Raw genomic sequence first — 116,076 nt, 5'->3', positions numbered from 1 at the left:
GCAATGATCTATGACTGGTACCGGGCGGCAGTGTTATATAATTTCAAAAAGATTTAATCTCTTTTCACCTCCCAAGGAGGCTCTTATCATTAGCACAGGGCGGCCAATATGTGAATGTTTATGAATTTGAAAGAAGCCAAATTAAGAAGAAAATAACCATACTGTGTTTCAAATATAGACCTAGGTTACCTGTATATTTAACCTCGCAACGTGATGCTTCGAATGTGAAATTTAGCCCAGCTCTCCATGTAAAACACAGTATGTGACATTGCGACGTAAAATGTATGACGTAGAGAAAAAGCTATGACTTGAAATAACGCTCTTAATCGAGGTATATCCTGTCTTTCCATCTACTTTGAATTTGGTAGTAAATGCAGTCTGTATTATGAAACAAATAACTGTATATTTCAACAAAATCAAAATGCGTTCGGGCATGGATTGACAAAGAAGCACTGTCTTTTCAATTTCCACCGCTTCCACGGTGATGTGTCCGTCAAATAATAGGTGGTGGTAATGTTTTGAAACCTCATATTGGCCAATCAGAATCGAGTATTTTCTACAGTCATGATAGAATTGTGTTCAATATGTTGTGTTTGTGTTACACTGCCCGGGGATTCCTTGTCGGGTGTATATGTCAGATCATTTAGCAAGTTACACTATTATTTAGTGCCTTTTAATTGTGGTGTGCTGTTATTTGTTATTTGCTTTTAACTCTCAAATAGTCTGTGTTTTCCTCAACAAATAAAGCTTCATAAAAAAAACATGCTTGTTCACTCACTTGTTTTTGCTGAGGTAAGGAGGGGTGGGGTGGGGGTTGGGGGGAGTAGTAGGAGGAGGCTGGGATTTTGTATAAAGTCTCATTATTTTCTTCTTCCACCGTAGTAGTGGATAACAATGTACTTTGGGTTTTTTCGGTTTGAGGGAACATTTCCTTCAAAGCCATCGCAAGGCTTCATTTTCAAAAAGTTTTATGTTAGATTGACATTTTCAAATTTGACGCATCAGTTGAAAAAATAATGTCCGATGCAATTCCCTATTTTTACTTGAACCATATGTTCCCGTGTCTTTTCAGGTGAACAATTGACTTGTCTTTGCAAGTGTTTGTGACGGGTGCCATCGGCGTGGCAGTATATGCTCACCTTTTCGCGAACACCTGGATTCATAACCACATGCTCATGATATAGTCGGAATCGTACAAACAAACAAACAAACAAACAAACTTCCGCTCCTTCCGCTCCTTCCGCTCTCCGGGCAGACGCTCTACCATTAGACCACGGAGGCGGTCCCAAACTTCTAAGAAAATGGTACACAATTTGTATAATCTTCAGTTATGATTACAATCATTCCACTTAAGTAATACAGTATCGACTTTGCCGCTATAAAGGAGCTGTTAACTCTCTATCATTACAGTCTGTGCATGGATTCGCCACTCAGACTGAAGTTACACGAATTGAAAACTTGGGCTGTTACACAGGAGGGTGCCATGGAAATATGACAAAGCTGTGACTGCTCACTATTTGAATTAATAAATCTCCGAAGTAGAATGGTTCCTCATCCAGCTAAGTTTGTACAAATATGTGCAGTTATTTTATTGACAAAATAAACTATGGCATTCATTTCATTGGTCACTGTTGTTTATATATGTTACGGGATATGCACATGTAAATAGGCATGCTCGATCAAACAGTCACAGTATTTACATATTGGTTATGATTGACCCGAATCAAGACGTTTTTACCAAAATGTCCAGGGTGATGTTTCATATTCTGCACTTTCTGCCTGGACACATCTTCCGTTCGAGCTCGTCACAGAACAGTTGGTTGGTTGTTGTTTAACGCCGCACTCAGCAATGTTCTAGCTATAGGACGGCGTCTGTAAATAATCGAGTCTCGACCAGACAATCCATTGATTGATATCATGAGCATCAATCCACGAAATTGGGATACGATGACAAGCGTCAACCAACTGAAGTCAGCGAGCCTGACCACCCGATCACGTTAGTCGCCTCTTACGACAAGTGTAGTCGCCTTTTACGGCAAGCATTGGTTGTTGAAGACCTGTTCTACCCCGGATCTTCACGGGTCTCCTTAATTTCAAGCTCAATTGGGGTACATCAGTGGAATTGGCTATTTTATGGCTTCTGGACGATATCAGATCATCGATATTCCTGAAGCACAAGTTAAACGGCCACATTACCTTGTGTTGACATTGCCAATCCGAGCAGAAATTCTTATTCAGCAGAAAGAGGACCGAAAATGGTGCCCATGGGGATGCCTACTTCTTGCCAAAATGTCTTACCCCAAAATTTTACATAGATGTCATCAATGAGGGGGGCCGGTGTCGGAGGCTCAAATGACTCCCCAGGCTCAGATGACTCTAGAGTCAAAATTAGGGGGAGTCGTTTGAGCCTACTACACCGGCATTACACATGTTTAAGAAATCTGTATTTAGGATATAGATTTTAGCCAAAATGGTCAGTTTTTTCTCTATTTTCTGTGATATATGACGGATATTTTATGTTGTCCTTGAAATCATACTTTTAGTATTGTTCTTTATATGCACTTGCTGGAAAATGTATCAACTGGTTCTCGCCATGAAAAGCTGCAACATTGCTGATGCGGCATAAAACAATGTTTATTCATCGTTCATTCTGAAGGTTAGGACTGTTTTCAGAATTTCCCCTCCCTGCATACGTCATACAATTAATGTTTCGATATTCATAAATGCTTGAAACATAAAATTGAGTGAGTATGATTTACGCCGCTTTTAGCAATATTACAGCAATATCACGGCGGGGGACACCAGAAATGGGCTTCAAACATTGTAACCATGTCGGGAATCAAACCCGGGTCTTCGGCGTGACGAGCGAATGCTTAAACCACTAGGCTACCCGACCGCCCCTGAAACATAAAAAAATGTTTATTACGTAATAACAATCGTGATACAACCATGTATTAGGTGTTATCGTGAATCACTACCTATGAGGAACACATAGTATTCACGCCTTCTCAGACAACAATAACGAGTATGATACCCCTTGTGCTTCGACCCGTGAAGATCCGGGGTAGAATAGGTCTTCAGCAACCCATGCTTGTCGTAAGAGGCGACTAACGGGATCGGGTGGTCAGGCTCGCTGACCAGGTTGATGCATGTCATCGTGTCTCAATTGGGTGGATCGATGCTCATGATATCAATCACTGGATTGTCTGGTCCAGACTCGATTATTTACAGACCGCCGTCATATAGCTGGAATATTGCTGAGTGCTGCGTTAAACAACAAACAACAACAAACAGCATTGGCCGAACGATAGCTTCCAAAAGTGGGAGAGATATAACAGTCGGTATTAGGAGAAAAAAACAGATGACGTGAGGATTGTGAGAATATGCGGTAAATATCAAACTTAACCCACCTGTTCGTTAAATTGAGTTGTCCAACATTCCGAGGTCGGATTCTATTCAGGGAGTCATCATTTTTTAGACACAGATAATTTTAGAGCTTTTACATTTTAGTAACATACTTAAAGAGGCTATACATAGTATTGATATCTCATATAAGAAATAATCGACTCGTGGTCGTTGTTTATCGTACAATAAAACACTGCAGGGGGAATAAACAATGAGGTTGTTTACTCGATCAATGTTGTTTGCCTCTGTTGACTGGGAGTAGCAGAGTGATATTCAAAAGCAGCTTTGAGCATCTGTGACATTTTGGTTTAAGAATGTGAGTGAGTGAGTGAGTTGGGTTTAACGCCGCTTTTAACATTATTCCAGTTATATCACGGCGTGTCAGCTTAATGCGGGAGGAAAGCCCGAAGTGATGCAGGTCTCAGACGTTTACCACTTCGGTGAAACCCACGAGCACGGGTATGGTGCTGACAAACCTAGAAACATAATAGGGGCGAACCGGGATTCGAACCCACAATCATAGGTTTCTGGCGTGCCCAGGGACGCAACTCTGCACAGCGAATCGCGGCGCCTTAGACGACTGGGCCACCCGTGCCCCCTTTAAGAATGTGAAAGCTGAACCTCGAACTTATATTATTTCAGGGAAAGGTTTTTACCGTCTTCAAGAATGATGTGGATTTGCAGATCACTTTCATTCTACTGGTTGTTTACAGCTTCTCTGGACTTTGACTCATCGATTAGGGAAGATGTGTCCACTAACCATGTCAAATACCCTGGATACCCTGCATATGGCATCCAGCAGTAACGGCTATGGTGTCCTGCGTTAGTGACCTATGATTTGATGGTGGTAGTGGTGGTGAAATGGGGTTTAACGTCGCGTCCAAGATTATTGCACGTATGTAGCGACGTGTTTGTGTGTGTGTGTGTGTGTGTGTGCGTGTGCATGTGCGTGTGCGTGTGCGCTCGTGCGTTTGTGTCCGGACTGATGCCGATTTATAGTGCCAGCCCACTGTCATACCATGCTGCAGCTTAACATGAATACCCCACTCAGACACAGTATTCTGACCAGTCCTTGTTTTAGCCCCTTAATGCCGAGCGCCAGACAGGGTAACAACAAATACCATCTTTTAACGTCTTTTGGTACGACGCGGCCGGGGATCGAACCCCGAACCTTCCGCTCTCCGGGCGGGCGCTCTACCACCAGACAACGGATTTAATTTGATGTTCTAGTGCATAAGGCGGTATTTTCCTGTGGGCATTTAAATTGGCTCTGGGTTTTTCAGTATGATAAGTGTTCGACAGATATACTGGGTGTTTTCAAAAAACAAATGTTAGTAGGAATAATTGTTCGGCACTTTTTCTCAGAGAAAAACTTTGTATATCTTTGATTAAAAGATCCACCCACCACCCCAGAATATCAAATGTTTGATTCTGTTATACCATTCGACATTAATGAAGCATTCTTTGTTTTACGCCGGGTGTCGTGCTCATATACCAGAAGGAGTATAATATGGGCTCCACACAATGTACACATGTGGGGAATAAAACCTGGGACTTCGACGATACAGCACTTCAACCACTACCAGGACTACCAGGAATGACACATAGTTATGCAAAACCTTTGATATATAAAAGCGACAAACCCTTTTCATAGTCATACGTAATCTCGATTGTTCGATAGTGCGATTCCGACTATATCATGAACATGTGTTAATAAAGTAGCCAAAAGGTCACAAGCACATATGGGGGCACGGGTGGCCCAGTTGTCTAAGGCACAGCGATTCGCAATGCAGAGTTGCGTCCCTTGTGCACGCCAGAAACCTATGATTGTGGGTTCGAATCCCGGTTCGCCCCGATTATGTTTCTAGGTTTGTCAGCACCATACCCGTGCTCGTGGGTTTCACTGAAGTGGTAAACGTCTGAGACCTGCATCACTTCGAGCTTTCCTCCCATTAAGCTGACATGCCGTCATATAACTGGAATACTGTTAAAAGCGGCGTTAAACTCAACTCACTCACTCACAAGCACATAACAAGCCTGTTGTTCACAGGAACAAACACAGGAGCATGTCTACCACGTCGTTAAAGCTTTACTTGATCCTTAAATGTTGTAACCTTGATCAAACTACTTTTGAGCAACTGTTGTATGACGTTCTGTGAAATCTTAGAAAGAGTATGTTCGATTGTATCTCAAAAGTTGTGAAATGTGGACAGCAAAGGCCGAAATTGCTGGAATATTGTTCGACAAAAAGTTGACTACTGGAAAGAATAAGTTAAACAAAACCCAAAGCAGATGTACCACGTATGTTGATTTATTCACAAGTCATCATAAACAGCGACGCAAATCCCTTTGTCTCGAAAATTAGAAATGGGCTCTTTGTCCCACTTAACCATACACCAGAAATGAAGGAAAGATATGTGGGTATAGCTCTGTCTTCTAGGATGAGGAGAGGAAGATGTTCTGGTACACAACATGCAATACTGAACACGTCCGCTAGAGCTCAATTTGAACAGCTTATTTGTATGTATGGTAATATACTGTAGCGGTAGGGAGCTAGTGGAAGATGGATGTTACAATTCTTTGTCATGACACGGTGAATATTTTGTCTTGGTGTCATTACTGATAATTGGTGAAAATGTACATTGGTTTCAAAATTTTCAAGGTACAACCAAGTAGAGAATTCTTTATTGAAGCATTTCGCTTAAAGAAGAATGCTAGTGTTGTGTCTTTAAATGTGACCTTTCATTCGTATTGTTACATTTTACAATGCATGTTTTTATTTTCTAATTCAATATTGTTGACATTAAGAAAGGATTTGTCATCCAGCTGTTTTGTCCTTGGCCATTGCCAGAGTTGAATCTACCCATTCCGGATCCCATTCCCATTCCCATTCCCATTCCGGATCCCATTCCGGATCCCATTCCCATTCCCATTCCCATTCCGGATCCCATTCCCATTCCCATTCCCATTCCGGATCCCATTCCCATTCCCATTCCCATACGTCGGTTTGGATTTAAGCCGTTCATCATCCACATCGTTTCTGGGTTGACATCGATCATATTTGGGGGAAGGCCGAACATGTTCATCATTTGGAAATCCATGTATGTATCAAGATTTCCATTAAAGAGGAACATGTTTGCCAAATTGTTCATTGGCTGCTGCTGGGCCCATTGGTTCTGCTGACCCCACTGGTTTCCTTGTTGACCCCACTGGTTTTGTGGCTGCGCCCATTGGTTCTGCTGACCCCACTGGTTTTGTTGCTGACCCCATTGGTTTTGTGGTGGACCCCATTGGTTTTGTGGCTGACCCCATCGGTTTTGTGGTGGACCCCATTGGTTTTGCCGTGGTTGTTGAGGCCATGGGTTGTTGGACATTTGGAACTGTTGGTTTGGAAACGGCTGCTGCGGTCCGAAATTATTCACTTGATTAGGATAGGCCATATTTGGTGCCTGTTGAGATTGTTGTTGTTGTTGTTGCTGCTGTTGTTGTTGCTGCTGCTGCTGTTGCTGCTGCTGCTGCTGTGGTGGGGCAGCGTAAGGCTGTTGGGCGTTTGTTTGTACAGCAGTGGGCGCTGCTGATACGGTATTGGTGCCCTGTTGGGTGGCTGGGTTGGCATTGGCATTGATAGGGTAATTCTGTCCAAATCCTGTCAATGAAAGAATCCAACATGTTAGGCTGATTGGGGGTCAATGCCGCGTTGAACGGCGTTTCGAGGTATTGTGAGTGACGCTTGAAACTTTTCATCATAATGTTGGGAATATCCATCTCGTGGAATGCACATGTTCTTCATACTGACATGTCGTATGCTAAAACAGGTATAAAACTTTCACGATCGATGATTTTATATCATTATAATTTCTTTTTCTGTCGACAAAATGAGTCTTAGCCAGCGACGCTAAACACGAAGATATAGGCGACTTGAGATTAACCTGATGAGTATGCTGATCGTAATGATAAAAGTAGAACTGTTTGGAAGTAACGCCGAAATCGCTTTATGGCCCAGATGGTAGAACATTATCGATTCACGAACATTAGTTGACGTTATATCGTAGTGTCCTCAACATGAAAGCAGTGTGATGTCATATCACCAAACCAATCAGCATTGAGAATCGCTAAAGTGCACATATACTTTGGTACGTTATTTTACTCTTGTTTTCTGTCGTAATGTTTGTTTGTTTGTTTGTTGTTAAAGGCCGCACTCAGCAGTATTCCAGCTATATCACGGCGGTCTGTAAATAATCGACTCTGGACCAGACAATCCAGTGATTGATATCATGAGCATCGATTTACGCAATTGGGATCGATGACATGCATCAACCAAGTCATGGAGCCTGACCACCCGATCCCATGAGTCGCTTCTCACTACACACACAGTCGCCTGTTACGGCAGGCATGGGTTACTGAATACATATTCTACCTCGGATCTTCACGGGTCTATCATTATGACCAACACATGAAAGTCCTTACCTGGTGCGAGGTTGGCTGTAAAGCACAACAGAACGCATAGTGTTGACAGCATGGTCTTCATTGTAACTGTAGGCCCTTTCTGTCAACTAAAAATGAAAAGTGAAAAAGGATGTCAAGAAAACACTTTTAAACAATAAACGGTATTTTCTAAAAGGGGCATGCAAAATTACACATCATAAAAAGAATCATGTGGTCTTAAATACAAAACTATAGCTGTGCCCTAGCACAGGGTTGATATCAAACTTTCAGTCGGAACTATGTATCCACATTGTGGCAAAGTCAAGGTTACTCAAAATTCAACATTCATGTGTAACTGAATACACCCATTTACTTTGAATACTTTGATGTATACAAGAACAAAAAATATACATATACTTAATGTCACGGTTTCGAAAGTTTCATTTTTTAAGGTTAAATTGGTTAATAAATGTACTGCAAATTTACTAAGGATATATGGATGAACAACTTCTTTATTACAATTAGGAGTGCATTTCGGTGTAGGTTCTAACCCCGTTATCAAGCAAGTTATCAACTTTATCAATGGTTACACAATCCCGGACGGGACTCAACCCCAAAAAAGTACGAGAATCTGTACTTTACTAAGAAAGTGTTATCCTAAATACAACATTTGTTACATTTGACCACTTTCTAAATGGCATTGTGTGTTCATAGCTTTCGGCCATGGGAGCCGTGCCAATTTACACTTGTCAGAGGGGTACTCAAAGTATGTGATCTAGACTACCAGTTGTCGGACTTTCTTTTGTGGAAGCCTCGGTGACTGAGTGGGTTAGATCGCTGACTTTGTGTGCTGGCGATTAGGTGCCTCACTCTGGCTAGTGTGGGTTCGAATCCCGGACGGGACTCAACCCAAAAAAGTACGAGAATCTGTACTTTACTAAGAAAGTGTTATTCCAAATATAACATTTGTTACATTTATCAATGGTGTTAGAACCCACACCGAAACGTCGCTCCCAGAAGTTGTTCATCCTTATATCTTATCCTAACTTAGTACTCCAACTTCTAAATGCCTCTCAAAAAAGTTACTGCAAATTTAGAAAGTTGTTTTTAAAACATTCAGATTTATTATACTGCCTTTTGTAAAGACAATTATCTTTTAGTTTTTGTTTGAAATTTGATACTAGCTACTGCTTTGTAATAATTTATCTTTTAGCATTTGTTTAAAATTTGATACTAGCCAATGCTTTGCTAGAATTCGTCTTTTAGGATTTGTTTGAAATTTATTACAAAGGATAAATAGCACCATTCTGCTAGATGACCGGTACCTAAAAGATCACTTCAGTGGAATTTTGCTTGATTCCCGGTACCCAATAAATCACGTCAGTGGAAACCATGCTAGATTCCCGGGACCCAATATACCATTACCATCGAGACATGCTAGATCCCCGGTACTCTCTAGATCACATCCGTGGAAAAATGCTAGATTCCCGGTACCCCAAAGATCACTTCCGTGGACACATGCCAGATTCCCGGTATTCACTAGATCACTCTAGTGAAATATGTTGGATTCCAGGTTCCTAATAGATCACTTCAGTGAAAATATGTTGGATTCCCTATACCTAATAGATCACTTCAGTGAAAATATGTTGGATTCCCCATACCTAATAGATCACTTCAGTGAAAACATACTGGATTCCCGGTACCCAATAGAACGATTCAGTGGCAAAATGTTATCGCATACCCTATCGTTTCTATCCCATAGCGTTATCAGGGACCGGTAATTCAATATTCTAGAGGAGAATTTACATGCATTTGCATGTGTTTGTGACGGGTGCCTCCGGTGGGGCAGGATACGCTCACCTTTTCGAGAAAAAATTGGTATCATCACTATTTTTATAGTGATTCATAAACACATGCTCGTGATATAGTCGGAATCGTACAATCGACTTCGATTTCATTTTAATATGAAAAGGGTTTTGTTGCTTATATTTAGAGAAAGACATATATTTTTGAACCCACAACTAATGTTTCCATGACCTATTCTTTGACGAATGCGTTTTTTGTAAGGCTTGAGGCAACATTCCATTGCGTCCCTTGTGTGCGTACGGGTCGTATGATCCAATTCGCCCTGATTATGATGGCTTGTCATTCCCTTACCTTCTGGCCACATCGAAATGTTACATATCTACGACCTGTATCATTACTGTTTTAAACGTAAAACACAAGTCCATCAGTCACCACTCGAGTGGTAACAATACTTATATTGTATCATATCATGGAGACGTCGTCAAGAAACACTGGCTCGTGAAGAACCGGGTTAGAATTGGACTTCAGCAACCCACGCTTGTCGTAACGGGATAGCGTGGCCAGGCTCGCTGACTTGGTTGATGGATGTCATCGTATACCAATTGCGGAGATCGATGCGCGTGATGATAATCACGGGATTGTCTGGTTCTGATTCAATTATTTACAGACCGCCGTTATACACCTGGAATATTGCTGAGTGCGGCGTTAAACAACAAACAAACAAACAAACAAACAAACAAGAAACAATTGTCCGGATTGAAAGCCTCGATAGATCCATTTCTTCATGGACTGGAATAATACATTTTTCAAACAGTTTTGCAAAATGGCTTGAAAATGCAATTTACCTACGGTTATGCGGAATGGGTTGCACATAATGCATTGTGCAATTGGTTCCGAAAACATAACCAGGATATAGTGAGTGAGTGAGTTTGGTTTTACGCCGTTTTTAGCAATATTCCAGCAATATCAGAAAAGGGGTTCACACATTGTTCCCATGTCGGGATTCGAACCCGGGTCTTCGGCGTGACGAGCGAACGCTTTAACCACTAGGCTACCCGACTGCCCCAACCAGGATATAGACTGAAGAATATACCGCTTGTTACAGTTGATGGATCACAAATAAAGAGGATCTCATCCCTCCACACATTGTATGCTAACCATATTCGCGAACGCCAGGGGTCATCACTGATTTTCAGCGATCTATTCATAACGGTCTACGGTCACGGGATGGCGCCATATATACGTCATGTTGTTTTCGAAGGACCAACCCCTTATTAGAGGGGTCGCCTCGTGGCTAAAGCCTACCCTCTTCACGTCGCAGACCATGGTTTCATTTACAACATAGGTATAATGAGCGACGCCCATTCTTGATGTCACCATGTGATAGTATTGAACTGTTGATAAAATCAAAGTAAATCCCGATTAGCTCGCTCTCTCTCTCTCTCTCTCTCTCTCTCTCTCTCTCTCTCTCTCTCTCTCTCTCTCTCTCTCTCTCTCAGAACAGAACAGAGCTCCATTACGCTCAGGCCGAAACCTTCGGCATATGAGGTACCAATGACACATATATATAGTTAGTGATTGAGGATCCCGGTTCGCCCCGATTATGTTTCTTGTTTTGTCAGCACCATATCCGTGCTCGTGGGTTTCACTAAGACCTGCATCACTTCGGGCTTTCCTCCCACATTAAGCTGACACGCCGTGATATAACTGCAATACTGTTAAAAGCGGCGTTAAACCCAACGGGCTTTCCTCCCACATTAAGCTGACACGCCGTGATATAACTGCAATACTGTTAAAAGCGGCGTTAAACCCAACACACTAACACTAACTAGTGATTGAGGATATGAGTTCAGAAGGAAGATTGTATAAGTTTCATTATTAGGCTACATTATTTACATAAATTCTTCAATACAGATAATTATGTCATGACAAAAGTGCTGGAAATTGTAAAATACTCTGTGTTAATAAATATGTATTCGTTAAAGACAATTTTCTTTCTTTTGTAAAATATGTACATCTAAAAATATAATGAAATTCTTCCGCAATATCATCGGTACAATACAATTTACATTTTCTATCATATCAGAATCCATCAACTCAGCAGTTAAGAACGACTGAACCGTTTCCATTTTCATAACAATCTCTGATAAAAGGAGAGCCCGTCCTGAAAGAGCTGCACAGGCTACCTGTGAGACTCAGGATCATGTTCAAGCTGATCATGTTTGTCTACAAATCGATCCATGGGCTATCCCCAGTATACCTCAGGGAACTCACTGCCCTTTACTAACCTGGCCGAACACTGAGATCTGCAAACCAACTACAGCTTGCTGTTCCACCAACCAGCAGAACAACATATGGCGACAGAACCTTCCGAAAACCAACTCTATGGAATGCACTGCCCATTGATGTCAGGGAATCTAAAGATGTCAACGCCTTTAGATCAAAACTCAAGACCATCCTCTTCAAAAGAGCATACGACTGAGCGCTCTTGAGCAGGCAATATGTCTGGATAAGTAGCGCTATATAAATGCGTAATTTAATTTAAATTAATTGTACTTTTCGGGCGACATCAAGGGCATATGATTTCTATAGTAGGTGCGAATTTGATTGGTGCTTTTCTGACACAAAGGTGGTGATGTATGTATCATATCTTGTCCGTGGTTACACTATGATAAACTTGATAAGTTACACTTACTTATTTCACACGAGCTGTTGTATATCGCATAACAGATGACGCAGATGGATTCAAACACTCAAAAACACTAGCCATCTGATCCATTCATCTCGACGTCGCTAATCACGAAAATTGTCTTTAAGTATATCTTTGAAAAATACTACTCAAAAAGAAGTTAAAGAACACCTGATTTTTTATATTAGTATAGTTAATCCGTCCGTTAAGTCATGCGTCAAATAAATAAGTGCATCCTTCAACTTTTTACAGTCTAGAACATCTGACACACGGGTTCAATGACGAGCGTGCAAGCAAAGCGTCTTCTTATTTGGATTTGCGTGGAAGAAATCATTCACAATACATCTAGTACACTGCATTATGCTTATCTGTCGGGCGTAAAACAATAAGGCACTTACAAAAGGGCTATCTAACTATCTAAAGGGCGAATTAATTATGGCTTATAAGGTCAGGATTAAGTCCTGATGGGTCAATTAAGTCCTGATTGATAGAAAAGGATCCGGCTAGGGTCCATGCAGGTAGCAAAAGTAATGTAAGTTCCCATGGACCCTAGCATGGTGATCTACCTTCAGTTGTTGTCGCTCTATAGCCTGTTTTTATATTGTGTTACAAAATAATATCTTTTTACATGCTCTCTAACTAGTTTTATGTAAATCTGTGATATTCTAGTTATTATACTGCCCTTCGTCGGCAGAATTTTATACAGTTTAAAATATATTGTTAATGTCAAATTTTGTTTCGTCACGATATGGCTGAAATATTGCCGATGTGACGTTAAATTTTAACTCACTCACTCACTCACTCACTGATAGAAAAAGGGGAAATATGTGACATTTGCTGGCGCACGAGATCGGATGTTTAGCGTTTCCATGTCATACACTTTGCGGTCGTATAAGTTTTTATCAAAATATACAAAAAAAATTGTTTAGAAAATAAAAAAAATAAGCTTGACTTTTGTCAATTCCATGCTCGTTGTAAAAGTACCATATCTCTATCTCTTGTGTTTTACAATTGTATCATGTATTTCGTTTAAGATAATACTGATAATAAAATTGCCCACGAAAATCCAAAACTGGCTTACCTGAAGCTGGACGTTGCCCTAGTACACCAGGTAGATCCTGCACTCTGCAATAGCGTGTTATGATGCAAACAGCCTTATTTATACCGCCATCATTCTAAGTGTGACGCGCAGTAAAACAACGAAATGGTGTCAGGAACAGCCTCTAGAATGTCCTTTCAACGGTGGGTCACGTCCATCAACATCGTTGATGCTTGTGACAGATCAGTGACATGAGTCGAGGAAACAACTAAACGTGGTGGTTTTATGGACGAAAGAAAGAATGATTTGTTACATACTGTTGGATATTCTCAGCGGAAATTGTCCAAAGTGGTTTAGTCACGATTATATGTGTAGCTTGATGTGTTGCAACAAACAGTCAGATAGAGATTTTTATTTCAGTGTTGGAAGCCCCGTTGCCCTGAGTACAATCTTACACACATTATCAATGGTGTATGGTACATAAATTTAAAATGTACATTAATCATGAACGTTTCAAATAAATCGCCTTTAATAACTCTCTTAATGACACTGATGGACATCGCTAGGAATTAATTCCTTTTTTTTAAGAAATAGAGTTAATAGATAAATCTTGATAATATGTATTGTAAAAAGTATGTGATTTTAATTTGGTAAAATGATTATATAACTGTGATTGTTAGTGGCTTTACCTTAAAACGGGGTGGAAGTAATATAGAATAACTGTTCCCCTGAGAAGGTACGTAAGTCCCACTTCATTCAAAGTATATTTCATTTTCCTGGATTGTAATCGTAGAATACTTGGGTTTTTTTAATGCTTTGGCTAAAACTTTCTACCAAACACAAGTAGCCAGAGGGATGGTGTAAATCCTGCTGGGGTACCATGCCCATTTTTATAATGTATTGTTTAGAATAGTCGCTTTGTTTTGGTAACATGCTAGTTTTAAATCTATATCTGTGATAGTCGGGTGATTTTACTGTCCCTTGTCGCCAGATTTTACAGTCTATATTTACATATTATTCCTGTACAACATGATTTAGTCACGGTATACTGAAATACTGCCGATGTGACCATGAATCTTAACTAACTCACCCACTCACGCTGGGAATATATCATACATGGACATCAAGCTACAAATCCACATAATTCTTCCTGAGGAAAATTAACACTACTGTATCTGTGAATGCACATCGATTGTGGAATTTCCATTTATATCGTTAAATTTCTTCAAATGAAAATGGCTAAACCTTTCAAGGCTTTTCCCTTTCTTGTTGACATCAAATGTATTGGCTTCTGTCTTGATGAATAACGATGATGGTATGTCGATAACAACATGACACATTAGCAAGAAATGGTATTCATCTTCGATGTCCAAGTTACATTTATCACACATTAGGCATCTTGAATCATACACTGTTTTACTACAGCGTTGCACTTGAATTTTCAAACCATGTGATGAACACCGAAATTTAGCAAGTGTTCTCATAAGATCTTAATCAAAATGTGATGTTATATATAATTCACGCTTGTGTAATGTTTTATAAGATGTATACTGTCTTAGAAATACAGAAGTATTTATCTTTTGATACCAAGTGTGAATTTGAATCGTAATGCATCTGCTGTGGAACATACTTATAAATAAGATTCATCCCCAAATTCCTGGGATATCCAGGGTATGAGAATAACACTTTAACATGTGACGCCCAGTTTCCTCCTCTATTATCCACACATACCTTTTGCATGTCATAGAAAGCCCGAGGATAACGTGTTGGGGTCAAACGCACCAACCTACACAATACGTTATGCAGCGACAAAAATACTTAACCCGTAACGAATATCGCCCCTCTTCCCCTAGCACAGCCTTGGTTGATGTGCGTTTTCTAAAGAAAATGAATGTTTTAAGAAAATCACTTTGAACATTTTCAACAGATCTCACAACCATAACAGCTCTCTTCGTATAAAAATATTAACAATTACATTTCATGAAAGATTTTATTTCCTGATAAGATTATATTTTGGAAAACATGCTTTTTTAGCCTGTATAGCTAACGTCTCATAACCTTTATTTTGACCATACTAAACGTGAACAAAATACTAGACCAAGATATTTATCACACGATATTATATTCATTTTTTTCATTGCCATAAAACCAGTTTTCTACACTTTTGACATACCAGCCATTTCTTAATACAATTATTTCCGTTTTTTTCTAAATTTACCTCAATATTCCACTTTGGGCAAAAACATTCTAATGATGCTAGCTTCTTTTGTAGGTCAACAACTGAATCAGACATCAAACAAATATCACCTGCACACAACTTGATGATCTCAATGATATAATTTACAAAGATACCATTCGTTTCACTTTCAATCACCTCAGTAGCCAACTGGTGGATGAAAAGTATGAAAAGTACAGGACTTAGCTTATAGCCTTGTCTAACACCGCATGAATGATATCTGTTTTCTCAAATTCCCTTACAAACATTTCTATACACTGTCACTAAAACATTATACATGAATTATACAACCTTCTGTAATGACATATAAAACAACCTATTCCTATCAGCATTATCAAAGGCTTTACAGAAAGCAATATAGGCTGCATAAAAACAGTACTTAGGCTTACGTAAATATTTCTGAGCAAGTGATTGCAAAACAAAGATATTATCTTCAGTAGAATTTTCTTTTCTAAACCCAGCTTCAGATTCGGCAATCAGTTCATTTAATTCTAACCAATATCACAGTCTCAACTCAACTGGTGATGTAAATACTTTTCCCATGATATACTTTCATAACATTATGGTTAGAAGAATATCCATGGTCAACACAACCGCCGCAATCAAGTGTCTCAGACGCTTTTGTTACTTTAAAGCTGGGTGTACATTCCACAGAGTTCCAGAGCATCTCTACAGAACATGGGGCGATTGGAAAGCACCGATGATAATATTTCGAAGGGGAAGTAACCCTTTCTATTAAAAATCACTATTTATTTATTTTTTTAATCTTCAGAAAATGTGTGATGGTACATCGGATAGCGCTGTTTGCCTATTTGCAATAGCTCCAATTTAAACAGGGTCAGCCCTGTTGGCAGTGGGTCGCAATTCGCTGTGCAGAGTTACGCCCCTTAGGCATGCCAGAAGACATTGACCGGAAGTTCGAAACCCGGTTCGCCCCGGTTATGTTTCTCGGTTTGTGAGCACCAGACACCTGCTCATGGATTTACGGAAAACGTCTGAGACATGCATGACTTTGGACTTACCTTCTACGCCTTGTTTCATTTAAAATAGTGTTAAACCGACGTTATACCAAACTCACTTACTCCGAGTTTACCACGATCCTTCGCAACGTAAATATGTGCATCAAAACACACAGAATGATATGTATTTGCAATTGCTCATATTCAAGGGTGTATTAGTGAATGAGTTTGGTTTAACGCCGCTTTTAACAGTATTCCAGTTATATCACGGCGTGTCAGCTTAATATGGGAGGAAAGCCCGAAGTGATGCAGATCTAAGACGTTTACCAGTTCGGTGAAACCCACGAGCACGGGTATGCTGCTGACAAACCTAGAAACATAATCGGGGCGAACCGGGATTCGAACCCACAATCATAGGTTTCTGGCGTGCCCAAGGGACGCAACTCTGCACAGCAAAAGATGTTACTTGTTGTTACCCTGTCTGGCGCTTGGATCAGTATCCTGTGTCTGCGTGGGGTATTCATGTTACGCTGCGGCATGGCATCTCAGTTAGCTTGCACTAAAGTGAGTGAGTGTGGTTTTACGCCACTTTTAGCAATATTCCAGCAATATCACGGCGGGGGACACCAGAAATGGGTTCACACATTGTACCCATGTCGGGAATCGAACCCGGGTCTTCGACGTGACGAGCGAACGCTTTAACCACTGGGCTACCCGCCCCTTGCTAGTACTCGGCATCACACACACACACACACACACACACACACACACACACACACGTGCATGCACGTCACCCAATTTCACCTCACCTCACCCAATGTGAACTAGCCAAAGTTATCACAGGTCACGGACCTAGATCGGGATGACCCCTCTGTCTTTGCCGCAGCTAAAACAGCCCGAGGCAAACACCTACTTTGATACTACAATTGCCATTGACAGGTTATATGGTTTAGTAAAGCATACCAGGTAACCGTGACTGACAGATTATTCTTCATAACAAGAGTTATGTCCACAGCATGGACAATCCTTCAATCATCATTAATTAACCTTTTATAATCCGTAGTATTAGTCACAGGCGTGAAGCGTCGAGTATTGTCGTTCACATTTAACTGTTATACGCGCCTTGCTTGTTTGCATGTAAACGGCCGGAAAAAATGAAAGTATACACTTCCATATTTAATGGTGGCTAAAATGAAACAAACACGAAATGGTTATTTGATAGTTATCTATTTGATACGGGTATCAAAGATGTGTTGAAAAGTACAGTTTGCAGTGTTTCGGCGACTGTGTCCAGCCTAGTAACGATTTGATAACGTCTGCAATGTTTTGGTCACATAATTTCGTTTGCTTGACTGTTGATATTGTCCAGCAATGTGTATTGAAGCTGTTGTTTAAAAAGGGATGGTCCATGGTCCAAAGGTCCAAACGGCTTGAGTGAAGGGTACATGCACATATTTGTATTCAAATCAGTTCCCTCGTTCCGACAATTCATCTGTAAAACTTTACCATTTGTCGTTTTACGCCATTAACGCTTGGATGTTCTTATACCTTAATTTCAAAACGCACCTCTCATGCTTCCTAAAACCTACCTTCCATGGTCTGCTGCCCATTTAGGTACCCTGTATCTTTGTATAATGAGGGTATTCGTTGCCTGCTAGAATGATTGATGTATATCATAATTTCTTTATAAGAGCGTCATTTGTTTGATCATATGTTTGATATTTTGTCCCTTAAAGCTGAGCAATATTCCAGCTGTTACAGCCTTTGGTGTCTACATTTCACAAATTTTTGAGATACAATCGAGCAATGCTCGTTCCACAAAGATTTCAAAGAGTATCACACTACTCTTGTTCAAAAGATGTTTAATGGGAGACTTGCTGTTGTTATATGGCAGTATAATGTATTATTAAACAATGTTTTAATTGAATTACATTGTTTCTGATGAGATTCAAGTTCATGGCATTGTGTTTTGATAATGGTTACTCGTGAAGATTGTAGTACTATTTTATGTAAGCAGTCGTGTGGAAGTGTTGACTATATTTTTATGCTTTTAAAGTCAAATGTTATCTGGAATCTTCTTGAAGACCTATAGACGAATCCGGAATGGTAGGGAAGTTTCTGGAAGGAATATAGGCGAAATAGAAGAGGGCAAACACATGCCTGTCTTATATCACATTACATCTCACATTACATTAAGACCAGCGGTTGTGTGAAGATCATTGTTTTCACGCTGGATATCCAGTCTATTCCTGTTTTGGAAGCTTGGCCACCGTTGCTGCTAGGTAAATATTATCATCCTTGCTTTGATGCTATACCCATGCTATTGTAGTTTATACTGCAATTGAATTGTGAACTGCAATTCTGTTGTGTACTGCCATTGTAATTGGTGTGCAGTTATTTTATTAAACCTAGTTTATTGTAATATACATTTGTTAATTGTATACCATTTCTTTGTTTTTTGTTGGTTTCACACTGAATTCTTTTACGTATATATTTCTGGGTAACCTTATTATTTCAATTTGGATGTCGACAAAATTATTTGTTAAACATTATTGTATTAACTTTTTTCTCATTTTGTTTGAAGCCAGCAATCACTATGGTACAGAGAAGTATTTTAGTCATCCTATGGAATAAGTCTCTATGCTCAATAAATCTGAACTGGTCGAATAAGGCAGACATTACAAACTTGGCGTCAAATCGGGTATTCTTAGGGCCGATGTCAAGAACATTTTGATGGCCGACCAGGTTGAGGATGAAATTTTGGCTAATGATGCTTTGGCCTTGATGGAAGAAAAACCTTATGTTTTTGCTTTAAAGAATATTGGCTATGGAAAAGGAGAAGTTAGAATTGGAGTCTGAAAAAGAAATTCTGAATATTCGGATCAGGCAACTAGAAGCTGGTTAGGAATTCAAACAAATTGAATTTTGAAAAGGTGGCTTATACTTTAAAATGGCCAGAGGTTAATTCCACCATGTTGTTGCAATGTATATTTAGGGGTGAAGCTTAGGAAGTTCATTCTGCCCTACCTATTGATAGGAGTTCTGTTTATCAGGCTGTTAAGGCTGAAGCTTTGAAGGCTTATGAATTGGTTCCTAAAGATTCTAGGCAAAGGTTAAGGTCTGCTGAAAAAAGGGATGGTTGTACCTTTGTTGAGTTTGCTAAGAAGATGGTGTACTTCTCAGGAGGCCCATGGTGATTTTGATAGATTGAGGTTGTTCGTTTTGCTTGAGGATTGTAAGTATTGTGTGTCAGAGGACATTCAGTCATATTTTGATTAGCAGAAAGTGGATCAGTTACGCCATGCTGCTACCAGTCCTGGGTTGAGAGCAGTTGGTTAAGTTACAGGGCGAAGACCAATAACTCAAACGTCTTGCAATAGGGCACTCTCTTTTAAAGACGCTGACAAGGTTTCAGTTTGCTATTATTTCAAGGATAGAATTCTGATGATATAATGAAGGCCGGCAGCTGTTCCTGCTGAAAATGAAAGAACATACTTCATCACATTGTTCCTCAAAATTTATAACGAAAACATGTTTGCCTTTGGCTCATGAAACTCCTTTGGCAGGTCATTTGGGTGTGAACAAAACCTGTGACAAAATTCGACCCCATTTCTCTTCGCCTAAGTTGCAACATGATTTGGTTGAATTATGTCAATTGGTTAGCAAACCTAATCACAGAATCCCGTTCCAGCATTTGAAGAACTTTTCAGCAGCACCATCATTGATTGTGTTGGTCCTTTACCTAAAAATCGGTCAGGCAATCAGTACATGCTTACTATCATGTGTGCTTCCACGAGGCTTCCAGAGGCTATTCCTTCATGGAACACTACAGCTCCGGATATTATCAAGGTTTTGGTAAAGGTCTTCACTATGTTTTGTTTGCCCAAGACTATTCAGTCAGATCCTGTTAAGTGTATTCCAACAGGCTACGCTTCAGTTGGTCATAACTCAGGGTAAGTCAAGTGCATATTATCCTCAATCTCAGGAACCTTCAGAGAGGTTTCACCAGACTATTAAGATGATGCTTTTATTCAGGTAATGAATACACGTGCCGAGTATGATGGCATACAAATATGACAGAGCGCTGAATTATAAGATTTACAATGCAGTATTCAAACTGTTAATATTGGAGTTAATTATATGACACAGGTATTCCCTTGAAAATGAAATTACGTTTCTTACCAGCAAGAAATACATATTTTGCTAAATTGTTGCAAATACTTTGATTAGTCGAGCTGAATAATAAGGACATTTTCTCACGACTTGGAAACATGTCATAATAATAAGGTATGAGATTAGACCGCAGATCAAGATAGAACGGACACACCATACAATGACCAGACTATTTAGCAAATGAAGAGGACCTACTGTTTTGAGACTGCGAAGGATTGTGATGAAGGCATTGTTGTTTACTGTGAGGGAGTCAGTTCAGGAGTCCTTAGGTTTGAGTCCTTTTGACCTCGTATTTGGCCACACTTTGTGGACCTTTAAAGCATTTGAAGGAGCATTGGCTTAATGATAGGTCTGACATGAGTTTGTTGGAGGATGTCTCATCATTTCGGGCTAGTCTTTCTAAAGCTTGTGAAGTTGCTAGGGATATTTTGAATGAATGTCGGAACAAAACATAGGTTCATTATGACATAAAGTCTCAAAGGAGAAATGTCAGTCCTGGAGACAAAGTGTTTTCAGTGTTTTTGCAAATCCGTGGTCAGTCATTATGTGCTAGATACCACGGTCCATATGTTATTGACAGAAAAGTCAGTGATACTGACTATGTTGTACAAACACCTGGCCACTGTAAAAAGACACAGCTTTGTCATGTCAATAATATTAAAAGTATCATGAAGAAATGACAATGTACCTACTCAGTGTGCTGCCACATTTTCTCCTGTAGATGCTGTATCAGAGTGTGATGCTTATGATAATTGTAACTTTGCAAAGTATGGTGGTATTGCTGACTATGCTAGCCTTAAACTAAACAATTCTGAAGTTTCAGCAAACTTTGATATTAAGTTAGGTCTTTTCCCATCTGAGTAAACGGCTCAAGTGTCAGAGTTAATTTTAGAGTTTGTTCACTTGTTTACGGATGTACCTTGCCATACAGATGTAGATTGTAGATGAAGGTGACACTGTGCCTGTGAAACAACATCCCCATCTATCAAGTTTGAAGCTCTGAAGAAAGAAGTTCAATACATGCTAGACAATGACATTAATGAACCAAGTTAAAGTGACTGGAGTTCACCTTGCTATTTTGTGCCGAAGCCTGGTGGTACAGATGCTGTACACCATAAAAAGAGGTGAACCGTTTCTAGTACTAATTCTTACCCAATACCAAGAATCGAGGACTGCATCAACAGATTCGGTATAGTACGTCGGCAAGTTTGACATATTAAAAGGGTATTTGCAGACACCAGGTGGACTTTATTAAAACAAAGCTATGTTATTTGGCCTTAAGAACGCTCCAGTAACCATCCAGCATCTCATCAATGACATTACAGCCAATCAAGGGTGCCGAAGCTTACATCGATGATGTTATCTCTCATGCCACGGAATGGCTCCTGAAGAGGATACGTGCCTTCTAACCACTGCTGTTGTATTTTATTGTACTGTACTTGTACTGCAAGTCCATTGATATGTAAACCTAGTTCATTTTATAATACAATGGTTAACTGTATACCATTTCTTTATTGTTTGTTGGTTTAACACCGAATTTCTTTTAAGTATAGTTTTCCGGGTTAGCTTTTTGTTTCAATTTGGCGTTTAGCTTTTAATATATGATATAAAGCCGATAAACAAAGGGGTGATATAGTAAGGCCCTGTCCACCAAATACTTACTGTATTCCATTTGGGTTTTTGTGTGATCATATATTTGAAGTTTAGTTTTGACCATTCTGACTTGGTCTCTCTTGGTGTGACTAAGTAATCGTCGTCTTCAGAGATCGTTTCATGTCTTTGGTTGGCCGCAATCAAAAGGAGTCAAAACCCACTGCCCAAACTTTTAGTTAGTTGTGTGATCATTGGGATGATAATGTTAACAAAATAATAACAATATAAAAAAGCGACAAAACCTTTCAATATCCATAAGATATCTCCCTTGTTCGATTCCGACTATATCATGAGCATGTGTTTATTAATCACTATGAAATAGTGATGACACCAGGTGTTTGCGAAACTTTAGGTGAACGTATCCTGCCTCACTGATTGTACCCGTCACAAACACGTGCAAAGGCAAGGCAATTTCATCTGGAAAAGCACGGGAACATATGGTACAAGACAAAATATGGAATCATTTTAGTCACCTAGGCATCAAATGTTGAAATATCCTCCACATGTCTACTAAAACACGGTCATAACGTGGCAATTATGAGCATGTATTGCACGTGGGATGAACCGAGGCAGAGTGTTCTACTCGTAAAACCCAATCACCACACTGTTGTCAAGTGTTACGACTTTATCATTGTGTATTCCCAACCAAGAAAGATCTATTTTCGGGACCGAACTGTCTTGTTCCAATCAGCTCATCTCAGTGTTTCCTCAAAATGCGAACAGAGCCAATTGTGACGTGACGTGAGACGTCATTGACGTGACGGCCAGATAATTTCACTGGCATTCTTCCAAGACGTTGACTTCAATCAGTCAACCATCATTTTGGCACCGGTTTGTCACCATTATTTTACAGTACATTACACACAGATTTCTCGTCTATTCCGATACATGCATGTTTTACACACATTATATCATTCTTGTAGGACTTTCAGTCATAATTAGTGAGGCTTATTATTATTTTTCGATAATAACCAACTTTCCCTGCCTGATTGCGTGAATATATCGGTTGCCAAAATGATGACTGCCTGAATTGTTTGATAGACATTACTTAGAAGTTGACGGATGACAGAGTTGGAGATAATTTATGGATAACTATTTCTTTATTTAAAGGCGACGTTTCGGTATAGAACCGACACGTCACCTTTACATTAAATCAAGAAGTTGTTGTCCATAAATTATCTCTACTTTGATGGTTGACTGGCTATAGCCAGATAGCGAGACGGCACTTCACATTCTTCGGTAACTCACATCTTTAAACAAATGAGTGAGTTACGATTGAAATTCACTTAATAAGTATCAACGATGTTTGGATACAAGCTGTTGTCAGTTAAGTGATTTAAAGTTAAAAGACACAGGATTAAATAACCCAAAAGAGGTGTCCACTGCGTTACCAAGGTGAGCTACCCATGTTGTATCGTCTTTTTATTATTCAGAAGATTAATGTTAGTATTCCATCAATATAATGCCGGGGGATACGGTTAATGGACTTCACACGTGGTACCAGGTGGAGAATCGGAGAGGCCATTTTAGCTTTTAGAGAAACTACATTTTTGTAGCCAGAAGAAGTTGTCCATCAACACCAAATGGTATGCTTTATGGGTGAGTGAGTGAGTTGGATTTTACGCAGCTTTTAACAGTATTCCAGTTATATCACGGCGTGTCAGCTTAATGTGGGAGAAAAGCCCAAAGTGATGCAGGTCTCAGACGTTTACCAGTTCGGTGAAACCCACGAGCACGGGTATGGTGCTGACAAACCTAGAAACAAAATCGGGACGAACCGGGATTCGAACCCACAATCATAGGTTTCTTGCGTGTCCAAGGGACGCAACTCTGCACAGCGAATCGCGGCGCCTTAGACGACTGGGCCACCCGTGCTCCCCGGTATGCTTTATGGGAATGTGATAGATATCCGTTGTACATCAACGCAAATTAAACCTGGCAATGTGCATGAACGCCAAAATATAGACCCGTGAAGATACGGGATAGAATCCGGGAAAGATCCGGGTTCTTCAGCAACCCATGCTTGCCGTAAAAGGCGAAAAATGCTTGCCGTAAGAGGCGACTAACGGAAATCGGGTGGTCCGGCTCGCTGACTTGGTTGATGCATGTCATCGTATCCCAATTGCGTGGATCGATGCTCATGGTGTCAGTCATAGGATTGTCTGCTCCAGACTCGATTATTTACAGACTGCCGTCATATAGGTGAAATACTGCCGGGTGCGTAAACAACAGTGAGTGAGTGAGTTTGATTTTACGCCGCTTTTAGCAATGTTCCAGCAATATCAAGGTGGGGGACATCAGAAATGGGCTTCACACATTGTACCCATGTCGGGAATCGAACCCGGGTCTTCGGCGTGACGACCGAACGCTTTAACCACTAGGCTACCCGACCGCCCGCGTAAACAAAAAACATAGATACATAAACCTTTTTATGGATAGCAACATTTCAGAGCTACTTCTAGCTCCTTCTTCAGGTGAATATAATGATGTTTGCACAACACAAGGTGGCATGAATGTACACAGATAACAACATAATGACAAAGCCAATGATATGATATATCAATATAGCCAATACATATAATATTTTTGTACATTTAGATTAAATAGGTGAAGTGAGGTGAGGTGAAATGGGGTTTAACGTCGCGTTCAAGATTATTGCACTTATATAGCGACGTGCATGTACGTGTGTGTGTTCGTGTGGCTGCTAGTACTAGTCCGGACTGATGCCGATTTATAGTGCTAGCCCACTGAGATACCATGCCGCAGTTTAACATGAATACCCCACTCAGACACAGTATACTGACTCCGAGCCGACCAATCCTTGTTTTATCCCCTTAATGCCGAGCGCCAGACAGGGTAACAACAAGTACCATCTTTTAACGTCTTTTGGTATGACGCGGCCGGGGATCGAACCCCGGACCTTCCGCTCTCCGGGCGGACGCTCTACCACTAGACCACGGAGGCGGTAGATTAAATACGTAAAGTAGCATGGGTATCGCATATCAAAAACCTTTCGTTTTCTTACTACTAGTGCTGTAGTGGTCAGATTTTAACAGCGATCGGCAGAAGCGAGTAATTTAGAGTTTTACACATGATCCTGGCTTCAACGTTCCATGGTTTACAAAAGCTGTTGGATCAAGGTTACAGGGTCTAGGCCTTGTTAACGCTCATCGAAAGTTGGAGGACATTTCCAAATTTGACACATCAGTTAGCACAATAATGTCCTCATTTTGACATTTTAGGTGAACAATTGACTTGCCTTTGCCTTTGTTTGTGACGGTAGGGCATCGAAATGGAAATGATTTTGTCACGTGTATTTTTCATATATTCGTGTGTTTCTTTTATTACATGCCCTTTTCATTATTAAGCACAGATCGTTTCTCATTTTGCTTTCAACCTTCGAAGTTTCTGTCATCCCTGTCAAATTATCCAGTTGACTTCTCGAAAACAGATACACCTATCTCGTCTTCATATACGTGTTGAACCTCACAAGACATAACACCTGTGAGTCCATATCTCCCCAAACATCCATTTGAACGTGCAAATATATGTCAGACATTACAAAGACAAGTGTATCAACGCATGCATTAATGAAGTGACGATCAAGAATTCAGAAGACTACCAGAAATCAGGTAACAGAGATTATCCACTTCATGCTAGGAAAACAATTTTAGTTTGTATTTCAGACGGTTGCATTGGGTACATATAAACCTGTTTTGTTTCCTGCGTCAAGTAAAAGAGTAAATCAAATTAATAATGAGTTTCTTCTACATGACCACCGCCCTTTCCTGTCACACTGGCGCCATGTCACGACGTAGTAGGTCGTTGATGTTACAGTCGATCATGGACTGATCCACTAAAGGGGCCCATGAAAGAGAGGTAACATGATCTTAAAAGGACATAAATAGTGTACCTGCTTGAATAGATGTTCGCGTTGAATAATGTATATGGGAGTGAATGTTGTTTGATATTGGAAGTTGTGGGCGAGGGTATGGTGTTGTGTGGTAAGTGTACGTGTGCGTGCGTGCGTGCGTGCGTGCTTGCGTGCGTGCGTGCGTGCGTGCGTATGTGGTTTGGGGTAGGGGGTGATATGGACGTCATGTGAGGAGTTTCTGGGTGATGGAAGGTACGGAATGTGTTATTCAGTGTGAACTCATATATTTAATCCGGGGGCTGTTGTGTCATCTGAGGCGGCAGCGGTAACAGTTAATTTATAGCAGTTGTCCTAAATGTTTATACAAGTCTAAACATATCAACCTTTCTATTTGTATTGAAATCCCACATTTAGCTATATATGACATGTGCTTACGTCATGTATATGACAGTGCTTACAATGTTTGTTCTCATTCACCACACAGACTAAGTTTAGAATGAATTGAATTCATATGCACATCCATCACCTCACATAGCCATATACCGTTTCAACATATATGCCTGTCGTGTTGGCTAACTGTAAGAAAAGAGGATGTACAAATGTTCACCACGACATTTAGGCGTAGTGGTAGTTTTGTTAATTGAATATCATTACCGCTTAGTTGGCATCAGATGAATAGCTTAACACTAACCCTAACCCTAACCTAAATGCTGCAAAGGTACATGGCATATCACATCACATGTCATCTATAAATAACACACACACACACACACACACACACACACACACACACACACACACACACACACACACACACACACACACACACACACACACACACACATATATATATATATATATATATTCGTATATATATATATATACACGCACGCACGCACGCACGCACGCACGCACGTGCACACACATACACATACATCACAATGAATGTTTAGATTATCTCACCCTCCTGTCTTTCGATTTGAAGTATTTAAGGTTTGATTGGATCAAGGTAAGGTTGGATTAAGATAAGCAAATGTTCCATTCCACTGGGGATGGGATGGGGTGAGTCGCATTGATTTTGAGACGCATTTTTGGCTAGGGGTCAGCAGTAGTATTAATTTGGAGACGCATTAATTTCGAGATTTACAGCATATCAAAACAACATATTAAAAGCTAATCGACGAGTGCTGTTATGTTTGATATCAAAAGACACGAGTGTGAGATTGTATTTATCATCCAAAACCAGCCAACCAGCTTCGGCGGCAGAGGGATTAGTGATGTCAAAAATTGATGATAACAGATGACGTCACAATGACATGCAAAGTATTGTGGGGTAATTTCACTGTAGCGAAATAAGCCAATCGATATCTCACGTGACAGCTAGGTTTGGATAATATATGTATAAATAAAGACGTGAGAAATTCACAAAAATAATCACGAGACACAAACTGTTCTTCTACATGTTTCTTCCCCTTACACGTCTCCCTGAAACAATTCTTGTCATGTGATTAATTTCTTTATATATATGCCACTGTACACAAGAACACAATCACAACTGCATAAACATGGAAATCAAAACAACAAATTATGTATAATCATCAGTAAAAGCAGTCATGCTCAAAATTCGTAACAATTATACCGCCAAATTCTTTTTTGAAAAACAGAATTTCCTATTGATATGCATATGTCTTAAACTTCAATGCCAAATTATGCAAGCCTAATCTTTTTCCATTTTGCTTTTCTTACATTTAAAAACTATGAGAAAACAAATATTCCACTGCCGTTACATAATTTTAAACCACATTGTAGACAAAACTAAAAAATCTTATCTTCTCCCCATCACATCAATGTTTACATACCCTTTTTATACATAAATGACCTCCTATCGATATTTATAGAAATTTCTGCCAAAACAAGGTTTACAATTCCTATTATATTCAAAAATCATATTTCTGCAAACATAAATATTGTTGTGTGATCTGTTAACTTACATTATAAAAGATTTGGATATAGTATCTTGAAGTGGTATTTTTTTAAATTAATACAGTATCTCAAAAGGTTGAGAAAAGATTTAAAAGGGTATCAACTATGAGGAACCTTTAAAATGATTTTCTGTAAGAATTCCAAAGAAGCAAAGACATCAGCATCTACACTTGCCATGACAAGATATATACTTACAAACATGTCCAAGCCGTTACAATATATAGTCGACAGCCTCCGTGGTCTAGTGGTAGAAGGTCCGCCCGGAGAGCAGAAGGTCCGGGGTTCGATTCCCGGCCGCGTTATACCAGAAGACGTTAAAAGATGGTACTTGTTGTTACCCTGTCTGGCGCTCGGCATTGAGAAGAAAAAACAAAGACTGGTCGGCTCAGAATCAGTAAACTGTGTCTGAGTGGGGTATTCATGTTAAACTGCGGCATGGTATTTCAGTGGGCTAGCACTATAAGTCGGCATCAGTCCGGACTAGTACAAGTAGCCACACACACAATAGCGGAACACACACACAAAGCAACAATCTTGGACTCGACGTAAAACCCCACTTCACCTCACCTACAATATATAGTCATTGCCGTTACATCTCACTGCCAGTGCCTTATAACAAAATGCAGTTTACATGCTGCCAAGTTTGAGAAATTATTTCACCCATTAAAGACCATATCCTCATCAAGAATCAATGTACATTTCCTGTTCTTACTAATGATGTAAAGTGACATTAGGCTGAAGGAAGGTCCACATTCGCCATACCGTTACAATACCCAGGGTCACGGTAATGACGTTAACGGCAATCACAAATAAAATTAATTTTTGGAACAATTTAGACACTTTCCCAATTGCAGCAAATAAGGAGATAAAAATATTAATTTCCTTGAATTTTAACATAAAACCTGTAACGACAAGGACTACAAACAGAACAGATGTAATCTTGCTCAGCTTTTGTGTATAGAATTGTAAACTTATGCATATTTGGGCATGTGGTGCTTGAGGCATGATCTTCTAAACAGGAGGTCCAATAAGTAAACAGAATGGGAGCAACCATTATATCTAAAGCGATTATTTCCTTGTAACGATAATAGCTTGTAATCTTGTGACAAGAATATAATGTATATTTATACAAACATCATTTTCTGAAATTTGATTTAAATTAAATGTTTCGGATACTAATGTGTTAGGTACAAATACCATTTTATGTCCTCTTTAAATATAATTTTGGGAGTTTTGGGGTTGTGACTCTGAAAAAATAACCCAAAGTAGTAGTTGTCTTGAATCGGAGTCATTTGCTGCAGTAAAAGTTACATGCACGATGTGAAACTATGTTAATCTTCCAGCGAAAACATAACAGTAAAGTTTAATTTCTATATTTGCACAAATTTAATTGTTACCAACTTTGAGGCAAATTATTTTCTTGTTTTGCACAATTGTGGAATTCAGAAGAGCATATTATATGTGAACATCAATGAGATCCTTGGTATACTTAACTGGAAATCAGAACATCAAACTATAGTGTTTGTGTCTGGGGGGTGGGGGTAGGGGGTGCATGTATATGTGTAGGTCGCGGAAAGACAAACAGTGTTAGTTACACACGTTCTAATGTTTTGATAAATACTCCTTGCCCATGTTACATGGCTGAAAGAGTTAAATGCATTAATGATGCTACAGAGTCTTCATTGAATGTTACCACTGTTTTATGCACCTATCTCGTATTGACTGTTGTATGAAAATGTCGCATACCCCCGTGTCGAAGTCCTGCTTGTTCCTCAGACATGTCTTGTACAATATCAGATCAAAGTACCAACGTCTTTTTTAATATAGATGCTTATTTTCCCCAAACTATAAAACAAAGTTAAACCACCATGATTGTTTTATTTGTTTTATTCAAAGAAAGGTAGTTGGTAAGAAAATCTTTCAAAGGCTAAAAGTTAGTCTGACACCGTCACCATATAATGGTTGACAGGTCACACTGGTGTAAAGACCTACGAAGTCCTACCATGTTTGAGTGTTGACAGTTGTGTGATCCAAGGTATCAACCATGTTTGAGTGTTGACAGTTGTGTGATCCTAGGTATCAGCCTGTGGGTGTTTGTGGATAAGTCGTGACACGAGATGAAGGCAGCACGTGTTGCCTGTTCACTAACGTGTCAGCGGAATGTCACTATAAATGATAACAAACTTCCATTGACAGAAAAAGTCTGGTACTAGGGACCATCCATTTGATAATCTGGGACTAGGATTTTGAAAATTCTGAAAAATACACAGAAAAATATAAAACAGAAAGAGAAAAATATAACTTCCATCCATTACTTCCAAGTGCAATGTATGTCAAGTGGCATAGTGTTGTGGTGAATTATATGTCAAGTGGCATAGTGTTGTAGTGAATTATATGTAAAGTGGCATAGTGTTGTAGTGAATTGTATGTAAAGTGACATAGTGTTGTAGTGAATTGTATGTAAAGTGACATAGTTTAATAGTGAACTGTATGTCAAGTGACATAGTGTTGTAATGAATTGTATGTAAAGTGGCATAGTTTTAATGAATTGTATGTCAAGTGGCATAATGTTGTAGTGAATTGTGTGTAAAGTGGCATTGTGTTGTAGTGAATTGTATGTCAAGCGGCATAGTGTTGTAGTGAATTGTATGTAAAGTGGCATAGTGTTGTAGTGAATTGTATGTCAAGTGGCATAATGTTGTACTGAATTGTATGTAAAGTGGCATAGTGTTGTACTGAATTATATGTCAAGTGGCATAGTGTTGTACTGAATTATATGTAAAGTGGCATAGTGTTGTACTGAATTGTATGTCAAGTGGCATAGTGTTGTAGTGAATTGTATGTCAAGTGGCATAGTGTTGTAGTGAATTGTATGTCAAGTGGCATAGTGTTGTAGTGAATTGTATGTAAAGTGGCTTAGTGTTGTAGTGAATTGTATGTAAAGTGGCATAGTGTTGTAGTGAATTGTATGTAAAGTGGCATAGTGTTGTAGTGATTTGTATGTAAAGTGGCATAGTGTTGTAGTGAATTGTATGTAAAGTGGCATAGTGTTGTAGTGAATTGTATGTAAAGTGGCATAGTGTTGTAGTGAATTGTATGTCAACTGGCATAATGTTGTACTGAATTGTATGTCAAGTGGCATAGTGTTGTACTGAATTATATGTCAAGTGGCATAGTGTTGTACTGAATTATATGTAAAGTGGCATAGTGTTGTAATGAATTGTATGTAAAGTGGCATAGTTTTAATGAATTGTATGTCAAGTGGCATAATGTTGTAGTGAATTGTGTGTAAAGTGGCATTGTGTTGTAGTGAATTGTATGTCAAGCGGCATAGTGTTGTAGTGAATTGTATGTAAAGTGGCATAGTGTTGTAGTGAATTGTATGTCAAGTGGCATAATGTTGTACTGAATTGTATGGAAAGTGGCATAGTGTTGTAGTGAATTATATGTCAAGTGGCATAGTGTTGTAGTGAATTGTATGTCAAGTGGCATAGTGTTGTAGTGAATTGTATGTCAAGTGGCATAGTGTTGTAGTGAATTGTATGTAAAGTGGCTTAGTGTTGTAGTGAATTGTATGTAAAGTGGCATAGTGTTGTAGTGAATTGTATGTAAAGTGGCATAGTGTTGTAGTGATTTGTATGTAAAGTGGCATAGTGTTGTAGTGAATTGTATGTAAAGTGGCATAGTGTTGTAGTGAATTGTATGTAAAGTGGCATAGTGTTGTAGTGAATTGTATGTCAACTGGCATAATGTTGTACTGAATTGTATGTAAAGTGGCATAGTGTTGTACTGAATTATATGTCAAGTGGCATAGTGTTGTACTGAATTATATGTAAAGTGGCATAGTGTTGTAATGAATTGTATGTAAAGTGGCATAGTTTTAATGAATTGTATGTCAAGTGGCATAATGTTGTAGTGAATTGTGTGTAAAGTGGCATTGTGTTGTAGTGAATTGTATGTCAAGCGGCATAGTGTTGTAGTGAATTGTATGTAAAGTGGCATAGTGTTGTAGTGAATTGTATGTCAAGTGGCATAATGTTGTACTGAATTGTATGTAAAGTGGCATAGTGTTGTACTGAATTATATGTCAAGTGGCATAGTGTTGTACTGAATTATATGTAAAGTGGCATAGTGTTGTACTGAATTGTATGTCAAGTGGCATAGTGTTGTAGTGAATTGTATGTCAAGTGGCATAGTGTTGTAGTGAATTGTATGTCAAGTGGCATAGTGTTGTAGTGAATTGTATGTAAAGTGGCTTAGTGTTGTAGTGAATTGTATGTAAAGTGGCATAGTGTTGTAGTGAATTGTATGTAAAGTGGCATAGTGTTGTAGTGAATTGTATGTAAAGTGGCATAGTGTTGTAGTGAATTGTATGTCAACTGGCATAATGTTGTACTGAATTGTATGTAAAGTGGCATAGTGTTGTACTGAATTATATGTCAAGTGGCATAGTGTTGTACTGAATTATATGTAAAGTGGCATAGTGTTGTAATGAATTGTATGTAAAGTGGCATAGTTTTAATGAATTGTATGTCAAGTGGCATAATGTTGTAGTGAATTGTGTGTAAAGTGGCATTGTGTTGTAGTGAATTGTATGTCAAGCGGCATAGTGTTGTAGTGAATTGTATGTAAAGTGGCATAGTGTTGTAGTGAATTGTATGTCAAGTGGCATAATGTTGTACTGAATTGTATGTAAAGTGGCATAGTGTTGTACTGAATTATATGTCAAGTGGCATAGTGTTGTACTGAATTATATGTAAAGTGGCATAGTGTTGTACTGAATTGTATGTCAAGTGGCATAGTGTTGTAGTGAATTGTATGTCAAGTGGCATAGTGTTGTAGTGAATTGTATGTCAAGTGGCATAGTGTTGTAGTGAATTGTATGTAAAGTGGCTTAGTGTTGTAGTGAATTGTATGTAAAGTGGCATAGTGTTGTAGTGAATTGTATGTAAAGTGGCATAGTGTTGTAGTGATTTGTATGTAAAGTGGCATAGTGTTGTAGTGAATTGTATGTAAAGTGGCATAGTGTTGAAGTGAATTGTATGTAAAGTGGCATAGTGTTGTAGTGAATTGTATGTAAAGTGGCATAATGTTGTACTGAATTGTATGTCAAGTGGCATAGTGTTGTACTGAATTATATGTCAAGTGGCATAGTGTTGTACTGAATTATATGTAAAGTGGCATAGTGTTGTAGTGAATTGTATGTAAAGTGGCATAGTGTTGTAGTGAATTGTATGTAAAGTGGCATAGTGTTGTAGTGAATTGTATGTCAAGTGGCATAGTGTTGTAGTGAATTGTATGTAAAGTGGCATAGTGATGTAGTGAATTGTATGTAAAGTGGCATAGTGTTGAACTGAATTGTAAGTTAAGCGATATAGTGTTGTAGTGAATTGTGTGTTAAGTGGCATAGTCTTGTAGTGAATTGTATGTAAAGTGGCATAGTGTTGTAGTGAATTGTATGTAAAGTGGCATAGTGTTGTAGTGAATTGTATGTAAAGTGGCATAGTCTTGTAGTGAATTGTGTGTAAAGTGGCATTGTGTTGTAGTGAATTGTATGTCAAGCGGCATAGTGTTGTAGTGAATTGTATGTAAAGTGGCATAGTGTTGTAGTGAATTGTATGTCAAGTGGCATAATGTTGTACTGAATTGTATGTAAAGTGGCATAGTGTTGTACTGAATTATATGTCAAGTGGCATAGTGTTGTACTGAATTATATGTAAAGTGGCATAGTGTTGTACTGAATTGTATGTAAAGTGGCATAGTGTTGTACTGAATTGTATGTCAAGTGGCATAATGTTGTACTGAATTGTATGTCAAGTGGCATAGTGTTGTACTGAATTATATGTCAAGTGGCATAGTGTTGTACTGAATTATATGTAAAGTGGCATAGTGTTGTAGTGAATTGTATGTAAAGTGGCATAGTGTTGTAGTGAATTGTATGTAAAGTGGCATTGTGTTGTAGTGAATTGTATGTAAAGTGGCATAGTGATGTAGTGAATTGTATGTAAAGTGGCATAGTGTTGAACTGAATTGTAAGTTAAGCGATATAGTGTTGTAGTGAATTGTGTGTTAAGTGGCATAGTCTTGTAGTGAATTGTATGTAAAGTGGCATAGTGATGTAGTGAATTGTATGTAAAGTGGCATAGTGTTGTAGTGAATTGTATGTCAAGTGGCATAGTGTTGTACTGAATTATATGTCAAGTGGCATAGTGTTGTACTGAATTATATGTAAAGTGGCATAATGTTGTACTGAATTGTATGTGAAGTGGCATAGTGTTGTAGTGATGTGTATGTCAAGTGGCATAGTGTTGTAGTGAATTGTATGTAAAGTGGCATAGTGTTGTAGTGAATTGTATGTTAAGTGGCATAGTGTTGTAGTGAATTGTATGTAAAGTGACATGGCGTTGTAGTGAATTGTATGTAAAGTGGCATAGTTTTACAGTGAATTGTATGTTAAGTGATATAGTTTTACAGTGAATTGTATGTAAAGTGACATAGCGTTGTAGTGAATTGTATGTAAAGTGACATAGCGTTGTAGTGAATTGTATGTAAAGTGGCATAGTTTTACAGTGAATTGCATGTAAAGTGACATAGCGTTGTAGTGAATTGTATGTAAAGTGACATAGTTTTACAGTGAATTGTATGTTAAGTGATATAGTTTTACAGTGAATTGTATGTAAAGTGACATAGCGTTGTAGTGAATTGTATGTAAAGTGACATAGCGTTGTAGTGAATTGTATGTAAAGTGGCATAGTTTTACAGTGAATTGCATGTCAAGTGACATAGCGTTGTAGTGAATTGTATGTAAAGTGACATAGTTTTACAGTGAATTGTATGTTAAGTGACATAGTTTTACAGTGAATTGCATGTAAAGTGGCATAGTGTTGTAGTGAATTGTATGTAAAGTGACATAGTTTTACAGTGAATTGTATGTTAAGTGACATAGTGTTGTAGTGAATTGTGTGTAAAGTGACATAGTGTTGTAGTGAATAGTATATAAAGTAGCTTGGTGTTATAGTTGGTGAGTTTGGTTGAAAGCCTCTTTCAAACAGTATTTCATTGATATCGCAGGGTGTCAACTTGATGTGGGAGGAACCCCCGAAATGATGAAGGTCTTAGACTTTGACCACTTAGGTGAAACCCACAATCACGTTTATAGTACAGACACCCCTCAAAGCATAATCAGGGCACATATAGGATCCGAAACCCCGTTCCTGTCGCGCCTAAGGGACGCAACTCTGAAATTCGCAAAACCTACAGGTTCTAGTCACATCACGTCAGTTCTCAAAGTGCATTCTAGAACATGTTTTCAAATTGGTGATTAAAATCCATGACCCATGATATCTAAATAACGATGATAGTCCAAATATGTCTCAGGGGAACACGATATATCTAAGATGAAAGGAGTGAGTGAATGAGTTTGATTTTTGCAACATTCCAGCAATATCACGGCGGGGGACACCAGAAATGGGCTTCACACATTGTACACATGTCGTGAATCGAACACGACGTGACGAGCTAAAGCTTTAACTACTAGGCTACCCCACCGCCCCTAAGATGTAAGGACAGGCTATGGTTGGCGATGGTGAGCATGTAAGCATATTGTCCAGTTGAGCAAAAGACTTTCCATTGTCATCCAATGTCGGTATTTCAGTATGTCCATCTATCTCTCTTGTTCTTCCCTGTTACGGAAACAGGTGACAAGACCATGACGAGAGGCAAGAATCATGCCTGACATATTCCTAATTCAGCCTGTCTCAAATAGGCTTCATAAAAACTTAAAGTAGGTTGGAAAACACAATTAACATAACTGCATGTGTTCCACATATGTCGGGGTCATTTGTAGAGTTGCTTACGAAAGAAAATGGCAAGGAATGCGGGAAGGACGTTTGTTTGTTATCCAGGCCAGACAAACCGATGATTGCTATAACGATGACACACAGTGCACTAAGTCATCGAGTCTGACTACTAGATCCATGTAGTCGCTTCGCACAAGCCTAAGCTGATGGGTAGCTGTTCCACCCTGGAAAACCACCGATAGCAAATTTGTGAAGAGAAACATGAAGACCGTTGGAATGAAATATTCCTGTAATATTTTTGGACTAAATTAGAACGCCGTGACACAATTTGAAATATGTGTGTGCTATTGTCAAGCTGTTAAAAAAGAGTGTCGAGCAAAAAGGCGTTTCTCATCCTGAATGTCATCCATCATGGCTCTGCGGCCTGTCAGTCAGGCAGCTCCTACAGGTAACCGCAATCCTACAGAAAACCACCCAGAACCAGGTCGTCCCTTCACCGTGCGTCATACGGGCATTACAGTTGACCAAACACAGTCACTTTCATACGATACTGATCTCATGATTTATAAATTATACAAATGGCATTGTCTCAAAAGTTTCTTCAAGGGTGTAAACCCTCGCCCAGGGGCGTCCTTGTTTACGATCATGCGAGGACCTCGGTATTACCAGGCACCTCATTTTTTAGGGTTTCCGATATCGTGACTGAGGCGGGGATACGTGGGCTATCAATCATTCTGATTCTCATTACCCACCCACGTTGGTACTTGAGTGTTTTTTACAAAAAATCGTTGTTACATAAACACAAAACACGTGATCAAATGACATTTTTATCTAAAGTTGAAAGTATATTGTTTGTAGACTGAGCAAGATATCTAAGATATTTCTCTCATAAACATTCGTTTATACTTAAACAAATACGGCTTTATATAATCATTTTTAATGACATACTATAACTCTTGAAATCAATGCGTCTCCAAATTATTGCGACTGCTGACCCAATGGTCAAAAATGTGACTCAATATTAATGCGACTCCCCAAACCCTGCCCAGCGGAATGATACATATCCTAATTTAATCCAACCTTACCTTAACCCATTCAAACAGCAAGTAGCACCGCTAGATGTTTTCTAAATCGCATTGGAAATTTTATATCTTGTAGGGGTCAGGGGTGACCTAGTCGTCCAAGGCGCCCCGATTCGCTGTGCAGAGTTGCGTCCCTTGGGTCCGCCAGAAACCTATGATTGTGGGTTCGAATCCCGGTTCGCCCCGATTATGTTTCGAGCTTTCCTCCCACATTAACCTGACACGCCGCGATATAACTGGAATACTGTTAAAAGCGGCGTTAAACCCAACTCACTCACTTACTCATATCGTGTAGCTGGTGAGCCACACGGGTGATATGTTGATATATCGGACACGCTATAACAAGGTAGTTAACCTTTTTCCACGTGGCATGGGTTCTTTCATCTGATGATGACCGATCATCTAAACAGGAGGAATGCCAAAGGAAACTATAAATGTCCCAATCTCAAATGGCAATTAGGACGAAGAATGTAATGTGTTACTAAGAGTTTTACCGTTGATCGCTGGTACACAACTTTGACATTATTTGGGAATATTAATTGCAGAACTATAATTATCCATACTATTTTAATTTACATTAAACCATGTGTCCTTTGTCTTTGACTGAACGTTAACAAGCTTTTGTTATCTAACGCTGCACTCAGCAATTTTCCGGCTATATGACGTCGGTCTGTAAACAATTGAGTCTGGACCATCAAGCATCGATCCCCGGAATTGGGATACGATGACATGCTTCAATCTCGTCAGAGAGCCTGACCACCCGATTCCGTCAGTCGCCTCTTACGACAAGCATAATCGCTTTTTAAGGCAAGCATGGGTTGCTGAAGACCTGAACTAACCCGGATCTTCACGGGTCCATTAAGTAACTGAATTGTCATAAAACACCACTTGGCCATCACGGAACTTCATTTTTTCCTATCATTTACCTTGATGATAGAACAAGTGTGTCATGAAGAACGCGTGTCGCCAGCGAAGGATTCGAACCCGCAAACTCCACACTGAAGGTTAACAAATGCAGTCCTCTGCCAGGTCGACATGGAATGAATTTATGAAATTAACAACTAGATATTTATCCATTTATGAACTGCGAAATATGTGTTTTATGTTATTCTAAGCATTGTACGTACGTGTGATTTGCTAGCTTTTCGTTCAACGAAAAGAACAGATAGAAATTAAATTACAATTGTCCTGATCATGGCTATGTTTCTTAATATAGGCCAATCAACATTGGCAAGTGATATTTAGTGATTGATACATGTGTTCGAGTTGGCCCAAAATGAATGGTATTCTTGCCAAGGAACAACCATTTCATCACCCGAGTCGGCAAAGGGCGAGGTGCACGTGCCGAGGGGTTTAACCGACCATTTCAACGATTAAACATCGGATCCTCGTGGTCTTACCTATTCAAAGTCGGTGATAGTAACTTCTGTACCATACAACATAAACATATGAACACATGTACAGATTCCGAAGCACATATGGTAGGTAGAGGCTGAAACCATTGCGATATACATCATAATAATTGATGATGATGATGATGATGTTAATGATGAAGATGAGGAGGAGGAGGAGGAGGAGGAGGATGACGATGATAATGATGATGATGATGGTGGTGGTGGTGGTGACGACGATGACGACGATGATGATGATGATGATGATGATTATTATTATGGTTATGATGATGGTGGAGCAGGTGGTGATTATTATGGTGATGACGATTCCTGGATTCCTACATTCAAGGAGAGTTAAAAGAGAAATGCTTCTAGAAGACTGCTGATGGATTAACAGTTCGTACTCTACATTTTTCATCCTGCTTTTACAACACTGCTCTATTTATAAATGCAGAGCAAAGGGAAAGAATCTCATGACTGTACAACACTGTATATAGGACATCGACCAGATGACGCCCTACACAAAGGATGCACTCAATATCATGTAACAAATCCATCTGCGGGGCCGAGCAGTTAAAATGGGGCTATTTTCTCACAGACGCATTTCCATGAAAGGTGGAACTATTTCAAAATGTCAACGCCAGAGAATACTCTTCAATATCTACCCAAACAGATAGCATTGGGTGCAGAGGCAACATAGTGATGGGAATTATATGAATGGTTGGTTGGTTGGTTGGTTTGTTGTTTAATGCCGCACTCAGCAATATTCCAGCTATATGACGGCGGTCTGTAAATAATCGAGTCTGGACCAGACAATCCAGTGATTAATATCATGAGCATCGATCCACGCAATTGGGATACGACGACATGCATCAACCAAGTCAGCGAGCCTGACCACACGATCCCGTGAGTCGCCTTTTACGACAAGCATAGTCGCCTTTTACGGCAAGCATGGGTTGCTGAAGACCTATCCTACCCCGGATCTTCACGGGTCTTATATGAATGGAACAATGAAAGTCACTGATGACGCCAGGTGCTCGCGAAAGGGTAAGCATGTCCTGCTCTAGCGGAAGCACCCAAACACAAACAGTTTTCAAAGAGGGCGGTCGGGTAGCCCAGTGGTAAAAGCGTTCGCTCGTCACGCCGAAGACCCGGGTTCGATTCCCGACATGGGTACAATGTGTGAATCCCATTTCTGGTGTCCCCCGCCGTGATATTGCTGAAATATTGCATAAAGAGGCGTTAAACCATACTCACTCTCTCACAGTTTTCAATGAGAAAGTCATTGCCAATGCTTAGGGAGTTGTGAAAACTCCATGTAAAGGTCCCAGCATGCACAGCATCGTGCATTATGTTGGCAAGCGAAGTATTATATTTAATTAACTGTTCTCAATGTCTGCCATAAGACTTCTTAAATGATTTACCCGGGCCTCAGATGGCGACATTGTCCAAACCAACAACATGGCATCCAGTTAACTATTACATTGTATTGTACAACCTGAGGCTAAATTGGGGTTTTTTCAAGTTTGTTTCACAACAAAGAGTTTTTGCTGACATATTTTCGGCCATAAGTGTACAGCGGTTTAACTTGTCATCTCTTGATTTATGATCTTGTCAAGATAGTTAGACATATAAAAAACATCTGAGGTTTTTATTCAGTAGGACCTTTGCCATAATATATAATATTTCTGTCTGCACATCTCCGTGATACAGCTGTAATATAATATTGCGGACGACAAGCCGGTGTGATAGAGATCTAATATAATATTGGTGGTTACACGTGGCCCTGATATAGATGTAATGTAATATTGGTGGTTACACGTGGCCGTGATATAGATATGATATAATATTGGTGGTTACACGTGGCCTTGATATAGATGTAATAAATTATTGCTGATTACTGGTGGCAGTGATATAGATGTAATATAATAATGCTGATTACAGGTGCCAGTGATATAGATGTAATATAATAATGCTGATTACAGATGGCAGTGATATAGATGTAATATAATATTGCTGATTACAGATGGCAGTGATATAGATGTAATATAATATTGCTGATTACACGTTGCCGTGATATAGATGTAATATAATATTGCAGATTACAGGTGGCAGTGATATAGATGTAATATAATACAGCTTATTACAGATGGCAGTGATATAGATGTAATATAATATTGCTGATTACAGATGGCCGTGATATAGATGTAATATCATATAGCTGTTTACAGATGGCCGTGATATAGATGTTATATCATATAGCTGTTTACAGGTGCCAGTGATATCGATGTAATTTAATATTGCTGATTACAGATGGCAGTGATATAGATGTAATATAATATTGCTGATTACAGATGGCAGTGATATAGATGTAATTCAATATTGCTGATTACACGTTGCCGTGATATACATGTAATATAATATTGCTTATTACAGATGGCAGTAATATAGATGTAATATAATATTGCTGATTTTAGTTGGCCGTGATATAGATGTAATATAATATTGCAGATTACAGGTGGCCGTGATATAGATGTAACATAATATTGCTGATTACAGGTGGCAGTGATATAGATGTAATATCATGTAGCTGATTACAGGTGTCCGTGATATAGATGTAAGTTAATATTGCAGATTACAGGTGGTAGTGATATAGATGTAATATAATATTGCTGATTACACGTGGCCTTGATATATATATGCAGATGGCCGTGATATAGATGTTATATCATATGGCTGATTACAGGTGCCAGTGATATCGATGTAATATAATATGGCTGATTACAGATGGCAGTGATATATATGTAATTTAATCTTGCAGATTACAGGTGGCCGTGATATAGATGTAATATAATATTGCTGATTGCAGGTGGCAGTGTCCCCATCACATAGCCACCGAAGTGGGCGCTGGCCACCAACAGACTCCCTGTGACATGGAAATAGTGCAGTCAGGTGTATTTTAACATCCAAATGTGTTATCAAGCAAAACTAAACATCCTTCAAACTTTATTATTTTTAAGACTAATCAAGAGGTGTAGTGTAAACTTTATCTGACTTGTCATCAGAGTTTTGAGTGAGTGAGTGAGTGAGTTTGATTTTACGCCGCTTTTAGCAATTTTCCAGTAATATCACGGCGGGGGGACACCAGTAATTGACTTCACACATTGTACTCGTGTCTAGAATCGAACCCGGGTCTTCCGCGTAACAAGCGAACTCTTTAACCACTAGGCCCCGCATTAACAGTAGATGCTCATAGCGGAGTCCAATGCATCCTTAGAGCGATTTATGAAATTGTGCAACATCCCTTTTCAGATGCATTGTCGTCAAACTTTATGGCTAATATAAAAGGTCAAAGCCGGAGAATAACCATGCTCAAGCATCCGACGAAACAGATTCCACTTGGCATAACAGGCAAAATAGCGGTGAAAGTACATGAATGGATCACTGAAAATCTGTGATGACACCAGGTGTTCGCGAAACGTGTAAGCGTGCCCTGCCCTAAGTCACCATCATACTCTCATAGATGCATATCCTCTAACATTTATAGATGCATGCCCATATTTCACATGTCGACATTTCATAAAAGTGCACATCATTCAGCACAGGTCTTCAGCAACCAATGCTTGCCGTAAAAGGTGACTATACTTGTCGTAAGAGGCGACTAACGGGATCGGGTGGTCAGGCTCGCTGGCTTGGTTGATGCATGACATCGATCCCAATTGCGTGGATCGATGCTCATAATATTAATCACTGTATTGTCTGGTCCAGACGCGATTATTTACAGACCGCCGTCATATAGCTGGAATATTGCTGAGTGCGGCGTAAAACAACAAACCAACCAACCATTCATTTGTTGATGGAACATCAATTGTACATGTAATTAAAGTACACGGAAAGCAAGTTATGCAAGACAGTACTATTGTCCTTTTATGTCTATCCCTAATTTGAAAAATGAAAAAAATATAAAACAGTTAAATGAAAATGTATTCAGACCAGAAGACGCCAATATTGTCGGTTCTACGTGTATTCAAATTCCAATCTGCTTTACAACATAACCCACGTTGAAGGGCAATGCTACCTTTTAATCTTTAATCTGTGAGAATCGTCAACGCGAAGACTGGCTAAATATTATGAGAAGGCGTATATCACGACTGAGCACCGACAAAGAACTGATGTTGTTCATTTCTGAAATGTACCAGTGTTCTCGGTCACTCTATGACAGATCTGTCATCGTATATATGTCAATCATAAGGACATATGTTTTTGTAATGGCTACTTATGACAGATTTATAGTTCATCTAACAAATAGACATCCAACGTAAGGTTACCACGTGACAGTTTTCCTTTTTTATACACAATTACTGGGACAGCCTTTTTTCTATTTCCTTATATGGAAATATTTCGTCTATGGATTTTTTTTTGTAAATGTGTGTGTACACATTGTATTTCCCAAAGGTCAACAAATTGATACACACGGTGATACATTTTCTAAATTCGCTGCGTTTCACCGTCCTCATATATAGCGGGGTTAAGGCCAGAGCCTAGTGCTCCTTTAAGACGTACCCTTCCAAGGACAGACAGCGGGGTAAAGGCCGGAGCCTTGTGCTCCTTTAAGACGTACCAATGCAGGGACAGACAGCGGGGTAAAGGCCAGAGCCTAGTGCTCCTTTAAGACGTACCCATGCAGGGACAGACAGCGGGGGTAAAGGCCGGAGCCTAGTGCTCCTTTAAGACGTACCCATGCAGGGACAGACAGCGGGGTTAAAGGCCAGAGCCTAGTGCTCCTTTAAGACGTACCAATTGAGGGACATACCGCGGGGTAAAGGCCGGAGCCTAGTGCTCCTTTAAGACGTACCAATGCAGGGACAGACAGCGGGGTAAAGGGCGGAGCCTAGTGCTCCTTTAAGACGTACCCATGCAGGGACAGACAGCGGGGGTAAAGGCCAGAGCCTAGTGCTCCTTTAAGACGTACCCATGGAGGGTCAAACCGCGGGGGTAAAGGCAAGAGCCTAGTGCTCCTTTAAGACGTACCCATGGAGGGACAAACCGCGGGGTAAAGGCCGAGCCTAGTGCTCCTTTAAGACGTACCCATGCAGGGACAGACAGCGGGGTGAAGGCCGGAGCCTAGTGCTTCTTTACGACATACCCATGGAGGAACAAACCGCGGGGTAAAGGCCAGAGCCTAGTGCTCCTTTAAGACGTACCCATGGAGGAACAAACCGCGGGGTAAAGGCCGGAGCCTAGTGCTCCTTTTAGACGTACCAATGCAGGGACAGACAGCGGGGGTAAAGGCCAGAGCCTAGTGCTCCTTTAAGACGTACCCATGCAGGGACAGACAGCGGGGGTAAAGGCCAGAGCCTAGTGCTACTTTAAGACATGCCCATGGAGGGACAGACAGCGGGGTAAAGGCCAGAGCCTAGTGCTCCTTTAAGACGTACCCATGGAGGAGAGACAGCGAGGTAAAGGCCACAGCCTAGAGCTCCCTTAAGCCATACCCATGAAGGAACAGACAGCAGGGTAAAGGCCAGAGCGCGAGACAGGGTAATAACAACAGTACCCATGCATGAACACCCAACTTTTTGTGCTAACTACTGGGTAGTATAAAGCAACCCAACACCATCCATGCCATTCTGAGCTCCATAGACGGGATTCGATCGCCAGGCCGCGTCATAACAAAATATGTTACATTATGATTACAAGGTGGTACTTGTTTTTACCCTGACTAGCGTTGGGCATTAAGTCATAAAACTTGGACTGGTCGGCTCAGAGTCAGTACTTTGTGTCGAGTAGGGTATCCATGTATAACTGCAACAAAGTAGCTCAATGGGCAAGCCCAATAAAGTCGACATTGGTCCATACTAGTACAAGCAACCACAAACACATATAAATACTCTTGTTTGCGACCTCAAACCCGTTTCACCTCAAGCTGGATTTAACGCCGCTTTTAACAGTATTCCGGTTATATCACGACGTGTCAGCTTAATGTGGGAGGAAAGCCCCAAGTGATGCAGGTCTCAGACGTTTACCACTTCAGTGAAACCCACTAGATTGGATATGGTGCTGACAAACCTAGAAACATAATCCGGCGAACCGGGATTCAAACCCAAAATCAAAGGTTTCTGGCTTGGGCAAGGGATGCAACTCACTGCGAATTGCAGCGCCTTTAAACGGCTGGTACACCAATACTGAAAAGTATCATAAGTGGAGCATGCAATCTATTGGTTTAAAGCTTTAATCACATTTAAATTTGACATACATTGGTATACTACTCTCTGAAGGTACTCCATCTTTCTGCCAATCCTCTGTTTGTGACAAACAATTGTGTTTATTCAATGTTCATTATAACAAACAGCAAAATATTTTCTTAATCACAACATCTGGAATGAACATCGCTCTCCAGTCAGAATATCACAAAAAATGTGATTATTCAGATGAAAACAATGAAGATAAATCAATTGTAAGAAGCATAAATGAACACACTGTATATTCTGAAAAGAAACTGTGGAGATACGTATTCTGAATCAGTTTCTAGTTGACTGACAGATATTCTCACAATAACATAGCTGTAAGTAGTTGTGTCTTGGGCAGAGAAACCAGTGATTGAGAGGCTGACCAACATCCCATCACAGTATGATACATGCAACCACCACAAAGACCCATGTTATAATTTGTCTTCAGGACACGGTTGATGCATTTCATCCACTTGTGCACATCAATGCTCATGACATCAATCACTGGTTTGTCTGGTCCAGACTTACAGAGGGCCATCATATAGCTGGAATATAGGTGAGTGGCGTCAAACAACAAACAATGACACGTGCAATCAACCAAGTCGCCTGCCCACATTTAGTCACACTTGCGAAATAGAATGTGGGGATCTATCTGACAGGGTTCTCACTGAGTTCTGACTGGATAAGGATATGGCAATATCTGCACTATAAATAACAGCTAATGACAGGCTGACTAGAAATATCCATCAGTAATGTGTACTCAAATCACACTGTACACAAGACTCCCTATTTTAATGGGAATCAATCACCAATGAAGACCATGTGAACTAGAATGGAAAGATTGAGTGAGTATGGTTTTACACCAATTTTAGCAATATTCCAGCAATATCACTACAGGGGACACCAGAAATGGGCTTGACACATTGTACCCATTTTGGGAATTGAACCCAGGTCTTCAGCCTGACGAGTGAACGTTTTAACCACTTGGCTACCCAACCGCCCCGAAAGATTTAAGAAAAAATGTTGGCCGACCTCCATGGCTTTGTCTGCGATCTGCTACCCTTGGTGTAATAAGTGCTTGGTTTCAAACAAAAACATTTTGTGTAATTAGAGTCACCATTAATCATTATCTGTCATCCATCATAACATTGGACAAGACAATCCAGTGATTGGTATCATGAATATTGATCCATGCAGTTGGAATACATTGACATGCATCAACCGATTCAGCGAATCTGACAGCCCAATAGTTAGGTGCCACTTACGACAAGTATAGGTTACTGTTGACCTATTTTCTTACACTGAATTCCCATGGGGAGACAAGTATAGGTTACTGTGGACCTATATTCTTACACTGAATTCCCATGGGGAGACAAGTATAGGTTACTGTGGACCTATATTCTTACCCGGAATCCCCATGGGCATACAAGTATAGGTTACTGTGGACCTATATTCTTACACAGAATCCCCATGGGCATACAAGTATAGGTTACTGGGGACCTATATTGTTACTTGGAATCCCACATGTTGCAAATGATGATAAAACAACATAGCTCATCAGAACAGGCAGCTCTAATATATTTGTTAAGTCGTGACAACTAAGTTGACTAAAAATGTTATGATTTTTTTATAAATAACAAATTGCTATCTTTGATTGAAAGTATACTTTTCGCAAGTCCTATGTGTAAATAGTTTTCTTGTAGGAGGGACTTTCATTTTCAAATCTACATTCAGAATTTTTTTTAATAATTTCAATTTCTAAACAATATTTGTAATCTTCATCAACGGCCACAGGTTACATATGACATCATGTCTTGCTCATGTTTCACATCAGGATATTTGTCCTTGAAACCCACTAATGTCAACATATACACAAAAATCTGATGATTCTGATTCAAATTAATCACTGTCCAGCTCTAATATCAATACAACGACCTTCACCTTCGACCATCACCTTACAGAATTCACATTCTTCCATCACCATACAGAATATAAAACACTGGGAAGAAAATCACTGTCACTCTGTATCTCCATCATCTAACCCTTGTATTCTCATTCACAGAAGTTTGTTTGTCCTCTTCGTGGTTGCGGACAGACGATCATTGGCCCTGTCCACAGACCCCTTCAGAACGTCCAGCTTCTCGCTCTGAATGTCCTCCTCATGCTGGACGGCAAGAGCCATTGATTTCAGATTGCTCAAGGTCGCGGTCAACTGGTCAACTTCTTGGTCAGTGATCACCTCTTTGTACATGGAGGCCTGTGACTGGTCGTCATCCTGGACATCCACATCGTCCACCAGTCCAGACAAATCATATTTCTTGCTGGTAGTGTTTGATTTAGTGTCAGTGGAGCTCTTGTCGGACGTCTTGTCTGAGACTGCGGCCGACGATGTTGGGGCACTCCTTGATGCTGGAACATACATAGACCTCATCATACATGCTGTCATAACTGTGGGCACAGGTTCAGGGGGTCAGTAAAACGCGAAATATTGGTATTGATATTGTGACAATGTGTTGCCAAGTGAGACCTACATTATAACCGGTGAGGTGAGTTGAAATGGGGTTTAACGTTGCATTCAAGGTCTGTCTGTCTGTGTGTGTCTGTGTCTGTGTATGTCTGTGTGTGTCTGTGTCTGTGTGTCTGTGTCTGTGTGTCTGTGTCTGTGTCTGTGTGACAAAACTGGACTGGACACATAAAGTTGAGCCAGAGGTAATATTTGTTTGCAACAACAAATTTTTCACCGAAGACATGCAGTAGTTTAGACAGAATATTAGTTATAATCCAAAATACATTGACAATGGACATCTTTTATCTCTGCCAGTGTAATCATTTTATTCCAATATGGAACAAAATGTTTTTCCAAATAAGAGATTTATTTTGGGATGAAAACAAAAACTCATAAATTGTCGGCCCTACTAGAAACAATATATAAAGTGCTGTCATGGCTGGATTGGAACCGCAGTCAACAGCAGGGTGTAGAGCTCTCAGAAATGGTAGTGTACTAGAACTAGAGTTATCTTCCCTTGTGCACGAGAACATGGCAGGCTTGATCATTTGAGAAGTTTCTGGATGGGAAAGTTTCTAGAAAAATGGCCTTATCTATATAAGAGTGACAGGAGGGAAATCCAAAGCCTTTTCCAAACTGATTTGTTTCTTATCTCTTTGTCAAACACGGTTTGGATACCTATTTGTAAACACTGAATTCTTGCCAGCTTCCAACAATATTCTGGATTCAAGAAAGGAGACTGGCCCCTTTCAACATGTTCAAGACATTCAACAGTGACAATATTCTCAACATTCTGGAGTGCACAAACATTAATTCTAGGGTCTGTTACTTGTTGCTACGGCCACTTAATGACCCATTGTAATGCCTTACTTTATGTAAACCAAAACCATAATTTACCATAATTCATCATGTTCATTGATCTTGTGTGGTCATTTTCTGTGCATACCAATTTCTGGGTTACCCTCAGTCTCTGTTTGAAAATCATCTGATAACAATTTGAAAATTATGATAATATTGATTGATCATACCTGGGGATGGGTCATGTTGTTGAAGACGATGCTGAACCGTCACGTCATAATCAAGTTTCCGCCTGCCAGGGGCAAATAACTCTATTTTCCTCAAAATGTGGATCAGGTTGGAACAGACAATGGAATAGCTCAAATCTGGAGAACCAATGAAATTCTGCGTAACAAGCAGCTCCCAAGGGCTGACAACTCTTATAGTTGATATGATCGACCAAGAGAAATGCTGAAGGACCTTCTGTGCAAGATTCAGGATTGTGACACCGTCACTGGATATCCTTATCACTCCGTCTTTTTGAGGATGAAATTTTTTACTGTCAATCATTGAATACAACATTTCATAGTCGAAGACCTGAGGAACATCATTGCCTTTTAAAACAATCGGATCAACATGGATATACTTCTTGGGCATCTGCCATCGTCCGACCCAAGCCTCGAGGCCAGAGACGAAATTGGCCGCAATGTCAAGGTCATTATGAAGGTCATTCATGGTTGCTATGGAATTGTCAATCTGTTCCCCTTGTTGAGAGAGGCGAGTTGTTGCATGCTCCAGAGTCTGTTCGGAGTCTGTTACAATCCTCAGAAGATCAGTTCCAAGTTTCGTCCTTTGACCTTCAGGGATACCCTTGACCTTGGAAGACTCAGAAGCCATGGCAGCACTTAGAAAAAAATGATTTATGGCCAAGAAGACGGATGACCGGTCTTGAAATGAAGAAAACCAGTGTGTGTGTCCCTTATTGTCCACGATAGTTATCGCACCAAAGATAAAGGAAGATGAAGCCTTCTTCATCAAAGCAATCTTGCCAAACTTGATGACTAGATCCCCTGTAAGTGCTGGCTTCTTCGACCCATCATGAAACGCCACGCCATCCGCAAACACAGACAACTGCCCATACACCCACTTCCGCAACGGGCTCACATAGTACGATGCGTACCATTGGCGTATCGCAACATTCATCTTGCTTCAGATTTCCAGCAAACTCCTCATGCACCTAAAATGTAAAAACAACTGTCATCATCAGAGTTGTACAACAAATCCAGTGTTGTTTGTCCTGCTTGGCTTAAATCAATGGGATCCAATGACCTACAACTTAACCAGGGCCCCGTTCCACAAAGCGATCTTAGCGCTAAGTCGGTCGTAACTCCCATTCTTTAACACTGACTTACGACAGTCGTAGCCCTAAGATCGCTTTGTGGAACGGGGCCCAGGGTACTAGAGGTACAGAAGCTCACCTTCAGTTATAAAACACTTCAGGGATGAGGATGTGCCAAATTTGTTTTTCTGAGCAATACTGAGTGATACTGATATTCCGGACAACCCGACCCACTGAGTCACTGACGACAAGCACAGGTTCCTGGGGACACATCCAAACCCATCCATAGTATTTAAATCTTTCAAAGAAGACTCCAAGGGCAACATAATTATTTCAAAACTGTTTTCTAATTTCACCCTTCTGATCATACACACAAAAAAGGAGATTTTTCAAATTCTTTTTATATTTTTGTGCCTGGCCCAGTGGTTTTCAAAAACAGAGTATCATAGCAACAGAGGCATTGGGTGAATATACATTTGTGGGATTCATCTAGATGTGTTCAGAGGCTGATATTCAGCCCAAAGTCTCCTGCAAATGTTTGTTAAAATTCCCAAATTGGAACCAGAGACCATATAAAATGGTCCCTGTTGGAACTAAACCTTTCCCAACCCATGCTGTAGTTATAGCTAATGTCAAGGCTTTGAAGAAGTGACTTGTATTTCACTGATAAGCTTTGATGCTTAGTTTAATGTTATTGCAGTGAGTGTAATCTTAAAATTAACATACCTCTGAATTAACGAAAATAATAACCATCTCTTGACAAATTATTTATATTTCCCAGTTTGCCAATTAAAATGTTTGATAGGCATTACTTAGATGTTGACGGATGACAAAGTATACACAATTTATGGATAACCACTTCTTTAATTACTGTAAAGGCTGCGCCTCGGTATAGATCCTTATACTGTTGACAGGCAAGACTATTGAACTTTCTTTATACATTCAACTTCACCATGTGGGTGGGTGGGTTGGGATCGGGTGGGGTGGGGGGTGGGGGGAAGCATATCAAACAATGGGGAGTCTCAGTCTCTGTATCATAAAATAAACACAAATGAAGAGATAAACAGAGGTTCTGCAACACTTGTCATGATGATGTCCTTTCTCAATTCTGGTGACCTTGGCCCTCCTGCTGTTGACCGTGTGGGCCTAGTTTGGTGTATATCCTATCATAAAATCTCAATGTGAGTTAAAGAGATGCGTGTATCCTTGGTTCGTAACAAGTGACCTTCAGAGTCAAGAAATGGCTTTTGCCAGAAAGACCTCATAAACATATGTATCCTATAATGGGTGTGTTTCTCACCAGGATGAAGCCAATGGATGAAACAATGGGTCATTTAGGGATACATATGTAAATATAAAAGGTCAAGTAGGTATTACTTTCAGTGTTTACAACCAAACATGGCGTCGACCTTGTCAATCAGAGATTGAGTCAGAATTGACAACCAGTGTATGCAACATTGGATATATAAATTGCAAAGCAAGGATGCTGGGGGGATCAGTTTCCACGTCTGGACTTGTTGACCTCCGCAGCTTGGGGTCTTTTCAGAATTTAAATTATAACAGTTGTCTTGCTAAATACAATCTTCAGTCCTCATACAGGATATTTATCATTTCGAAACACTTCCACTTGATCACCTCTACAGGACATCTTACAATTATGAAAACTTTTAAATTAAAGTGAGCATGGCAGACAAATCCTTGACATTCAACTGATTTCACACCAACGTGACATGCCATAGCTTACTTCATGTTATTGGAGGTTCTTTTAAACATTCTCTAAACATTTGAAAGCATAATGGTTTGAGCAAAGGCTGTAATGTATACTAAAATATGCTACAATTGAAGTCCACATGTGTACATGGTTTTGCTTCTGACTGCAAAACATAAGAGGGACATGGCTCTTAAGATTATTTTCAGTAGATTTTAGTGTTATCATAAGAAGAGCTTACTAGACCGAACAGACATTTAGTTTTACGAGGCTGGGTTGGTTGGTTGGTTTGTTGTTTAACGCCACACTCAGCAATATTCCAGCTATATGACGGCGGTCTGTTAATAATCGAGTCTGGACCAGACAATCCAGTGATTAATATCATGAGCATTGATCCACTCAATTGGGATAGATGACATGCATCAACCAAGTCAGCGAGCCTGACCACCCGATCCCTTTAGTCGCCTTTTACGACAAGCATGGGTTGCTGAAGACCTATTCTACACTTTATGAGGCTGGGATTCATGACAAATTTGCAGTCTGTTACACAGTGAAGGGATGACAAGGGGCTGACTGAAGACTTGGAATCAAAATCATTACAAAATGTATGGTTTGTTTGTTGTTTAACACTGCACTCAGCAATATGCCTGCAGTCTGTAAATAATGGAATCTTGACCAGACAATCCAGTGATTGATATCATGAGCATCGATCTACATGATTGGAATACAATGACATGCATCAACCAAGTCAGCGAGCCTGACAACCCGATCCCGTTTGTCGCCTCTTACAAGCAGTCGCCATTTACAACAAGCAATGGTTGCTGAACACGTATTCTACCATGGATCTTCATGGGTCATAAATATGAATGAAAATTAGACTCTTTTTTTCAACACTTGCATGTTTTTGACAAATAGCAACACTAAATGTAGAGGTAGATTTAATACTTTTTCACAAATGCACATTGTTTTTAATCAAACTTGACCTGGTGATACCGATTGTGTATCAGCTGGGGCTTGTAAACTTCCTGTCTGTAATGTCATGTGACTGACCATGTTGAGCATCTATTTTTAATTTGACTGTAATGGAGAGTTGTGACTGTAACATTACTAACAAGATAGTGCCTGATCGACTCGTCTCGCTCAGCGAGGCATTATCGCTATAAAATTAACAAGACATGGTCATTTGACCATCCAAGTGTTAATAGAAATACGTTTTCTTTAAGGTAAAACTTAATTTTAGTGTACAGGGATTGTTATTCGACACGTAATGATAAATACGTCTTAGGGGCTCGAAAACCCATAACACGAGCTGGCTTGGTTACTGAACAATTACAGGCATATATGTAAATCTCGAGGAATCATCAAAACTTTAGTCCACGCCCATAACTCAAGAAAGAAATTGCCAACTAATCACCATCAATCGCAGTACCTTATTGATGAAAATTATTAAGTGTCTACAGTCCAATATGGACAGCAGACTTCGGGGTTCCGTTTCACTTCTGGCTGGTGTTTACGTTCAGACTTCCGGGAAAAGGGACGTAATTTTATACAGTATGAGTTGTTCCCCTTTGACCACAAGCGTACAAGCTCCTTCCCAGCAGCGAGCTCCGAGAACGGGATATCGTTGTTAGGACCCTGTCTAGCACATCGGCTTCTAGACTGATTCATGGAAGCTCCACTTGGTGTCGATGCTCTTGCTCTGCCTCCCAGTCTGTCGCGGGAACGAATTGGAACCAGTCTAATCGGTTCTAACGAAATGGCACGAGTTGGTCACAAGTGCTTATAACAGCATGAGATACGTGACGATAACATGAGTGGTTTGGATATTATGCAGTGACTGTTTAACTACAAAAACGTTGCTTGTAGTAAATTGATTCGTCAATAAATGTTCTTTATCATATATTCCCATTGATAGTGTTTTTGATCCGATGCAAGTCTAGTTCTGAAAATGAAGAGAGTCTCTTGGCTCCTTTTTTATTATTTTTTTATAAAGATAATTTAACAACTATATTTTGTCTCTACGATATGTTCATTTCAGAGACTAGATGTTATAGTCTAGGCAGAACGCTGAACAAAAGTTAATTTAGGTTCACCATTTGTCACTTACCCAATTTGTCAATTAGTAGGAATGGCTTATAAAGACATATAAGGGTTACCTTTTGTAGTGGATCAGTCCTAACAGACTTTATCCTCTGAGTTCAAAGATCAAATAAATAATTACCTTTTTCTACTTAGATACACATTAACTTCCATATGGAGAAGTGAATACCTTTAGAAATAATTATTTGATGATGTAAATATCATATCACTAAGATAAGACTTAACACGTCTCCGAGAGGTACTGGTACTGCTCCTCCTCCTCCTCATAAAAGCATCTATCGCGAGGTTAACAACCGTCTTACAGGACTGCGAGATCCGTGAAGACTCCGGGGTAGAATAGGTCTTCAGCAACCCATACTTGCCGTAAAAGGCGAAAATGCTTGTCGTAAGAGGCGACTAACGGGATCGGGTGGTAAGGCTCGCTGACTTGGTTAATGCATGTCATCGTATCCCAATTGCGTCGATCGATGCTCATGATGTCAATCACTGGATCGTGTCGTCCAGACTCGATTATTTGCAGATCGCCGTCATATAGCTGGAATATTTCTAGAGCTTGGTTTCTTGGTCTAATGTGTTGGTTAATTAAGTTTTGGATGAGAGGGTTTGTTTGGGACGCGGCCCAGAAATTAAGGCTTAGATGTTCCCTGCGTAGATTTAGTGGCATTTCCCCTGTAAGGTGCCATGTTGAGTGCGTGTAATTAGTTTAAGGGCTTGGTATTGTATTGAGTCAAGTTTTTTAGATAGAGAGTTGTTTAGGGTATTGTATATTGCGCAGCCGTAGTCTAGTTTTGATCTAATTAGCGCTGTATAGAGTGAGAGGAGGGTATCTTTGGAGGCTCCCCAGTTAGAGCCGGTGAGACATTTTAGTGTGTTAAGGTCTTTGCTGCATCTAGTTTTTAGGTTTTGGACGTGAGCCTCCCAGGTGAGGTGTTGATCGAAAATGAGTCCTAAGAATTTGGTTTGTTTTTGGAATTTGATTGTTTGGTTGTTTAGCTGGAGGATTGGGTAGGCAGGTTTCATGTTTTTATGTTTGAATACTACTCCTGTTGTTTTATCTGAGTTAAGGGAGAAGCCCCATTTGTCTGCCCATTGTTGAATTTTATTTAGAGATTTTTGGATTAAGTTTTCTGCCGTTTTAATGTTTTTAGTGCGGATCCATAGGGCTCCGTCATCCGCGAATTTAGATGTGTTTATTTTAGGGGATAGGCCCTCGAATAGATCATTTATCATTATATTGAAGAGGGTTGGGCTGAGAATGCTGCCCTGGGGAGTGCCATTTTCTAGGGGACACTGGTCCGATAGCGTATGGTCTATACCCACGGTTATTTTACGATCGTTTAGAAAGTCCTGGATGTAGTTTAATATTTGACCTTTTAGTCCTATTTTTTTTAGTTTTTGTATTAGCCCGTTGTGCCATACCATGTCGAATGCTTTGGAGAAGTCTAAGAAAATGCCTGTTGTATATTGTTTGTTGAGTTGTCCTGTCTTAATGTCCTGCTCTAATCGGGCGAGGTTATCTAAGGTTTAGCAGCCAGGAGTGAAGCCGCTTTGGTCTTGGATTATAATGTTATTTTGAGTTAGGTAGTGTTGTAGTCTGTTTTTGGCCATAGATTCCATTACTTTACATAGGTTTAAAGTTAAGGAAATTGGTCTATAGGAGTTAGCCTGATTAGCTTTTTTATCGGGTTTAGGGATTGGGATGACTAGGGCCTGTTTCCAGGGAGTAGGTACCTGTCCGTTTTGATAGATGAGATTGTATAGTTTGAGTAGTGCCTGGAGTAGTTTATCGGGGAGTTTTTTTTATTATTTGGTAGGAAGTTAGGTCTAATCCCGGGGCTGTTCCCTTTTTCCTATTTTGGAGGACGTATAGTAGCTCTTCCATTGTGTAAGGTTGGTTTATTTCTAGGTTATTATTATTTGGTTCTTTGGTGGGTTTGTTTTCCGTTTTTAGTTTATGTTGGAATTTTTGGCTGAAGTTGCTGTTGCTTCTTCTGGCCGAGAAGTGGTTTGCGAGGTTATTTGCCTTTTCGGCAGGGTTGGTTGAATTATTAATGTTGGTTTTTTTGTGTGACGTTTGAAGCCTTTAATGGCGTGGATTTTGCGCCAGACCGTTCTGGCATGTCACAATGACTTGGTATGTAAGTAACTTATCGCATGTTAATTTTTTACACGTACAGAATATCAGCGTTGACGTGAATTACATTTGCCCAAAATATAAAATGCCTTGTTGACAATTTTCAGTCTAGTACAATACCTTTTAATTAGTGTCACATGTGTCAAACATCGCCTATGTGTAATTAGGGTAGTCATAGCTTATTATACAAGTGACCAAGAGCTGTTTGAGCGACTCGATTCAAACTGTCAAGGAAGGCTAATTAGCTCAAGCTTCAATACCCCAGTAGGCCTTAAGCAAAGTCCCGCGCCAGTATTGTATTTGATTACAGAGCTAAGCTGCATATTAGCGTAAAATATACAACACAATTGCTAAAATACGCACCCGTGAAGGTCCGGGTTAAAATAGGTCTTCAACAACCCATGCTTGCCTTAAAAAGGCGTCTATACTTGTTAGAGACGACTAGTTTAACGGTCAGGCTCGCTAACTTGGTTGATGCACGTCATCGCATCCCAATTACCTAGATCGATGTTCATGATGGTAATCACTGGATTGTCTGGTCCAGACTCGATTATTTACAGACCTCCGTCATAACGCTGGAATATTGTTTGAGTGCGGCGTTAAACAAAAAGCAAACTAAAATACGCACCTGGAAAAACATCCCATATTATTCACTATTCAACCAATGGCCATGAGTGTCATGGGTCATTGACGTTTACGTTGATTGTGTTAGACTTCTAGCAAAGGGAAGAATATATAATTATCTTAAAAATAGATATATTTCCAAGAAGATATCTGAATCTTCGTCTTTAGTATTTCTAACCGTATAAGGTAAAACCTATGTCTGGGACGAGTCCAAATTTACTACCCGCGTACCCATCCCCCTATTATCCGACCCTATCCGGGTACCCGCTGAAGGTCTCAAGAAATAGGAAATTCTAGATAATTCTGCCATTAAACAATATATGACGTGACTAACCACGGGTCCGGGTAGTCCTGTGGGTGCCCGGGTCCTACGCAGGAACCACCCGTCCCTAGTACCCGAGTTACCCGTCCCAGCCCTAGTAAAAACACTGCAGACATGAAACTTGATAAAAAGATTCAGCAAAGGCAATAAGTCTGAGCATGTTGCTATAGTTGTGTAATTAAATGTGCTCATTGGTCTAAACGCAAGGTTCGGGGGCACGGGTGGCCAAGTCGTCTAGGGCGCCACGATTCGCTGTGCAGAATTGCGTCCCTTGGGCACGCCAGAAACCTGTGATTGTGGGTTCGAATCCCGGTTGGCCCCGATTATGTTTCTAGTTTTGTCAGCACCATACCCATGCTCGTGGGTTTCACCGAAGTGGTAAACGTCTGAGACCTGCATCACTTGGGGCTTCCCTCCCACATTAAGCTGACACGCCGTGATATAACTGGAATACTGTTAAAAGCGGCGTTAAACCCAACTCACTCACAATCCATACACGATCTATCCATACAGCCAGGTCTAAATGTCTCTTGGTCGACACATACGGGAATGCATCTAGCGACTTGCGATTCTCAAGTGTGAGTTTGATGGAAACATAATAACATTTCGCTATTTTAATCAGAACTTTATATTTCTACGGCGAAATGAGACCAGTTCACGATGGTTGCCGGGATATCTAGACGTACTTACGTATTTCGCTTTCGCGCGATCTGATACCACAGTAAGTTTGAGATGAAATTAATCAAGTAATTTAATTACCCCACAGACATGTTACGGTAGCGTCTCACATGGCATTGATCTCAGTGTCTAAGAGGGACTGGTAATGGCACCCACACCATCGAACTTGATGTCCCATCGTTCTTGTGGGTGATACTGCCGATGTGACGTTAAATCTTAACTCACTCACTCACTCTTGTGGGTGAGGTGTTTTTTACGCCGCTTTATACAGTAGTTTAACTTATATAACTGTGTGGCAGCTGATGTGGAATGAAAACCCGAAGTGATACATACGTTTTCCGCTTTGGTGAAAGCCACGAGCACGGGCATGTTCTGATAAAATGGTATATACACCATAGCCTTGCTCCAAGGCTGTACTGAATGAAGTCCATGGGTGTATTATAATTCTATCCTTAAAATAAGCAAGTCTAGATATGTGGACAGTATAAGGACGCCAGTCTATTATAGAGACCGCTTGTTCTTATTATTTATAGAATCTAGAAATTATGATTAAAACTAATAATGTTTGCCTTAGAGACTTGTGCAAGTCTAAGGACGCCAGTCTCTTATATGGCCCATTTCTTATTATTCATATAATCGACAAAAATATGATTTAAACTAATTCGTTTTGGCTTAGGGACTTGTGCAAGTCTTTGTACACCACAATAGAACACTTTTGCGTATGTGGTGTAGGAACAACAGATTAGGTTTCCGCACAGTACGATGTAATAATCTTAAACACACACCCTGGCATATAACACGAAGCAATAGTCTTAGGCATGTTATGTATACCAGTCATAGTGTTATTGTGCGTTTACTAATAGTATTCCGTGAACCGCTCTCCGAGCTGGTTTAGTTTCTTACGCAGTCTTTACGCTTGCATCTTTCCCACAGTAGCCCTAAACAAAAATAGAGATATTCAGAACAGTGCTTACAGATTTTGAATAATTTTTTCGTGGAGGTCGTACTTAGAAATGCAGTCAACCTTGTCTATTTCAGTTTTCAAGGGTTTAAAAGATGGGAGAAATCCTTCGTTTAATGGTCAATTTGCTTTATGTGTTAATAGTGAGTATGGTTTTACGCCGCTTTTAGCAATATTCCAGCAATATCACGGCGGGGAACACCCGAAATGGGCTTCACACATTGTACCCATGTCGGGAATTGAACTCGGGTCTTCGGCGTGACGAGCTAACGCTCTAACCACTACGTTACCCGACCGCCCCATATATGTGTTAAGGCCATCCTATTTCTAACGTTACTAAGCAACGTAAGGTATATGAAAATGGTTAAACGAAATGTATAAGTATGTCCATTTTTATTTTGAATAGGTCTGAAAACCTTTTAATAAAACGTTGGAGATGTTGGTGACGATCGCATTCAAACCAAAAGCTTCTTTATTTCACTGGCGTGGTATTGTGGCCATCGCCGGTGCGATTTAAGTGGTCTGCATTCGTGGTCGTTATTGAGAGTAACGTCCCTTTACTGGCGGGAATCACAATGCATGTATCGAGAAAACTGATTGGACGTTATAATGAAACAGTAATTTTCATTGGTTACATTCTCAAGTCCCCTGTGTTTCTTAGCATCTGCTGTTGTTTGTCAATGGAGGATCGATGGATGTAGGTGCGAACCGGGGGTTTTCAATGGGAGAAAATGAGTTGAATAATCAGAAACAGGTACGTATCGGGCACATCATTCATGTTTCTTTAAATCGGTCACTTTAAACACAATTTGCGACAAAATTGGTTGTTGGGTCATGTTTCAAACGAGAAGAAATATTCAGGTTGTGTGACAGCATGCTCTCCACACTCATTCTCAATCGATCAGTTGATTTAAGCGCTAGCGTAGTCTGTTCGGGCGATCAACTTGACTTGGGCTAATACTTATCACTTTGTAAGAATATATCATATCGATATGGTGTTTGCCGAGTGACTGATATCAGCTAGGAACATTTTTGTAACGCTCTAGATCTGATCTGACAGGCCTATTCTGTTTGAGTATTTGTTGATCAACATATCAACACGTTGTCTTGTAAACATTCCTAGCCAACAGTTATTACTGACGTCTGACATTTTTTTTATACATTTCCTCGTTCATGGTGTTTGGACTGAGACCTATACCATTTATATTTAGGCACAATTTTATATCTTGTTGAAAATATCTGGAAATAGAGCAGGCTTTTTCAGATTTCTGTCGGAAACTCTGCAGTCAGATAGCATCACATTGGAAATGCTGTAATCATTGTTGACAAACAAAGCCAAGACCATGTGTGAATGTAACTTTATGAAAACATGCCAATCTAGACTTCAACACCAAACCTATAAATCATATAACATTCTATGTCTTGAAGGTTAACCATGTTAAAAATAACTGTAAAAATTTGTAGTGTCCAAACAAGATCTAAGTCCTCACTGAGGACTATCACATCAATACCACATGTCTCTGAAGCATTTTTATCATTATTGCATTGTATCAAATAATTGATACACAGGACATGGAGTTAACATGGTAAACATAACCATAAGATGACAAATACATATACACACTAACACATTGCAAACCCAGTGTTAGCTGTGGTAACCGTATCACTGTGCTGCTCCCGATAAATGTTTTTGTTATTGACTTGTCACTACTGATGTCACTTAATGTTTTCCTGATTCTGTATTGACAACCATGCAATAGTGTACATAAATCATGATAATACCCCCAAAACTGCAGCACAATCCCTACCTAAAACACTTGCCTTCAGATATGTACACATACTTATGTTTTCAATCATACAACCTTTCCATGTGCTTGTGGGGTTGGAGTTAGAGACGGTACAAATGTTTGGCCCAAAAATCTTTACAAACCCATTTTCAACTCAATAAGTAAATATATTGTTGCACATTCTAAAATATAAGTTTAGTACTCGTATTTGAAGACATATGCCTTAGGGAAGAGAATCTTGTAGCATTTGTAGTTAGATCATGATGCATGAACTTTGCTGAAGCATATAAAGTGCAATGCAGATTTGGATCAGGGATCTGTTAGGAAAACACTATGGAACAGTATGAAGCTCTGTATAGAGACAAGGCAGTATCGAAAATTGTTTTTAGTGACCAGCAGCGGGAGATGGTTACTGCAGCTAACCCAATGCATGAGTGTAGAAACACCAATCTCTACAAGTGTATTGTACCAACACTCAATATTTATGATGATGCCAAGTGTTCCCTGTTATTTTGTTTTGGTGTCACTTGTTTAATCTGATCGTTCATGACTATAAACTCATTTGTTTGTCAGATTGTTTATCGCTGTTCATGCTGTTAGGAGTTGGTTGGTTGGTTTGTTGTTTAGCAATATTCCAGCTATATGACGGCTGTCTGTAAGTGTAAATAATCGAGTCTGGACCAGACAATCAAGTGATTGATCTGTTATGAGTACAGAGTAGAAATTTGCAATTTTTAAGGGTTTTGTTATTATTATAAGGATAAGTGGACTAAAACTGTTAGTTTGTATTGCTTTGGTTTGGATGGGAATTTTAAGTAGTAAATCTTTGATGGAAACTATGTATTTTTTACCATCTTCACATTGTAAACATTAAGTTGGATGTTTTTTTAAAGTTGTTTCTTTCTATGGTAGTTAGATTCCACGAGTAGACAATTTTGTTACAGGGACTTGAAGTTTTATTCTTGGCGTATATTTCTCCGAAGTCGACTTTGGCTTATACAAATATACCTTAGATGTTGGTCTGGTGGTTATGTAGACAAAGCATGGTGAAGTGAAAATAACAAAACTCAGTTATCATTTCTTATGTTTTAAGGATAATTCCCTTATGCTTAATTAACTTTGACATTAGCATTTTATGGATGTAAGGGTAAAAAGAAACATATCAAATGCTATCATCTCATGGTATATATACTATGGCCGTTATGATTCACTTGCATATTCGGTGAATTGAAGCGTATCCATTCATGAATATAATTCGTTTTTCGTGGCCACCAAAATGGAATATTTATGAATATGCAACCATGTGCATTTAGATTGTACATAAAAACATCCATAAGAACATATTATATGCATAGATTTCTTCAAAGACAACACTCTTATAATATTCAATTTGACAGCATTTGAGCTGATACTAGTATTACCTGGAGTGCAGTATATAAATGTATAATATATCAGCGTTGGTGGCCACGAAAAACGAATTATATTCATGAATGGATACGCTTCAATTCACTGAATATGCAAGTGACTTATGAGGACTAGTAGACGAAAAATGTTAGTTTCTACCACTGTATATTTATAATTAACAAACCATGTCAAATAAGTTATTTTGTTCATGTTTCACTGAATATTACGAATAATACATCAACTGCTGACTTGTTATTGTATTCATGAATTTGTTACCCTATATTTGTGATACGAATCGTATTCCCCTCATAGTGTATTCGTTGCAGCCCTAGTTATGCTAATATATACGTCCATTGATTTTGCTAGGGACAAATGGCATCAGGCCATTTTCATCATTTTATCACTGTTTGATGGGTCATTCTTCTATATTTGTGCTAAATTTGTAGAGGTGCGTGCTATTACCAGTATACCAAGATTTGAAATACTATTGAATATGTATCACAATACCTTTGGAAAATTGGTGCATTGTGGTTTTTCAAAATCAAGCAAATATATTCATCTTGTTGGCAAAGTTGACGTCTGGGACAAGTCCAACTGAAATTATGAAAGTCAGAAACTAGGAACTGATTCCTGTGATCGAAAAGCGAAACTATTCGTGACCAACTTCCTGTGTGTAATGTGTCTATTATCAGCCTGATCAGGGCTCGATTTGGTTGTATAAACCATGCACCAGAACAACCTGTTGTTGAAAATGCAACCTAAGATTTATGTCACCTTCCAGAGGCAATAGAGTTAACTGACGATAAAAGTCCAGTCCTTGCCGAACTAGGCTGGTATTATGGAGTTACATTTTGGCTGGACTAACGAGTCTATGCATAGTCCAATCAAAATCGCAAGGGTGGAAACTGGACTTTTAAAGTCAGTTAACTCTCTTGCCTTGGGCATGTTGGGGAGATGGATTTATGTCTACTTGCACCCAATGTCTGACTGACCCTTACTTGTCCACACAACATTGACTTTGAACACACTCAATACCTCTAAAGTTTATGACCTTACTGCATCACTAATCCCTGTGTTATGTGTAATTTGCAGCGATAGAAATTAACTGTTTTAGCCCACTAGTCGTTATAATGATAACTAGGTGTGTCGAGATAAATCGAAATATCGATATATTGCTATTGGTAAGCACTTAAAGTCAATAAATCGATTGTTAAATCCGTTTCCGATCAGTAGTATCGATTTCAGTAAGGAACATTGATAGTTTCGATTACATGCAATGCTGTTAAATCTGTTTTTCTTTTGATCATGAGTGGTAGTAATTTACGCATGGTAATGTGGAAGTTTGTATTTCCTAAATTATTAGGGTAAAGAAAAAACAAATCAGTCATATCTCAAACTTTTTGTTTTTTGAAATGGTTATCACATTCAAAGGAAACTTCAGTTCCAAGGTATAATTCAACTCTAAAATCCATCTAAAATGATACACTGAAAACTATCGCTATTTATCGCAATAGTTGCTTGCAATATCAATAGTTATCGCAATAGTTTCTTTCAATATCAATAGTTATTGCAATAATGATTTACAGACCAATAGTCATCCCTAATGATAACACATACTATGATATAGCAAAATTCCTAAAAGGGAAAAATTTCTACTAGTCCTTATGATACCTTAACTATTGGACAGTTTGGCAAGGACTATAGGACTAGTGCCAATTTCTAACGCTGTCATACTTTCTTGGGCTTGATGTTATCAAACTATAGGTACTTCAAGATTGTGTGCACTTGTTCCTATTACATTTTACGACCCGTAAAGATGTGGGGTAGAATAGGTCTTCAGCAAACCATGCTTGCCTTAAAAGGTGACTATTCTTGTCGTATGAAGAGACTAACAGGATCGGGTGGTCAGGCTCGCTGACTTCGTTGATGCATGTCCCACAAAATTGTGGATGACTTTGAACTTGTAAAAAATGTATTGGGAAAGTACCAACATATGGGTCCATTTCAGACTTGAAAAAAGAGAAAAACAGATCGGAATAACAAAAATGACACCACAATTTATCATCCCAAACTGGCTCTCACAGGAGATATCACTTGGGTGACATCAAGCGATATCTACATTGTAGATATCGCTGCAATGAAATTGCCTCACAATGCTTTGCAGACCATTTTGACGCCATTGGTTACCATGATGTCACAATCAAAGTGCAACCACTTGTTTATTTTTGTTTCATCATGTTTATTTCAGGGCCATCCTACATTGAAGTAATCATTCAGTAAGCAAGCAGACCGAAATGATGGGCAGATGACACCATGATGTTACTTTAGGAAATAATTTTTACAACACAAAATGGGTGACAGTGAGTTGAATCTGAGCAAGCTAACCGCTAGCTTAGAGGAGCTGTCACTACGAAAACAGCTGCCTCTTAGGCAACAAGCTCAGAAACCTGTGCTCAAATATAACACAACGATTACAAAGCCTGTCCATCTATTCAGCCAGTCTGATGTTGTCTCCCTGAGAAGAGAGCGACAACGAGAAAGTTCACCATCACCACCATCCCGACAGGCAGCTGTTAACGGTGCTCTTCAAAGTCGCAGATCCAATCATAGTCTATCACCAGTTCGCTCCAATGCTTCGTCAGTGTCCTCCAATAGTTGTGCACAAGTACAGCAAGCTAAACCAAATGGAAACCCGTATGCACGTCCGGTTAGTGCAAAAGAGGTTGCTGAAGATATCCTTGGCCATACTGTTAAGAAGAATCCAAGCACATCATCAGTCTCCAGCATCAGTAATGCCAGCAATGGAGTGTTGCAGCTGAATTCCTTCATGAGACCACAGAGTGCTGCCATGAAAGAGAAGTTTGATCAAGCCACTAAAAAAGCGACGTCGGCTAGAAAAAACAAACAAAAACTTGAGAAAACAGCTGCAACAGAGATTTTTCATGATCTTAACAGAAATGAAGTTCATTTAGAAAATGGTTATGATTTGAAATCCGGGTTACAAAATGGACATGACAAGCTGTTAAAAAAACCTCCCGTCGGAAAACAAGATGTTCGCGGACACAAGTCAGGTCATGCAACTGAAATTAAAAAGGTCAGAAATTTGAATTACACACCAACCAGACCTTATAGTGAGGTGAGCGACACAGATTCTGATAGCCCAAAAGATTCAGACAACAAGCCAAGTAGTCGTAGTGTTATTATTTCTCATGCCAAAGCAAGCTCTCCTACCAGATCTGTTCCCCCGCAAACGGTTCCGGTAGCTTTGAAGCCTACCCTGTCAAACAAACACTCCAGCAGATCTCCGCAAAGTTTGACAGCGACAACAACAATGAACTCAGACATGAGTACTTTGGGGAGTGCCAATGGGAGGAAAATGCCTGTAACTAATACTGTGACTGGAACAGTTTATTATAAAAAGGGGTCCAAAGCAGAAGAAATTATTCATGAGCAGAGACCAAAAGCAGATGGTGCTCCTGCTGTCCCGAAGAAGATCACGGAGAAAGATGCGGAGGAGGAAGACGGAGAAGACGAGTACGAGGATGAAGGTGAATCGGACATCTGTTCACCATCAGGGTGAGTTTATTTGTCTTCTCCTCTCAGTTTGGCCGAGAATTTGGCGGGGCAGGGTTTCACCCCAACTTGCACGTCTTTATGGAAATAATTATTAGTTTAAATCATAATTTCTAGATTATATGAATAATAAGATTAAGTGGTCCCTAAAAAAGACATCCTTCCACTTTAAATCTAGACTTGCCTATTGTAAGGATAGAATTACTGTACACCCATGGACTTATAATTCAGTAAGCCTTGGAGCAAGGCTAGGTTTCACCTTGAAGTTCAAAGTTAGGGTCCACGGGACCCCCCAATAATTGATTTCAAGGGTCCCAAATTTGAGGGCTCTGTAAAGTAATAAAAGTGGTGTAGTTTTCTGTAAGATGTGATAACTACTTTTGTTACAGGACCTTTCTATTTTTTTTCAAGAATTTGGTACAATGAATATTATTGTTTGTCCTTCAGGACTCAACATATTCTATTTTTCTGCATCCGGTCTGTTCTAGACTCACAGTTCTGTGTCACATTTAATGACCCTGTCTGGGTTCTATGATATCTTGTTATTACTTTATGTCAAACCTTGGGACATTTTGACATGTATACATGACATTGACAGCTCATTTTGTGTTGGTTTATGTAAGTTAACTTGATTTCATAAAGTCATTAGTTGGCTTCAAGATCTTTTCACTCTGCCAATGTATACATGGAACAGCATCAGCTGATCTCCAAGAGCTGTTCTGTCAATACTAGGGCTGGGACAGGTAACTCGGGTACTCGGGTCAGTCGGCTCCTGAGTAGGACCCGGGTACCCACAGTACTGTTCTGTCAATACTAGGGCTGGGACGGGTAACTTGGGTACTTGGGTCGGTCAGGTCCTAAGTAGGACCCGGGTACCCACAGTACTGTTCTGTCAATACTAGGGCTGGGACAGGTAACTCGGGTACTCGGGTCAGTCGGCTCCTGAGTAGGACCCGGGTACCCACAGTACTGTTCTGTCAATACTAGGGCTGGGACGGGTAACTCGGGTACTTGAGTCAGTTGGCTCCTGAGTAGGACCCGGGTACCCACCAGTCAATACTAGGGCTGGGACAGGTAACTTGGGTACTCGGGTCAGTCGTGTCCTGAGTAGGACCCGGGTACCCACAGTACTGTTCTGTCAATACTAGGGCTGGGACAGGTAACTCAGGTACTCGGGTCAGTCGGCTCCTGAGTAGGACCCGGGTACCCACAGTACTGTTCTGTCAATACTAGGGCTGGTACAGGTAACTCAGGTACTCAGGTCGGTCAGGTCCTAAGTAGGACCCGGGTACCCACAGTACTGTTCTGTCAATACTAGGGCTGGGACGGGTAACTCAGGTACTCAGGTCGATCTGGTCCTGTTCGCATTTCTTTCTAACGATGCACACATTCCCGACGATTTGTATATGTTTGAGTAAAAGATAAAGCTTCGGTCAACTTCATTGTTTGCATGATCTGATTGTTTGATACATGTATCTAAATAGTTTTTGATAGGGCTGCAGTAGAAAAATTCCCAATCAGGCATTTTGTTCCCATCTCTTGAGACCTAGGTCAGATAATAGGGGGTCCGGTACACAGGTAGTAGATTTGGACTAGCCCCAGCCCCAGTCAATACACTCCAAGTAGACACTAGGACTGGGACGGGTAACTCGGGTATCCGGGTCGGGTGGGTACTGAGTAGGACCTGGGTACCCACAGGACTACCCGGACCCGTGGTTAGTCACGTGATGTATTGTTTAATGACAAAATTATCTAGAACTCTATGGTTCCACTATAAGTGACAAATGTTCGCATTTCTTTCTGACTATTCACCCATTCCTTCTGATTTTTCATATGGTTGAATATAGATATAACTTAATTCAACTTCAGTGTATGAATGACCAGATTGTTTAATACATGTTCAGTGGTCCCTCGCTACAACGCTACCAATGGGGTCCAAATAATTGGTGGGCGTTATAGACGATGAGCCGTTCAACCGAGGTCGAGGCGGGGGAGCGCGCTCGGCCAATCTCACGATCTTCGCCTTGTCTCGCACATTGCAATGATACAAGTTGTTTATCGTTCATAGTGTAAAAATATATATCCATTATGTTTTCGCCGTTTGTTATTATTTACAAGCCTTAACTGTCACATTCAATGTGAATGTAGTCTACTTACATGAAAATATCGATCGATAATGGTAGCAACAGACGCTATGAGTGAAGAGCCAATCACAATTCATTACGCAAGTACAGAGTGATTCAGTGGCATTGATTGGTCATGTTGCTTAAAATACGGAAAACAAGAGTTTTGACCAGCACTACACGCATTCATACACATTCATGCAAATATAGATACACATTCAAGCCAGATTAATTGGTTTCATACGGTTACTTGATCCGAACCAAAAGGAATGACAGCCGTGTTGTGACAGAAACTACATGTGAGTTGACAGTATCGCCTGAAATTGGATTGCCCATTAATTAAGAAAATACACTTCGCTTGTGGTTCTCTTTTATTGCATGCATGCGATTCTGAGATCAAAGGATGTATAGTGTGAAAAGTTAACTAGTAGAACAATCGTATTTCCGGGACTTGCAGCTGATGTTTTCAAACAAATTATTAGAACTCCATTCAGCGATAAACGGTTGATTATGCAATGAGAAGCGTTATGTGCAAATGAACAACGAACAACAATACAATCACTGCTGTGTAAAACTCTCAGTATTAAAAGTGTACATAAATTTTGGGAGCCATGCGATACCGCGCGTAGTAACTGAGGTAGCGCTTTATCGAAGAGCCCAATAGCGAGGGATCACTGTAGCTAAATACGCTTTGCCAGGGCTATGCTAAAAATGTTCCCAATCAGACATTTTGAGACATCTCCTGAGACCTAGAGTGGGTACCAGGGTAAGGCTGGGTAATAGGGGGGTGGGTACCCGGTAGTAGATTTGGACTCGTCCCAGCCCTAATAGACACCTTTGTTGCATATTCCACACTGGAAGTTGAAATCCTTCGTCCTCTGATTATTTCAAGTAGGTGCTGCTAGTGAGTGGAATGAGATACCTGACCACTTGAGAACTATCCAGACTGACTCAGTTTAAGTCCAAACTGAAGACATACCTGTTCACAGTGGGTTACGACTGATGTTGACTTTTTCTGTATGCTGAGATTATGCCCCATGGTGTGGAGTTGAACGCCATAAATGCCATGAACTTGTTTCTGTCTGCGACTTTGACCACAAGTCTACATATCCAGCCACATTTAATATTACTTGTTACATACAAACCCTTTGTATGGAAACACTTCTGTTTTCCTGTGTAATTTTAGGAACGGGGAGTTAGACAAGTCTGTCAGGAAAAGACTCTGAAATATAAAAATTCATGCAAAATTGCCTCTATTTAAGTATCGTGATACAGTAACCATGGTAACTGCCCAACACTTCTTTATTCCTGATTCATGAACAGGTATATCAGTCCCTGTTATATTTCACAATTCAAAACTTGAGGAATGATTTGCAGAAATGCCTTCTTGGCGCCGACGTGTACCAATCTTGCAGAAAATCACATTTTCACATAAACACATATACCCTTAATCACATATACCCTTAATGCTTAGTTTCACTTTCGGGGCGGTCGGGTAGCTTAGTGGTTAAAGCCGAAGACCCAGGTTCGATTCCCGACATGGGTACAATGTGTAAAGCCCATTTCTGGTGTCCCCCGCGGTGATATTGCTGTAATATTGTTAAAAGCGGCGTAAAACCATACTCACTCACTCACTAGTTTCACTTTCGTCCAAAGTAATCTTTGAAATGACATCCAAGCTAGAAAACGAGATCTGGTAGCAGTCTTAGAAATAGAAGACCGATCACTGCTTTCTTTGTTTTGCATGAGAACTTGATTTTTTCTAGTTTTTCAATATTCAATTTGAAAACGACCACCCACTACCATGTGAGCTGATAAATCTTTGATGTGTACCAAGTTTACAGATTTGACTACTTTGTTGTATGCCTGTTTTCTTTGAGAACACTTCTGCTATGTCAACACCTATATTGATATCTGATAAGTGCCATGTTCACTTCTTACCTGCATGCACTTGTACAGTGTCTGTTATTCAATCCAGATGAATACCCCACAGAGCAGTACATACGAATACACTGACACGCTTCATGGAGCACAGGTGTTGCCCTTGGAGTTATGCAATGTTTACCAACCCAGGCCTCAAAGTTGCGGCGAAAACGATCACATTAATTTCTCTACAGTCTTAAATTCAGAGGTAGCCAAATGACTACCTTGATAAATATCTTGCGGCGACTAAATTATATTGCTACACATATGTAGACGCAAAAATAAACATGTCTGCTACTAATTGTACTCACAAATAATTCCTCCTAAAGTCAGCAATGAACCGAAATACATAAATATTAATGTTAGTATTTTATTTTAGTTGATAGTTTATTGGATAAGCAAGGATATACCTATATAATCTAGTAACATAAATTGCATCATTGGTTGAGTCACAAATAACTAAACTCAAGTACAGTTTCCACAAATATGCAATTCAAAGACTGATGCTATGACTTGTACATATAAATTATAAAAGTTATTTGATAAAAGATAGTTTCAAATGCTATTGACTACTTACACTATTGGCTTGACTTATTTATTTTCCCACTGGCTAACTGGGAAAAAAATACTTGAAGCCTTATGGCTACTTGGTAAAAATTTAAACTTTGAGGCCAACTTTGATTATCTGGTCCAGACTTGATTATTTACAGACCGCCACCATATAGTTTGAATATTGCTGAGTGCTGCGTTAAACAACATACAAACAAACAAACATTTGTTAGATGGCAACTCGGAGGCAGATTTTTTTTGCAGAAGTGTGGAAGTATACTTTATTTTCAAACCCTGAATCCTCATTATAGTTTGCCCTTTAGGGTTTTAAGATTGACAAGCAGTGTGGACTGTGGATGTATTACTCCTTGAGATGCTCACTGGGATTGTGGTAAAGAACTCCACTGTGAAATGCATGAACAGATCAAAGTCTCTGTTCTCAGTGTCTTCAAGTCTTCTCCTTTCTTCTTCCCCAATCATGAATATTTCATCTTAACCGATTCACGCCTTGTTCATAAAAATGTAACAGCGCTCGATGTCACGCCAGCTTGTGAGGCAGTGATTGAACTGACAAGGAAATTCCTCAGTAGTGGTCCCAAGTTCACCTTGCCCCTTAGTTCGTCTCCGTGGTCTAGTGGATAGAGCATCTGCCCAGAGACCGCCTCTATGGTCTAGTGGATAGACCGTCTGCCTGGAGACTGCTTCCGTGGTCTAGTGGATAGAGTGTCTGCCCGGAGTTTGTCTCCATGGTCTAGTGGATAGAGCGTCTGCCCAGAGAAAGCCTCTATGGTCTAGTGGATAGAGTGTCAGCCCGGAGACTGCCTCTATGGTCTAGTGGATAGAGCGTCTGCCCAGAGACCGCCTCTATAGTCTAGTGGATAGAGCGTCTGCCCAGAGACTGCCTCCATGGTCTAGTGGATAGAGCGTCAGCCCGGAGACTGTCTCTATGGTCTAGTGGATAGAGCGTCTGCCCGGAGACCGCCTCTATGGTCTAGTGGATAGAGCGTCTGCCCAGAGACCGCCTCTATGGTCTAGTGGATAGAGCGTCTGCCTGCACATAATCTCACCCATGTTAACTGCAGCATGGTATCTCATTGGGATAACACTATAAAACCAGCAATAGTCTGGACTAGTACAGGCACACGCACGTGCATGTACGTCAAAATGAGTGCAATGATCTTGAATGCGACGTTAATACCCATTTCACCTTCACCTTGCTTTGAAAATCAAATTGTTCCAGATTCAGCCATACACGAAGTCTGCATGATGACTTACTATCAGCGATCAGGATAACTTTTATTGATTTCAACTGAGCATTGATCATGTTGACACCAGAAGTGATTCTAATTGAGTGGCCTTAAAGCAGGTGTTAATCTCTTTATTGATCCAAGAGACATGAATCACCTTGGTACCTTGTTCCTAAGGATCGGCGTGTCATCTGGGTGACACAGTCTGTGTTTGCTGACAGTTTGTGTGAATGGAGTCGTTTGTTCGTTGTGAGGGTGCTTCACAACAGTTCGACCCGACCTAGAATGTCTCAAGCTTATTTCTCTGAGACGGGGGGCAGTTGGGTAGCCTAGTGGTTAAAGTGTTCGCTCATCAAGCCGAAGACCCGGGTTCGATTCCCGACATGGGTACAATGTGAGAAGCCCTTTTCTGGTGTCCCCCGCCGTGATATTGCTGGAATATTGCTAAAAGCGGCGTATGACCATACTCACTCACCCACTCACTCTCAGAGACGTAGTCTTGGGAATTAGTTAATATTTAGTTATCGATCATTTAACTATACTTCCCGAAGGATGTTAAAGATAGCCTTGGTCCTTGATGTTGGGCTATAGCCGTGTTGGAAATTATGGAATTTGGAAATATTTGTTCAAAGGGTCATCATCACAGCGATAGTGTTTAGAATTAAGTGAGTGAGTGAACAGTTTTCCAGTTCTATCACAGCATGTCAGCTTGATGTGGGAGGAGAGCCCTAAATGACTCAGGTCTCACACAATTCCATTGGGTGAAACCCACGAGTAGGTATTGTGCTGATAAACCTACAAACATAATCGGGGCCACCTGGGATTAAAACCAACTATCATAGGTTTCTTGTGTGCCTAGCGGACACAACTCTACACCGTGAATGTAGAATTAAGAGTGATACATGTCAGGGTGGCCATAGATTTAAATGCCATTGCGATAAGCAATCCTTCAGGGCCACCGATTTAAGGGAATCATTATAAACTATTTTGGTTTGCCCACTAGCTGGTTGGTAGACCTGTGAAGATCCAGGTTAGAATTGGTCTTCCGCAACCTATGAATGTTGTAAAGAGGGCGAACTGGTATAACTACAAGTTGAAACAACCAATGAAGATCCGGATTAGAATAGATCTTAAGCAACACATGCTTGCTGTAAGAGGCAACTAGCAGCATCGGGCAGTCAGGCTTGCTGAATTGGTTGATACACGTCTGGTATCCAAATTGCTTGGATCGATGCTCCTGATATCAATCACTGGATTGTCTGGTCTGGTCTCGATTACTTTCAGACGACCTAATATTGCTGAGTGCGGCGTTAAGCAACAAACAAACAAGTGTAAACAGGTTGACTACCCTCTGGCACTGTCAACTGAGTACCAGAATGAATAGTTGTACCTGTGACCAAGGCTTTCAAACAATCTCTTGGTTGTGTTCCAACCATAGTATTTAATGAATACCATTCATTGATCAGTTCACAGCAATATAAGGGTTGAGAGAACAGCATGAGAGAGATTTTGTCCCTGTGTATGGATTTCCTGACATCTGCTGCAATATAACTTATATATAAGCCTCACAACAATAGTATTTGCAACACATGTCGGTATCATTGAGGTTCATTACAACATGGGGAGTGAACACCTTGCAGCACCGTGGCAGTGATATTGATCTGGAGCACATGGTGAAATGAAATAATGACTGCAAGTACCGTATTCGACGTAATAAGCGCCCAGGCGCTCACAAAATTAGAAATGGGCTCTTATTAGAATATCATTTTGGTGAGAGAAAAACAGAGTTGAAAGATAAATTTTGTGGTTTATGCTGACAGCCTGAAATGTTTATATACGAGAGATACATTTTCCCAGAATTTAATTATCAAGGGTGCATATAACACACGAGTGCGTATCATACGCGAATAAATAAGTGTTGTGTACATTGTCCAATCGGAAGGGGTACTAATTGGGATTGTTCACTAGCCAATATATTAGCAAATATCGCTGTGGGCGCTTATTACGTCGAATACGGTAATACACATCAAAGCATGGAGACTGATGACATGTCAGGAATTGATCGTTTCCTGTGCTTTGACTTTGGATTATCAAAGGGGGTTGTGGGGAGTTTAAAGCTTAACTGACGTTTCAGATTTCAAAAATTGCCTTGTCATTTCAAGACTCAGGTTCAGTCTCTTCGTACAGATGTGTGAAGCATCTTTTATGCCTTCTGTCATGATCTGTATTTGACTTCCGAGTGGAATGTTGCTATGGCAATTTTTTATTTTAAATTATGTTTCTGATTCCCGACTCAGATCTTTTCTTGTTTTTCTTGCGTTGCACAACAGCTTTTCCGAAGTCTATGCAACTAGTGTAGAGCAACTATACAAGAAATTGTCATCTTCAATGACTGAATTATCATTTCATGGTTCGCACTTGAAAAGGCCTGGAATTTAAATGTTTACCTTAAAAAGGCCCGGGTGCCGTTGTACAAAGCAATCTTAGGGCTAAGGTGAACATAACTCCCATACCTCAACATAGACTTACGACAGTCGTAGCGCTATGGTTGTTTTGTGCAACGGCACCCTGGAATTTAGATGTTTGCCTTTAAAATTCCTGGAATTGAGACGTTTGCCTTAAAAAGGCCTTAAATTTAGACGTTTGCCTTAAAGGCCTCGAATTAAGATGTCTGTCTTTAAAATTCCTGGAATTTAGACGTTTGCCTTAAAAAGGCCTTGAATTTAGATGTTTGCCTTAAAGGCCTCGAATTAAGATGTCTGTCTTTAAAATTCCTGGAATTGAGACGTTTGCCTTAAAAATGCTTTGAATTTAGATGTTTGCCTTAAAGGCCTCGAAATAAGATGTCTGTCTTTAAAATTCCTGGAATTTAGACGTTTGCCTTAAAAAGGCCTCGAATTAAGATGTCTGTCTTTAAAATTCCTGAAATTTAGACATTATCTTTAAAAGGCCTGGAAGTGGTCCTAAACAGTCAAAGTCAAGTGTATTTGTCAATTTTGCTTTTTAAATAGTTGTTGTGTTCACATATCAAAGAAAAAAAATTTTTTTACCTGCTTGACTGCTTAGAATCTGAAATATTGATAAATAATTGTTTTAGTGTGTTGAATTGGTGCAAGCTCTGTTTCGTTTTAGGTCATTAAACCTGTTAAAAATATGTTGCGTTTTTCATTATAAGGGCCTTAATTCTGTGTGCGAGAGCTTTGAAAAGACTTAAATTTTGGTGACTGAAATTCTGTATGAACCAAAGCAGGATTTTACTGATATACTGCCAATATCCATATTTCAATCAGAATAATTTGCATATTTTCCAGTGATTAAGAGTATTGACATGACAAAGTATTTGGACCCTGTTCCCCAGTGATCTTAGCATAAAGACAACTGAAACTTCAATACAGTGGTCCCTCGCTACAACGCTACCAATGGGGTCCAAATAATTGGTGGGCGTTATAGACGATGAGCCGTTTGGACGAGCGCGCTCCCCCGCCTCGGCTAATCTCAAGATCTTCGCCTTGTCTCGCACATTGCAATGATACAAGTCGTTTACCGTTCATAGTGTAAAAATATATATCCATTATGTTTTCGCCGTTTGTTATTATTTACAAGCCTTAACTGTCACATTCAATGTGAATGTAGTCCACTTACATGAAAATATCGATCGATAATGGTAGTAACAGACGCTATGAGTGAAGAGCCAATCACAATTCATTACACAAGTACAGAATGATTCAGTTGAATTGATTGGTCATGTTGCTTAAAATACGGAAAACGAGAGTTTTGACCAGCACCATGCGCATTCATACACATTCCTGCAAATAAAGATACACATTCAAGCCAGATTAATTGGTTTGATACAGTTACTTGATCCGAATCAAAAGGAATGACTGCCGTGTTGTGACAGCAACTACATGTGAGTTGACAGTGTCGCCTGAAATTGGATTGCCCACTAATTAAGAAAATAAACTTCGCTTGTGGTTCTCTTTTATTGCAAGCTTCTAAGATCAAAGGATGTATAGTGTGAAAAGTTAACTAGTAGAACAATCGTATTTCCGGGACTTGCCGCTGATGTTTTCAAACAGATTATTAGAACTCCATTCAGCAATAAACGGTTGATTATGCAATGAGAAGCGTTATGTGCAAATGAACAACGAACAACAATACAATCACGGCTGTGTAAAACTCTCAGTATTAAAAGTGTACATAAATTTTTGGAGCCATGCGATACCGCGAGTAGTAACTGAGGTAGCGCTTTATCGAAGAGCCCAATAGCTAGGGATCACTGTACTAAGTCGGTGACAGTTGTTTGTTTACAAGTTTGTTTGTTGATTAATGCTGCATTCAGCAATATTCCAGCTATATGACGGTTGTCTGTAAATAATCAAAACATTCTAGCAATATATATATGTCAGTCGGGAACAGCAGGGGTAGAAACTAACATTTTTAGCCAACTAGTCCTTGTAATGATAACATATAGCAAAACCCTTCAAAAAACGGCAAATCTCTACTAGTCCTTATGATACCTTTACTATTGGCCAGTTTGGCAAGGACTACAGGACTAGTGCCAATTTCTAATCCTGAACATGACCTTTGCAATGATACAGTAAAAAGTGTAGATGCATCCCTCAAGTCTCAAACATAATCATGATAATGGTTGCCCATCATCGGCTTTGTACATGAAATGTAGTCTATATATATGGGTACATAAGTGATAGATGGTAGTCACACAAGCAGGACTTGAAAAGGACATCCAAATTTATTGATATCATAAAAGGTAAGCAATATGTAACCTAGCAGAATGACATTAAAGTAAATATGATTAATATTCTGATGGTGACAAATGGCATTGTTTACGGCCATTGTGTGAGAGGTATGTCGTGCCCGTGGCTTGTCTTGGTTGTCGATTGCGCTATAGATCAGTTCACTGCTTGTCAGTTGTGGTTCGACACAGGGGGCCGGACGATATTGACGTGTGTCAGTTGCAAGCATCATGGGAGGGACTCCAAGAAGCGTCTAGGAGGGTTTCATGAAGTGCCAGGTTCAGAAAGACTGCAAACTCGTGTTTGAAAAGCCACCATGCCTGATTCTCTATGTACATGTGGCTTAGATATTGATCTGGTAAGAAAGAATAAACAATTATTTTCAGCCGTGTATGATATGGAAGACAAATATGTCAACATGGTCAAAGTCTAAGTTTTTTGTTATTTGGTGATTGACATAACTCTTCAGGGTTAGAAACTAACAGTTTTTGTCCACTAGTCCTTATAATGATAACATATAGCAAAACCCTTAAAATAGGCCAATTTCTACTAGTCCTTAGGATACCTTTACTATTGGGCAGTTTGGTAAGGACTACAGGACTAGTGCCAATTTCTAACGCTGCTCTTAGTACTAATAGGGTGAGTGACTGCATTGCTAGAATGTGAAGTTAATGCAGTTTCACATCTTTAATCTTATACCAACAAATAAATTGCAATTGATCAAGTGGCTATTTATTTGGTTATCCAGTCAAATTGTTTTTCTGTTATGTTTCTATAACCCCCCCAAAAGAAAATTAGGCCAAGCCCACAAGTGGACTGTGTCTCTGAGATTGGCCGATAATAGTATTGGCAGGGATTTGTTGCATTATTATTTGTTTGTTTGTTTGAAAGCCTTGGTCACAGTACAATTGTTTGTTTTTGTACTCAGTTGACAGAACCAGAGGGCAGTCAACCTGTTTACACTTGTTTTGTTTATTTGTTTGTTGCTTTACGTCGCACTCAGCAATATTCCAGCTATATGACGGTTGTCTGTAAATAATCGAGTCTGGACCAGATAATCCAGTGATTATCACAATAATAAATTTGGATACGATGACATGCATCACATTATTGTGATGAATAATGTCAGTGATGTTTGTGATTAAATAAGCTGTCTGTGAAGTTATTATTGAAATTTATTTGTAAGAATTGACTTCAATATGTTTTTGCATTTATGGAGTTATAAACATAAACACCAATGTATACACTTGGTGTAAAGACAGTGTGCACTCCAGTTTTGACGTCTATGCCTCGATAAACATGATAAACACACAAAAATTCTTGACATAATCTTCTACAATTGGTTGGTTTGCTTGATTTTGACTTTAGTGTAAACCAGTGTTCGCTCACTCACCTCGGTGGTCTAGTGGTAGGTCATCTGTCCGGAGAGAGAAAGGTCGCAGGTTTGATCCCTGGGCGTGTCATACCAAAAGATGTTAAATGGTACAATGTTGAAGTCAATTCTTGACATAATCTTCTGCAATGAGTTGGTTTGCTCAATTTCCACTCACTCACTCACTCACTCACTCACTCACTCACTCACTCACTCACTCACTCACTCACTCACTCACTCACTCACTCACTCACCTTTGTGGTCTAGTGGTAGGTCATCTGTCCCGAGAGCGAAAGGTTGCGGGTTTGATCCCTGGCCGTGTCATACCAGTGTACTTGTTACACTGTCTGGTGCTCGGTATTAAGGGTCTGTAAACAAGGACTGGTCAGCTTGTACTCAGTATACTGTGTATACTGCTAGCATTATAAATCCTACGTTATTCCTGACTTGTACAAGCAGCCACGCAAGCACGCACATATCTGTTTTGGGGCAAGCCAGGGTTAGAAAGTTACACTAGCCCGCTAGCCCCCGAGCTAGTACAAATTCCTGCTGTCAAGTATAGTTATAGAAACGGGCTCCGTCCGTCCGTCTGTCACGTTTCGTTTCCGGAGCATAACTCATAAACCGTTCAATATTTTTTCATCAAACTTTGCAGGTCTGTCAGGTACATGCTGAACTGGTGCCTTTTGCTATTTAGAAATTTTAGAAATTTGAATTTTTTACGTTTCCATGGCAACAAGATGGACTCAGGTTCTGTGAGGGTAGGGTTCGTTTCCGGAGCATAACTCAGAAACCGTTCAATATTTTTTTATCCAACTTTGCAGGTCTGTCAGGTACATGCTGAACTGCTGCCTTTTGCAATAAGAAATTTTAGAAATTTGAATTTTTTACGTTTCCATGCAGGGGTCCGGAAACCGTCATATGCGCAGGACATGTCCGATTGGGAATCTCAAATGTCCGTTTTAAAATATTGCTTACCGGACATTTTAAAAAGTATTGTCCGGACATTCTTAAATTTTGACCGGACATGATCAACAGTTAGGACTGAGCAGTTTCTGTCTGCAGTTGCAACACAATGAAGATTAACTACACTGACAAGCTTTGTTTGTTTTGATTGCTGTAAATACATCGTACCTACATGATAGTCCAATCGGTCAATCACTGTAATAGGCAATAAACTGAGTTGACACTGATTAATCGAGGATTAATTACTGAGAACATCTTGTTAATTTGAGTGAAAGGTGTTTACAACTGTACATTAATACCTTGCATCATCGATGTACCTACAACCACACTGCCTCCCAATGCACATACCGTAAAACTAAATGTAAAAAATGCGCACAAACAGACTGCCCAGGCACATGCACACCCTGGTGCATCCACTGCAAATCCACCCAACACACTTCACTCTCAAACCAATGCCCATACAGACACACACTCACCCAGCAGGCCAACAAACACATAAACATAGACACGGCTAAAATCCAAACACGAAAATTTGCTACACCTGCATCTAAACCACTCCTCCCTACACCACACCCAAACACCATCCCACAAACAAACACCACACCCATAACCGACAGCTCTGTCTGGGGCCCCTACCGAGAAACCGCACCCACCTCACACATACAAGCAGCCACTCAACCAACCACGAACCCTCCCACATCTCACATAGCCAAAACATCAACCCCCGCATGCAAAACAAACCTCAAAATGACCACCACAACACGACCCTCATCCAAGCACCCTACAGCCAATATGGTAACAACGCTCTCCCACAAGCAAGCACAACAACAAAACACAAACACTATGAAATCATCAGCTACACCCATCCCACAAACACCTTCACAATCCTCCACATCACATGCCTCCCCCATGGAAACTCAATCAGCTAAACCTAATCTAACCGATGACGAAGATTTCTCCACTACTGAGGAAACAATAGACACTACTCCAACTAAAACAACCAAACTCCCCAACCAGCCAACACCCAAAACCTAAACAACCTCACCTTACTCCTAGCATACATGCATAGTCAAAACTCACCAAAAGCTAGCATGAAATCCTTCTACAAAGTAGCTTTCAATCTAAAATTAACCGATCTTCCCTTCTTCCTCTTTAACCTCCATCTAAAAGAACTCACCGAATAAAATAAAAAATAAAAAATAAATCACCAATCACCCGAACCCAATATTCGAAGGACTAAATATTTTTCAGTGGAACGCCAACGGACTCACCTCCCACGGCCATGAACTAAAAACTAAATTTAAACTAAATAAAGGCCCTCACATTGCTTGTATACAGGAAACCAAATTCTCAAAAAAATCCAAATTCACACTACCTAACTACAACTCAGTTAGAACTGACAGAGCTAAACCGAAAACAAGAAGAGCCGCAGGAGGACTAATCATATTTATCAGGGAAGATATAAATTACGAAGAAATAAAAATAGACACGCCAAACCTAGAAGCCAACGGCATTAAAATCACATTAAATAACCGAAACATAAACATCATAAATATTTACCACTGGGCGGAACAAAAAGTCCAACCTGAGGATCTAAACAAACTACTCCAAATAAGCGATAAATCTACTATATTCCTAGGAGACTTTAACGCTCACCATCCTACATGGAGCATAGATGATAAAATAGATAATCATGGCAAATTAATCTCCGAATGGATAGAAACAAACGACCTAGTACTCCTTAATAGCAACCAACCCACGAGGTGCGATAAGATAAACCAAAAAATGTCGGCTATCGACCTAACCATATGCACCGCAGATCTAGCCCAAAGTACTCAATGGGAAGTGCACGACGTCCCGCTAGGTAGTGACCACTTCCCCATAAACATAACCATAGGAAATACAAACGTACCAATCCAAACAGAAAACCAAGAACCAAAATTCCATTACAATAAAGCTAACTGGGACCAATTCCAAGATATCTGCAACGAAGCTAACCTAAACGAAATAGAAAATAATGATCCAGAAACCTATTGTAAAAACCTAACAGACTATATAATAAACGCAGCCAAAACCTCCATCCCCTTCAAAACATCTAAGACAGGCAAACCGACGGTACCATGGTGGAATGAGGAAATAGAACAGACTAGACGAAAACGTAAATCAGCCTTCAATAAAGCAAAACGCGACTACAAATATTTAAACATAGCCCACGAACTAAACCACCAGGTTCAAAAACTAGTCCAAATAGCCAAAAGTAGAGACTGGAAAAAATTCTGCGAAGGTATAAATAACCGTACAGATGCCAGAACGGTCTGGCGCAAAATCCACGCCATCAGAGGCTTAAAACGACATAAAAAAAACCCTAACATTGACAACTCAACCAACCCCGCCCAAAAAGCAAATAATCTCGCCAACCACTTTTCGGCCGTTAGCAGTAACACCAACTTCAGTAAAAAATTCCAAGATAAACTTAAAACAGAAAACAAACCTACAAAAGAACCAAACAATAACAATCTAGAAATAAATCAACCCTACACAATGGAGGAGCTCCTCTACGTAATCCAAAACAGGAAAAAGGGCACAGCCCCAGGATTAGACCTAACTTCTTACCAAATAATTAAAAAACTCCCCCTAAAACTACTCCAGGCACTACTCAAACTATACAATCTCATCTACCTAAACGGACAGGTTCCTACTCCCTGGAAACAGGCCCTAGTCATACCAATCCCTAAACCTAATAAACCAGCTAATCAAGCTAACTCATATAGACCAATATCCCTAACTTCAAACTTATGTAAAGTAATGGAATCAATGGCTAAAAATAGATTACAACATTACTTAACCCAAAATAACATCATAAACCCAGATCAAAGCGGTTTCACTCCTGGCCGCTCAACCCTAGATAACCTCACCCGACTAGAACAAGATATTAAGACAGGACAGCTAAATAAACAATATACCACAGGCATCTTCTTAGACTTCTCTAAAGCTTTCGACATGGTATGGCACGATGGGCTAATACAAAAACTTAAAAAAATAGGTCTCAAAGGTCAGATAATAAACTACATCCAGGACTTCCTAAACAATCGTAAAATAACCGTGGGTATAGACCAAACTCTATCGGACCAATGTCCCCTAGAAAATGGTACTCCACAGGGCAGTATCCTCAGCCCCACCCTCTTCAATATAATGATAAACGATCTATTCGAGGGCCTATCCCCTAAAGTAAACACATCAAAATTCGCGGATGATGGAGCCATCTGGATCCGCACTAAAAGCATGAACATGGTCCAAAATTTACTCCAAAAATCTCTTAATAAAATACAACAGTGGGCTGACAAATGGGGCTTCTCCCTTAACTCAGAAAAAACAACAGGAATAGTATTCAAACATAAAAACATGAAACCCGCCTCCCCAATCCTCCAGCTAAACAATCAAACAATCAAATTTCAAAAACAAACCAAATTCTTAGGACTTATTTTCGATGAACATCTCACCTGGGATGCTCACATCCAAAACCTAACAACTAAATGCAGTAAAGACCTAAACACCCTAAGATGCCTAACTGGTTCTAACTGGGGAGCATCCAAAGATACCCTCCTCTCTCTCTACATATCACTAATTAGATCAAAACTAGACTACGGCTGCACCATATACAACACCCTAAACAACTCTCTATCTAAAAAACTTGACTCAATACAATATCAGGCTCTCAAACTAATTACACGCACCCAACATGGCACCTCCTACACCTCACTTCAGGCCTTAACAGGAGAAATGCCACTAAGTCTACGCAGGGAACAGCTAAGCTTAAATTTCTGGGCCGCGTCCCAATCAAACCCTCTCATCCAAAACTTAATAAACCAAAACATCAGCCCCAAAAACCAAGCTCTAGCTCGTAAACACCCCTTACTTACCCCAATATCCCAAAGAATAACAAACTACCTAAATGAACACCAAATTAAAAATCTTAAACAAAACTGCAAACAATCAAATATCTTCACCCCTAAACTTAAAATACCCAAAATAGACACAACACTAGCTAGCCAAATAAATAAACAAACCGACCCAAACATAGCTAAAACTACCACACTAGCATACATACACGAAAATTGGCCAAATTGGTGTCACATTTACACGGACGGATCCTCAGATCCGACCTCCAAACACACAGGTTTCGGAGTCCATACCACACAACCAACTAAAACCACACAATCCTTCCGACTCCCAAACAACCAATCAATATTCACGGCAGAACTAATGGGCATGGCCTCAGCCCTCCATAATCAAGAATCCAAAAACCACAAAAAAATCCTAATACTTACCGACTCCCTAAGTGGACTGCAAGCCCTCCAAAACAAAAATACCAAAAACCGACCTAAATTAATAAATCAAATACTTAAAAGCTCCAACGACCTAACTAAGGCAGGCAAACAAATAACCTTCTTGTGGATACCCGCCCACGTAGGAATATACGGTAATGAAAACGCAGATAAAGCAGCTAAACTATCCCTCAAAATCCCAGAAATAAGCTTAAACTTACCCATCTCAAAATCAGAAATTAAAAGTGTAAACAAGCAAAAAATCACCAAAAAATGGCATAACCTATATCTAAACTCAAATAGCCAAATCAAAAAAGTGCTCAGCAAACCACTAACCAAACCAAAAATTCTCCATCCATCCAAAAAAATCGACAGAGTAATCACTAAACTCCAAACAGGACACACCAACCTAAATAACCACCTAAAAAAATTTAAAAAACACACTACAGGTAACTGCCCGCACTGCAAACAACCAGAAACCCCAGAACACGCACTCATCCACTGCACACACTACCTAACACATCGAACCGCATTACAAACCACCCTCAATCTAAACAAGGCTCTAACTCTAGAAGCAATACTAAACCCACAAAATAAACTAGAAAACTTCAAGGCCTTAGGCGTATTCTTAATCAAAACGGAACTAATAAAACGCATCTAAAAACACAATAACTCACCAAATCAAAATCACATAAACAAACAAACATCCACCATACCCAGCTCCCTTAGTTCTCCTCCCCAATCCCATCGGCATCTATTCCAAATCTCAAAATTCCCAAATTCTATATAAGCAACCCCTAAAACCCCCCTCTTGGGTTGCACAGACCACCTTCGCCCCTTTTGGAAACACATTAAATGGCCTGGCCGGGCCCGTGTGCGAAATACGCATCAGTCGGAAAGCGCACGTTAAATCTCCAAAGTAAGTAAGTAAGTAAGTAAGTCGATGTACCGGTACCTCATTATCCTCACAATGCTACGATACGTAACCTCAGACAAGAAGCGAAAGCGTGACAACAGCCAGTCGAGCAGATCTGCCAAACCCTCAAAGTCTGGACGATCATTTTGTAAGTCGTGGCTCACGACTTTCACTTGGTTGACATACAATGAGGATTTGCAGATTTTATTGTTTTCAGTAGCTTTTCGTTTATTGAATCTTGATTGACCGCCATTTTGCTTTCTCGGACGATCGATATCCAATTTTTTTATGGTCAATAATTAAGTACAGATGAAAAACGTATTCAAATAACTATTGCTATCAACGATATTTTAGTATTTGTGATTAAATTATCTGTCTTGTCTTTAAAAAAATCTTTAGTTTAAAAAAAAACCTTTCCCGTGAAGTCACGTGATAACCAAATATGGGATAATAGTCTCGATCCAAATGTGACAACACGTACACTTGAGCAGACTCATGAATATAACTCATGAATATTAATTAGACCGTTCACTACGTTAACAGATCGTTATTATAACAGAAACAATGTAAATCTAAAATGATATTATTTGTTATTATTTGTCCGGTGAATTAAACAATTTAAATTGAAATAATTCATAATTCATAATATTATGAATACGTAAACTTGTAATGTGTGTGAAAAGTCGTACTAAAATACGCTATTTGAAGGGGGCGTGGCCTAAATGCAAATGTCCGATTGGGATTTTAAATTTTCTGGACCCCTGTTTCCATGGCAACAAGATGGACTTAGGTTCTGTTAGGGTAGGGTTCGTTTCCGGAGCATAACTCATAAACCGTTCAATATTTTTTTATCAAACTTTGCAGGTCTGTCAGGTACATGCTGAACTGGTGCCTTTTGCTATTTAAAAATTTTAGAAATTTGAATTTTTTACGTTTCCATGGCAACAAGATGGACTTAGGTTCTGTTAGGGTAGGGTTCGTTTCCGGAGCATAACTCATAAACCGTTCAATATTTTTTTATCAAACTTTGCAGGTCTGTCAGGTACATGCTGAACTGGTGCCTTTTGCTATTGAGAAATTTTAGAAATTTTTATTTTTTACGTTTCCATGGCAACAAGATGGACTTAGGTTCTGTGAGGGTAGGGTTCGTTTCCGGAGCATAACTCATAAACCGTTCAATATTTTTTTATCAAACTTTGCAGGGCTGTCAGGTACATGCTGAACTGGTGCCTTTTGCTATTAAGAAATTTTAGAAATTTTTATTTTTTACGTTTCAATGGCAACAAGATGGACTTAGGTTCTGTGAGGGTAGGGTTTGTTTCCGGAGCATAACTCAGAAACCGTTCAATATTTTTTCATGAAACTTTGCAGGTCTGTCAGGTACATGCTGAACTGGTGCCTTTTGCTATTTAGAAATTTTAGAATTTTTTATTTTTTACGTTTCCATGGCAACAAGATGGACTGAGGTTCCAAACTCATCTTTTTTTTACAATTTCCATGACAAGTTCCACCTCGGTTAAAAAAGGTTAGGGTTTGTTTAGATTTAATTATGTCATAAATTCTGCAACAGGGGCGGGGGATATAGCCATGTTAGTGGCAAACTCTTGTTTTAACATTACAAGGTCATTTTATCCGGGGTAGTTAAGCATTTCAGTTTATTTTGAATTGCTGCTTTTAAATATTAACACTGGTCATTTCTTGAAGACAGCTATCCAAGATATATATTTTTTTAATGATCCTGTTATGAATTATTGATATTTCTCCTGGATGGGAATGGGAAAACATTGACAGAATGTGCTGAATATATTTAGACTGATTATTATTATCAACATAAATTGCCATGGTAATACTTTCTGTCGCCATGAGAATGATCAGGTTCGTTAAAACTGTGTCTTGATATCTGTATATTGGTTATAAAGATTATTAGCATGTTAGGAGGAAAAGAAAATGTTCCTTGTTAAACATGCAAAGGTTTACTATTTTAACAGATATAATGTAAGTTAGTAGTCTAGTGGTAAGAAGGGGCGGTCGGGTAGCCTAGTGGTTAAAACGTTCGCTCATCACCCCGAAGGCCCGGGTTCAATTCCCCACATGGGTACAATGTGTGAAGTCCATTTGTGGTGTCCCCCGCCGTGAGATTTCTGGAATATTGCTAAAAGCGGCGTAAAACCTCACTCACTCACTCACTCACGTGATAAGCAGGGGTTTACCTAGACTGTTCAAGGACTGGTGTTTAGCCCAAGTCTGCAGCAAATGTCGGTAAAAATTCCGAAATTGGATTTTCGTATTTTCCCAATTCATGTTAACATGGTTGATATGTTATGGATTTGAAGTTGTAACTTGTCTATCACTGACAACATGGCCAACTAATTGGAAGAGGCCTTTATGCTTAGTTTGACATTGTTGCTATGAATGCAATGTTAAAATACCTCTGAATTTTGGGAGAAAATATTAATAATGAGATCTCAATTTTGAACAAATTAATTGATTTTACCCCAATTTTCTAAGTTTAGAATCAGGGACAGATCCCTGTGTAAGGGAAGGCTGTGTGCTCTTAGTCTTATGTTGTGTTTACCCCATCTTCCCGAGGCAAGGGAGTTAACTGACTATAAAAGTCCAGTTTCCACCCTTGCTGAACTAGGCTGCAATTCCAAGTTACATTTTGGCTGGACTAACGAGTCAATGCATAGTCCAATCAAGATCGCTGAACGAACAAGACATCCGGTTCCTGAATAAAATGGTTTTGAAGTGCAGATTTCAATCGACTGAAGGATTTGCAAAGCATGTGAACCGCCAACTGGGCAACTGGGCAAATTCTTTTATGCTTTTAGTCAACATGGTCAAGGTGATCACGTCATTTGATGCACTGATTTGATTTGGTAAGACCCGTTTTATTACAATATAGATCTTGATTATCTGGAAATTCCAGCCTAGTTCAGCAAGGGTGGAAACTGAACTTATATAGTCAGTTAACGCCCTTGCCTCGGGAAGATGTGTTTACACTGACTGGAGGATACTAAAAATGAATTTGATTGATTATCATTTGGGAAGTGTACAATTACTTTTCAGTTTCAACAAGAAGTAAATTTTTTTTTAAATTGTTTTTTATTTGCTTTGGGTTCTCATGGTTGGTCAAATCCAAACCCCCAAGACTGAATTAACAGGCCTATGGTGATACAGGGGCTGTCCCTTTTCACTGAGCTACAAAATTGTACGTTGTCTCTCTTCCTCCCCCTCCCCCATGAAAAACACTCCAAGGGGCCTGTGTCTTAATGGCAGTGTTGCTTCTCAACTCCACCATGTACACAGGGGAATGTCACACTGCCTTCTACCTGGTGAGAGTACCTGGTGAGACAAGGGTTTTATGTTTCAAGCTTTATTAGATACTATCAGTGTTTTTTGTCAGCTCTCTTATACAATGACAGAAAATGTTTTTGAGAAAGGTCCTTGAAAAACCTCTCAACTTTTATTGCTTTCCTTTACCGCTCCACCTACAAGCCTGTTATGCTGAGTCAGGGAAATGTCCTGTCAGTGTGGTATTTACAGGCCGATAATAATACCCAATGGGGCCATGAAAGGTTATCAATTCATCTGAGTGACAAATATTTTAATGGACTGACGAACTAGTGGCTCAAAAGCAAAAGTAATTATCTGTTTTCAGTTCCAAAGGAAAATATACCTGAGCCGTGAATGAAATTGACGTGGCATTTTGCCATGTTGATAGCAATCACAAACATCTATTGATTGGCCAGTGTATCGACACGATCAAGTCACAACCTGTCACTTGAGAGATTGGGCCCCTTTCAGAGACGGAATATACACGAGCGTATGACTGCCCGGCTATTTGGTGGTCAGATCGACAAGGGTGATAGGGAATATATGGGCCATTATGTCGCTGATTGCTGCCAATGTTTCAAGTGCCGTTATATTGATTGTGTGCAGAAGCCAATTAACAATACCTTGAAATTAACGTCTTGGCATAATAATTATTTTGGTGATTTCACAAATGAGTACACATGGACTTAGTTTAGCCAACCTTATCACAATTGTATTATTTCATGGTAGCAACTCAGGATTCACCTAATTAAGGAGTCCATTGTCCTTCCTGTGCAATGAAATATATTATCCTCCACCCAAACGATCAGTCAAATTATTACCAGTGATCAAAAGTGAAAAAGGTGATGGAAATTGTATGGGTGTTAGAAATCATATTGACAGATTTTCTCTGCTATTAAAAAGAGATCTGGCTAGAATAGGTCTTCAGCAACCCATGCTTGCCGTAAAAGGCGACTATGCTTGTTGTAAGAGGCAACTAATGGGATCGGGTGGTCAGGCTCGCTGACTTTGTTGATGCATGACATCGATCCCAAGTGCATGGATCGATGCACATGTTGTCAATCATTGGATTGTCAGGTCCAGACTCGATTATTTACAGATCGCCGTCATATAGCTAGAATATTGCTGAGTGCGGTGTGAAACACCAAACAAAAAACAAAATATTAAGTCAAAGTAGATCTAGCGTTAGACACACCTATAAGTTGGTTAGTTTCAGAATGTGGGGGAAAATGTAGAGAGACTAGTTTCCCCTCCCCCAAAATGAGTGTATTTTCCATGGACCACTATCTGGAGTGATTCCAGATTAGGCTTGGTCCAGTCCGGTGAAGATCCAGGTGAGAAAACATCTTCTGCAACCCATGCTTGTAGTGGTGGTCAGGCTCACTGACTTGGTGGATGCATGTCTTCGTGTCCCAATTGCATGGATCAGTGCTCATGATGTCAATCACGAGATCGTTTGTCTCAATATTGATCACCGGATTGATTATTTACAAGCTGTCATCATACAGCTGGAATATTCCTGTGTGGCAATAAACAAACAAAAAATTATTTATTTATTTATTGACCAGCAAATAATTCCATGAGAGATGCAGTATTTATTTATTTATTTATTTATTTATTTATTTATTTATTTAGATCTATTTATTTATTTAGATCTATTTAGATCTATTTATTTATTTAGATCTATTTATTTTATTTTATTTATTTTATTTTATTTTATTTTATTTTATTTTATTTTATTTTATTTTATTTTATTTTATTTTATTTTATTTTATTTTATTTTATTTTATTTTATTTTATTATTTTTTTTATTTTTTATTTTTTTTATTTTTTTTATTTTTTTATTTCAAAAAAAAATCTTTTATTTATTTATTTACCAACAAAGTATTCCATAAGCAGATAAGAGATGCAGTTAGCCCTCATAGAATTTAATCCGAAACAAGGGAATGCTTACCAAAATACCATCAACATGATCAAGGATATGGGCAGGCACTCCATTATGTCACCATGCATATTTTAGTTTGTTTCCCTGCTGTTTCTCAGTACCTATAGAGGATCACTGTTTGTTCAATTCAATATTAACTATCCACCGTAGGATGCCCAGTGAGAATTGACCCAAGCAACCTATGTTTTTCCTGCGAGGCAACTCTCTGGATTGAAAGATCACACTTGATAAGTTGATTGATTGCTTCACTGTACCCCGACATCGTGAATCGTTGCTCCCGATATCTGTGCATTGTCTTGTCCAGACTTGATTATTTTCTCATGGATTTATCTTGGTGTGTTCACTGTTCAGAGTCTGAACTTCAGAGCCAGAGTGAGTGAGTATGGTTTTACGCCACTTTTAGCATGTTTAGCAATATTCCAGCAAAATCACGTCGGGGGACACCTGAAATGGACTTCACACATTGTACCCATGTCAGGAATTGAACCCCGATCTTCAGCGTGACGAGTGAATGCTTTAAGCATGCTGGAATATTGCTAAAAGCTGCATAAAACCATACTCACTCACTCACTATTAGGATGTCATTGATTGGAATGTGTTGTATCATTATATCGACTCAAAAGTATTTTGGTATATCAATATATTGATTACTATCACCATTAGTATTCTGCAGAAATTTCCTATATAAATACGTCTGCAATAAGTTAACAATGTTAACCCAATGCTAAATATTGAACTGAAATTGAACTTTCTGCTTTCTTATTGTCTATCTTAACCATGGTAATCAGGTAATGTTAACAAATGTGAATGATATCAATATTTATTTGTATTGATACAGTGTCGACATTAAAAATTTGTTGATGCATGGATATCAGTCATATCACTATATACCACATCCAAAATATTTATGCATGTTAGAAAATATTCTCTTGTAGAATGCTGATCTGAGACTTCTTGTTTACAGTGAACGTCTTCCCGGTGATGGTGAAGCAAGCTACGATGATGATCTTGACGAAGAAGATGACGGTATTGATGGGCTTGACGACGACTGCGTGGGCTCCGACATTGAAGGTAGGTTGATAGACAAGATAAATTGCTTTTTCATCTTAAAAGTCTTCAGAACTTTTGTCATTGTCCAGGAATTGTAAGGAATTGTTAATCTGTGTAAATATCTCTTGTGTTGGTGTTGACCTGCATGTCCCAAGAAATGAACTCGTTCCTGGCTTCTCTCAAGACAAATTAAACCTTTTGAAGAATTCTAACTGAAATATGAATAGGCTGCCAATGGCTTGGATAGGGATAAAACTAAATATCTGTTTAGTGGGTGAAAATATGTAAATTGTGTTTGGCTGTGTCAGCTCTATACCCATGACCATGTGCAGCTCCTGCTTAACATTCCTCACACCCTCACACAATCACACCTCACACCATCACACCATCACACCTTACACCTCACACCTCACAACATCACACCTCACACCCTCACAACCCTCACACCTTACACCTCACACCATCACACCCTCACATCACACACCTCACATCACACCTCACATCACACACCTCACACCATCACACGCTCACACACACCCCTCACACCTCACACCATCACACACCTCACACCATCACACCTCACACCATCACACCCTCACATCACACACCTCACATCACACACCTCACACCCCTCACACCCTCACACCTCACAACCTCACATCACACACCTCACACCATCACACCCTCACACACACCCTACAAACCCATCACATCCCTCATCCACCACCCTTCCCACCTCTCTTACCAAGGATCACTCACTCACTCACTCACTCACTCTTGTTATATTCCAGGGGAATCTGATGGCTTCTCGGTTGCCAGCAGCCTATCAAGACATTCAACTCGCAGTTTCCGTTCAAACAAACGTCCCACAACCAGCCTCACCTCAAATAGACCAGCCCATGTGTCCGAGGAACGACAGAAGACGTTTCTCCGTCCAGTCACAGCCTCAACAAGTGATTCCCAACCGAAGCCTGCTCTTCGACCGTCCCTCTTTCCTAACATCCCTCCAACCATCAACTTTGTGTCTGAAGGAGAGAAAGGTACGATCTTAGTTTTCAAGTAAAACAAAGTTTAAATACACAAACTTCATGATTGTTTGATTTTCAACATTGGTAAAATGTGTGAAGCCAATTTATGTGCCTGGAATATTGCTAATAGTGGCTATCTAAAGGCAAAATAATTTTCTTGAGTTTTTGTAGATAATGCTTGATATATATTCACAGAGCTCCAGATAACATTTTGAGCAATTGAGTTTTTACTATAGGGTTTCTATCTTAATTGGGTTATTAGATTTTTCCTCATCTATTTATCACTCTATTGTGTTTTTCCAAAAGTTAGTGAACATTTTAAGATTTAAAAAAAAAATGAAATAAAATGTTTTAGGTGTATGTAACATATGTAACAGTTCTAAATATATAGGCTTAACTTGGAAAGTAAATTAGCTCGTAATTGTGTTTTGGAAATAAGTTCCTTTGTACGCATGCTGAAAAAGCTTAATTGGGTATACAGCGAGTTAATTGAAAGTAATTGGGTATTGAATATTTTCTTGTGTGGGTGGGGTGAGGGCTTATTTTATGCAAATATATATCTGTAGCTCAGAATTCAGACATTTTTTCAACTGTATGCATATGCAGGATTTTAGCTGAAATTATGAATTGAGGATGTAAGCTCTCGCGTTGATGTTTCAGTTGAACAACTGCCCTGGGATATCAGAAAGCTGCTCAAGTGGCGGATGAGCCCCATCACACCTAATATTGTCAAGTCAGCACTTTCCAGGATCGGCTTTCGAATAACAAAAAGTAAGACCATCAGAGTGACAGCTTGCGGCACACGGTACACGTTCCAGCTCTCATGTCTTGCTGTCAAGTGCCTCCATTGAACACAATGTGTGAAGCCCAGTGTTGATGTCCCCACCTGTGATATTGCTGGAATATTGCTAAAAGTGGCGTCAACCATACTCACTCACTCACCCACTCAAGAATAGGTGCTGTGAAGTACTTTCCCCTTTCGTGTGTATTAATTTCACTTTTATTCATTTTTTCTGATGAATTGAACCGACCCTGGTACTTTTCTTTTCTAAAGGCTTTATAGGACTCTATTTTTTATGTATTCACTACTATATAGAAAAAACAACTCTTATGTGCCCCATCGCTGGGGATAGTGATAACGCTGTCTTCTTCTTCTTCTTCTTCTTGGGGCGGTTGGGTAGCCTAGTGGTTAAAGCGTTCACTCGTCACGCTGAAGACCCGGGTTCGATTCCCGACATGGGTACATTGTTTTAAGCCCATTTCTGGTGTCCCCCGCCGTGATATTGCTGGAATAGTGCTAAAAGCGGCGTAAAACCATACTCACTCACTCACTCACTCACTCACTCACTCACTCACTCACTCACTCACTCACTCACTCACTCACTCACTCACTCACTCACTCTTCTTCTTCTTCTTCTTCTTCTTCTTCTCATTCTTCTTATTATTATTATCACTATCATTGTTTGAAATGAGGCATGGAGTCAAGGGGTCAAATACCCTTGGGGGATACGTCCAGGACACTCCGGACCCCCTTAATCTGACCGCTGCAGTGCAGTGTTTTGTGAACTTACATGTGTGCCAGTTGTATTCTTGGTTGTTACTTTCAGACTTGAGAAATGAAGAAAGTCTAAAGATAATGTTTCTGTTTCAGAAAACCATGACTGGTTGGGATGTTTTGGGAAGCATATGAAATCTCAGGGATTCAAGGCCATCCGAGAATATCAGAAAGTAAGTCCAGGAGTTTTTAGCAACAGGCATACTGTCTTCCTGTGGGAAACAATTTGTTTTCCTTTCTCTGCCATGGGCCGAGGTTACAGGAAGTCATAATCAGATGTTCTTAACAATCCAACTCATGATGGATACGTAGAGATTGTTACTGTAGCATGTGGATGTCCCACGGATTCTACAAAATAAGTGTTGGCATTTTTGTACTTCATGAACTCTGACCATCTTTCCTTATCATTGTGATAGATGCATGCACATGATGTTGTAGTAAGCCTGCCCTCTGTAGTAAAACCTAGAAATTGTACCAATGTTTCCCAACATATTGGACTGGTGAAGATTCCGGGGTAGAATAGGTCTTCAGGAACCCATGCTTGCCGTAAAAGGCGACTCGGCTTGTCGTAAGAGGTGACTAACGGGATCGTGTGGTCAGGCTTGCTGACTTGGTTGATGCATGTCATCGATCCCAATTGTGTGGATCGATGCTCATGATATCAATCACTGGATTGTCTGGTCCAGACTTGATTATTTACAGACCGCCGTCATATAGCTTGAATATTGCTGAGTGTGGCGTAAAACAACAAACCATCCAACCAACCAACCCAACATATTGCCTCAGAACCAATGTGGTCATGCAGCTTTATGACACAGGGACTTACTGAATTCAAAATTCTGCATCCTTAACACATAAAATTTTAAGTAGGGTGCAAAACAATACAAAGAGCATCCACTGGGATACAGAAAATTTGTGTGCATTTCAGGAATGAATGCTGCTGTTTCATAATTTGGTACCATGTAAAATTAATTTCTGTACATAATCATTTGAACAAACAACAGACATTTGGTCCTGTCTATTTTCAACAAACAGCCTCTTTGCATGTGCAGTCGTTTGTCTCTTGTAGAGTACTGAATTCAATTTTTGATGCTGGAACCCCCATTTTGCAGCTTGTGGTTTCCATATTTTAACCTGACTCCTATCAAAGGCTGAGTCCCTTGAACCCGAAAAAACAACAACACGTAACTCCCTGGTGATATCTGTTGTACCTCTGACTTCCAGTTGAACCATTTCCCCGGCTCTTTCCAAATCGGCCGCAAGGACAGACTATGGAGGAATCTCTCCAAGATGCAGGTGCATTTCGGCAAGAGGGAGTTCGGCTTCTTCCCACAGACCTACGTGCTGCCACAGGATCTGAAGCTGCTGAAGAGGGCTTGGGAGGATGGGGGCAGCAAACAGAAGTGGATCATCAAACCGGTGGGTAGTCATGGAAATGGGACACAACGAGCCTATGGCTGACGGCACTCATACAAAATTCTCTCATTTACCCTGAATATTATCGTACAGTAAATTGCTGACGACATTACAAGCAATACGTCTTGTGTTCCCAGCCTGCATCAGCGCGTGGCATCGGCATCAAGGTGATACACAAGTGGACGCAGATCCCCCGCCGGCGGCCGGTCATAGTGCAGAGGTGAGAGTACACTCGACAGACACCATTACCTGTTTAGTGGAAGGCTGTAATTCCTGCGAATATCCTACCTCTATAACATCACTGCCATAAATCTTGTGACTCATGAAGATCCGGGGTAGAATAGGTCTTCAGCAACCCAGCCGTAAAAGGCGACTATGCTTGTCGTAAGAGGTGGGGTGGTCAGGCTTGGTGACTTGGTTGATGCATGTCAATCACTGTTTTTTTTGGTCCAGACTCGATTATTTACAGACCGCCGTCATGTAGCTGGAATATTGCTGAGTGTGGCGTTAAACAACAAACAAACATAAATCCACTATTTTGGCTGTCATCACACCATAAAAATCTTTTGACTTTCAACAGAAGTCCTCTTCACTGTCAACTATCCATTACTAGTTGTGCAAGAAAGTAGTTTGTTGCTCCTGAAGCCTTATTATGAAAAGAAAATGCCAATCAATGTTGCAGTCGGAGAAGAATTATTTATTATGTTAGTTTAACCAGGTATACAACATAACCTGAAGCATTAACTTGCCCTTACAGTGATAAGACGTGAGGGTATTCCATAATAAGCCTGAAATTATACTTAAAAACTGAAACTATACCCAAAGCAAAGCTTTAACACAACACAATCAGACTAGCAGGCCATGCCAAGATGCATCTTTGTGTTAGCATGTTCAAAGATAAGCAATAGGGCACTGTTTTAAAAGAAAATATTTTAGGTTTTATGAAAACAGCAAATCCCATGATAGTACAGATGAAACTTAAACCTACCGTTTTGGTCAAGGGAAAGGCATTTATTAGTGATTCTGCTTGCTTCATTGCTGAAGCCCCTGTAGGGATTCCTGGTTAGAACAGTCTCCAGCAACTACACAGGTCATCAGGAGCCGCTTAACGGATTGGGTGTCAGGCTCGGTGAATTTGTTGATTGCGTCTCACCAAGACTTGATATTTACTGGCTGCCATCATACTCCTGGAGTATTGCTGAGTGTATATTGTGGGGGGATTTCTAATCATGGTGTCTGTCCTGGTAATTTCAGTCATGCTTGCATGAACCTGTGAAGATCCAGGTTCGAATAGGTCTCCAGAAACCCGCAAAAGGCGACAATGTTTGTCGTAAGAGGCAATTAACAGGATTGGGTGGTCAGGCTCGCTGACTTGGCTGATGCATGTCATTGATCCCAATAGCGTGGATCGATGCTCATGTTGTCTGTCAATCACTGTATTGTCTGGTCCAGACTCGATTATTTACAGACTGCTGTTTTATAGCTGGAATATTGCTGTGTGCGGCGTTGAACAAGAAACAAACAAACAAACATGCTTGCATGAAAATCGAGTGCTCACTGATCAATTGACCGGGGTAATAATAGTGTATCGCTATGAGCATCAACTTGGTGAATGGAATCTGGCGCATTTTAAATGCACTTGTTTTGTTGTTATGTTGCATGAAACAGCGTCATGTTGTTGTTCCAGATATTTGGGAAGACCATACCTGATCAACGACAGCAAGTTCGACATGCGTGTATATGTGTATGTCAGCTGCTATGATCCACTCAGAATCTACATATTTGAAGATGGCCTCGCACGATTCGCTTCTTGCAAGTGAGTAACTTGAAAGATTTTGTAGTTTCCAAACAGTTAAAATGAGTTGACTGTACTTAAGTTATCTGTTTCCAACATGTCCGAGGGTTTCCAAATTTTCTGCTCCTCAATCATAGTCTTTGTGAGTCTAATTGAGTGAGTTGTGTTTAACGCCGCTTTTAACAGTATTCCAGTTATATCAAAGCGTATCAGTTTAATGTGGGAGGAAAGCCCGAAGTGAAGCAGGTCTCAGACGTTCACCACTTCGGTAAAACGGGTATGGTGCTGACAAACTTAGAAAAATATTCAGGGCGAACCGGGATTCGAACCCACAATCATAGGTTTCTGGCGTGCCCAAGGGAAGCAACTCTGCACAGCGAATCGCGGCACCTTAGACGACTGGGCCACCCGTGCCTCCACATTGTCTATAAGATTTCTTGGGTATTGAATATATTTTATTCCCTTGGTTCCAGTCTATTGGGTATTTTTAAACCATGGAGAAGGATTTTTTTTCTACTTGTACTGGCCCCCAAAGTGTCAGATGTCGCATAAGTTTACTGCAGTGATGTTGCAGTTTTGTGCATTATTCACTGCAGTGGAGTTTATGTGAAGGCTGCATTCAAACTGTAAATACAGAATATAAAGATATTTAGGCACACTAGCTGAAAAGGCTACATTGGGTAATTATGTTCAGTTATGTAGTACTATTGTGTTTGACAGGGTGGTCGGGTGGCCTAGTGATTTAAGCATTCGCTCGTCACACTGAAGACCCGGTTTCAATTCCCCTTCCGTGATTTTGCTGGAATATTGCTAAAAGCGGCGTACTTTTTCCAGAGAACGGCCCTTTTGTGTGTATTAATTTCACATTTTCTCATTTGATGAATTTAACCGACCCTCACTCACTCACTATTGTGTTTGACATTTTCATGAATATTTGTCAGTTTACTCCCTTGTCTCGGGATGATGAGACCAGCATCACTTAGGATGTGCTGATAAATCTCTCTCACTCACTCACTCACTCACTCACTCACTCACTCACTCACTCACTCACTCTTGCAGGTACTCTTCCTCCATGAAGTCGCTGAGCAACAAGTTCATGCATCTCACCAACTACAGCGTCAACAAGAAGAACACGGAATACGTCAGCAACGCTGATGACTCCGTGTGCCAGGGTCACAAGTGGTGAGTGGTCACAGTGTTCAGTCGTCCCACCAAAGATCTGGGTTTGATTTTCCCACATGCTTTCCCCTGAGAGTATCTAGTTGGGCTGGAACGGGTAACTCACATACTCGGGTCAGGTGGGTCCTGAGTAGGACCTGGGTACCCACAGGACTACCCAGACCCTTGGTTATTCATGTGATATATTGTTTAATGACAAAAACTCACAAGCTCAGTGGTTACACTACAAGTCACTGATGTTCGCATTTCTTTTCTAACAATGCACACATTCCTTTTGAATTGCATATGTTCGAGAAAAGAAAAACGCTTCCGTCAACTTCCGTGTAAGCATGATCTGATTGTTTGATACATGTGTCTAAATAGTTTTGGCCAGGGCTGCGGCAAATCAATTCCCAATCAGACATTTTGTTCCCAACTCTTGAGACCTGCAGCAGGTACCCGGGTAGGGTCGGGTAATAGGAGGTCGGATACCCGGGTAGTAAATTTGGACTCGTCCCAGCCCTAGTATTTAAGGCTTCGGTCCTGCCCCACATTGAAGCACACATGTAGCACATGGTGTCTAGACAAGTGACTTTGGTCAAGATATACCTCTGTTCACCCAGCACTGAATGGGTACCTGGTAGAATGAGATGGTAGTGTGACTGTTAACCTTGTAGAGCTGCACAGGCAGCTTCGGTTGTATACTCCCCAGGGAGCTGAGAGTTGAGATCTTGTGCAGACTGATCCATTGACCAGGGTAGTAAGGGTATGTTTTGGGCATGATGTCTAGCATGGAAAAAGAGCAATACAAATGGACTATTAATGTTCTTAAGCTGGAAGTCCTGGTGAAGTGAAAGAGAGAATAAGTCCCCAGGATCCTGTGCTTCTTGTGAGAGGCATGAAAGTGGATTGGGTGGTAAGTCTTGGTGACTGGTTGATAGTGTGTCACCATACCCTGATGGGCATAGACACTGCTCACAATATCAGTTCCTGTTTTTTCTCACACTCAATTATCTAAAGACCGCCATAATGTCGCTTGAATACTGGAGTTTGGCGTTAACAACAAATTAACTAAGGCTTAAAAAAAAGAATAGTCTTGGTTCTCAGGCACCACCAGCATCATCATAAAGTCTGCCGCCCGTTTTGTTTTTATTTCCATTTTCAAAAAAATATAAAAATCCTAATACTTAAACACAATGCACAAAAAAGAAAGAAAATGGAAACAAAAATGAAACGTGCAATGAACTTGATGATAATGTGGGCAGTGCCTGCGAACCAAGACTATTTTTTTTAGCCTAAAAAGACAACAAACTTGTTTACTGATGCCAGTTGTGTTGATGTTGCAGGAGTCTGAAGGCGCTGTGGAACTACCTGAAGAGACAGGGGATCAACACGGTGGGGATCTGGGACAGCGTCAAGGACCTGGTGGTCAAGACCATCATCAGGTGAGCCTGTACATCCATCCCTGCTCGTGGGTTCCACTACAGTCTTAGACCAGGAGCACTTTGGCCTTTCCTCCAATATCAACCACATGTTGAGATGTGCCTATCACTTGCTCGCTCACTCACTCTCTCTCTCTCTCTCTCTCTCTCTCTCTCTCTCTCTCTCTCTCTCTCTCTCCTCTCTCTCTCTCTCTCTCTCTCTCTCTCTCTCTCTCTCTCTCTCACACTCACTCTCTCACTCAACGCCTCCGTGGTCTAGTGGTAGAGCGTCCGCCTGGAGAGCAGAAGGTCTTGGTTCGATCCCCGGCCGCGCCATACCAAAAGACGTTAAAAGATGGTACTTGTTGTTACCCTGTCTGGCACTCGGCATTAAGGGGCTAAAACAAGGACTGGTCGGCTCGGAGTCAGTATACTGTGTCTGAGTGGGATATTCATGTTAAACTGCGGCATGGTATCTCAGTGAGCTAGCACTATAAATCGGCATCAGTCCGGACTAGTACAAGCAGCCACACAAACATACATGCCCGTCGCTATAAAAGTGCAATAATCTTGGACGCGACGTTAAACCCAATTTCACCTCACCTGCCTCACTCACTCACTCACTCACTCACTCACTCACTCACTCACTCACACACATTCAGGTGAGGACCGCCTCCTTGGTCTAGTGGTAGATAAGGTGGCCTTCCTTTGGTTGCTGGCGATCTGTAGCCCATCTTTATATTGTATTGTTGATTGAAATTATATTCTTTTAAACCTTCTCGAAACTGTGATACTCTAGTTATTCTACTGTCCTTCTCTGACAGGTTTTTCTTCAATATAAATCTGTTTATTATGTCTCAGTTCTCGTCACGATATGGCTGAAATGTGACGTTACATTCTAACTCACTCACTCACTCTAGTGGCAGAGCGGAGATCGGAAGGTCGTGGGGCAAATCCCTGGCCGCATCATACATAAAGACGTCAAGAGATGGTACTTGTTGTTACCCTGCCAGATGCTTGGCATTAAGGGGCTAAAGCAAGGACTTGTTGACCTGTCCCTATAGAAGTGCAATCATCTTGAATGTGATGTTAATAAAAACCTCCTTGGCACCCTATTCTGCCACAAACAGCAGACTAACATGACAATCAGGTGATCAGTGGCGTGAACCGGTGCTCATGCTATCAACCACTGATTTGTCAGGCCCAAGGGTAGTGCATTCGTTCATTACGAGGACTAAAACGAGGATTGACTGGTCATTATAGCTGAATCCTGTTGGAGTATGGTGGGCATGGCTATCAGCATGTCTCCATGCCCTTTTGGCATGGAGCGATGAGGCCACTAACAGCTATCAAGTTCAAATCTATTGCATTTTTACATATCATGAGCTACTTGTTCTAGTCCTAATATTCAAGACTTAAGGGGTCTTTAGATTCAAGTGCTGAAGAGGAAAACCTTAAGTTAGATCTTAGATCTGGTGCTTGATCCAATACAGTGGTCAGTAAGTACTGCCAGCAGGCCAGTTACCTTGGTTACCTGAGCTTGTATCAAGTTTGAGTTGTAGTGCTGACTTTATTTTGTTCCTGTAGCTCAGAAGCGCCTATCAACAGCATGATCAAGTCGAATGTGCGGAGTCGATACTGTGTCCACGAGCTGTTTGGTTTTGACATCCTGCTTGATGATCACCTCAAGCCCTGGATCCTGGAGGTCAACATCTCCCCCAGGTGAGATAAATAGAGAATCTCCTCCAGGTGAGATAAATAGAAAATCTCACTCAGGTGAGATAAATAGAGAATCTCCTCCAGGTGAGATAAGTAGAGAATCTCCTCCAGGTGAGATAAATAGAAAATCTCACTCAGGTGAGATAAATAGAGAATCTCCCCCAGGTGAGATGAATAGAGAATCTCCCCCAGGTGAGATAGATAGAGAATCTCCCCGAGGTGAGATTAATAGAGAATCTCACCCAGGTGAGATGAATAGAGAATTTCACCCAGGTGAGATAAATAGAGAATCTCCCCCAAGTGAGATAAATAGACAATCTCCCCAGGTGAGATGAATAGAGAATCTCACCCAGGAGATAAATAGAGAATCTCACCCCGGTGAGATAAATAGAAATCTCATCCAGGTGAGATAAATAGAGAATTTCACCCAGGTGAGATAATTAGAGAATCTCCCCCAGGTGAGATAAAAAGAGAATTTCACCCAGGTAAGATAAATGGAGAATCTCCCCCAGGTGAGATAAATAGAGAATTTCACCCAGGAGAGATAAATAGAGAATCTCCCCCAGGTGAGATTAATAGAGAATCTCACCCAGGTGAGATAAAAAGAGAATTTCACCCAGGTGAGATAATAGAGAATCTCACCCAGGTGAGACTAAAGACATTATAAGATGCTGACTTGATGTTAAAATCAGGCCCCTGGGGTCTCAGTGGATTTTCTGGTCCAAACACGATTATTTACAGGCTGCCATCTTATAGTTGTAGTTTTGCAGAGTGCGTCATTAAACAACAAACATTTTGTTTCCATGGAAATGACAATGACAATGTTTTCTCTCTGTTCCCGCCAGCCTGCACTCCAACTCACAGTTAGATGTCAACATCAAGGGGCAGATGATCAAGGACTTGATGAACATTGCCGGCTTCCGGGTCCCGGACAAGACGGACATCACGCACGTCAATTCCAGCGCTTCCTGCGACTTGAGGTGAGGGCACCACCCTGCAGCTGCCAAAATATTAAGGAGGCTGTAGTTGTGTTTCTGGTTTCATCAAATTTTATAAGGATGAAAATTCAACATAAAATTATCATTTGAAACCGATGCCATTGGCATGGTTAGCCAAAGGTTTCAGATGTTAACATTTCAGTGGATCATTTTCTCAACGAAATACATAATGTTTATGTCATAATTGCATCATGAAGGAAACTTGAATGATGACAGCACATGCTTCTGTGATTACTGAACTTTTTTGTTAATTATTTTTCGTAAATAAAATTGAACTTTTTTATAACTGAACTGCCCTGGTTAGAATGTGGAAGAAAGTAATCTTACTCAAAGTTCGATCTAATATAAATTGATCAACCGAACGATGCGTTCTTCAAGTTTTGGGATTGAGGAATGGATGATACTTATCAAGATATCAAGATCCATGTCATCAGTAGTGAATAGTCCACAGGATTTCCGGGCTTCAAATTCCATTTAATCAGATCGCAGCACACACTCACATTCGGTTTCCAGTGAGTAAAGGAGTGGGTGTCATTGAGCGTTCATCTATCTGTGTTGTGTGTTCCAGCGCCCATGTCCCCTCAAGTGACTACTGCATGGACAAGAGGCTGTACTCGCAGCAGTTCGCCCCGGACGAGCGGACCAAGCATGCCTACTACTGTCAGAGACACCAGGATGAGGTCGGTCCATCACCTGCCAGGCAGTCTTCTCGTTTCCAACTCCAAAACTATTTATTCACAAACATTTGCAGACATATCCATCTAATAGTGAAGTGATGCCCTCATAATGTGTTGCATATTTGATAGTGATTCATAAACATATGCTCATGATAGAGTTGGAATCTACAATTGAATGTGCTATTAGCAGAAACCTTTTTTTTAAGGCTCAAGCGGGTTAGCATAGGGTCTTCAGCAACCCATGCTTGCCGTGAAAAGCAACTATGCTTGTCGTAAGAGGCGACCAACAGGATCGGGTGTCAGGCTCACTGACTTAATCGATGGATGTCATCATATCCCAATTGTGTGGATCGATGCTCATGATATCAATCACTGGATTGTCTGGTCCAGACTAGATTATTTACAGACTGGAATATTGCTGCGTGAGGCCTTAAACAAACAAACAAACCCATTTTATGAAGCAGTGGTAGCGCTACGATTATATTTCCTCCTAAGCCTCAACAGGGACATGTAAGTCGTAGCTCCAAGATCACTTTGTGAAGCGGAACCCAAGTCTCTCAGAGTCAGTCAACTGACGACATTCATTCAATCCTGTTTCCAGCAAGCAATGCAGACTATCATGGACACTCTGACGCCCAATGATGTGCGAACTCTGACGGAATGCATCGACGAGGACAGTCGGAAGGGAGGGTACCAGCGGATTTTCCCCACTCCGTCGACTCACAAGTACCTGCGCCTGTTTGAGCAGCCTCGCTACAACAACCTCCTGCTTGACCAGTGGGTTCAGAGATTCAACCGCATGGAACAGAGAGGTCAGTCCATCTCTCTCTGTCTATACTAACTACAGAAACATTCTATGACTGATATCCTGATATCTCCAAGGCTAAAAAAAATAGTCTTGGTTCTCAGGCACTGCTTGCATCATCATAAAGTTCGCTGCACATGGTTGGCAATTGTGATCAGTTAGCTTCTAAAGGTCATGTGATCTGCATTTCAGACATGTTCAGATCTACTGGTCGTTGTTTGAAGGCTCATGGCTTCTACAACTGGTTTGACTTTTGCAGACTTGATTATGAATAAGACAAATTCAGGGCTTTTTGTAAGAAATGGGGTTTTATTCTCCCTGCAGTGTTTTATTGTACGATAAACAATGACCACGAGTCATGTATTTCTTATATGAGATATCAACATATGTACAGCCTCTTTAAGGATGTAGGGGCGGTCGGGTAGCCTCGTGTCCCCTGCCGTGATATTGCTGGAATATTGCTAAAAGCTGCGTAAAACCATACTCACTCACTCACTCACTCACTTTAAGGATGTTGATAAAATGTACAAGCTTTAAAAACATTTCCCCAAATTTTAATAATGATGACTCCCTGAATAGAGTCTGACCATGATTAGTCAATTTTAGTCAAATTTGGTATTCCACACATATTCTCACGTCGATTTCTCCTTTTCTCCTAATACCGATTGTCATATCTGTCCCACTTTTGGATGCATTCGTTCAGCCAGTACGTTTATCTGTGTAGCCCAGCTACATCTGTGGGGAACCACTTACTAGACACTTCCCTCTCAAAAATAATGTCATCCAATATTTGACGTCATCAAGTTGTGAGCACATATTCGAATCTCCAGAAATGACGTCATGATAGAACAATGTTTTATCATGAAATAAACCACATTTCGTTCCCCATTGTTCTTTGCGTTTTATCGTGTAGCTATCTTATATAATATCATTAAGCCAGTTCTTGCCTTTAAGATAAAATCCCTGTATTGACGTTGGTGTTGCCCACATTTGTGAGTGTTGCACCGTGATACCTGATGTTAGCTCTTGAGACTCTGAGGTGGTCTAGTGGACCAGGTGTTGCCAGCTGCATCTCTCAGCCATGTTCAGATCTGCTGGGGGGCGGTCGGGACGCCTAGTGGTTAAAGCGTTTCGCTCGTCACGCCGAAGACCCTGGTTCGATTCCCGACATGGATACAATGTGTGAAGCCCATTTGTGGTGTCCCCCGCCGTGATATTGCTGGAATATTGCTAAAAGCTGCGTAAAACCTCACTCACTCACTCACTCAGATCTGCTGGTTGTAAGTTGGAATCCAAGCTTCACTTCCGTTATTATCCCCCGCCCAACAAAGTTGGCGGGGAATATAGAAACGGGCTCCGTCCATCACGTTTCGTTTCCATGGTTCCATTAGGTTCTGTGAGGGTAGGGTTTGTTTCCGGAGAATAACTCATAAACCGTTCAATATTTTTTCATCAAAATTTGCAGGTCTGTCAGGTACATGCTGAACTGGTGCCTTTTGCTATTTAGAAATTTTAGAAATTTTTATTTTTTATGTTTCCATAGCAACAAGATGGACTTTGGTTCCAAACTCTTCTTTTTTTACAATTTCCATGACAAGTTCCACCTCGGTTAAAAAGGATTAGGGTTTGTTTAGATTTAATTATGTCATAAATTCTGCAACAGGGGTGGGGGATATAGCCACGTTAGTGGCAAACTCTTGTTGTCCATATACTGCCAGCTGATTGTTTTCATCAGAGTGGTAAACGTCATCACCTCACACGTTAACTACTATGTCATGTTATGCTGTTCAAATCAGTGTTAAACCCAACTCACTCACTCATGGTTTGTTGCAGGTATCGCCATGCTGCAGGCATTTTGCGGGGAGGGACTCCATCTAGAGAACCCCACGGACAGTCCCAGTCATCAGGTGGAGTAGTAGGCTTATACTGTATCTGCCAGGGATGGACATTAGCGCCAGCCCATGCCAGTTTTGTTAATGTTTAAAGCATATTCACGAGGCAAGGTTGTTAACTGACTGTAAAAGTCCAGTTTCCACCCTTGCCGAACCAGACTGGAATTTCTGGGCTTGATCGTAGCACCACCAGTGGCTATTACAAGTTATGTCCCTTCTATGTCCCTCCTATTGACCGATCAGATTCCACCTCTTATATCGACACGTGAAGATACGGGGTAGAATAGGTCTTCAACAACATATGCTTGCCGTAAAAGGCGACTATACTTGTTGTAAGAGGCGACTAACGGGATCAGCTGGTCAGGTTTGCTGACTTGGTTGATGCATGTCATCGATTCCAATTGGGCGGATCAATGCTCATTATATTAATCACTGGATTGTCTGGTCCAGACTCGATTATTTACAGACCGCTGTCATATAGCTGGAATATTGCTGAGTGCAGGTTAAACAACAAACCAACCAACCACCTCTTATATTACTTGGATTGGCTTTAAAAAAAATGGCGGTGCCCAGTCAAGACGATCTGATCTATAATCAAGATCTGTATTGCGATAAAACGGGTCTTACATCACCAAGTGCATCAAATCACATGAGCACCTTGATCAAAAACATGAAAAGATTCGGAAAATATCTGTTGACACCAAGTCGTCGGTGCACATGTTTTGCACATCTTGCAATCAAGGGAAATCTGCACGACAGTTTTTGAACCAGATACCGATTTTGTTACACGATTTTGATTGGACTATGCATAGACTCATAAGTCCATCTAAAATATGACTCAATAAATAATACCAGCCTATTTGGACAGGGGTGGAAAGTGGACTTTAAGAGTCATTTAACTCCCTTGCCTCAGGAAGATGATGTTAAAGGTATCCTAGGGCTGGTAACAGTTTGGGGGGTATTTCTAAATGTTATCGCTGTTTGGGCTAGTAGACATTCTTGGTTGATTTCCATCCCTATCTACACTACGTAGCATAGTGCCACACCGGACAAATATTTTATATGTGGTAACTTATCCTGCATTTCTCCTTGATGCAAGAAAAAAGACCACAAATTAGACCAAAAGCTGGACAACATGTCTGTCTGGTAACAAGCAGTAATATGAAGTACACGTGACATCAGCACTTTCAAGGTCATGTGGGTGCTGTGCCTGGGTCCTGTTTCACACTTTTTGTTTCACACATTACCCAGCTGGACCTCATACAGTTCTGTAGGTCAGCAGTAAATCCATTAAGGTGTAATGCAGGATAAGTATACAAATATAGAAAATATTGTTTAGATGTTCGTAACTTTGACCTGAGCTGTTTGTGTTTTTGTAGTGGAACCCGCCAAATTCCTCCATTATGACGTTCCGCGACTCCCGCATGTACAGCGCTCCGGCAACAAAGAACGACAAACTGGAAAGCAATCTAAAACTGAGGTAAATGTTTTCTCCAAATATTAGTGTTAACTCCAGGTAATTTCATGGCATTAACTCCAGGTAATTTCATGGCGTTAACTCGGTAATTTTATGGTGTTAACTCGGTAATCTCATGGTGTTAACTCCAGCTCATTTCATGGTGTTAACTCAAGGTAATTTCATGGTGTTAACTCAAGGTAATCCCATGGTGTTATCTCCAGGTAATCTCATGGTGTTAACTCGGTAATTGCACGGTGTTAACTCCAGGTAATGTCAATGTATCCCAGTTGTGTGGATCGATGCTCATGTCAATCACTGGATTGTCTGGTCCAGATTTGATTATTTACAGACCACCGTCTTATAGCTGAAATATAGCTGAGTGCGGCGCTAAACAACAAACAAACAAATCTGGTGTTCCCTGCCATAATATTGGTAAAAGCAGCGTAAAACCATACTCGCTCACTCATACTGTTGTTTATATTATGTAGTCCCACAGTAAGGACCCCACATTCTATTTCTTGTTGTAAGAGTCCCTAAACTTCGTGGCAGGTCTACCCAAAATTGAACCCCCTATAATAAATGTTTTATTCAAACCTATTCTTGATTGTCTGGTCCAGACTCGATTATTTACAGACCGTCGTCATATAGCTGGAATATTGCTGAGTGCGGCGTTAAACAAGAAACCAACCATCCAACAAACCTATTCTTGTTTGTTTCTTGTTAAATAAAAAATCTAACGTGACATGCTGTGATATAATTGAAACAATGTTCAAAGCCACTGTAAACCCAACTCTGATTCTTCTCCGGGGCGGTCGGGTAGCCTAGTGGTTACGCCGAAGACCCGAGTTCGATTCCCGACATGGGTACAATGTGTGAAGCCCATTTCTGGTGTCCCCCGACCCATGAAGATTCCGGGATAGAATAGGTCTTCAGCAACCCATGCTTGCCGTAAAAGGCGACTATGCTTGTCGTAAAAGGCGACTAACGGGATCGGGTGGTCAGGCTCGCTGACTTGGTTGATGCATGTCATCGATCCCAATTGCGTGGATCGATGCTCATGATATCAATCACTGGATTGTCTGGTCCAGACTCGATTATTTACAGACCACCGTCATATAGCTGGAATATTGCTGAGTGCGGCGTTAAACAACAAACCAACCAAATCTGGTGTCCCCCGCCGTGATATTGCTGGAATATTGCTAAAAGCGGCATAAAACCAAACTCAACCACTCACTCACTGATTCTTCTCCATTTGCCTTGTCACAGTGCCTCCACATCACAGCTTCCCAAGGTGCCTCGGAGGGGGCCACGCCCCCTCCCCCCACGATCTCTCTCCCAGACCAGTAGCACGTCCTCCCTGGGCCCCGCCTTCACCCCAGGCTCTACCCAGCCCTCATCGCCAGCCACCCGACCAGGCCAACCTCAGTCAACCAGGTGACATAATATCCGTCTACCCCCTCTCAAAGATATCTTCAACGGAAGAGAGCCTATGTTTGCATCCAGGCGCTACCAGCGCCACAACCTTCAGCAGCCTCTTCCCCATCGTCTCGCTCGAACAACTCGATCAGCAAAGAAGCGAAGGCCAAATGACCTTCTTTCCAAGTCGGATCAGTTTTTCTTGTCATAAGCTCATCGTCATCCACAAAATCATGTTTTGTTCACTTATCTTCATTGTTGGGTCAAAGCTTACTGATCAGGTCCAGTGTCTTAGGATCTTAACATAAACTGATTGTCAGGGCCACTAAGCTTGTTTAGTGAAACAGAACCCTTAGCAAGATGGAAGGACCATGTTTCAAGATCATATCAGTGCTTGTAATTGACCTTATTCTGTCAAAGATGCATACATTTTAATTGATTTTACACTTTATAGTGTATAGCAACTATAAGTTTTCAAAAACATTTTAAAAATATTTTTAACTTGTCCCGCAATTAATTATAGATAGCTTGGACTTTAAAAAAAATTGGACTTTTTTAAGTTCATTTGTAACATAGTTTTAAGCATTTCAGGGTTCACTCAAAGTTTATCATGATCTCAGTTAAAGTGACGATATTTTTTCAAAACACTAAACATATCAATACCTGTCTCATTCCTGATTTTGTTCTAAGAATATATTTTAAATGTATATTTGTAAGAGAATTCATGCATAATATGCGAAATGTTATTCCATGCTTTGCTGTGTGATACAGACACAATGATGCCTTTGAATTGTATTTGCCAAAAAGTTACGTCTCTCCGTCGATGTATGTAAGAATGTGAGTGTTTGTTTATTAAACCAAGATGTGGTTCAATCTCATTAAAATCAGATCTTAGTTCTCGCTACCGCAAAACAAAGATCTGAAGACATCCCATTTGGGGTCACGTCAGACGACCTTTCATCCGACCAATCAGAGCGTCGCTTACCAGATCATGAAAGTGACAGTCGGAATGTGATTTCTATTCATACAACGTCAAAAACTTTAACACGGGGTATTCCAAACGATAGTTACGGGTTTAACCACTGAATCCATACAATCTAGACCATATATTAGCCATTCCAGAATGTTCTTTTGTTTAGGTTTCAAATTTGTAATCAGAATTTGTCAAGATGTGTTTCGAAGCATAGTCGCCAGTTTGAAATTAGTGCCGTAAAGCACGAGAAAGCTACCTTCTGATTGGTCATTCCATTGGTCGGTCAAAGTTCACGCAAGGTCGGTCTGACGTGACCCGTAATGGGATGTCTTTAGATCTTTGTTTAGCGGTAGCGAGGACTAAGGTCTGATTTTAATGAGATTGAGATGTGGTTATACTATATCATTTAAAATGATAGCATGAATCTGAAAGTAGACAGCATCTATACTTGTATTCACAGCCGTTACCAAAGGTCACGAGTAGCACTTCTGCTACATCATTAAAGTAATTATTTGAAAATATTTAAAGAATTCTCTATATTTAAAAATAGTTTGTGACAAGTCATATCTTAATAAATTAAAAGGATTTTGATCCCTTATCTGATTAACCCAAATACAAACATACAAACAAATGCATAATTTACAACCAACGAAATGTATCGTGTGTTGGATTTCCACAATGGTGAGGTTTGGTTATGGTGTGGTGTCAGTCGTGACAGAATATGAAAGTGTCAAATGTCCGCCATCCATTGTCTGGGTTTATCATATACAATCTTCCTCTCAATTTCTGCTTGGTTTAAATGAATATTTAGAGGTCTACAATCTATTACTGACCCGTTTCTCTCAGCTTGATCGAAAATCGGCTTTGTTTATTGTTGTCTTCCGTGAGTTCCGCATGTGATGCGCCCCTGTCTTGCCAGTGTTGATCTTTGTTGCTTATATGAAGCTTCAGCTTGACTTGTTTGAATGCCAAAACAGATTCAAGGGGGACTTGTTCCTTTGTGGTATATATATGTCAGAGAGAGTGCATGGTTGCAGCAATGCACCTGATGCTAATGGTTACCGTCTTGTGAAGGCCTTAAAATAACAAATGAATTAAAAAGCAATGGCATCGATCTGCACCACAATGGTTTTTGTTTCAGCTTGATTCGATTATCAGAATATATTTCAGTTGGTTTAAGTCTTTGTCTCTGAGCTATCAAAGCCTGTTTGCTTAGGCTTAAAAAAATAATAGAATTGGTTCTCAGGCAATGGCTTTTGAAATTATTGCGAGGGCAGTTATTTTGCGGGGGCTGGTTGAAGATAGTATGTAACCAAATTTTGTTTTCAATAATTTCGGGGAAATCATGTTCTTCTTAAGTATTGTTGCATTTAACTGCCAGGGTCGTGAGACGCAGAATATTTAAAGATTGGTTTGTTTGTTTTTTTAAATGGAAATAAAGACAAAACATGCGGCAGACTCTATGATGATGTGGATGGTGCCTGAGAACAAGAGTATTATTTTTTTTTAGGCTCTTTGTGGCCTACACTTAAACAGCACATTTCTATCCAATATTTATGATATTCTCATCACCCAAATGATCCAAAGCAATTCAAATCATTGGTTTATTATTCAATTTAATCCAATTCAATTTGTTATTGTATGAAAGGCTACTGGCCCATAATGAGTGGAGTTACATAACATATGTAATAAGATCAAGGTAACAATTCATGTCATAACAAATGCTTGATGTATGTACAAAGCTAGTTGATGTATTTGAGGCCCTTGCAGGACAGTAATGAAGACAACCTTAGGCTAAAAAAATAATAGTTTTGGTTCTCAGGCACCGCCCCCATCATTATAAAGTTGGTCGCACATTTCATTTTTGTTTCCATTTAAAAAAAAAATCCTCAAATATTCCAAGTCCAACGGTAGTCAAATACTGTATTCTAGTATTTTACTCATCAAGGAATACATTTATGTAGGGAGGCCCTTTCCCACAACTGTTTATTCTGTTACACATCTGTTTATTTGGTTACATACTAGTTTGAACTACCCCCAAAAATAATATAAACACCGCCCACCCACACTATATTTTCAAAAGCCATTGCCTGAGAACCATTAATTTTATTGTTTTAAGCCTTATAGCTTTACAATGAGACACAAACCAGTGCGGAATGTACATGCTTCTTAGATTTTCATATGAAGGGCAAACAAACATAAGATGGTATTCATCTTTGCCAACAATATCACAAGATGGGCATAACCTTTGGATTTTCAAGGGATTAAATTTTCCCTTGTTAATTTTTAATTGGTTTATGAATGTCAAGAGTGTTGCTCATTCATTGGAGTATGTTGAATGTAGGTGCAGGAACAAGTCCCCCTTTCTCCCCTTACCATGTGCCTCTTGTTCTACGTTCTCGTGATAATTCCTGACTTTGTCGCTGATGTTTCCCATTGATTTTTCGCTGTTGGAAAAGGTTCACTCTGTGCCACCCAGACTAATAATCCACCCACTGCCTGATGAAGCCAAAAATGTTTAAAAAAACAGTTTGAGACAATTTGCAATACAAATATCCAATCAGATTGGAAAGTTTTGAAGTTAGGGTAAGGGAGGTAATCCATGGGTAGAGTTACCTGCTCCTGATTACAAATTCACAGCCCAGAGATTACAAAAAAAGATTTTTCTTGTCGGTTCAACACTGATGATTATTACGTTGTTGTGGCCTGGGGGAATGGTTTAACCAGAGGTTGTGACATTTAGTTTCAGATACCAGTCGAAACATGTCAGATCTCAATGTGTTTAACAATGTCTCAGGTGGGCAGATCGTCTTATTTATAATATCAAATATTTAAGGCTCTATTTACACATCTAAAAAAAATCTTAGAAGATTTCGAATCTGTTCTAAACAGATGGATTTGAAACGAAACTATGAATGTATTTAATTTGGATATCTTCATATATCGGCTGTACTGAAACAAGTTCAAATTAACTAGTGGTAATTGTTGACATGAAAATTTGGCATGTGGTATTCAGTTTTGACATATCCTTGAGACTTTTTGAACTCGAAACAAAATGATCTTACAAAATATGAATCACTGATGTGGTTCTTTACAAGCAGACAGTGATTTTGGCAGTGGGATCACATAGACAACAAAATTAATAAAGCAATAATTAATGATCATTTTTTTGTCACTATGAATTTTGCTACAATGTTCGAAGTATACCGGTTTATGACTTGTGTCATTTGTGTGAGGATGTGGACACATGTATGGCCAAGTGTATCCAGAGTACACGATGTACCTGTGTTGGCAGTGGTATTTGTGCAAGTACTTGCCATGGACTAAAGAGAGCTTTTAAGACCAAGACAGATATGAAATTTCTGAAATATTTTCACCGTAATAGGAAATGATTGTTATTTTTCAAGAAAATGTATTCAAAGACATGCTTGCTTCCCACAATAATGTGAAATTTTGCCATACCATAGATTTTTCTTACAGAAAAGCTCAGTGCCAAATAGAGAAATGCTTAATTGTTCTCATGTATAGCTTTAATAATGTAAGTTTAACAGATTGTTGCTTTTGACAAGGCAGAGATTTTGATTCCAGTGTTGTGCTTTGTGGATAGATCAATTAGATTTTGTTGTTTAAGCATGGGTTGACTGAAGTATTTTGATATTGTTATTTTTTTAAAACATTTATGACTTGAAATTTAGCCTAAGCCAAACATGATATGGGTGATATATTTGACTTCACCTTTTGACCAAGAACACCCATGAAACAAGGATTCAGCATCGGACTGTCTCCATGAAATTCTCCACAAGCTGGAAAAGGCTTTGCATTTAGATTCTGACGTGAAAGGCTTTGAAAAGGGGTTATCTGCCTTTAAAGGGACAGGATGTCGACATTCTGTGTGTTTTTGAATCATGTGTGAAATAATTTCCGATTGTGACGTCACATGCCCAATTAAGTTCTCAGACCAAAACATTAGAGCTCCACACAGCAAAGCCAACCGTGCAAGCCCTGCATAGAGTAAACTGGCTTCACTCATGTGTTTTATTAGAGCCAATTTGAAGAGAAAGCTTGAGTGTTTTTCTTACAAATGAGTGACAAAATACTATTTGCCAGTTTGAATAGAAGCCAGTGTTTATCAAACCCGGGATTACAATATAAATATAGAATACTAAACAAGCTCCCGTGTAATACCAATTTTATGAAACGAGTGAATAGTTGTGGTATCTGACGAGCGAAAGCGAGTCAGATACCACAACTATTCACGAGTTTCATAAAATTGGTTTTACACGGGAGCGAGTTTAGTATTTTATTTATTACTTGCCATTTATAACGTTTTTAGAATTATACTGATGAGTATGAATAGGCTAACACCTACACGATCCACGGCATAGTCCAATTGAGTTTAACAGAATAATACTTCAAACACGTCAAAAGTTGAAACGTATGAATTTAATACCATACAACGGTCCACCTTTAGAATTCAGGCGTCCGTTCCACAAAATTATCGTAGGGCTAATCGCAACTCACATACGTTAACTTAGACTAACGACTGTCATTGCACTACAATACGATCGCCTTCTGGGCCTTGCACCACAAAGTTTACAATCACGTCACAATACCCGATGACGTAAATTATGGAATTTTGTTGCAAGATCCATCGGCGGAACAATGCCATGTGACGTCAACCTAGCAACAAGGTTGCTGGGGTCATCGATTGTGCATAAGCTCCTCTCAGTGATCTACCATCTCCACACGCAATGTCGTTGAATAAGCCAAGGGATGTTGAGAGCTTTCAATATTTGTTCGTGAAACGTGTTCCGAGAGTACATTAGCACGCGTTTTGGTATTACACAATGTGTAATACAGCTGTATGTTTATTAAACGGGTGATCTCTTCACGGGCAAGTAATAAATATGCCTATTTCCATTTGCGTTTTCATCCTCCGCATGCTGTCATGGAAACCCTACAGACAGCTAACAATAGTCACTTTCATGGGTATAGCTACATTGTCATGCACCTCACCGTCGCAGTTGGAGTAGCATGTCTATATAATTATACCAAACAATATGTTAAAGGCTTGCATAACGCCTGTCTGTTCTCTTTCAGAATAAATGTGTTTGTTTACGATCAAGAGAAAAGTCTGGTCACATGATAAGCCCACACCCGCAGTGTGGTCACTGGAGCAGAACTTTCTGTCGCGGAATAAGGCGATTGGGGGTATGTAAGATCAGGGGGTTACGTTTACAAACAAAAACTCAGAACGGTCGACGCCCTGTCACTTTAAAAGGCCTTGAATTTTTCGTACTAATCCCTATTTCAATTAAATTACCAAAAACTAAATATCTTTTTATGGTTTGATAGGACAAACCTGTTGAAATATGTCCATGCCTAAAGAAACCGATTCATGTGGTCCAGTTTATTGTCAATTACAGTTATCTCCCTTCCCTGCTTCAACTCAAGAGTCGTACATGTCTGAACCCATTACAAATGTAAAGGATATACTATTATATACTATTATATTTACAGAACAGGAATTTTGTGACTAAAATCTGTTCCAACCCAGGGAAAAGATCCATCTATTTTTCCAAAGCCATTAATGAGAAGAAATTGTTTTTCAAAGTTGCCACTCGTATTGGTGTGGCAGATAAAGCCGTACATATCTGACCTTATTGTGCTGCTCCCAGACTGTCTTATTCGTGTATGTGTATCTGAATATGTGTCAGTTTATGTACATTTATGTTAGGCTTAAAAGAATAATAGTCTTGGTTCTCAGGCACCGTCTGCATTATCATGAGGCCTGCCGCACATTTCATTTTTATTTCCATTTCCAAAAAAAATAATTAAATCCTAATATCCCTAAAAACCATGTGTTCCAATATAGCATGCAGTTACTTCCCTTTACATGCGTACTGCTTTACTGCACATCTCGTGTTATGGTCATGGTGGCAATAGGAGTTTGTATGCTTGTTTATGTAGGGAGGTCCTTTGCCAGGTTGATGGTACACAACTGTTTATATGGTTACATACTCATTTGAACAAGCCTAAAAAAACCACTGCCCGCCTGCACTATATTTTCAAAAGTCATTGCCTGAGAACCAATTCTTTTATTTTTTTAAACGTTATATCAATGCTATGCAGAGAACAGTATCCCACCTCTAAGCACCTATGTAAATCTGTTTCCGTTAATGTATGCTGAATGACTCAGGAGTAGAACCATTATTCTGAAGAAGTAGTTTCTGTACGTGTTTAAAAAACAACTTTGTTTCCGACTCAAATCCTTCAAACTTATTTTTTTAATATTTTTTTCCACGTGTTCTGTGAATATGATTTGAATTGTTAGGGACTGAAAAAGGAGATAACGGAGTTATTATTTGTTCTGTTTGTAAAGGTATTCATTGAATCCCAAATTTCGTAAAACCTTTGTTTTGAAGTTTCGTTCATGTTTCATTTCATTCAACATGCCATTGCTGGGGTGATCCTAGTTCCTTTTGTTGAAGTTATCTCAGGGGTAGGCGGAAAAGGGCCGTTCGTATCAGTCGAACTTTGGCCGTTTGTGTTTTGCAGTCAGTCATTTGAAATACCTCATTCGTAGATTTGTGTGTTGATTTATTTTTTTTCATTAGAAAAGACATGTGTTTCATATAGACTGGATGAAGATAACCTGGACAATTTAAGTGAAGGGATTGACGTCATACAGGGGATTAGTTGCCATGAAAACAGCTAGGTTTTGTTAGGGTTGCTAGTTTCTAATACTACAACATCACAACCGACATTATAAAGAGACTACGTATGAACATAAGAAGTACGGGGCCAGGGGTGACCTAGTCGTCTAAGGCGCCGCGATTCGCTTTGCAGAGTTACGTCCCTTGGGCATGCCAGAAACCTATGATTGTGGGTTCGAATCCTGGTTCGCCCAGATTATGTTTCTAGGTTTGTCAGCACCATACCCGTGCTCGTGGGTTCCACTGAAGTGGTAAACGTCTGAGACCTGCATCACTTCGGGCTTTCCTCCCACATTAAGCTGATATGCCGCAATATAACTGGAATACTGTTAAAAGCGGCGTTAAACCCAACTCACTCACTCACATAGTAGGAGAGGTCACTTCCATCTGATATCAATTAATCTCTTGATGCTATTTACTGCATCTTCTCACAGATATGTCAGGAAGGTAAGATACCCAGTATGTAAATTAAAATTTTATTCCACATGTATTAAATTTTGTGATCTGTAATCAAGAAATGACTTTTTAAGGTTCTTTTGTAATGGGGATGTTAAGTGGGTCAACACCGATGAATCTGACAAGGGAAGTAACCCGAATTAGCCCCCTTTTGTTATTTTTGTCGTCTGCTTAGCAATGGCAACCAAGTGGAAAGTATTGTTCTCTGATATGTCCGTACAGTTCTCCATTATATGTGAAACACATGCTGTAAGCTGTTGTATATAGAAAGTGCCATAGAGGCAGGCCTGCATGAGTGTATGATTTTCTTCTATACAAATAGAAGTTATTTAGGTTTCATATTTGGAACTCTCTTTTTTGTGGATAAACTATCATTTGTGTTTAAAGAATTTTTAAAATATTTGTGGTCAAAAGTCAACTTAACGTATTCAACGTAATAAGCGCCCAGGGCGCTCTCAAGATTAGAAATAGGGAGCGCTTATTAGAATATTATTGTGAGTTGAAAGGTCGTAAATTTCGTGGTTTATGCTAAACAGCCTGACATGTTTACATACGACAGATATTTTTTTCAAGAATTTAATTGCCCATAATAAGGGTGATATAACACACGAGTGCGAATTATACACGAATAAATAAGGCTTGTGTACATTTATCAATCGGAAGGGGTGCTGATTGGGTTTGTTCACTGGCCAATATATTTAGCAAATATCGCCGTGGGCGCTTATTACGTCGAATACGGTATTATTATTATTTGGATATGAGGATTATTTCATTTACGTCAAAATTATTTGATGTTTTTGATCAGTGCTCAGTTCCATAATTTTGATCAGTCTCAATTTTATAACTTTTGTGGTGTGTTTAGTTTGGCTTGTTTCAGGGTTGTTGTCAAAACAGCAAACATACTAAAACTAGTACAGAATATGTCTTACTGTATTGTGTATTCACTTAATAGGTGCTTAGAGTACGCTTTTGTAATGCTTTGATTGCTAGGAGTTAATATGTCAGTGTATTGCACTATACGCATTGTACACAAGATTCAAAAGTACATTCCTATACATTTTGTCAAGCTTTACACCACTGAAAATGCATTTGTGATATTGTAGAAACAATTGTACAAATAAATTCAATGGAATTGGTGATAGAATTCTGAAAAGATTTTTAATTTTATTTTCAAGACATTTAACTGCTATAAATACATGTTTTATTGGTTATGGAATTTCGGTTCGAAGTTTGAATAATTCACTTTTATGCCAAGATGTTCAATCATATAAGGTCCTGGACTCGGTCGTATCAAACGTTAATCATCCATTGACGTGTGCCGTTGCGTTAAACCTCCATTGATTAATGACACTAAATTCAGTTGTATTAAAGTCTTGATGACGGGATGTTATTGGCACTTGTGCTGGGACGTGTCCAAATTTACTACCCA

The 116,076-nt window shown here is 40.0% G+C and overlaps 3 protein-coding genes across 3 annotated transcripts; 1 reads left to right on the top strand and 2 right to left on the bottom strand.

Annotated features, from left to right (window-relative positions):
* Positions 1-5,700: 5,700 nt before the first annotated feature.
* LOC124145448 (bifunctional endo-1,4-beta-xylanase XylA-like) lies at positions 5,701-13,524 on the bottom strand. The gene is made up of 3 exons (XM_046515212.2): positions 13,407-13,524; positions 7,873-7,958; positions 5,701-7,051 (listed from the first exon to the last, which is right to left on the bottom strand). Exons 2-3 carry the CDS (start codon positions 7,931-7,933, stop codon positions 6,189-6,191), a joined length of 924 nt encoding a protein of 307 aa, XP_046371168.2. The 5' UTR covers positions 7,934-7,958; positions 13,407-13,524; the 3' UTR covers positions 5,701-6,188.
* A 31,206-nt stretch (positions 13,525-44,730) lies between these two features.
* Positions 44,731-52,603, bottom strand: LOC124145449 (synaptosomal-associated protein 47-like). The gene is made up of 3 exons (XM_046515213.2): positions 52,504-52,603; positions 48,279-49,264; positions 44,731-47,153 (listed from the first exon to the last, which is right to left on the bottom strand). Exons 2-3 carry the CDS (start codon positions 49,228-49,230, stop codon positions 46,801-46,803), a joined length of 1,305 nt encoding a protein of 434 aa, XP_046371169.1. The 5' UTR covers positions 49,231-49,264; positions 52,504-52,603; the 3' UTR covers positions 44,731-46,800.
* A 5,911-nt stretch (positions 52,604-58,514) lies between these two features.
* Positions 58,515-107,452, top strand: LOC124145450 (tubulin monoglutamylase TTLL4-like). Its single transcript, XM_046515214.2, has 18 exons — positions 58,515-58,647; positions 63,333-64,660; positions 89,078-89,184; positions 89,955-90,203; positions 90,852-90,962; positions 91,843-91,919; positions 92,971-93,165; positions 93,300-93,382; positions 94,850-94,978; positions 96,017-96,139; positions 97,462-97,560; positions 99,124-99,258; positions 100,101-100,235; positions 100,822-100,933; positions 101,532-101,742; positions 103,569-103,642; positions 105,007-105,107; positions 106,353-107,452. Exons 2-18 carry the CDS (start codon positions 63,435-63,437, stop codon positions 106,522-106,524), a joined length of 3,339 nt encoding a protein of 1,112 aa, XP_046371170.2. The 5' UTR covers positions 58,515-58,647; positions 63,333-63,434; the 3' UTR covers positions 106,525-107,452.
* Positions 107,453-116,076: the final 8,624 nt, after the last annotated feature.

This window comes from Haliotis rufescens, unplaced genomic scaffold (assembly GCF_023055435.1).
Source record: "Haliotis rufescens isolate VD_foot unplaced genomic scaffold, xgHalRufe1.0.p SCAF_10, whole genome shotgun sequence".
Lineage (NCBI taxonomy): Eukaryota > Metazoa > Mollusca > Gastropoda > Lepetellida > Haliotidae > Haliotis > Haliotis rufescens.
This window is presented reverse-complemented; position numbering and strand designations above follow the sequence as displayed.

What these genes read in the sequence shown, in the direction of transcription:
- LOC124145448 (XM_046515212.2), bottom strand. Translation starts at nt 7,933, where the DNA reads ATGAAGACCATGCTGTCAACACTATGCGTTCTGTTGTGCTTTACAGCC. An exon ending in TACAGCCAACCTCGCACCAG is followed by an intron (nt 7,052 to 7,872) that starts GTAAGGACTTTC and finishes TTTCATTGACAG; the next exon opens with GATTTGGACAGAATTACCCT.
- LOC124145449 (XM_046515213.2), bottom strand. Translation starts at nt 49,230, where the DNA reads ATGAATGTTGCGATACGCCAATGGTACGCATCGTACTATGTGAGCCCG. An exon ending in ACAACATGACCCATCCCCAG is followed by an intron (nt 47,154 to 48,278) that starts GTATGATCAATC and finishes TGTATGTTCCAG; the next exon opens with CATCAAGGAGTGCCCCAACA.
- LOC124145450 (XM_046515214.2), top strand. Translation starts at nt 63,435, where the DNA reads ATGGGTGACAGTGAGTTGAATCTGAGCAAGCTAACCGCTAGCTTAGAG. An exon ending in CGTGGGCTCCGACATTGAAG is followed by an intron (nt 89,185 to 89,954) that starts GTAGGTTGATAG and finishes GTTATATTCCAG; the next exon opens with GGGAATCTGATGGCTTCTCG. An exon ending in GCACGATTCGCTTCTTGCAA is followed by an intron (nt 94,979 to 96,016) that starts GTGAGTAACTTG and finishes TCACTCTTGCAG; the next exon opens with GTACTCTTCCTCCATGAAGT.